Source organism: Taudactylus pleione, unplaced genomic scaffold, assembly GCF_031769625.1.
Source record: "Taudactylus pleione unplaced genomic scaffold, aTauple2 ptg000089l, whole genome shotgun sequence".
Taxonomy (NCBI): domain Eukaryota; kingdom Metazoa; phylum Chordata; class Amphibia; order Anura; family Myobatrachidae; genus Taudactylus; species Taudactylus pleione.
In genome coordinates this window covers 9,222,831-9,346,481 of record NW_028284491.1, presented here as the reverse complement: position 1 = coordinate 9,346,481, position 123,651 = coordinate 9,222,831, and the positions used below count along the sequence as shown (strand labels likewise).

General features: G+C 43.9%; 2 protein-coding genes across 6 annotated transcripts; both read right to left on the bottom strand.

The window, feature by feature from the left end:
• Window positions 1-7,346: 7,346 nt before the first annotated feature.
• ZNF740 (zinc finger protein 740) lies at window positions 7,347-56,655 on the bottom strand. 4 transcript variants are annotated; one of them, XM_088469155.1, is made up of 10 exons: window positions 56,585-56,655; window positions 48,073-48,185; window positions 41,294-41,476; window positions 39,549-39,632; window positions 39,347-39,470; window positions 39,131-39,249; window positions 36,821-36,897; window positions 11,898-11,965; window positions 11,691-11,809; window positions 7,347-11,329 (listed from the first exon to the last, which is right to left on the bottom strand). In XM_088469155.1, the coding sequence occupies exons 2-10, from the start codon at window positions 48,094-48,096 to the stop codon at window positions 11,237-11,239; spliced, it is 891 nt and encodes a 296-aa protein (XP_088325281.1). In that variant the 5' UTR covers window positions 48,097-48,185; window positions 56,585-56,655; the 3' UTR covers window positions 7,347-11,236. The 4 variants fall into 4 exon arrangements, with proteins under 4 accessions (XP_088325281.1, XP_088325284.1, XP_088325282.1 ...); XM_088469158.1 differs by lacking the exon at window positions 56,585-56,655 and adding an exon at window positions 56,457-56,513; XM_088469156.1 differs by lacking the exon at window positions 56,585-56,655 and adding an exon at window positions 56,158-56,435.
• Window positions 56,656-62,266: 5,611 nt separating this feature from the next.
• CSAD (cysteine sulfinic acid decarboxylase) lies at window positions 62,267-119,094 on the bottom strand. 2 transcript variants are annotated; one of them, XM_088469269.1, is made up of 14 exons: window positions 118,963-119,094; window positions 116,747-116,873; window positions 115,442-115,532; window positions 113,325-113,452; window positions 113,104-113,219; window positions 93,261-93,340; window positions 92,880-92,934; window positions 92,521-92,637; window positions 87,663-87,727; window positions 84,753-84,834; window positions 82,030-82,229; window positions 73,903-73,954; window positions 65,579-65,668; window positions 62,267-62,440 (listed from the first exon to the last, which is right to left on the bottom strand). In XM_088469269.1, the coding sequence occupies exons 1-14, from the start codon at window positions 119,077-119,079 to the stop codon at window positions 62,267-62,269; spliced, it is 1,494 nt and encodes a 497-aa protein (XP_088325395.1). In that variant the 5' UTR covers window positions 119,080-119,094. The 2 variants fall into 2 exon arrangements, with proteins under 2 accessions (XP_088325395.1, XP_088325394.1); XM_088469268.1 differs by having other exon boundaries at window positions 113,325-113,431; window positions 118,963-119,079.
• Window positions 119,095-123,651: the final 4,557 nt, after the last annotated feature.

Sequence of the window (123,651 nt, the reverse complement as noted above, 5' to 3'; positions counted from 1 at the left end):
GTTTCTGGGAGGTAAAAGGGGGCGGCTAGCCAGACACAGGCATGTCACGGTCAGCTACGGCATCACACAGATTTTGATGGCCATGTTCAGACAGATAATCTGCACCTCCATAGGGCTGGTGCATTGTTCAATGGTGCAATCGATGGGGCACCTCTGAATCAGGCCTGTGCCACTTGTGCATACGATCTATACACCTGACATCCCCTAATATCTCTATTATGGCAATGTCATTTGCCTCACCCAGGTGACTGTTAGCTACAGTGACAGACAGCCAATGTGCAGGCGGGATACAGCAAATCTGACAACTAGAATGAATTAGAAAAATACTTTGTTATATGTTGTAACAGAAATGCAAATATTTGACTTTAGTTCCCCTGTAAAACCTATGCGGAATATGTAAATGACTATATTTGGTGACTACTGCCTGCATTTTCTTTTAGTAGTAACATGTTTTTTCCTGTACAATACTGTCCTTTGTACTGCTACCTGCATATGTCTTTGTGTTGCTGATATTCTCAAATGTGAAGTAAACAAAATAATAAAATTTTTTACATCCTTTGAAACCCATTGTGGGTATTTTTTTGTTAATTTGGTTTTATTAAGCATTTCGGGTAATAGATAATAGACAAACACAGAGAACAAGGAGCATTTACAGGATGGAAGGACGACTGTGGAAAAGGGGGGTAATAAATATGCTAAGCTCACATATTAATAAACTCCAGAAATGACACACAGTAATGGTATAAACTCGGGTAATACACATTAACCATGGTTGTCAGATACCATACGTTATTTCTCAGCTATCCTCGGAGATAGGCATTATTTGATCATTGTACATGGAGCTAGAGATCTTTTCTTAAATAGGGTGAAGTAGTGACATATGAGCCAAGGATTGCTGAAAAGAGTTCACCTTGATTGTTCTACGTAGAAGCTATAATGGCTTCTTCATTAAAGTAACTGGATAGATGGCTTTGGATAGAGCCATTCGCAGTGCCGTAACTGTGTGTCCCGGTGCAGGCCACATCGCTTCCACAAGACATCATGCAGAGGGCATGGGGCCACAATCGCCAGGAATGACAGCAATACCCAGAACATCCTTATGTACAGACTGCAGTGTACATGTCTGAAGCATCCTAAGGATGTTCCAGGGGGCATTGCTGCAGAGATTATGGCTGGAGGGTCCTGTACCAGGCGCCCTGCTAGCCAGATGCAGGGACCGTGGGTGAGTGGCGGTGCCTGTACAAAACAGGCAACCAATGTAAAGACTGACAGAGGGCAGGAGATGAACATTTGTGAGGATGATCAGTCTAGACGCTGCATTCAAAATAGATTGTAGGGGTGAAGGTCTGTTTTGGGGAAAACCAGTAAGGAGACCATTGTAATAATGACTGCATGAATTGATTTTTGCAGTGTCTTGTGTGAGATATGGGCATATTCTGGATGTTTCTTAGATGTATGTATCAGGATTTGAAAACAGATTGAATTTGGGGAACAAAGGACAGATCAGAGTGAAGGATGACACCTAGGCAGCGGGCTTGATATATCCATTTCTGTTGAGAAACAAGATCTATCAGATCGGTAACTACTATTGGTCGGTGGAAATATCAGTAATTCAGCTTTTGAAAGATTACGTTGGAGGTGGCAGGATGACATCCAATGACAGAAATACATTCAGTGAAGCAGGTCTACACAGGTGGCAAGAGATCCGGAAAGGACAAGTAGGTTTGGGTATCAGCTGCATACAGATTATGCTGAAATCCAAAGGAACTGATTAGTTTGCCAAGAGACGTGGTATAGATTGAGAAAAGCAGAGAACCTAGAGCAGAGACTTGCGGTACTCCAACTGATAGAGGAAGCAAAGATCCAGAGAAATGAACACTGAAAGAGAACTTTGATAAGTAGGATGAGAACCAGGATAGGACTGTGCCCTGAGGATCTAGGGATTGGAGTGTTTGTATGAGGAAAAACAGTGTCAAATGTAGCAGAGAGATCCAGCCAAATGAGTAATGGCTTTTAGACTTAGCAGTGATCAGATCATTCACCACCTTAGGCAATGCAGTCTCTATGGAGTGTTGGGAACAAAAGTCTGTCTGAAGTGGGTCGAACAAGTTGTAAGAGTCAAGAACGTTTGTGAGGAGGGTGTAGGCAAGTGTTTCAAGTAGCACGGAGGGGCAAGGGAGTGGAGTGATGGAAGGGTACTTTGAAAGAGTGTTAGATATGCCAACCTGATGATTTACGTACATCTCTGATGGTGTGAGATCTACGCGTGCAGATTCTGCACTGCCCATGTGCAGATCTCGTTCTGCAAGATCACACGCAGTACTCCCAAGCAGGATGTAGATGAGATCCCAGAAGTTCTAATGCAGGCACTGGAATCCCGACACCAGTCAGAATCCTGGCGTCAGCATCGAGATGGTAAATATTGAGGTTAGGGGGAGGGTTGGGGGTTAGGCTGTGGAGAGGGTTAGGCACTAGGCGGAGGGTTAAACAGCAGGGAGGGTTAGGTTTAGGGGTAGGAGTAGGGTACTTACCAGCAGGTGTTGATTTCCTAACCCTGACGGGATGACGATGTCACGATTTTGACCGTCGGGATTCTGAGCGCCAGCATCCCATACCAGACTCCCCCAAGCAGCAGCATGATTGACATGTGACTGTTCTAAGAAATGGGGGCATCTGCCCACTTTTCAAGGCATGTTGAGCTTCACTGGTCCTGGCAGCATGAAAAAAACAGCAATCCTGAGTAACCAGAGCTCTACTGATTTGTGAGGGTACAAGATCAAGAAGAGAGGTGGTAGAATAGAAAGATGAGAATACTTCATCTTCATTTGCAGGATCAAATGAAGAGGAGGTGCCAGAGGGTTGGGGAAGGAATTGAGCAGGTTGCTGGCTGAGGAAGATCATACCATTTAATTTTGGATCTTATCAATCTTGATCTTGAAGTAGGAAGCAAGATCTTGGGCATTGATGCTAGCCCGTGGATTTAGTGAGAAGCAATTTAAATGTATTAAAAAGTTGCTTGGAGTTAGAAGCTGGACTAGAAAGGAGCGATTGGAAATGTTTGTTTGGCAGTGTACAAGAGTGGTAGATAGTTTGTATGTGGGGAAGTCATTAAGAGTATCATATTTACGGCACGGACGTTCTACTTTATGTGAGCATTTTTGTAGGTGTCTCGTTACTTTAGAATACCAAGGTTGACATCGAAGTCTACGTGGAGAGTGAAGGGTAGCTGGAGCTACTTCATCAACGGCTATTCTTAGACTTTAGTTAAGATGTGTTTCAGCAATCTTAGGAGAAGTAAAGGCAGAAATGAAGGAGAGGAGTTGTTGCAGAGAGGTGGAAAGTTGTACAAAATGAATAGATTTAATATATCTGTGAGTTTAAGAAGGTATGGTATAATTCAGTGACAGAGAGCTAGAAGTAAATGAGAGCATGCAGGTCTTAAGGTTGTGATCTGAAATAGGGAGTTTTAATGAAATCACAAACTGAGCATAGTTTAGCAAATAGAAGAGCAAGTGGCCATCTCAATAGTCAGTCCACAGGTAGAGGTCAAGAGAGGAAGCTAGAGTGAGTAGTTTGTAGGCTCAAGGAGAATATGGAACCGACAAGAAAGAACTGCGCTTTCTTCTGAACCCAGAATTGCAGAGTACAGCTGAAATATAGGAAATGTAAACTGTATATAAATAGAGATAATTTTTTTTTTTTAAATTATATTGCTGCCGCTGTCTGAAAAAAATCAGAGGTCATCTGAAGGTAGATATCTAAAACAATAGAAATGAGACAGTGCAAAATATTGTGTTTAAGGAATTGAATATATAAGAATGTATTGCACCAAGGTAGATATATATATATATATATATATATATAAAAACATCAAATTTATTCACATGGTAATAGTCAACATAAATCTCAAAATAAGAGTATAATTGTATAAATATAAAATCAAACGAATAAACAAGTATTGTGAACAGAAGTTCCAGAATTATATGAAATTGAAGTGGGATCCAGCATTAGATGAAACAATTGAATAGAAAACCGGTATTATATACACCGATCCTGGTGTGGGAAATAAGTTTAATACACGTCACTGGAGTAAATAGTAAGCCTGACCTGCAGGTAGGTATGGTATATTACCATATCCAATAGTAAAAGTCCATGCCCTTTCACAGGTGGATTCCTCGGGTGTGCGACTCTTTAATGCAACTCAGTGCAGTGCACTGGGATATTGGTGTGTATTTCTGTGCATTGGTGTGTGTATCTAGAAGAGCATCCTTCTGAAATATCCTTCAGTAATAATAAACCAAGGTATGTCCTTGTTACCTTAAAAATGATGGTCTTACTGTATACAAAAATAAAACAGCAAAGGTTAACACACCTTTTCTACATTATTTTAAAGTAATTTAATCTCTTATTCTATAGAACGTCCATCTACTTTATGTCTGAGAATTTAGTGTTAAACAATATTTAGCTGTGGATAGGACACCACACTTTTTGCATATTCAAATATAAATGCACTTTGGTAAGCGCAAATACAGTATACCTAGACACCAGTGGTATGGTGCCACCTAGTGGCAATATTATGAAATGTATAATCACCTTCAGAATGCAGATATTACCATTGTAAAACTATGTGTATACACCAAGACATGCTAGAACAATACATCATTGCTAGTTTATGGTCAGTTGGTTCAAGTGCCTTTTCATGAATGTTAATACATTTCCAATGTATGCTGGCCTTTGTAGGGTTGGTACACACACCATCAAGAAAATGTATACATTCTTTAATATAGATCTGAAGCAAAAGTCAACATTTTGCATAACCGCACTGACTTAACATTTTCTTTTAATTTTGTAAAAATAACTTCTCTCTCTTCCCATACTGACTCTGGCATAATCCTCCTTATTGAATTATTTAGCAGCTCTCCTTACTATGACTGTTGCAGATGATGTTCAGTGATCCAGTAGTATATGATATGATAATTATTGACAAATTGCAGCAAAAATTTACTAGATTGTCTTTCTAGAAAACGGTTTGTGGATTACGGATCCCCCAACCAGTATTCCCTAATTGACACAGTCAAATTAAAGGCATGACCATCTTAATTAGCAATGTATAAAATTTGTTTAGTAATAAAAAAAATTATAAAAACAACCTCTAAATAAACCCTTTTGAGAATAAAAAAAAAATTTCATAAACAACTTTTGAAGGTACAGGTACTGCATTTATAAAGGACCTCAGACGTAGAAAACTCTACTTACAGGAATAATTTCTTATTGACTTCTTGAATGCGAGTCATCTTATATTGTTTGCAGTATATACAATTTGGCATGAATGACAGATTTTATCTAATACTAAAAATTAAGAAAAACAAATTTAAAAGAAAATCATCCTTCAACATTTGTTTTAGAATTTACTACAATCCTTAGACTACAAAAACAATTGTATTATTACTTTAACTTCATATTCCCCTGTAAGTAATGCTTATCCCCAAACTGGCCAAAGATTAGAACATATTTTGAAAAGGTACAACTTAATTAGGAATGAAATGTAGCTTCACATTCACTGCATATATGTTGAATGAACCACATTAAGGGTGTTTGGACCCAGTATAGACTATGGGATGGAAGATAGATGGCACAATTCCTTTTGCGTATGTGTTGAAGCCTGCACACGCAACATAGAGCAATTACGGGCGATTTCGAGTTGTACAGAACTGTTAGCGGGTTCATGTGTAGGATAAGTTTGCAGGGGGCATATTGACAGAATTGCCATGCGTATCCAGAGATCCACTGTACTCCAGTCGGATATCTTGCACCAAGGATAGAGTTGGTGCAAATGTGCGATGATAGTGATGATTTTCACCAGGGGACAGATGAGACTGAATACAGATGGAAATCTGCATTTACTTCCCAACACATTAAGTGCCCGCTTTCCATGCAACTATGAATCAGGCCCAGTATTTCGCTTGTTTTAAGCACAATCGTCTGTCCTGCAATAATGCACCAATGGGCATATCCAATTAGCCACAGGGTTTACCCTGCGTCTTAATTGTTGGCGCAGCCCCATTCTATTAACTGCAGAAACCCTGTGCGCTAATCTCCAGAGGCAGGATTTTTCCTCGCCGCTCCACCGCTTTAAAATGCAGACTCTGGATTTAGCGCACAGGGAAACTCAGACGTCAGTACACAGAATCTATGGGTTAGTATGCGTTAACCCATGGCTTACCACAAGAGGGAAAAACTGTTTAATTGAATAGCTCTGGGCGTGATAACCAGAGCTTTTCCCTGTGTGTCAAACCCTGAGCCTACTTGTTCCCGATCGTTAATTAAGGTAAGTATCGCTAACCTTACCACCCCCCCCCCCCCCCAACCCTCCCTTAGGGGTGCCTAACCCTAACCTCCTCCCCAAGTGCCGAACCCCAAGTCTCCCGGGAGGGTGCATAGCCCTAAACCCCCCCCCCCCCCCCTGGGTTCTAATGACAGGCATAGGGATTTCAACACTTGTCATTAGTGCCTTGCCGGGATTATACAGTCGGGAAGCCGGCAGTCGGAATTTCGTCCGTTGGCTTTCCTATACTTGTTAGTTAAGCGTTATCAAACTGGTCTATTTAAATCAACCATGCAACTCCAGGAAGCCACAAAATAGATTTTCAGCCACCTTCAGGGCCAGATATATATATCTATATATATATATATATATATATAGTTTGAAAAGAAATAACGTGCATAAGTGCAACAACTTAAGCATAGATGTCGGTAGTGATAGCAATGCTTCGTAGCTGGTGCACAGGAACTACAGATTGCAAGTGACAGATCAACACTACACCTTAATATCAACAGTGCTAAGGCACAATGCAGCAGGGCATATATATATATATATATATATATATATGCTCTGTTATGGTAAAGGTTTTATGACAGATGAAAATAGGCATTTTTTTTCCTCTTTCAATACCTTATAGCCAGAGAAAGCACAATGAGTAGGCCAAAGCATATTAAGGGGTCAATTAATGTAGCAGCAAGTAAGTATGCCTCATTTATGATAGCCCCTGTATAGCAGATTTTATCGGGGTTTCCATGCAGTTGCAACAGCAATTCGCCCCACTCGCCCCTAATTGAATTGACCCCTAAGAGATGAACCATTCTGTTTGTAAGCTAGAAATTTCTGCAAAATGAAAAAAAAAAGAAGGGACAAAACAAGGAGCCCCACATTTACCATCTGGCTTTAACTTATTTTTTTTATTTATAACGTCTTCTAAGAACATTCACTTAATTTGATCACAGGTGTTTAAAGCGTTAAAACCTATACATCTTAAAAGAACACACAATACATGTATATATATATTTATATATAAAAAAAAACTTTATTTAAATATTCTACATACACCGGCAGTAAGAAGCAAAAATAAAATACAACAGACTGCACAGTGTTATAAAACTACAAAACAAACTTCTACTCTAAAGTTGATGAGAAAACAAAAATGAAAATAGTCATATAAAAGTATTAATACAGTAGTTACATTTAAAGCCTTGGAATAGATCTCTTGAATAGACTTGGCTAGGTACTGGAAGACCCATGACGAAGGATAACACACTTTAATATACCAGCAAATTGCTCTTTATTACATTTATACTGGTGTTAGAAGCATAACAAATAGGTTACTGTTTACAGAAACTTATTTGTTACGCTGCCAATACCAGTATTACAGTACAAACCAACTAAAAATGAACTGTGCTTTAAATTTGGGGCCTGGATCCAGCCATGCTCAAGTCTGGCAGCCAATGATTAGAGCAATAGTTTCTGAAGAATCTGCCAAATTGTAACAGAGGATGTTATTACAACAATGGAATTTACTTCATAATACAAAAAAGCAGTTTATTAAATTCCTGCATATTTGATTTAAAGCTACAGTTAATGTCACCGAGGAGTGCCACATCACATATTTAACACAATATCAAAAACCTTGAAAGTATTAAAATGTATTAAAAATCAAAAAAAATAAAAATAAACTAGAAGAACATAAAAGATTTTCAACATACATTACTGATTGACACAGCTGATAACGTCTTACAGGGAAGCAGTGATTAAGCCATATTTCGTAGACAAAAGATATCCCATCATTTATAAAGACATATCCTTATAAATTAAACAACCACCTTTCATTAACATTGTACAATAATAAAGTAAGCCGCTTTCTAAACTGTTTGACAATATTGCGTTTGAACAGATGCAAAAACCTAAAAAGTCGTTCACATTAATGTATGAAATGCTTGTAAGAGGGAACTGCCTTACAGTAAGGTGTAAATTATGCTTTGTCCTGGGAAGCAGAAGTTACAGGTTGAGTCTCCCATATACAAAATGCTTGGGACCAGAAGTATTTTGGATATCAGATTTTTCTGTATTTTAGCATATAATATTGAGATATTTTAGGAATAGAATCTACACACAGAATGCATTTATGTTTCATATACACCTTATACACATAGCCTGACGGTAATTTTATACCATATGTTTAATGAATTTCATGTATGTACACAAAAGTATTAATGATTTATATACACACAGCCTGCAGGTAATTTTATACAATATTTTTTATTATTTTGTACCTTAACCAAAGTTTGTGCACATTGAATCATCAGAAAGCAAATGTGTCTCAGTCATGCTCCAAAAATTCTGTATTTCGGAATATTCCGTATTTCGGAATATTTGGAAATGGGAGACTCAACCTGTATTATTATCATAGCGCTTTAGACGTGGCTGGGCATAGCACAGGTTATATTACAAATATACATTGTGATATGTAACGCTTGGACTTATATGTATATACTTAGTACAGTTAATTCTAGCTCAGTTGGCGTGTGGTACAACCGGTCTGTACAATGGACAGAAGAACCATTTTACAGAACAAAATAAGAAGAGTTACTATTATTAATCAGCAGCCATATGTAATAGAAGTCCACTGGGTATAATTGAAGAGGAGAGTGGATGATGGTGTTATCTTATGTTTAGAAGAAACTGAGATATTTACAGTTAAAAATAAATCTGACATTGGACAGATCACTTTAATCCACAATATATTTTAGTAACTAGACTACCGACATTTAAAATAACATTGTTACTATGACCGCTAGGTCATAACACTTATCAAGTCATTTTTGAGAAAATGGTTACATAGCACCTTCACTCACTCACTTCTACAATATACTTCTGAACTGTAAATTACAGGGAATAGAAGAGCCTGCTAAAATGGACCCCTAGCTCTTATTTGTACCACGTCAGTCACTTCTTGTAAGAACAAATTAATATTAACCTAGAAACATAAAATAGGGCCATCTCTCCCCCCTTCCCTGGAAAACTCATACAATATAGGACCACCCAATAGTGGACAAGTGGTTTTTGAAGGCGTGTCATTATTATATTCTAATATTAAATTATCCCTGCTCTAATTAACTCCGGATAACAGGAAAACACGCAGCAGATGTTTATTATAATTACAACAAGATTTAAAGGGTTTTCCCTTTGCCTGGGATTCTTAGCGAGTCTCTTCTCTTCCCTATAATAGGAGTTAGGTGGAGATCCTCGCCTGGCACCACCACCACAATTTGTTGCCTATATCAGAAAGCTCTGGCGCTGCACTCTCTGGAGAAGAAGGCCAGATCGAAGGCGGCGGCTGCTGATTGGAGGAGTCCTGACTTTAACCGTATAGAAGAAAAACAATGGAAGAGAATAGAATAAATTTTTTCCAAAGGGGCGCAGAATTCTCCCACAAAGCAAGGAAGTGATCAGTCATATACACACACACACACACTCTATATCATACATCAATTCAGTGAGGCTGGTTTTTGTCTTCGTCTTTGCAAGTCTACCTTCATTACTATCTACTAATGCTAAATAAGTAACATGATTCCATTTCTATGTATATAATTCTCCTTCTTGAAATGTAGTCTAGTCTAAACCTTAAAATTATTACACGGTAATAAGGGTTCAAATACAGTTACTAGAATCTTCTGAGGTTTTACGTAGTAAGTTTGCATCTCACAATACTAATGAAACTTCAGGCACCTTCAATGGCTGCATCTAACAGCCTGAGCTGTCCCTACAGACATTACAGTAAGAGAAAGATAACAGCTGTAGATGGAAACATCATCTCTTTCAGGCTATGATGAGACATTTAACAAATGCCACCAAATAGTTAAAATTTAGTTTGTGAGAGTTAAATTAAAAGCTGTGCACACTGGCTATGTTCCTGGGTCTCTATAGGGTTTAATCTAGGGGTGGGCAATTAGTGGGCCCCCAGCTGTTGTAGAACTACACATCTCAGCATTCCTTGCCACAGATTTGCTATTTGGCCATGCTAAAACTGTTGCAAGACATGCTGGGATTTTTAGTTCAACAACAGCTGGAGGGCTGCTTATTGCATTTCACACCACAATCCTTTGTTCTCCTCCAACACGGCCAGTTCGGAAAAAAACTACATGGCTGTTACTGTCTTTGCCCTATATATCACTTCTACGTGAATAGGAAGGGTTTTTTTTGAGGAGTTAGGATGGTGGTAGTGGGGATTTACTGCTAGTAGACACTCAGAGGTCCTGCAAGATCCAGACAACTGAGTGTGGCAGATAATGACGAAATAGCTTTTTATTTTTTATTTTAAATTGTATGCCCTGCACCCAACTCATTATTTCACATACTGTATACACCATGTAGGCAGCTATTGTAAGAATGCAGCCTATCAAGTAATTATGGGGACCAGTGATGTCACTGAGGCACTTTAGTGTATTGGCAGGCTTTGTGAATTTCAGTGGGGTCACTAGTTCTTAGTGAATAGGCTGCAGTTTCACGCATATTGGTCAGCCCGCTACATGCTGCCTTATTGTATTATTTCACCAACACCTAGGTGACAGGAGCACGTCGACAATTAGCTATGGAAATGCTTGCCATTTCAGGACTAGCTTTTCAAAAGGTGTGACAGCCTGCAAAAAGGAATTGTTTAAATGATCTGCAAAGGGCCCTTAAATATATATTTTTTACAAATATATTTATCATAGGATTATGTTAAACTGGACTTATTAAATATTACGGATATGGTCTTCTCTATTTTGGGCATTAGATATGGTTATATATGGCAAAATATCCTCTGAATATCACCAGCCATGCGCCTTCAGATGTCACGGAGTTACTAATAATGTCCTGAGTGAAAGTAGTAGTAGTGGACACAGCGGGGATAACATTCACAAGCTACGGCACTAATTCTATCTCAGGAGATCTCTGCGTGCGGCATCCCTGGCAAATTCTTTTATGTTTCAGAAGTCTGTCTGTCCTTGAGAAAGCCTAAAAAAGACAGGCAAAGAGAAAAGTAAGCAAATATGAAATAAAATACATATAACATGAAAAGCCCCAAAAGAGAGAAACTAGTCTACCAGTGGAAGTTGGAACCCTGCCAATTGTGCAACACATATATCACCATTGTCACTTGTATCTGATACTTCTACTTTAAAGAAGGATCTGATGCACTCTTAAATAACATATTATCTATCAACGGCTGTCTAAGCAGGACCCGGCTGTCCTGTTACACAGTTGTTTTCTATCACTAAAGATTTTGGCCTCAGAAAGTTGTTGCAATGAAGCAATTACAAACAGTGAGACAGCTTAGAGGAGGATTGTAACAGCACAGGGATTGGGCATTACCCACCTGCTGGCATTGCTCGCATTGGTAGGGCTTCTCTCCACTGTGGACACGTTTGTGTCTCTCCAAATGGTACTTCTGGATGAACTTCATGTCACACATGTCACACTCGTAAGGTCGCTCTCCTATGACATAACAGTGAGCCACACTGAGGATTTATGGACCTAGCACAATCAATAATGGTCTGTGGCACAGAGGGGGGCATGGTCTTACCTGTACTAGTGAACAGGTCTCTGTCAATACGGAAAGTTGGTGAGTATGTAGGTAAAATTCTCCCAGACCTAAAATATATATTTCATGATGAGTTTGCAGGAAAATGCCCCAATGATATTATTCCCAGTAGGTCTTAATTTCCTATGTCATAATATGTGGTATCCGCATGCCAATAATACCTTTTAGAAAGGTACAATGTTGGGAGGGAAAAATAAATAAGACAAACAGTATTGTCACTTCCGTTAATCAACGAAACTGAAAGCATGATCAGCAGCCGAGCGCGGCCTCAAAGCACACTGCACGTCTAAACGCAATACACGGCAGCAAAGAGGTAAAGATATTGCACATTGGACTACACGTGGAGTACGTCAACCAACTCCTGTTACAATACAGAATATTTCAAAGTATATCAACAACTCTTTACATTACAAGTACAGGGGAAGACATACATGAAATTGATTTGGCCGCAAAAGTGGACGGCTGCAGCAGGCAGGTTTGCTACCTGATGGTATTGCGAGTGTGAGTGTGGCTACGTGCGTATAGTCGCACCAGCCCACTGTTGTCGGTCTGCAGTCGCGATAGTCATCTACTGGTATTGGCACTTACACCCAAACCCCATGTTGGGAGAAAAGGATCCATCAGAAACAGGCATCGCAATGGCATACATAGGATTCATAAGGGAATTGGTATGGGTGGAATCCCGACAGCGGCTGCCCGACATGGGTGAAAATCCCGATCGTCCCTAAGTATTGACTAACCTAACTCCCTCCCATAACCCTCCCTTAGGGGTGCCTAACCCTAACCTTCCCCCCTTCCCCCCCGGGGGGGTGCCTAACCCCAAGTCCCCCCCGGGGGGGGTGCCTAACCCCAAGTCCCCCCCGGGGGGGGTGCCTAACCCCAAGTCCCCCCCCGGGGGGGGTGCCTAACCCCAAGTCCCCCCTGGGGGGGGTGCCTAACCCCAAGTCCCCCCCCGGGGGGGTGCCTAACCCCAAGTCCCCCCCCCGGGGGGGTGCCTAACCCCAAGTCCCCCCCGGGTGTGCCTAACCCTAACCCCCCCCTTCCCCTAGCCTGATCCTAACCTCCCGGGAAGGGGGCCTAACACTAAGTCCCCCCGGGGGTGCCTAACCCTCCCTCCCCCTAGCCTAACCCTAACCTCCCGGGGGGGCCTAATCCTAACCCCCCCCCACGGCTATCCGTGCTCGGTGCCCGGCGTCCCTTCGATCGGGAAGCCGGCGCCGGTCTCGCGGCGTCAGTAAAATGACAGGCGTCTAGATTTAGACACCTGTCATGTAACGCTCACCGGGATTAAGCAGTTGGGAAGCCTGCTGTCGAGATTAGGTCCGCCGGCTTCCCGACTGCATACCTTCATAAGAGCCCAGAAGTCTGGTTACATGCCCACGACTGTTCAACAAAACAAATCTCTTCCCTGTGTTTGCAAGGTAGCCGCCCAGTTGACGTGCATGGAGAGGGCAGAATGCCCATGCATGTGTATACATGGTGCAGGCACATGCGCAGTTTGCAAAAAATCACTATATGCGTCTGTTCTTGGGCTCAGAATCAGACCCAGAGTGCTTTCTAGCAGGACCTCAAACATGTTAGTGTATGTAAATGTGGCTTTTGCTGGATGTTTTATAGACCTATATAACATTTACATAATAAATGACCTACTTTTATTATAGCTGGGATGGTTGAATAACAGACCCGTCAGATTTAACAATGCTTTTTGATATCATTCTGCATGTGTGGATAGGTGACCTGTGACTGTACATTTGCGTATTTCTGGACAAAGGTGACTGGTACTCTGTTCTACACAAAGCAGAATATCCATATGAAAGGGATAGAGGCCCATATTTAATAGTCCGCAGAAGTGATGTCAGTTTCTGGAACTTTCGATTTAACCAACAGATTACAGCAACCAACCTGGTTGTGCCGCTTTAAATGTACAGGCTAAATCTCTGGATTCAGGCTAGTTCTAGCAAATTGCAGGCTATAGAATATGGGCTATATTTGACTTCAGACTGCATGCAATTATTTGCGTCTTCACATTCGTTATACATTGTCACACAATAAAAGATACTATCTAACAAATGACAATCTTACTTGGAATTAGCATAATTTCATGAAGAGACAGCAATGTACATAATCAGGACCTGAAAAGCCTAGCAGGTGCGTAACTAATATATACAGTGTGTGTGTGTGTGTCTATATATATGTACTGTTGTCCCTGAGGAAGGGGGAAACCCCGAAACGTCAATAAAGGACTGCTTTTACATCACATTGCAAGTCTATGGAGTGCCATCCTTTCTTCCACTACTATATATATATATATATATATTAGGGATGTGCAGGCTCGGATAGGTTCGAGTTTGCACGTGGAGTTCGGATTTTTCCCTCCAAAAAAACGGAACTCAGAACGAGGCAAAACGTCATCTTACATGGACGAACATCATCATTCCTGGACAAAAGACCAGGAATGATGATGTTCGTCCATGTAAGATGACGTTTTGCCTCGTTCTGAGTTCCGTTTTTTTGGAGGGAAAAATCCGAACTCCACGTGCAAACTCGAACCTATCCGAGCCTGCACATCCCTAATATATATATATATATATATATATATATATATATATATATATATATATATATATATATATAGTTGCGTACACACTAGACGATTTTTGGAATGATATGCCCGATTCCGGAGCATAGGTACGACATATCGTTCAAAATCGTCTACTGTGTATGCTCTATGTCATCCGGTAGCCGCCGTTCCCGTGGGGTCATCAGTTGCATCGTCATGTTGGCCTGCAGGGGGGCCAACCTGATGATGTGGCTGACGAGCCCAAGTAGTGGGATGCTCGGGCACCAGATTGTCTAGTGTGTACGGGCCGACTAATGTGTCAGCCTGTCTGCGTGGGGTCGCATCATTGCATAAGCACGTCATCTAATGTGTACGCCCCTTTAATGTTTAATCTTTGATAACTGTCACAAACCCTAAGGCAAGTATGTTCCAGGGACATCCATTTCCTATTTTACTACAGTAAAGCTAACTTCTTTGAAATGAATGGTGTTTATGTCATTGTCCTTAACAGCCATTCCTGAGTGTGGAGTCTATTCAAGTTGTTTATTAAAGCAAAAAAAGCATAAAAAAAATAGGGCTATCCCTAAATTATTTTTCTCTGCAGTGGGGTTTGAAGGGTTAAATTAAACATGTGTCTAACTATTGAATTTAATATTAAAAAAAAGGAATGTAATGTATTAGTTTCAGGTTCACTCATTGGAATCACACAATCTGGCAGACTTGTTTGCCATAGTCTAGGGATTACCCATCCACAGGTAAATTAATCTATTTTGCTGGGTCAGTATTTAATCCCAGCTGCTTCCACAGACATAAGTCCTGAATAGATGACCTGTTGGGAAAACTTTAGGGTTGAGGTTGTGAACCGCTGCCGTAGACAGTTTATGAGGAACAGTGTTATCGAGGGGCCAATGTAGTGATACTTCACATTTGGCCGCATTGAGGATCATGGCACCACTCTTCTGAGCTCCTACTAAGAGAACTGGAGGTTTACTTACCCAAAGGCTGCTTCTTCTGTGTCTAAGCCCAAAACATAGAAAGGGTAATGCATTTATTAGCCAAATACTAGCTATTAAAAGTGTTGCCCTTTTACATTTGAGGCTTAAACACGCCGGGAAGAAGTTATGATACTGGTCATAGCACTGTTTTAATATAGTCTTAATGGCAGGCAGAATATGTCCTGATATTATCAGAATATCAATGTCACCAAAACTTCTGAATGATATCTAGAATTGTTTTGAGACCCTATTTAGTGCTTTATATTTGTAGGCTGAACCTTTAGACTACAGAAAAATAAGACTTATGGTAGACTTGTCTTTATGGACCTCGAAGAAAGAGTTAACAGAGTCCACAGGGATACCATGGGGATAATGTGGGTGTAATGATTCAGGGAACAAACGGTTAAGCTTTCAGCTCTCAGGATGCCCCAGATCCTCCTCCACATATTCCCCACCCATGGCCACACAGGCATTCAGTTTTGCAAAACAATCCCAAGGCAGAAGTAGGAAAATTAAGAGTTATGGTATAACATACCTTTGTTAACTCTTTTTCTTCGAGGTCCATAGGGTCCACAGGAATCACCTTGGGGTATGTGGTTGGAGTGATCCAGGCACCACAAAGTTAAAAGCTTTAGCTCACAGGATGCACTGGGTCCTCCACCATATATACCCCGCCCTTGGCTACAGGCACAGTTTGTTACCAAGCCCAAGACAGGAGAAGGAAAAAGAAGGAAGGAAGGACAGTTGTACATCAGAAACACTCTCTCTAAGAAGAGGGAATCATTGAAATACAAAAAAAAATTTAAAAAAATTACCCAATAACACCAGGTGCGTTAGGGTTGGTGCCCTGTGGAGCTCGAAGAAAAAGAGTTAACAAAAGGTATGTTACACCATAACTTTATTTTCTTCTTCGGGTTCCATAGGAATTACCTTGGGGATGTCCCAAAGCAGTTCCCTTAAGCGTGGGGACGCTCCTGTTTAGCAGAAAGGAGAATCCGACGCCCAAAGGAAGCATCCTTTATCAAATGTGTAAAATTTGAGAAGAGTGTGGACGGAAGATCACGTGGCTGCCTTGCACAATTGTTCAGCAGAGGCACCACGATGGAACGCCCACGATGGTCCCACATATTAATTAGAAAGTGCTGTCACTGTGTTTGGAACAGAGAGATCAGCTTGTGTGTAAGCCTGAGAAATCGTCTTACGAAGCCATCTAGCCAGATTCTGTTTGTTAGGTGGCCAACCTTGCTTATGACAGCCATACACCAAAAAAAGAGAATCCGATTTCCTAATGGAGTTGGTGCTATCCACGAAGATACGTAGGGCCCTCACCACAGCCAGAGAAGCTTCACCTACCGAGAGGTCTGAAGACTGGAACCACAATTTACATGAAAACAGGATACTACCTTAGGAAGGTAATCTGCCCTAGTACGAAAAAACACAGCTCTATCCTGATGAAAAATCAAAAAGGGAGAGCAACAAGAACGAACTGCCAAATCAGAGACCCTGCGGGCAGAGGAGGTTGCAATAAGAAAAACCATCTTCGCTGTCAACCAATTAAGGTCTACTGATTTCAGGGGTTCAAATGGGGGAGCCTGTAAAGCCCTGAGAACCAAAGACAAATCCCACGGAGCTACCAGAGGGACAAACGGAGGCTGAACCCTCAGAACACCCTGAAAACTTGTCCTAACATCAGGCAGCGGGGCGATCCTTCGCTGAAACCAAACAGAGTGCAGATACCTGAACTCTCAGAGTGGTCAGACGGAGACCCAGGTCTAACCCAGCCTGGAGAAAAGAAAGCACTCGTGAGACCATAAAAACTTCAGGATCATATTTTCTATGCCTACACCATTGAAAATACGAGTGCCAAAACCCTGTAATAGATGCGGGCAGAGGAGGGCTTCCGTGCCCTAAGCTTCGTCTGAATTACAGCAGTAGTAAAACCCTTGGCTCTTAAGATGGAAGATTCAATAGCCACGCTGTCAAAGACAGATGGGGAATGTCCGGATGCAGGCTGGGACCCTGTGTTAACAGGTCTGGCCTTAGAGGAAGAGGTCATGGAGTGTCTATGGAGAGACTCTGAAGGTCGGTGAACCAATGGTGTCTGGGCCAAGCAGGGGCTACCAGTATTACTGCTCCGCCCTCCTGCTTGAATTTCCTGATGACCCTTGGGAGGAGGGAGATCGGAGGAAAAATATACGCTAGCTTGAAGTCCCACTTCACTGCTAGAGCATCCACAAAATCGGCTGCGGTATCCCTGGTTCTGGACCCGTACCTGGGGACCTTGTGGTTGTGGCCTGAGGCCATGAGGTCTAGTCCCCATTTGTCCACTAGGATCTGAAAGACATCTGGATGAAGAGCCCATTCCCCTACGTGTATATCCTGCCAACTTAGGAAGTTTGCTTCCCAGTTGAGGACTCCTGGTATGAATAGTACAGAGATTGCTGGAAGATGACATTCTGCCGAGACCAGAATGTTAGTCACTTCAGCCATGGCTGCCAGACTTTGCGTGCCTCCCTGATGGTTGAGGTAGGCTACTGCGGTCACATTGTCGGACTGTATCTGGACAGGACTACCCTTCAGTATATCCTGTGCCTGAACGAGTGCTCTGAATACTGCACGAAGTTCCAGAATGTTTATGGATAGGTGACCCTCCTTGGTCGTTCATCTTCCCTGAAAGGTGTGACGACCTGTCACTGCACCCCATCCGCGGAGGTTGGCATCGGTAGTGAGGAGCACCCAATCTGGAATCCAGAAGAGGCGACCCCTGTTCAGATGAAACATCTGCAACCACCATGAGAGGGAAAGCAGAACCTCTAGGGAAAGACGGATCGTCTGTGATTTTATTAACTGATACACCCCGTTCCACCGGGAGAGGATCAGCTGTTGCAGTGGTCTGGAGTGGAACGGAACATATTCCACCATTTCGAAGGTGAACACCATGGACCCCAGGAACCTGCATCACTGAGTGGATAGACACCGTCTGATTGCGGAGAAATTGGCAATTGAAGGGCCACAATCTTGTTTCTTGGCAGAAATATCCTTTGTGCCAGAGAATCCAGGAGTGCACCTAAATGCACCATCTGCTTTACTGGAAAAAGCGATGACTTTTTCGAATTTATGATCCAGCCGTCTCTGTGTAGGCAGGCAATCGTCAGTCTGAGATGACAATACCTCTGGAGACTGTGCCAATATGAGGAGGGCGTCCAAGTATGGCAGTATTCTGACACCTGGCCTGCTAAAGTGTTTGCAGACTCCGAGGGAGGAGTTGTGCAAAAAATCCTTTGTGGTGAACTTTTCCGGAAAGTAAGGACGTACCCACTATAGACCGCTTTCCGGACCCAGGTGTCTGTTGTGGTGAGATACCAAGTATCCGAAAACTGAAGAAGATGGCCTCCCACCCTGTGATTCCCCAGGAAGCGGCACGCCCCTTAAGGCCGAGGGTTTATTGTCTGACTTGGAAGCTGGAGGTCTGATTGCCCAAGATCTCTTATGGTGCATACACAAGGTCAGATTTGTCAGATCATCGATTTCGTTGAACAATAACGACTGAACGATTTCATCAACGAATTGAACGATTTTGTGAACGATGAATGATTGAATGATTTCCTACAGTATTAAAATGAATGAAATCGTCCAAATCTTACTGCAAACACAGTCGATGTCAGATATCGTTATCTGACGTGCGGGAATGCGCATCGTTGGTCGATGCATGCCCAACATGTCAAAGATATGAACGATTTTTACAATAGTTATCATTCATATCTTTAACAAGATCTGACCGTGTGTATGCAGCATAAGTTTGCAGTCTCTTACAAGAACTGGGTTGTTTAAAAGGAAGACTGACCTTTTGCTTTTCCTTGCGGGCGAAAGGCCCGAAATGACGACTGCCTAGGTCTAGGGATAGTCGTTGAATGCAGACCAGCCACCTTGGAAGCAGCCAAAGTAGCTACAATCTTACACAATTCGGTGCCAAATAAATGCCTCATGTAAACAGCAGAGATTCCAAAGCCTTTTTGGACCCTGCATCTGATTTCCAGTCCCTTAACCATAGGGCTCTGCAAGCAACAGCTGAGGCAGCTGGATGCCTTAGAAGCCAGAATACCGAGTCTAATGCTGCCTCTCCCAGATAGGAGGCTGCCTCCTTGATATAGGAGATGATAGTCAGCTGCTCTCTGGAAGCCTCTGTAAGAGTATTTTCCAGTGCCCCTGTCAATTCTTCACTGGCCTTAGATACCCAGGCCATGGCCATGGCCAGGCGAGTACCTGCTCCTGACAGAGAAAAAAAAATGCCTTGAGACAGGCTTCAAGTCTTCTATCTGTGGAATCCTTAAGGGAGGATGCAGATAGTATGGGCAATGTGGCGCTCCTTACCAGATGTGCCACATGAGCATCCACAGTCGGCGAAACTTCCCACCTAGCGCATTCGTCAGGTGGGAGAGGGTATAAAGATGTAACCTTTTTTGGAACATGGAATCATCTATCCGGAGAACTCCATTTTTCCCCATAAGTTCAGAGAGTTGCTCAGATTTAGGAAACTCAGCCTTTATGACCCTCTGGTGTTTGAACACCGGACCGTCCTAATTAAAGCTGGAACATCCACTGTTGCCATATGGTCCTCCTGTCCTGAGAGGAGCCATGTACCTCTTCAAATTCATCTGAAGATGCATCAGAATCTGCAGGCTGGAAGGACTGATAGGAAGAAGCCGACCGCCTTCTAGGTTTTAGGCACTACCGGCCTACCTGCTTAAAGCATTTACTGAAATTCAGTCGGGGACAGAGTCATACTCTGGCTTGAGTGGGCATAAACATCCATCCAGGACAGATGCATAGCGAACATAAACACAGTAGGTTGTAGCTACTGAGGGTAACCCATAGTAGGGGTCGGCATGGGTGTATATAAACGGTTCACAACCTGTGCCTTAATCTGAGCAAAAGAAGCCCAAGAGGGTTCCTGCAAAGTAGCTGGTAGGCAGACTGATGTGGTGACTCCTTATATCAGCAACCACATAATCCATCCTGTATGAAATCCTGAGGGGACAAACCCGCCTGACAGGCCACACATGAAACTAGCACAGGGGCTTCAATCTCCTGTTTCACTTTATCTTTAGACATAACAAAACAATACAATGTTATGCAAATACAATACAAAGTGACAGTGTTCTCCCCCAAAATAACCCACACACGTGTATCAGAGGGTTATGAGGAGAAATAGCAGTGATAATTAGAACTGACAGTTATTCAGGTAAAAAAAAGGCAGTATAACACACAGCAGAACTTACATAAGTCACATACAATGCAAAGATATAATATTTATATATATATATATATATATAAATAAAACACACACACACACACACACACACACACAATAGGCTCTTAATCAACTACAACCAGCACAAAATCTTAGTAGGATATTGAGCTCTGTATAACCTGGCCACCTAAGGATAGGTATACAGGGAGACTGACCAAACCTCCTGACATTCGCAGCTACAGTAGAGCACCTGAGAGTGGTCTCTGGGCATCTCATATAACAGGCAGGAGCAACCCAGATGCGGGAAACCTTGTCTCTGGACCAGCGTCTGGGCTGGGGCCGTCGGGTTGAGCCTACCTCCCCTAGGATGTACGGATCCACCGGGCGCACTAGCTTTACATAGGCGTCGCCTTTTACTGTCCCCGGCGCCAGAATTTTATGCCCCGGTGGTCTAGTGGGGAAGCAGTCGCCCCTAGTTCCTCACAACAGCGGCCTCCGGCAGGTCTCCAGCGTGGGACCACCGTACTTGCATCCCCGATGTCTCCGGCTGCAGTCCTGTGCCCAGCGTCGATCAACTCCGCTGGTGCCTGCCGAAATCACCAGTTACCTCACTGGTGTTGTGGCGCCGGCGGGGGTAGATGGAGCAGCAGCACGGGCACTTATCCGGACGACTAGTGTTGCTTACTCATAAAAAAAAACAAAGCTTGGGACTGCCTAAGCAGTCTCCTGTTACAATGTGCACTGATCCTACGCACCAAACAAGAAACAAAGTGCCTGTAGCCAGGGTGATCCTGGGAGCTAAAGCTTTTAACTGTTTGGTGCCTGGATCACTCCAACCACATACCGCAAGGTAATTCCTGTGGACCCTATAGAAACCCGAAGCAAGGAGAAGGAAGAACAATCGTACACCAGAAACACTCACAGAAAAAGGAGGGAGTCCGTGACCGAAAGACAGATTATCCAATGCAGCCAGGTATGTCAGGGTGGATGCCCTGTGGACCTCGAAGAAAAAGTTATAACTCTTATTTTCTTCTTCAGGGTCCATAGGGATCCACAGGGATACCATGGGGATGTCCTAAAGCAATTCCCTTAAAGGTGGGGGGATGCTCCTGAGCAGAAAAGAGAACTCGTTGCCCAAAGGAAGCATCCTGAGAGGCAAAAGTATCAAAGGCATAGAACCTAAGAAAAGTGTGGACAGAAGACCACGTGGCTGCCTTGCACATTTGTTCAGCAGAGGCACCACGACGGAACGCCCAGGATGGTCCCACAGTCCGGGTAGAATGTGCTGTCGCCGTGTTTGGAACAGGAAGATTAGCCTGTGTGTAAGCTTGAGAGATAGTCATGCGCCGCCATCGAGCCAGAGTTTGTTTGTTAACTGGTCAGCCTCGTTTGTGAAAACCATACAACATAAAAAGAACGTCTGATTTTCTAAAAGCGTTTGTACGATCCCCATAGACATGGAGAGCATAAACCACATTCAGGGAGGCTTCACTTACAGAAAGGTCTGAAGACTGAAAAGCCACTGGTGAGACAAAGGGTGGCTGAACTCTGACAGCACCCTGTAAAAAAGTTCTAACATCCGGCAAAGAAAATTCTTTGCTGGAACCAAATTGACAATGCAGAAACCTATAGCAGAATTCAATTCTGTGGGAACACCATTGAACAAAAGCATCTATTGCAGCTTCTCCCAAATAGGAGGATTATTCCCATATGTGCGAGATATATGTCAGCTATTCTCTGGTAGCATTTGGTAGAGTAACTTTCCAATGCCCCTGTCCATTGTTCAACAGCCTTGGATACCCAAGCCCCGGCCATAGCTGGTCGAGTAACAGCTCCAGACAATGAAAATACTGCTTTAAGACATGTTTAAATTTTTCTATCTGTAGGATCCCTCAAAGAAGATGCTGACTGAATAGGCAACGTAACACTCCTGACTAAATGTGTCGCATGAGCATCCATAGTAGGAGGGATTTCCCACTTACTACATTCAGTAGCTGGGAAAGGATACAAAGATGCTATTCATTTCGTAACATGGAACCGTTTAACCGGGTTACTCCATGCCTCTTCCATAAGTTCAGCGAGCTGCTTTTATCACCTTCTGGTGTCTAGGAGCTGGCTCATTATCCTGTATATCTAGCATTGATTTGACTGCCCTCACCAAAGAAGGGTCATCCCCTGTAGAAGGATGGTCCTCCTCTTCAGAGATGGACCCTGGAGAAAAACCTGGCGCATCAGCTGATTCCTCTGATGATGCGAGTAGCTGCGTCATCATCTGAGTCAATCACACAACCATCCTGTATAAAGTCCTGAGGGGACAAGCCTGCCAACAGGATTTACATGAAACCAGCACAGGGGCTGCAACCTCCCTGTTTCCCTTTACCTATTGACATATCAATTGTAAAGGTAACAATGTAATGTAATGTAACAGCCTTTACAAATAACTAGTAAATGTGAAGTACAACCCCCCCACCCCAACCTGTAACAGAGGGATGAGGAGAAAAAACACTGATAGTTATATAACTGACAGACATATAACTACTCAAATCTTGGTAGGATATAGAGCACTGTATACCTGACCCAGGGGAGAGGTATACAGGGAGACTGACCCAAAACCTCCTGAAACCAAACTGCTTCAGCAGAGCACCGATAGCGGGATGTGAGTGTCTCGTATGCACGAGGAGGGTAGGAAGAGCGACCCAGATGTGGGAAAACCTTTGATAGATCTGTGTCTGGGTCGGAGGAGGAGCTGGCGGGGAGAGCCTACCTCCCCTAAACTGTGCCAACCGACCATGTACACTGGCCTCATGGCAGTAGAAGCATCTGCTGCCGATCCCCGGCGTCAGACGATAAGGCCCCGGTGGTCTAGTGAGGGAGCGGACGGCCTCGGGTCCTCACTGCAGCGGCTTCCGGTGCATCTCCAGCGCCAGAAGCAAGGACTGCCGTGCATTTCCTTACCCGACATCGCCGTGCGTCCAGTTGCAGTCCGTGCCCCAGTGTCGCCGCTAGCAAGCTCTGCCATGACCCGCCAAAATCACCACAGACGTTACTACTGTTGCTCAGTACCGCAAAGTCAATAACATAGAAATAAAATAAAACATAAAAGCTTGGGACTACCTTAGCAGTCCCCGTTAAAAAGGTGTGTCTGAATCCTGCCGCACCAAACTCAAAACTGAATGCCTGTGGCCAGGGGCGGGGTATATGTGCTGGAGGAGGACCTGGGGCATCCTGGGTTAACTGTTTGGTGCCTGGATCACTCCAGCCTCATTATCCCCATGGTATACCTGTGGATCCCTATGGACCCTGAAGAACAAATGTTTAATATTTTACCAAGCACTAATGATATTTTTCTAATCCTTTTACAGCCAGAGGGAGCTGACACCACAAGGACACATATTATTAAGTTGCTAAAGCAGAGAATTTCATGAAGGCCGAGTTGAATGAAGTCCACCATGACCTCTTCTAATGACAAACAATCGCACCCAAGAAAAAAAAATACTTAATTGAATTGCAAGAAAAAATAATAATAAATGCTCGACTTGTGAGAAATTCCATTTTACCGATTTGTTACTGGCTGATAGAACATTTTAATTTGATTGTTATTCAGGGCCCGAAAGTTCAAGAGGTAAGCTCTATAACACCATCGTTCTCTTGTGTCTGGATTCCTAGTTTCCTTGTGATATTGTTTAATAAACACAGCCATCTGAGGTTTTCCACCATATTGCCATTAATACAGTGTTGCTTATTTACTGTAGCTAGTCTGGGTTACAAGTCTGTCCCCAATGACGATGCAAGTCTACCTTCCAGTGACCTCTAGCCTAGGCTGGCCCATCTAAGAGCAGATACTCTGAACACTAGATTTCCAAGTATAAACAGACACTCAGGGGTCAATCCAATTAGAGTACCTCGCACCCACGAATAAGTGCGGCTGTATGTTGAATTGCCATGCCGTTGCCAGCGTTTCTATGCCATTCCAATTGCAGTTAGCCACCTTTGCACCTAAACTGATTGACCCCTCAGTTTCGTGTGCGGTGTCAGATTTTCTTTTACTCAGCTGGTCAGCTTCCTTTCTTCTGGCAACGTAATGTTTCTCTAGAGAAGGACTGGAACACTGATCTTCTAAGAAATTGCCCAAAATATACATTGTGAAGCACTAGTACTCCAGAAAACAAATTTTGGACACTGACTAAAGCAGTATAGCAGAAGCATAGCCTGACACATAAGCAGACATGAGTCTTGTAAGCAAAACGTTTACTTGAGAGTGGTAATGTAATTTCATTTCAGAAACATTTCTATAGAATTATTCTTTTTGCAATTTGGAAAGGGCCAAGACAGATTTTCCCATGGCTGCTCGTATAAGCACCACTAGGGATTGCCTTTTGCACATTTAGAAAAAAATCTGCCACTACTTCCTGCAGTGATATAGACACGTCTCCAAGAAGCGATATCAATATCAGTGTACCACGAGATACAGAAATCTGGTGTGGGGCTCATTATTGTGCACTTTGACACTTATTTGGAATCATAGCCAACCTTGAATTAAATTTTTTTTTTGTATGTAAAATCATAAAATAACGGTACTTTTTAGCCTGTTGAAAATATTTGTTTCTTTCAATAATTCTGTCACAGCTTCACGCAAAACAGGCAGACAAATATATACACAACCAAATGAGTTGTAGCTGCTTCTTGCATAATCTACACATTGTTACTTCCAGCCCTTCCTAAAGCAGGAAGGAGATTAGCCACAGGCGTAGCTTCCCTTCCTCTTTTTATTTGCTTCTTTGTCAGTAAATCGAATAAAAACTAGTACTTATATTTTTCTGTCCACAATTGATAGAAAGTTGCTACTTGCACGTTTAGAATTTATTTCTATTTTTAAGTTTTTAGTATCCCCCTTCCACGTATGAAGCACAAACGTAGTTTACTCTATTTCAGAACATTCCACTGCGGTAATGTTAGAAGTATGTAAACTTTAATTAGTTTATTTAATTTAACCTCATTTAATGGTGTGTACACAGTAGCGATATTGAGATATTTGAACGATATCGTTATCGTTCATTTTTTTTTTGGTCCGTACCAACTCACCATCAACCAGCAATGTGCGGCCACATATGGATGATAGCGATATCCTTCATTGGCCGTGCATGCAGGTCAACTTGTTCGATATTGAGCAGGTTACTATAGGGACCTGCGATAGTTGATCGTGGGTAGCTATAGTCGTCGGTGAGTTGGTGATGTGCTGGATGATCGATAATGATCATCTAGCACACCAGGGAGGGTGTAGGACGATCAGCCAGCGATATCGTATGATCGCTACGTGTGTATGCATCATAACATTTGTCAAATTGGTGATTCATTTAGCAGCCCTATCATTGTGTTTCAAAGGCTACTTATTTAAATCTAGAAAAAAACAAAAACAGCTGAAACAGTGAAGATGTATAAAAAAATCACAAGTTTATTTCAATATTCTACACACACTGGCAATAGGAAGGGCAAAAGTACAACAGACTGTAAAGTGTTATAAAACTACACTGGGAAAAAAAAACGGACTTGCTAATCTAATTTCACAAAGAAGAATGAAAAAAAAAAAAAAAAAACAAGTAAAAAATAAAAATTTTTTGACCCGTCTAATTTAAAACTAGGCAATCTAGCAGAAGAGTTTTCAAAGGATCTGCTAAAATGTAACAATGGGATTGAGTAAATAATCAGAAAGCAAAGAACGCGGTGAGCGGAATAAAGATATACTGTTGATAAGTAGAGCTCCCTATGTGGCCTCTGTGTAGGAACGATACGCGGTGAGTGGCAGCATGATCATGTTAGGAGCTTGTTCACACTTAACCACTTTTGATTAACGCGTGAAAGTGCAATGAAAATAAGGACAAATCAGTTGATGATGCGATTCCCCCTATTATATTGTAAAATGTTAAGCTGCGCTTAAAATGTTAGGATGCTGTACACCCTATTTCTCATACATGGCTAGGCGCTGCCTGTACAAGGGTTTGTATTGGTAAAAACGCCAACAGATGAAAAGCGCATGAAAAATATTTTTCAAAATGCAGCAATAAAAATAAATACACATGTGTGAACAAGCTCTAAGGCAGGCCTGGCCAACCTGTAGCTCTCCAGCTTTTGTGAAACTACAAGTCCCAGCATGCCCTGCCACGGTTTTAGCATACCCTAAAAGCAAAACTGTGTCAGGGCATGCTGGGACACAGGTTGGTCAGGCCTGCTGTAAGGCTACATATCATTATTGTACAGGGCAGTACCACATTAAGAAAATATCAAAAACTTTACTAAGAACTAAAAAAAATATATATATATAATTTTTTTTTTTTTTAAATAATGAGCCGCCAGACCCATTACGGAGCACAATGAATCTTGTCATGGAAACAGCAGCTCCAATGTCAAATTACCTATACAGCTCTAATCATTAGTAGATTCGTTAGTTCAACATCCCTGTATGAAATAATTACAAGTCACTGTAAAGAGGAGCATCGCAATTGTACTGCGTCCTATGATAGGGATAGACGAGATGCAGGACAGTCGGTAATAAAACTAGAATGATATGTAATGTGATCACTTTCACCCGCTGGATTAGATGTATTAAGCTCTGGGAAGTGATAAACTGGAGAGTGATAAATGACCAACCAATCAGCTCCTAACTACCATTTGGGTGGCTGGGGGAGATGTATAAAGCGGCACAAGGGCAGAAAACGACAACTGCGCATGTTAAGTGCTGCAGTTACCGTTTCCCTGCATGTAGTAATGCAAGGAAGCGAGCTATGTGCCTTCTGCTTTACCGCATAAAATAGGCGAAGCAGGTCCAGGCTGTAAAGGCCATTATCCGCCTCTTCATACGTCTACCCCACAGCCTGTTACATGACAGTTAGGAGCTGAGTGGCTGGTCATTTATCTCTCTCCACTTTATCACTTCCCAGAGCTTAATACATCTGGCCAATTGCCTGCTAATTATGTCTAACAAAATGAGATTTAAAAAGAATGCACATAGGTTTTATATAGCGATATAATGGCAACGTAAATGAACAGAAATTCAAACATGATGTTCAGCAGTGAACTTTAGAATAAACTAGAACTGCTACGTAAGACTGAATGTGCCTGTATACATCTAAAAATAAAAATTAAGCACTAGAGTTAATTAATTCCATGAAGCACAATACCCATTTGAAAACTATATTTGTATAACACTTAATATAACTTTTTTCTTTCTGTAAAATTGAAAACATACAGTAATAGTACCAGCAATTCTGGTCTGGCTACAATGGAAACATGCCAATTAAATGACTTATTCTGTCTTCATGACCCGTAACTGGCCACTGATACTTTGTATTTTATAGACTATTTATAAGGAAGTGTCTTTTTTTTTTTTTTTGAAGAAACATTTCTAACCACATTTTACAATCTGTTTCAAAAACATAAATGATTGACTTTTTAATTTAAGGTTAAAAAGGGAAAAGAACTTGCCCATAACTATTCCCTATTTCTCAGTTAACCCAATACAAAAGATTTAAGAATGAAACTGAAGGAGAGTGAGATAAGATTTGTTCACATCTAATGGTCGGTCTGATCTATTAAAACAGATGGAAAACACGTGTAAAAAACGGAAAATACTGTGTGTCCTTTAAAATTTCTCAAAAGTTTTTCCCACAAAAATTAAAAAAACATACGTGTAGGTAGGTTATTGACATGAACTGAGCATGCCCAAGGCGGCTGTCTCACACACTGCCTGGCGCTCGAGACAACATGACATCACACAGCAAGCTCCAAGAAGCACTGGGAGAATTAGATGGTCGCTAGACACGTCCTAAGGGGATTTAGTTGAAATGCCGTCTGTCCAGATGCTGGCGCTCAGAATGCCGATGCCGGAATCCCGTCATCAGTTAGAATCCCAGTGCCAGCATCCCGACAGTAAGTATTGGGGTTAGGGGGAGGGTTACAAATTAGGGTTAGGCAATAGGGTGAGGGGGGGGGGGGGGGGGAGAACTAGGTTTAGGCACTAGAAGTGGTGGTTAGGTTTAGTGTGTGGGGAGGGAGCGTTAGGGTTAGAATACTTAGACAGGTGTCGGTATCCCAACCCTGTCGGGATGCCGGGATTGTGACCGCCAGAATCCCGAGCACCAGCATCCCGTACCCAACCAGTCCAAAGGACGCTCCTGCAACCTCCCAGGGGTGCCTCGCCAAAAGGTCCTTCGTAGGGATGAGCGGGTTCGGTTCTCAGAGAATCGAACCCACCTGAATTTCGGGGATCCGGGGCGATCCGAGCCAAGCTCGGATCTCCCTGCCTGCCCAGGATCCGTCACCCGAGGCAAAACTTTGCGATCCCGCTGTCGGGTCAGGAGGTTTTGTATTGAGCTGGCTTAACGCTGATTGTCAGAGAACAGTCTGTCAAGGCTCTCAGCCAATCAGCGTTAAGCCCATTATGCACACAGTTAGGAAGATAAAGAAGATGGCGCCCGCCACCCCCCCGCTGCAGACACCCCCACTGGCAGCATACCCCGCTGCCGACAACAGTGCTGCCGACACTGCCGGCACTCCTGTACTACTGCCCCACGTGCTGAGGACACCATCAGCGACCCCTACACTGCCGACACCACCAGCACCCCTGCACTGCCGACACTGTCAGCACACATGCACTGAGGAAACCACTGGCACCCCCACTCTGCTGGCACCCTGCATTGCCGACACAGTCAGCAAACCTGCACTAAAGACACTACTGGCAATGCCAACATCACCGGTACCCTTCACTGAGGACACTGCCAGCACACCACAGCACTTCCATTCCATGTCGTGACACAGCCAGCAAACCTGCACTGAAGACACCGCTGGCACCCCCGCTCTGCTGACATCGCCGATACCCTGCACATGTACTGAGGACGCCGTCAGCAATCCCGCTCTGCCGACACTGCTGTCACAGTAAGTGCACTATTGGTGTATCCAACCCACACTGTATAACACACTGTATCTGTGTTGGAAATTGGAAGCTGAACTGCCACATGTTAGTGCCGCCCACTGTGTCACTTAGCTTAGTCAGCCAGCTAGCTGGATGCAACCTTTTGTCCTTAACTAGATGAAAAAAAATTATATTGTGAGGTGGTCAAAATTGATTGGAAATTACTGTAAATAAAAGTTATTGAGTTATTAATACTGTAGGAACAAAAAAAGGCCCATTTTATGTGATTTTAGCTGTTTTTTTTTATTTTTTAAGAAAAAAATCCAGATCCAAAACCAAAACCAGAAAACAAAACACGGGAGGTGAGGTTTTGGCAAAACCAATCCAGATCCAAAACCAAAATATGGGGGTTGGCACACATCCCTAGTGGTGTTAGTGTAGATTTGCAAGTGGGGAGTATTTTTTCCCAATTCTGCATGCCAATGTTTGCCTGCGTTAAAGTGCATTGATTTCCAATTCAAAGTGTAAAAAAGCATGATAAAGGCACATTTCTGCACTATTACAGTGGCTTCATTGAATAAAAATAAAAAAAATGCCTGCACTTTTCTTTACTTCTTAGAACAATGATTCCCAACCTGGGGTACTAGAAGCCTCAAGGGTACTCGTTTTGCCATTCAAGGTTACGTAAAAACATTTCTGTAAAAAAAAAAAAAAGCAGTGTCCTTGGGATCTCCAGCCCCATGCAACACAGTAACAAATTAAAAAAGTCGATCCCTTTATCCCCACAAGATAAATCATATGAAGACTACAATTTTATTGTCAATTTTAAATTTTTCATAAACCAAAATATGTGAGAATTCTTTAGGTTCAAATCTTCCTGCTTGTAGCATTTTTTGGAGCCCTGTGAAAGAACGTTTTAACATAAGGCAGGGGAGCGATCCTTCTCTGGAACCAGACTGACAGTGCAGAAACCTGAACTCTAAGGGAGGCCAGGCGGAGACCGAGGTCTAACCCAGCCTGGAGAAAGGCAAGCACCCAAGAAACCCTAAAAACTGTAGGATCATAGTCTCTGGGGGAGCACCATTGGAAGTAAGAGTGCCAAACTCTGTAATTGATGCGGGCTGAGGAAAGCTTACGTGCCCTGAGCATCGTCTGGACCACAGAGCCAAAGAAACCCTTGGCTTTTAAGAGGGATGACTCAAGAGCCATCCCGTACCTGGGAACCTTGTGGTTTGGACGTGAGGCCATAAAATCTATGTCTGGCAGGCTCCATTTGTCCACCAGTTGAAAAACATCCGGACGGAGAGCCTGTGTGTACATCCTGATGGCTTAGGAAGTCCGCTTCCCAATTGAGGACTCCGGGAATGAACACTGCCAAGATTACCGGGAGATGATGTTCGGCCTAGACCAGGATGTGTGCTACTTCCCGCATGGCTGCCCAACTCTGCGTGCCTCCTTGATGGGTGAGGTAGGGTGTCGCAGTCGTGTTGTCGAACTGGATTTGGACCGGCCTGCCCCAGTGGAGATCTTGCGCCAGAATGAGCGCTCTGTACACTGCTCGAAGCTCCAGAATGTTTATGGGCAGGCGACTTTCCTGGTTTGTCCACCGTCCCTGAAAGGTGTGATGGCTGGTTACCATGCCCCATCTGCGAAGGCTGGCATCTGTAGTGAGAAGTTCTCAATTTGGTATCCAGAAGGGGCGACCCTTGTCCACATGGGACGTCTGTAGCCACCAGGAGAGGAAAAGCCGAACCTCCGGAGAGAGGGGGATTGTCTGGGACTGGATCAGATGATACTGCCTGTTCCACCGGTAGAGAATCAGTTGTTGAAGGGGCCTGGAGTGGAACTGGACGTATTAAACCATATCGAAGGTGTATTCCCCAGGGACCTGCATTGCTCAGTGAATGGATGCTCCTTGAATACGGAGCAAGTTGCGCAAGTGCAGTGCCGAAATCTTGTCCACTGTACCATCTGCTGAGTCGGAGAGAGGGAGGACTTTTTCCAATTGATGAGCCAGCTGGAGATGGCGTTGAAACAACAACCAGTGAATGTGCCAACATTAAGATGTCATGTAGGTATGGCAAGATTCGGACTCCCAGGTGGGCCGCCATAACTGCCATTATTTTGGTAAAGACCCGAGGGGCTGTTGACAGACCAAAGGGCAGTGCTGAATCTGGTAATGTTGCTGCAGGACAGCAAACCGTAGGAACCGTTGTTGGGTTGGAGTAATAGAAACATGCAGGTATGCATCCTGAATGTCCAGAGAAACCATGAAATCCCCAGGCTCCAATGCCAGAACAATTGATAGAGTTTCCATGCGGAACTTGGGCACTCGGATAAATTTGTTGAAGGATTTGAGATTCAGAATAGGCCGATGAGACCCATTCGGCTTCTGATTCAAAAAGAGTGGGGGATGAAAACCAGTTCCTTTTTGAGCCAGTATTATCACACCTGAACACAACAGGGAATGAATGGCTTCCTGGAGGGCCAGGGCATTGATAGGGTCCTGAAGGGGGACCTGTACAAAACAAATTGCTGGGGAGGACACCTCAGGAAGGTGATGGCGTAGTCCAGAGAGACCACTTCTCGGACCCAGGTGTCTGTTGTTGTTGTTGTTTGACGACCAAGAGTCGGAAAATCGAAGAAGTCGACATCCCACCCTGGGATCCCCAGGAGGAGGCCCGTCCCATCAGGCGGAGGGTTTGTCGTCAGACTTGGAAGCTGCACGTCTGGCCAACCAAGACTGCTTGGATCGCGGCTTGGTTGTCTTGTGAGAACTAGGTCACCTGGGAAAGGACTGTCCTTTTGCCTTACCGTGGGGGTGAAAGGACCAAAAGGAGGATGGCCTAGGCTTAGGGGCAGTTGCTGATGGCAGAAAGGCAGATTTTGAGGCTGCCACGATTTTAACCAACTCTGCGCAAGTGGGTCTCCAGAGAAGAGTAAGGATTCGAGGGCCTTCTTGGATTCCGTGTCTGCTTTCCTAGACCGTAACCAAAAGGACCCAGCGGGCATCTACCGAGGTTGCAGATGCCTTAGAGGCAAGGATTCCAGTATCCAACGCAGCTTCTCCAAATAAGTGTCCGCTTCTTGAATATAGGAGATGTAGGCCAGTGTTCCCTGGTAGTGTCTGATGGCAGGCTCTCTTCCAGTGCCTCTATCCATCCTTCGACAGCCTTAGCTACCACGGCCGTGGAAATAGATGGCCTAGTAATAGCGGATTCTAAATTGTAAAGGAAGGAGAAAAATAGGGATACCCGGGCACAGGTGGATATAGGATGGTAAATAGAGTAGCAAGCAATGTAATCTTAAACCCACTATTACAGATCAATATTGTATCCTCAGATACCGCTGTCTTATGTGGCGGTGCTCCCCTGAGAGTATAAATACTATAATCACCTGCTGTATTAATGCATGTCACACAGCAAGCAGCAGCTGCCCGTTATACTCGGTCACATCCTATGACCGCCTGGGGGGTACGCTCACCTGCTGTATTAATGTAGGTCACACAGCAAGCAGCAGCTGCCCGTTATACTAAGTCACATCCTATGACCGCCTAGGGGGGGTACGCTCACCTGCTGTATTAATGCATGTCACACAGCAAGCAGCAGCTGCCCGTTATACTCAATTACATCCTATGAATGCCTGGGGGGGTACGCTCACCTGCTGTATTACTACATGTCACACAGCAAGCAGCAGCTGCCCGTTATACTCAATTACATCCTATGACTGCCTGGGGGGGTACGCTCACCTGCTGTATTACTACATGTCACACAGCAAGCAGCAGCTGCCCGTTATACTCAATTACATCCTATGACTGCCTGGGGGGGTACGCTCACCTGCTGTATTACTACATGTCACACAGCAAGCAGCAGCTGCCCGTTAGATGTGTTACGAGGGAGTAGCTTTTCTTTATTTTTGTGATACCTTATCCCTTACCCTCACTATAATTTTTTCTTATATACATGTTTTTCCCTGCTGATTCCTCAATCACATTAATTCAAATTAATGTTCAATACTAACATTGAATGTACCATGTGTGTTTGAACGCTGGCAATAATGGACGGTGTTCTATAGTATATGCGTCACGCTGTGGCATTGTTCAATACTTTTTGATATCATCTCAAAGATTTTGTCTCAATGCCTCTGTGACACATTATATAAACCTTAAATACTCTGTGACAGACACTTATAATTTCCTCTTGTCACCTCCAAATATGTCTGAACCATAGATCGCATATAATTATCACACTCCAGTGTGTACAATAACTACTCTATTTATGGTATATGAACATCGGTAGAAGTCAGCAGATGACTATAGATCACTTAATGTAAACACATAGTACTGGTTGATGTGCCTCTCTTTGCACAGATAATGTGCTTATTTTATTCTATGCTGGTGGCAGGGGATGCTGGTACAATATACACTAGTATGTTTAGTGATATACAAATTATTCACAAATTGATGTATAATTTTTCTAAACCATACTATGGATGCCTTATATAAAATTATTTCCTGTGTATATAGACTGTAAAGACTGCTGCTTTAATCATTAAGTATTGAGACTTGAATACTTTATCAATATTAGAGCCTATAAATTTTTATATCTGTCTATTTTCATGTTGTTTGCCTTAGTATTGACTTATTATTTTTAAACATAATTTAATAAAAGTTAGATTTTTACATTAACTACTAATGTGTGTCCCCAAAAAAGATGAGAGTTCTTTTCTTCTCATTTCTCCCCTTGTGGCCTAGTAATAGCGCCAGAAAGCGAGTAGACTGAGTTGAGACAAGTTTCCAGTTTTCCATCTGTGGCATCCTTAAGGGAGGATGTAGACGGTAAAGGCAGCGTAGAGCTTCTGATTAAGCATGCCACATGCAAATCAAAAGCAGGAGGGACTTCCCACTTAGTACACTCGCCAGGTTGGAGAGGGTTAAAAGACGCTAGTCTTTTCGGGACCTGGAACCATTTGCCAGGAATACCCCATGCTTCCCCCATGAGCTGTTCTGATTGAGGGAATTCAGCCTTAACCACCTTTGACATTTAAACATCGGGGTTTTAGGCTTAGTGGCCGGTTCCTCATCCTCTATGTTCAGGATCAAGTAAACCGCCCTCACTAGGGACATCCACTGTTGAATGACGGTCCTCCTCACCCGAGGGGAGAAACCACCGCCAGAGGTAAGGACTGCACAAAACGCAATTCCCTGCAAGCGGAGAATTGCCTTACCTGTCCTCTCCGTTTGTCCGGCAGCAGACTAGCAAAGTCCCTCTGGTTCCCGCCGTAATCACCGGACCACTCACCGGTGTTGCGGCGCCGGACAGGAATAGTACAGGTACCCATTAGGACGCCTCGTGCTGCTTGCTCTGATGTAAAAAAATTAAAGAACTCATAAAAAGCAGTCCCCCTGTAAAAAAGGTACGACCGGTCCTGCTGGCACCAAACGTAAAACTGTCTGCCTGTGGCGGGGTATATATGGAGGAGGAGGACGACCAGTGCATTCTGGGAGCTAAAGCTTTGACTGTTTGTTGCCCGGATCACTCTGACCACCCCCCCACCCCCACCCCCCATGGTATCCCTGTGGATCCCTATGGACCCTGAAGAAGAAATGATTGAAAACCACTGTCTTGTGCTGGGTACATTCAGTGCATCTGCAGGTGTGTACAGAAGATATATCTGTGAACGACATAGTTCACAGATATATTGTGTGCGGCACAGCAGATGCGATATATAGTTTAGACATATTGTGCGCAGCTGCCTGTGTGTACGGACTACAGTCTCACCCATATGCTGGCCCCAGGAACATCTGTTCCTCTGATCAGACATATCGGTTGGCTGATTCGTAATATGCATGCACAGGCACATACCATATCGGTCAATTCGTCGGCTAAGTGTGTACCCCACGTTACAGTACTATCCAGACACCACAAAAACACCCCCGAATACAATATATAACAAACAAAACTATTTTTTTTTTTTTTTTTTTTTTAAATCCATCTTTCGTTATTTCAGTTGGAGAAAAAACAAACCACACAGATGTGAACAAGCCTCTAGGGAGCATTCTACTGATGCTTCATTTGCGGTTTCAATTAGTCTGTCTATGCTGACAAGCTTAGCACCATACACCCGGAGTAAAAATGGAGCTTGATCCCTATTCTTATTTCAGAAGGCAAAAGCAAAATTAATTTGAATATTACACAGGACTTCTTAGGCATGGCTCCAATATCTGGCAAACATACAGATAAGAGAAAATGATACCTCCCCTTTCACATTTTATTGGTCTGATTCATTACATGACATATAAAAGATTAACCCCATAACAACAACTAAAAGTATGCTCTAACACAAAGGTAGGACACGGCCTAGTTTTACAAACATTAGCATGACATCACTGAGATTTTTGGTTTTTATAATGTCACAGACTTAGCCCCTTAAAAAAAAAAAAAAAAAACAAAGCATTACGAAATACTACAACACAAGGAAAATGATTAGCTCTATAAAAACAAATGTGAAGTGGGTCTTTAAATACAAAATCTAAAAATCTTAATAAAAATGTTACACAGTGAAATTGTTCTGGACAAGGGCATAATGGGACTATCTGATCCCAGGATTAAAAGGAAACATATACTGTAGAAAAAGCTTGTATAATCTTTTTTACGATGATAAAAAAAACGGGGACTCTCATTGCTCCGACATGAATACTTTAACACATTTTCAGTTACTTTTTCCTACGGCTGAGTGCTGTACGCCAATACCTAGTTAGGTAGGCAGGAACAGCACTCATGGAGCACATAGAAAGACTTCAGAGTATCACTGAAAATACCTGCAATTTAATTAACAATTTTCGAAAACAGTCTGCCAGCAGTGGGTTTAATCTTTTCAAGAGCCCTTCAATATATATATATATATATTTATACATGTTATTTATAGTTAATGAAATGTGTCTAACCACAGAACCATGGTAATCTGCTGCTGGTCTGTTGTATTTGCAGCCTTAGTTTGTACATTTGGGAATTAGAAGTGGTTCAATACGAGTAGAGAGTAATCTCTCTTGGTTACCAGTCCTGTGTCTCTAGGATAATCATTACAGATGCTGCGACACACCAGGACTGAAGAGAATTGGGTCCCGAGTGACAGGAGAAAGCTGGACACAGATTACAGGACGTCTCACACAAATGAACAAGCTACAACACATACTCTGTTTCGGCAATTTTGGAGTGGCACCCCTGGCACATCCTCTTATGTTTCAGAAGTCTGTCTGTCCGTGAGAAGGCCTGGTAAAGACAAGCGTGATGAGAGATTAGAAAACTGATGTAATGATCAGAAGGACAAAAGTAGAACATTTAAAGTGACGGTGCTTAAAAGAGACTTATTATTTCATGTGTAAAACTGTGTACACACAGGAGCGAAACTGGTCCGATATGTCGTTTCCGACCGAAGCAGAACGACATATTGGGTGGATCGTTCAGAGTGTACGGCCAATCTGTGCACGCTCCGCGGTTATTAGTGATATCTTCCAGTCGGCTATGCTGCTTGGCCAACCGGACGATATCGCATGCAGCACAGTGCAAGGTAATGAGGGACAGAGCGAGGGTTCAGTCCTTCATTACATTGTTCTGAGGTGTGCAGCGGATACGATATCATCCAGGTACACATCGTCTAGTGTGTACCCAGCTTAAGGACTGACTTTGCCCTCTATGGTGGTGTGAGGCAAAATTAGCGATGTTGCCGTCACAATGTGCCGCTGCTACGAGCGTTCCAATGCCGCAGTGCCCACAATTGCATTGCACTCATTATGTCATTAGACAAATCTTTGTATTGACAATGAATATATTTATACATAACAATTAGGTCACTTCTTAGGTTCCTTTTTTCCAAAGATAGAACCTCATGAGAACCCCTATGTCCTTCTTACCCCAAACTGTGCCCCAATATGTGAAGTAACTAGTGACTTACAGAATGGTAGCACTTTCTTGCATTAATCCTCCTTAGTATGGACCCCTGAATATTATGCACCTTTGCAGTTGCTGCCTGGCACGGATTTCTGCCAGCTGGCATTTGTAAGTTCTTTTCCATCTCAGTTTTCCTTAATATTATGCAATGCCCACAAGTAACACAGTTATTGACCAACGTGGGGAGCAAAACCTACAATTATCTACCTTAAGCTATGGCCCAGTCACCTTTTCTAAATCTTCCTGTAGCACATTACTCTCCTTCTCTGTGATAAGGACCCTATATAGCTTCATGTGATCAGAAAATACTGACATTATTTTCTAGGACTTCTAGAAAGGTAAGTAATGAAACTGTGGACAAGGACAGTGCCCAATACTGATATGATACACCACTAATATTAGCTTACTCTAAATGTGTCTCACTTACAACTACTCTTTCTATTTGACTAGTGCTCTATTGGTGGTCCTTACACGGTCATGTAATACCATCATCATTAATCTAGGCTATAAAAATCAGTGGTGGGTTGAAGGTTGATATGACCGTAAAGCCACACACGGAAATCCTGGCCACATAAGATGTTTGGTGTTACATTAAGCGACCCACATGAGCAGTTTACAGGGTGGGGTAATTAATCTGTAACAGTCTGAACAGAGATTTTCACACCCAGAGAGATTTTCGGCCCGGGTTACAGTTCCTGTTCACACTGCATCACGAGCAGGGCTGAACACATGTTCAACCCTTCTGATGACCAGGGGTAAAATGCCGGGTCACTCGACTTGGCTTATTTCAGCCCGACCCTTTCACACTGCACAGTAACCCGGGTTACTACGAATTCATGTGCAAAAACCCGGCTTATTGGAGCTAGTGTAAAAGGGGCATAACAGACACTTTAGTGAAAGATAATGAATTTGAAAGTTATCCCTGAAGCTCATATTTCAGTTGTGCATCTCCATTTATGGGTACAACGGTGGCTCATTGGTCACATAAATTACATAAACTATATTGCTGTACTTGAACAACATATGAAGATTTAAAATAAATAAATCTGACTGCTGATCACAATGTTGTCATCACATTTGCACGCGTGAATGTCTCACCTAAAGTGCATGGCACACGCGCATGTCAAAATATGAATAAACAAAGGAAAATCCTTCAACACAGTTTACACCTGTCCCCCTGGTATTAGACAGATGTTAATTAAACACTGACTAACCGAAGCACCATGTCTCATTGCCGGCACACTGAGCGTTGGCCGCGGTTAGCAACTACACTACTACAAAGAAAGGTGCCCATCTCCACCCACCTCCCTCCATCAATAACCAGAGTTAAAGTAATTAAAAGACAGAATTTGTGGTGGTGCAACAGGACAGAACTTTTGTTATCTTCAATTTATTTTTTTAATCTTCTTAATCAGTGATTCAGTAAAGAGAACTACTTCACTGAAACACACATCTGTGAGCAAACGGAGAATACTCAGAATGTCTGTCTTGTTATCAGCACCAAAACCCAGAGTAGTGTAGTTCTGAGATCAGATACATCAGGGTCATTACTCACCTGCTGACATCGCTCACACTGATAAGGTTTCTCTCCGCTGTGAACTCGTTTGTGTCTGTCCAGATGATACTTCTGAATGAACTTCATTTCACACATGTCACACTCGTAAGGTCGCTCTCCTGAGAAGTAGAATATAATACAAGGTGAGGTCTTATCTGAACGAGGATACTTTGCAATAATCTTATAGGTCTCTCGGACTGTGGAAACTTATCTTACCTGTGTGGATGTATAAATGTCTCTTGAGATGGTAGCTGCTCCTGAAAGCCCCATAACAATGCTCACAGATAAAATTTTTGGGTATGTTAAGTGAAAATGGATTGTTCTCCTCTACTAGGACCACCTGCAACACAGATAACAGTCTGACCAGCTGCAAGACAAAGTAACAAGTATTAAAGCCTCGGTGAGGACACTCTCATACCTTCTTGTGGCTCTTACTGGCTTGGGGAATCAATGAGGCTTGATTTCTAACATGAATTGGTTTTGTTGTCTCTTTATGTGGCTCCTACAAAAAGGAAAAAAAAACAAAGAAAAATGAAATAAGAGAAATACCCTCACTATAGGATAAGTGCCCATGGTGCCACCTCCTATACAGCATAAAGTACAGAGTAAACAAGCCACCACTTAGTAAATAAACCCCACACACTGATGGAGTGCAAAAGCCATGCGTGATGAACCTAAGATTTCACATTTTGATTTAATCGGTCCATAAGACCTTCTTTCAGACTTCAGTAGTTTACTGGCGGTGCTTCATGGCCCAGGCAAACCTCTGTCTCATTGCTGCAGAATAACTGCACGTTCTTACCACATCACTTATTCTCTGAATAAGGCCTTTTTTTTTTAATAACTCTCAAAAGTCCTATTATAAGGCAAAAATTACAGGATACAGTGCAGAATCCCTGGTACACCAATCCCAATAAATTAACATGCGCTTAGAGGGGTTTAAATAGTATAATTTGGTCAATGAAAACATGCAATTTTTCAGGTGATTTGTTTCTAAAAAGCTCAAAAATGGGTATGACAGGTATAAGAAGGTATAAGAAGAGGTGTTGTATTGAGAAGCAGACGGTCGAAATGCCGACCGCCGGCTTCCCAACTGTCATATCCCGCAAGGTACTAATGGTAGGTGCCGAAATCCCGACTCCTATTATTAGCCCTACGCTGCGAGACCAACGCCCAGCATACCGAACGAAGGCAAGCCGGGCGGCGGCAGCGGACAGCCGTGGGGAGACGAAGGGGGGGGGGGTTGGGAAGGTTAGGTTTTGGCACCCCGGTAGGGTGAGGGTTAGGGTTAGGCACCACTGGGGGGTGGTTAGGCACTGGGGGGGGGGGTTTGGATTAGGCACCCCTAAGGGAGGGTTAGATTAGATACTTACCCTGTCAGGATCTGGTCCTTTATAGCTTCCGGCATCGGTATTACATCTGCTGGGCTGACGTCCGTCGGGATAGAATACCGATTCCGTTGTACTGATGGGAAACCTTGCAGATCGGAGCTATAAGTGTTTTTCCAACAATTTGCAGGCTTGTATAAAAACTCCCATTTTAATGCACCACAAAATACTGCAAACACTGGCTGGCTATTATTTTTCTACCAAGAAAAATGTAAAAAAAAATCAACTATTTGAGACCTTTTAATAACATCCAATACTGTGCTTGTAGCCACTAATAGCATTCTGCTATTTTACTGCTGCTTTTTGGGGGTTCAGGGTGATGCTGCCACTCTTATATGCAATTCACCTAGGTCGTACATTGTGGAATGAACTTGTTACATTGCCATGATCATCACAAATTGGTGTTTGCATCTAAAATTTGGGGATTTTGGGTGCATGCTTCATGACAATTAGTAGCAATGTGCGCAAGACCAAACGCTCACAGAATTTAATTCCCAGGGTACAAACATAAGGCTATATGGTGCATAACATTAGGATACACACAAGATGGATAATAAATAATTGTGCATATACAAACATAACATTGTCAGTGCTGGTTAAAATCAGAAAGTGTTCTAAGTTTAGAAGCCTAGCCGTCTCCAATGCAAAGGGGTCTGGGTAATTAGTGCAATCTAGAGTTGCTAAAGGCTAGAATCCCTGCTACAGAAATGCATCCATGTTGTACATTTACATAACAGTTTGTAAGATGGGACTGCATATAAAGGTATTTCTGTACCGGTGATGTGCAGCTCAGCTCCTCTGTGTCTGATATTTCAGTTATCTCCTCCACATCGTCATCGTCTCCTTCGTCGCTTGCTATTGTACGTGACAGGCTGGCGCTCAGCATTCCCAACTTCTTACCCGCTGCTGAATGGAGGAGACTCAACCCCGAAATTCCTTCGCAGCCCAGCAGGCGACGCTGCAACAACATCATTACCGCCACATAAATACTACCAGGGAAATATAATCATGAGGAAAATCTCTCCCCTGCATGATCTGCCATTATACAGTAAAGGGGGGTATCCACTAGGCGAGTTTAGCAAGCGATTGCACGATAACGACGTAGTTATCGTGCAATCGCTTGCAAATTGCGCATGCATCGGGCATGTTTTGGTCGGAAGCAATCAGCGATGCGCATGCACGCTGGTCGCTTCCGACATCCATCATCGCCCGTACATGCTGGTCAACCTGACGATCCCGTCAGGTTCAGCATGTATGGGGATGTTGTATGTGCCTGGACTGAACGAGTGAACGTTCAGTCTAGCCACATCACTAGCTATAAAAACGAGAGCGCGATTGCAATGTCGTACTCGTGCTCTTGTTTTTATGCCTACTAATGGATACCCGCCTAAAGGGAAAACTGAAAAGATAACACTTCTAATAAAATAAAATGTAAGAGGAAAAGCCAAAGAAGCTTTCTTTTAAATCTTAAAGATGTTATCTATTAGAAGGGGTGGGGGGCGGTATCTTCTACAGATGGTGATCCAATCTCTCACTCCCCCACCATTTGCATAATGTAACTGTCCCATACTGTACTAGGAGCGCTGCAGGAGAGCTACGTGACCGCCTTTGGATCTAGTGCTCTGGGTGGAGAAAGAGGCTGCTCAGGCTACATGGGTGTCATGGCCAATCAATCAGAATTATTAAAGCTGATGGCAGGCAGAGAGAGGCACACGGGTGAGGTGCCCCACCTGCTACTAGTGTTAACAAAAAAATGCAGATCCCATTCAGTATATTACATATACTGTAAATTCTTCACAAAGCAATTTACACTAAAAAGCAAATACTTACAAAATCTACACTTCTGTTCTAAAATGTAGCGAAAAAACAGCTACTGTAGCTTGTTATATGAACTTAGGAAATTCCTTTGAACCACAAAATAACTTTTCACTGTGCTTCATAACAATTGTCACTGAATAAAACAAGCGTACATTTACATGGATAAACCTAGGCTGTTAGGGAATTATGCAGTTGTGCGATCTCAAGAGAATAAATCTCATTACAGAGATCATTAATTTTGTAACAGATTGTTTCCAATGTACTCTGCCTTTATTGTTATCCTCCTCTATTCCTATAGCACCAGAATATCACACAGCGCTTCAGACAACGCTATAATCTAATCACCTAGCATGGAGTTCAAGTGATTCATCTTCTCCATAGTGTTTAATATTAGGGGACTGATTGCTCTTTTGTGCTCTAGGTGAATCAGGACAGGAAACAATCAATGAAACAAAGTGCACAGTTACGTATTTGGGATATTAATCTTAATCTCATCATCACTGAAACTCATCTGTGTAGCCCAAGTTTTTATGTCCAAATTTAAATTTTGACCAGTTTTGAAGGATAATGGGGCCTATGTATCAAAGCCTGATGAGAGATAAAATTGTGAGAGAAAAAGTATTAACCAATCAGCTCCTGTCATTTTTCAAACACAGCTTGTAAAATGTAAGTTAGAAGCTGATTGGTTAGTGCTTTATCTCTCACAATTTTATCTCTCTCCAGTCTTTGATACATAGGCCCCGATGGCTGGGAACATTTAAATGTATTGGAAACTCTCTCTTTATGTTAAGGTACCATTCATGTAAAAGTCATGCCAATAGTGCTATTAATGAATAAATCAAAACAGTAGAATAAAATGTAATCACATCAAATAAACAGTATGTTTGCAATAATGTGATAGCAGCATCCAGGGGACACGGCACAAAAGCAAGCACTTCCAGTAGGAGGTAATCAGGGGAGGGTGTCCTGCCGACTTCCCAGGGATACAGCACAGCAGTGAAGCCGTGGCTACTGCTTCTAATGTGAGCACGGTTGCTCAGCAGCCGCAGCTTGGGTGTGTCCAGCTGGCTGCCTGGTGATACAGCAGCAGCTGCGGCTACTTCTAATGTGATCACAGCTGCTAGCTCCTGCCATGGCCCTACCCAGAGCCGCCACACTGTGCCTGGTCCTCCGGTCAGACAACCTTGTGCCCGTCGAGTGCTCCAGACTTAACAGCTAAAACCCGACCCTGGCTGTCAAGGCAAGCTGTGAGTGACTCAGAGACTGCGTGCTGACCAATCAGTGTGTGGCAGACAGAATGAGGAGACAGCAAGTTGACCGGGAGGCAGGACACCGTGGGTCCAACGAGGACAGAGGACAGAGAGGGTGCCAGGGCGCATTTTAGCACTTTCAGCCCCCGGCCACACACAGCAGGCTGCATGACGACGATCTGAATCCTGTGCGGACTGCGGAGCAGAGGATGAGGGGTGGGTGGGAGATCACACTCTCACACTCCTCCCCTTCCTCTGCCATTGGAGCATGAAACTGATTGGTCACAGCACGTCCTGAGGGACCCAGCGTTTTTTTGAGTCCCCACCTTCAATTCCCGGGTAAAATACGCGATATAGCGCGTATTTTACTATAGTAATATTAGGTAGAGTCCACTATTTTAAGGCTCCACTGGCACATAAATGTGTAAGACATTTTGCTAAGGTGCTCTTCCCCCTAGATGGAGCCTTGAGGCTGCTACATTCCGCTGGTCCCGAGGGGAACATGTGAGCGAGAGGGCCAATCGCAATCTCTTGACTGCAGTTTGTGATTGGTCCTACTGTTTCACAACCCATCTTGATTTTGCTTGTGATCTAAAAGGAATGGAGCCTGGAAAAAATGGATGCATGGGTGTTGATTACTATAAAGTATATATGTATCTGTGAATGTCACTTTCTTTTTTGTTTACACTATTTTTTTCTGATACATGAGAGGGGAAATCCCGTCAAACAAAATGTAAGGCATTTTCTTAATTTCAAATAAAATACTAATTAGATAAGTATTCCATCTGTTACAACTATCAATCAATTGACTGTAGTTTACCTGTGTACAATTAAGTATTTTAATGGTTTTCAAAATAAATACACCTGTCTGAGTGTTTCCACAGTTCGCTTGTGTATTTACAAACACGTGCTTCATAATGATGACTAAAGAATATTCAAAACAAATGTGAGATAAGGATATTAAAAAGCACCAATCAGAATAGAAGAAGAAAATAAGATGGTCTGAATTACTTTTAATATTCCCTGGTGTTCTGACAAGTCCATCATAATCAAATGTGCATAAGTGTGAATTTGTCTAAAACAGGCTGACTTCCAATCTGAGCACTCATACAAGTACATTTTTAAGAATTGGAGAACCTGTCCATGGGACAACAGCAACTTCACAAATAACAAAATAATTAACTAGAAAAACCTACATAAAAAAAAAAGCAAGCAACCAAGACTGATCCTTTTATCCTCAATGCTAGGCATCATTTTGTGTACCAATGTACTCTGTGCATCAATCCAAGAGCGCTATACCTATGGCAAAGAACAGATGGGAGAGTGTAATGCTATGGGCACGCTCTCTGCTTAGCACTGGAAAACTTGCCACAAATAGAGGGCAAAATCCAACCTGATAGAAAATCAGGCAATAATGCAGAGAATAGGGGAAACTGGCAAAGTCCATGAGAGCAAATCTTGCTGAGACTCACGCCAGCTGTAATTTAAACTGAAGGTACTACTCTGCAAAGTTTAAAAAAGGGTATGAACATGTATGCAATGAATTCTGTAATCAATATACTTAATTTGTATTGACTAAACTAGCTGCCTTGTGCGTCAGTCATAGGGCTATTCTCTGTTTTGTGAATCCGCTGCCAGTCTCATGATTGCCGAATTTTGAAAGCCTCTTTTGTCCACATCTTCCGCAAATTACAAAAAAACTATTTTTACCATGGGACTGGACAAATACCAGAGGTGAGGGCCTAAATATAAATATTCGTTGCCTATAACTTTTGGGAATAATTTCTATTGTTGTCAGTGATTGCACATATTCTGTATTTTACATTATTTTGACCACCCCTCATTTATGAAACCTCCCCATGCCTCGGAAAACATAGCATCAAAGTATCTTCTGAGAGCAGTCTCTATTCCTTGGTGCAGTTCACTTATGACCTGCTTTGTCCTACACTAGGATTGCAGTCTGACAGTAAGTGTCACCTGTATATTATACTTTGGATGATTCATACCCCTTAGGGTCTAAAGAAATATAGGGTTCACTTTATTTGGAAGGAACCACATTACCTTCCATATCACACTTCTGAAGACTGATAGAGGTCTGAATGACTTAACTATATAATAATTTTCTGCTGGGAACATAGAGGGCCTGATTTAGGGTCGCACACAATGACAATGTTGACAACGGTTTGCGTTACTATCCTTAAAAACTCAGAGAGGTCTTGGAGAAGTAATGAATAAACAAAAATCATTGCGCTGGTATTAGAAATATTTTCTTACTATCTAATAAATGTTTATAATTTGTCTGATGGGAATTTTGCTCTTCATTATATAAACAGGAGGCTCATTTAATTATACCCAGCATAGATTTTATTAAAGAACACAATAACATATCCCAATAAGAGGAAAATTCATACAAATAGCAGCAATAATATCTAATTACATATAAGAATATACATGGAATATAGAAGCTTAAAACACTGTTAAAAATGACTTATTAAGTATCCAAAACGCATCAAGTCACTGATATTGTTAACAAATCTGCAACATAGTTATTAATTTGTCTGGTTAAAGAACATGTAGCAAATATGTTGCTTTTTTGGAAAAGGATTTCATCAAGCAAGTCAGGCAAAAACCTGTCAATTGTAAATAGCTGTTAGATGTAGAGTCTATTCGGTACTGGCGTCCCAGAACATATATTATAATCTTAATTCTCCAGTAGATCTCTTTGCACACAGTTAATTACCTCTCTTTTATAAGCCGAATGCACAAAAGGACTTTGTAGCACACTTGCATTCAGGCTCAGAGTCTTCCCTCCCTTCTTCCATTGGAAAGGATTTAAAGGTCTAAGGGGTCTATTTACTAAGCCTTAGATGGAGATAAAGTGAACGGAGATAAGGTACCAGCTAATCATCTCCTAACTGTCATGTCACAGGCTGTGTTTGAAAAATGATAGGTTAGGAGCTGATCCAAAGCTTAGTAAATAGACCCCTACAGACAGTGTAATGGCTAGCACTACTGCTTCACAGCACTGAGGTTGTGGGTTAAATTCCCACTAAGGCCCTAATTGTGTGGAGTTTGTATATTCTCCCTGTGCTTGCGTGGGTTTCCTCCCACACTACAAAAATATACAGGTAGGTTAATTGGCTCCAAACATAAATTAACCCTAGTGTGTATGTGTGTGAGCATGTGGTAGGGAATATAGATTGTAAGCTCCACTGGGGCAGGGACTGATGTGAATGGCCAAATATGTATGCGCTATATAAATAACTGGTAATAAACAACTGCAACCAGGTCTCTAGAATTTACTCAAGGTAATTAAGCCAGAAGCTCTACCCACATAGACTGAGGAGTGGCGGCATTAGATGATCTGATATAGTTAAACTTTGGTTAAAACATTAGTGCACTGAGCTTTGACACCATTACATAGGGGTTGGTATTTCAGGGACCAAGGCATGATACACATTATGGAATTACTATTAAAGACCTCATCATTCAGATCTTCAGAATATGCTGCATGATCAAAAGAAAAAGCATTCCAGAAATGTCAAAAATACAAGTGTGACCACAATCAGTGGCCTGTGTATCACATGGGGAACAGGAGAAGGTGAGGGAAAAGCACCAACCCCCTGAACTGTGCTGTCCCCCATGGAGTTCGGTGCAAAAAACAAAACACACTTATACCCCTTTCACACAAAAGCCAAAAACCCGGGTTTTGGCACGTAAACATACATCAACTCGGGACTGGCTTATGTGTGAAAGGTCCGACCCGAGTTTACAGTGCAGACACCGCGATCCTGGTCGCTATCAGGGTTTTTCGCGGCACTTGCAACCCAGGCGACAACCTGGTTTGTGTGTGAAAATTACGGTCTGGGTCAAGCCTAAAAGAAAGTCATTGGCCTCGGACAGTAGCGCTTGGAGATGACAACATCTCCAAGTGGACAATGAAAGCCGGAAGACACGGGTCACTGAAAGCCGGAAGACCCGGGTCCGGTGAAAATGGTGACGACCAGGGAATAACCTGGGTCGTCACACAAGTGTGAAAAGGGTGAGTACGGAAAACCCCGGCTTCAACACATGCTCCGTGTCCTGAGTCCGAGCTGGGTTAAAGCTGGATTTTATGTCTGAATGGGGTATTAGTCACTGTTCCACATAGCACCTAATGTATGCAGTACAGAATGATTCCATTTACAAGATGAAGTGTGAATGAATCAAAAGCTTTACTTAGAACTTGCTAGCCAGTAGGAGGTAAGAACTATCCCTGAGCCACTTTACCTAGCCAACACTGGAAAGGAAAGGCAGTGCCTTGGAGAATGCTCAATGGAGACATCCACAATAAAACATAGGTAAAGAGATTTCAGCTTGCTATTGGTCACCCCCCACATTTCCCTCACTGTTACTCCCTGGAGTAAATGAGCAGGCCTTCCTTGCGGACCTTCTCTATATCTACTGGTCACACTGGCAGGGAGACAGGAACATAGGGGATACTAACCGCGTTTCTGTGTAAATGAGACATCTTCAGTCACTCGTCAATATCCTGCGAAGGGTGTGTGGCTGGAAAGTCTCTGTCCCGGTATCTCTCACCACGATCAATTCATAACAGTCCTAAGGTTAGAAATAAATAAGAATGGCATTAACAGGGTATGAGCTGATTGACCAAAAAACAAAAGTAAAACACAGGAGGTATTAAAAAAAATCCAGTTATATGTTAAATTTACTGCATTAGCATTTTATTGTCATTTTAGTCTCAATACAAGTTTACTTTAAACTACAGTACCATATTCACAGCTATGCATGGTTGAAATGACAATGGCACCTTTTCATATTGCTGCTGACACACTTTTCATGCACCCTTTATGTGCTGTATTTCTGCCAATACAATCTTTTGTACTGGTACCATCCGTTAACCATTGGGACATTGCTACAAGTGGTATTACAGTCTTAGAAAGCTTTGGTGGGAACTGCTCCACCGTGTCTTATTTCTGCGCCTTTCATACATTTACTTGTGAAAACAGCAAAATGAACAAATACAAGTCCGAAAGAAATTGTTCACTCAACATTTTGGTGAAATAAATATCCTTTAGGTGACAATAAAAATAGGACGGGAAATACAGGCAGCATTACATGCAAGAGAATGAACATAGTCTGGCTTCTTACATTTCCATATTAAACATAACACACATTAACAGGATCTAACTAGGAGTCAGGTAAAAGGGCTACTAGAAGAGAGAAGGAAGGGTATAGGTAGCGATGAACAGTAAAATGAACCACTAAAGTAAAACACCTTAACATTGGTATTTATCAAATCTTAGAGAGCGAGAGAAACTGTGAGAGAGAAAGTACCAATCAGCTCCTGTCATTTTTCAAACAGAGCCTGTAACATGCAAGTCAGAAGCTGATTGGTTAGTACTTTGTCTCTCACAGTTTTATTTCTCTCCAAGCTTTTATAAATACCCGCCTTGGGATTGGATCAAAATCCAGGATCAAGTCTGTGCGATTGAGGCAAGGAGGGAAATTGCTAAATGAATGATACAGCAGTATGCATGTCCTTTTGAAAAGAGGGGCTATGTACAGGGGTTATGTACAATCGGGGGATTTAGAGAACATTTAACCTTTTATTAAGACACCAAGAGGGCAATCCAATCAGTCACGGGGCTTCCGCGGGGAAATGCTATTCCATTAAATAGCATTTCCTACCAGCGGTAAACCAGGGGTTAACACACGCTAACCCACTGATTCCATGTAAACGCCGCAGTAAATTGGTTTTCCCAGAGAATTATCCTCCGCGGGTGCCTTTTCTCAATGGCCTTTTAATCGCAGCTCATGACACTGCGAGAAAAAGTCCATCTCTCTAGATTAACGCAGGCGAAAACCCCGTTGATTAAATTTCACAGCATGGGTGATTAGCCATGGGGTTTACCTCCCAAGTGATCCAAACAAGGACAGATTTATTTATTTTTGTCATACAAGACGAAAACGCAGCTAATTTCTCCTACAGTGATGCTGCAACTCAGTATTACACTCTGTCTAGTCCCCTACAAGAGACCTACAGATATATCCACATACATCTATCCTCTGTGCGCTAGACATAACGCGGGAGCTCAGTGTGACTCTGTAGCACCAAGCGTCTTTTCGCGCAACTTTATACCTTCAAATGCGTTTTATTTGCACAGCGAATAGTTAGCACAAGCAACTTTTGCTGATTAAAATGATATGCAGCATGCCTATGTTCTGTGTGCGACTGCATACGAAATGCTACGTTACAGTGTTACAGCCGCTGACACTGTAACGTAGCGTTTCACGTGCAGATACACCCGTAGTCGCTCGCAGAATATAGGCATGCTACATATCATTTTAATCAGCAGAAGCTGCTTGTGCTAACTATTCATTGTGCGAATAAGACACATTTGAAGGTAAAAAGTTGCACAAAAAGACGCTTAGCGCTACCGAGTCACGCCATGGCATGGCGCGACTAGAAGGGCTGTTTAACGCGCAAGGAGGCTAGATGCTGGCCCTATATAAATAAATGCCATTAAGCAGCTGCCTGAATCCATTACAACAACTTGCGTAAAATTCCAGTGGAACTGTGGGGATGCTGCACTATGAATGGTATTACCTATTTAGCCTGACAAGAGTCTGCTGTGTTTGATTAATGGCCGTTTGCACAGTCAAAATTCTTTCCCGTTCTGCTTATCTATATTTACTTTCTGATAAGTTGAGAACGTTTCAATCAAAACATTTATTTTTTTTTTTCAGTTAAACTGAGCTTAATTATGCCTGCTCAAAGAAAACATTTACGTTAGTGCCAAGTCACTCCAAAAGGATTATTTTCAATTTATGTCAGCAGCATGAAGAATAAATTGTCAAACATAAAATAGCATTGTGAGTAACATACAAGAAGGTAATGTCTTGTCACATACTATGTAATCCAGTAATTCAGATCAGTCTCCTGGTTTGCAGGCAAATTAGCCATGTGTTAGGGCAACGTTCTATCAGAGATGATAAAAGTTGGTACTATGGTCATGTTTTGGTCTACAACCAAAAAAACTCTGTGTGTGTTCTAAACAACCACCAAACATGCTTATGTGGTGATATAAATCTAGTTGCCCAGCAGCATAATATGGGTATCTGAGAAGCGGATATCCTGTCATAACTTTGAACAAATGCTATTACCTTATCTAACCAATTGTGTCAAAATTATTATTCTCCTTTATGTAGTTAAAATTAGAACTGTTTGACACACCTGGCTGAATGAATAGAATGCAGATGGACAGATGGAATGGATGAGGGAGTGATGGGGATGCTAATCGGATTGCCTTGATATACTGCAAGATGTATGTAAGTTATCTCCATGCATTGTCTGGAGTTGGTTGAGTCATAGTCGGGTGGATCAGGTAGGTTCATTAACCAAATTATCCAGACCGTTTTATCAGCCATTTCAGGCTGTGAATGGTTATTGCTCAAGTCCATACAGTGAATAGTATATGGCAGGCTTTAGACTGCTGTCTGAAACTTGGAATTATGGGTCTCATTCAGACCCGGTCGCAAGCGCTGAGCGCTCACAACCGGGTCGATGGTTAGGCCCTGCGCATGCGCAGCAGCCGCACTGCGCGTGCGCAAGCCCCGGAGCGAGAGAGAAACTCTCTCGCTCCGGAGCTCACTACAAAAATGCCGGCTGTCGATGTTGATCGACAGCTCGGCCTGTTTTGTAGGCGGGGGGGGTGGTTTCACAAACGGAGGCGTTCCTTAAGGAACGCCTGCCATTTTGTGGGCAGCCGCACTGACATCAGCAGTGATGTCAGTGGGGAGCTTCCTGCTCGATCAGAGCAGGAAGCTCCCTGGGGCTTGCGGCTGCCGAGACACAACCTTAGGGTCTCGTCGCAAGCCCCGATGGTCTTGACCATCGCAACCATCACCCTGGTCGGCCGCTAAGCTGTGGGTGGTAACCCAAAGCTTAGCTAGCGACCAGGAGGCCGCACTTAAAAATAGAAGCGGCCGCCCTCATTCAGAACGAGCGCTCGCTTCTTGCGAGCGCCTCTGAATGAGGGCCTATGTCTCTGCTCTAAGTATGTTTAAGCAGTTCGACTGCAGCAAACGGTAATGCATAAGCAGGGATCTGCAAATGATACAGATGCAGATAAGCGCTGTAGGATTGTGGGGATAGTGTGTGAGAGTTGTTCGGCTATCTGTAGTGCACAGGAGAGGAAGTAACGATTAGTGTGTCAAGGGACAGTGACTGCAGGAAAACGCAGGGTTAAAAGGTGGAATTACAAGACAAGGAAGGTCCAAGGGGCATGGAAGGGGAGGCGACTTTGAAGGACAAAAGGCTGATGCACGGATTCATCATCCTCTTTTACAAGTAATCTTTCCGGAAACAGGATCACGTGGGACAGGATAAGTACCAATCGCTGGGGCCTAGTTTGGGCTAATTGTTTAAATATCCCCTGTGGGCTTGCACTGTTTTCTCTAGGGGTTTAATCCTTACCTCTGCGCATCTGCATTCTAAGCTGCCCTACCACAATTCTCAGCTTTCAATACCGTACCTCACCCCTTTCCCAAAAAAAAAAAAATCCATTCTCTGTGACCAACTGGACATTGTCAGATGCATGGTGACATGCATTGCCATACCTTTTAAAAGAGAATATAATAGACCATCACTCCACCTCAATGCACAGAACACAATTTGTTCCTGCTCCGCACTAGAAAGTATGACACTTGAGGTATCGGTTCACTCAATGATTGGCATGGACATCTGGATCCAATAAGACCACTATAAATTTCTCTCTAAAGGTGCCTACACACTTGGCGATTTTTTACATGATCTGGCCCATTCCGACGCATTGGAACAAAAAATCGTGTAAAAAATGCCCAAATCTTGAGTCCCCACTGACTATCAATATGCGTGTCCCCGCTGGTCGCACATCGCATCTTCAGATCTGCCGTGCTGTAGGGCAGATTTGCCAATCTGGGACACAATGCACTGGATGCACGATAGATCACGATACATCAGATTGGACATTTTTTACTCCAAATCGTGTGTAGAACTGCCGGGGGAGAGTTCAAGGGAAATCGTACATCATGAGCACATTGCCAAGTGTGTAGGCACCTTTAGGGTTAACAGGAAAGCTATCAAATTATTTATACTTTTACACATTTATATGGATTTAAAATTACACGAATTTGATGGCAGATATGAACCATTTGGCACATCTAGTCTGCCCTTTAAGTATGCAGTTATTAGGGTTAGTGGTAGAGTTGGATTAGGGGTTTGGTTAGGGTATTAATGTTAGAATATTAGGGTCAATTGACCAGATTTTTACCCTATTGGCTGTAATGTTGGCCTGATTTGGTTGTAATATGCAATCACCACCTATTTGTCCCAGACACCTTCATTGTGCTTTTTACAACTATCCTAAGGCGAATCCTCTAGATGAGCTTTTGTGGGTTTTAAGGGCTTCGAAACAATAAAAACATCACTTTAAGTCTATCCTTCTACTATAGAACTACCCACATTCATTATGTTCATGTTTCATTATAAAGCGTTGCCCGACTCGTTTATGCCTAAATCATGGGAGAGGACATTCATGGGAATAGCCTGCACTCAGCAAGGAATCCTATATGACAAGCAGACTGGCACTTTTGTGCGGAACACTTAAGCTGGGTACACACTACACGATGTGTGTACCCAGCGATGGCACGATACATTGCGCCCTTCATACAAACTGCACAATGCAGTTGACGATGGTGCTATGTTACATTTAGCAGTATGGCGTCGTTCATCGCATCGTCCCATCTGCTGTGCAGCACAGCAGGTGATATGATGTGATACCTGCGGACACGCACGATCGGGCATACACACTATGTGATCCACCCGATATATCGTTCCAATCCGCATTGGAACAATAGATCGTGCACGGGATTGCATAGTGTGCACCCAGCTTTACACATTGCATAAAATTTATTTGCATTTAGCAAATACAGTGGTCTTTTTGTAGCAAGCAAAAAGTGAGACGAGGCTGAGCTAGGAATATCGTGTGTTAGTAACTTGTGGTAACAGTGAGGCTAAATGAGTGTAAACCAGGTGTGCAGAATATAGATGCACAGGCCAAGTAAAAAAAAAAAAAACTCTCAGCCATGACGACTTTTAAAGGAATCAGGGTTGAGATAACAGTTAAGCAGAAACTTTGAGCACCTTCACTACCTGGCCCATAGGATTTGCCCAGATTTCAGCTTTATTGCAAAAGCCAATCTTAGGAAATGTCATTTTATTCTTTTTTTTTTAATAAACCACTATGTTATAGTGAACTAGTACGGATAAAACCCGATCTTTGCCTCACTAAATATGAACACAACATAACCGATACTAGGTATCCAGGGCTTGTGGAAATAAACCACCACTGTAGAAAAACAGTTTCTTTAGCTGTAACATTCACCATACTGCTGTATTTATTGAGGGTAATAATTTTCCCAGTAACCCATTAATTCTTTTGCTTGCAATCACATTTCTTTACGTATGTCTACAAGAGCAAGTGCATTATTGCCTTTTCTCACTTGCTACATAACTTGTCTCCCACGCTGCATGCAACCGGAAACCGATCTAGGTGGCACATGTACAGTTTAACGCAAACTCGCTTTGCGCCCTATTCCCCCTTTGGTTACACTGTGCATATGAACACACAGTTCTCATGCATCCTTAGCTGTACTGACTGCATTGTATATTGCTGCTTTGTGCGCTTAGGACTCCTTAAGCAAGGCAGGCCGGGACAGGGGTTGGAAGATGCGTGGAAGTGCAGTCAAAGGACCTGATTCGGAGTTGTACGCTAATGCTGCCGTCGCCTCTGTGTGTACAGCTGCTGTGCGAAAAAATGCAAATGTCACAGCCGCCAAGAGATGTAATGAGAGGCCCACCTGTGGCTTTGCAAGTCCAAGCATCTGCGTACTAAAATGCAGCATCGGTCGCAGATCCTTCAATTATCGGTCTTCTGAGTAACCCTATGGTCACCCAGAACGGCCACAGGAACGGAGACACCGGACCCATTTTCCTTGCAAGTGAGATAGCAGACGACCAAAAACGGTTGGGGCATGCCTGCGTTCTTTGCCGCCACTCCCCGTTACTTCCCTGAATGTCATGCAGCCGAATGACTACAGTAATGTACCTCGAAGCATGTGGTGCAACTTAGACGCATACGCTCAACCGCGAAAAATATCAGCATAGTGTACAACTCTGAATCAGGCCAAAGTACTAATGTGATGCCATGGGGCGGTTCTGCTGGGTTGGCCTTGGGGTCGCGTGCCCTGTATTTGTTCCATTGGAGTGTTAGGGACCTGCCTGATAGAGGTCACCTGGATATGGTGTGCAGGCCCATAATTAAGGCCAACATTATGCCAAGAACCTCTTGGATGCAATTTAGCAGTAATATTATTAGGTTTAGAATAGAGTGTGCACCTGCATTTGTTTCTGATTTTCTGCTTGCAGCACTAAAAGTCTCAGCAGGTAGCACCTCACATTGTGCTTAGGGTGTGCAATCTAGGGCCCCTTCCCCTATGTATACAGTAAAGTCAAGTTCACACAAAATGCATCCTATAAAGACAAGCAGCATTTCAGCTGATTTGGAGGTGGTTCATTTACGGGAGCCTGACACCTAGCGCAAAACATGAACTGATGATAATCACCATCGGTGGTAGCTTTTGATTGGCTGATACCCTCCCATTTATGCTAATATTCCAGTGATGTTAGGGCTGCGATCTAGTTACATTTTTGCAGTGATAGTAGCAATCGGTATGAAGCAATAAAGAATATTTCCAGGTTATGTTATAAAGAAGGAGGCCATTGGTGTGTGTATTGATTTGAACTTAATTTAAAAAAATTGCCTTTGTGTCTAGTTTTAACTTTACCCCGTGAAGGATGCAACTTTGTTATTAAGATCACTGACCATATACTGTATTGTGTATGAATTGTGCACTGTATTTTTAGCATTCAAGCCACACCACCTGTAGTAAATCATGCTTTGCAATGGTATGTAGTCACAAGGTAACCATTCTATGGTTTATCTACCAATGGTAGTTACTGTGTATGTGCAGTGGACCCCGGAAGTTCCTACATGCACAAATGAGCTCTGCTGTGGGCACTCCAGTCCTAATGTCTGGGGCAGAATGGACGTCAGCCATCGGAAATAAATATCTGTATATTTCTCTATACAAAATATAGAGAAACCATATTTTAGGCTTTCTCCAGCTAAAATGGACACATAGGTGATGTAAAACCATCACTACCCCAGAACGGAGTGGAAAAAACAATTGCCATCAATTAGGAACACTGATAGTTGCCAACCATCGGTTCCGATGCCCATCCCTATACAGGCTGTGGTGGTGAACAGGAGAAAAAACAAAAACAGAACTCCACAAAAAGAAAACCACCAGGCGATGAATGCTAGTTACTAAGATACTGAGATAAGTGATGAGTGGAGACAGAATACAATTTGCTCACTACGTACCATTTCCCTTAAAAACATCATAACCCATTACCGCTATGCTTAATATTCAAGATAACTATCCTATCTTTGTGGAAGCAACTTACCACTTAGGAAGAGGACAGGAATAAGTACGTAACTCTGAATTGCAATGCCTGATACACTACAGCCTATACTGATACACACAAGACAAAACCAATCTCTGCACAGTACATCTATATAATGAGTGCAGACGGCACAGGCACATAACATGCAGCAGGTAATAAGGGGGAACAGAGAGCAGCCCTCCAGCTGTGGCACCGAGATGATGCATGATATCATGTGCACCCTAAGAGTGTGAAGGGTGCAGGTACATTAGGGACACAGGAGATATAATACAATAACACGAGATCTTCCTGCCGCCTACTGTATAATAAACAGAGGGCTCAGCACTCCGCTACGTCGGCTGTACCCGTTACTGCCGCACCTACATATCAGTCTATCAGTCGGTAAAATTAAAAATGGCTCCATTAGCCTCAGGCCCAACTAATATACCTTGCCAGCCGCGACCTGCTTCGTATCCCACTTCTTCCGCTGCCCCGGAACCTTTTCCCGCAAGGCTTCCTGTTCAGCTGCACATGCGCACCGATAGCCCGGCCGGCTCTAGCCGCCATCTTACTAGAGGAGGCACAGCTAAACTAATACGAGTCTGAGAGTAAAGAATCAGGTGGAAAATTAACTGCAGGTAGCTGATGCGATATGTATTTGGAAAACTGACAATTTGAAAAACATTTTTTATATAAGTAAAATTGCTGAGAACCAGAGTAAGGAAGACAAGTGGCATGCTGCAAACTTAATGAATTTAATTAGAGTAAAATAATTAAATGAACATGTAATGCTGGCCACACACATAGCGATATTTTATCTGATCTGGCCGATTCCGACACATTGGAACGACAGATTGTGTAAAATATGGCCAAATCCTGAGTAAATCGTGAGTCCCCACTCACGATCATGATGCGCGTCCCTGCTGGTCGCACATCGCAGTAGGGCAGCTCTGACAATCTAGGAGGCGAGGCACTGTGAAAGTCTAGATGCAGGAGAGATCGTATGAAGATTGGACACCAAATTGTGTGCAGATCGTGTGGAGATCGTGTGCAGAGTTGCCGGGGAGAGTTTCAAGGGAATCGTACACATCGGCTGATCGTGTGCAGATCGCTATGTGTGTGGGCACCTTAAGTCAGATATTAACTCTAATGCACTGCAACTGCAAATGGCAAAAGTAGTCCAGTCCAGTCCAGTAAAACACCACATATTGTGTGTGGCATGTGCATTACGGTTGGCAGTGGGCTATGTCTACAGTCCTATTGCCAAGAGCCAATCCCTGATAATAGAATTATTAGTGTGGGGGGCCTCGGACCCATCTTGATCTATACACAGGATTCCATCAAGTCTAAAAGCAGCGCTGCATTCTGAAGAACCACAAGGGCTTGTTACAAGCATTACAAAGTAGCTTTTATTCTTCAGCATTATGTAGCTCATACTTGCCTGCTATTGTAAAAGCATTTCAGGGAGGTTGTGAAAGCAACACCAACGTGCTAACTGCTGAAGATGGCGTGTATCATACTTACCCACTCCATAGTTGCCTACCCTCCCGGATCCTGCGGAAGAGTCCCATTTGAAGTTCTAATCTCCCGCTTCCCTGCATTGTAAATCAAATCCACCAGATTTTTGAATTATTCACTGCATCCAGGGGACCACCAAGGAATTTCTAGGCAAGGAGTGATTCACTGTGACTGCTGTCTGGACTCATCAGCCTCTGTTGTCGATTCTCAGCACATCCCTGTTGGACCCCCAGCAGTATGGAACACAGCTTGCCTGAACCCTGTGATCAGTGTCTTCTTATCTCAGTGTCTGCTGCTCTTGCTAGTGTGTGTGAGCTGTGGCAGATGGTGAGAATGTTTTATTAGTAATCTTTAGATAAACACACTAAAAGCATAATGCAACAAAAAGTTTTAAAATCCGTTTTTTTATCATGAGATGACCATTAAAGTAAGTTTCTAATTTCTGATCATATGTGGTAAACGAACAGTATTTAGGTGAAATATAGGTTCAAAATAGTTGCATTAGCATTCCATTTATTATGCATATTATGTACAGCGAGTAGTTGAAAAGTCCAGTATTGCAGGCAGCAATGTTGTAGCAATAATTGCAAAATTTACCTATATAAATTGCTACTAATGTTAGTTAGAAATATCTTGCAACAAGCATCTAAGCACATATACGCCCATATGTGGAGCTAGACATGCCCTCTGGTTGGAGCATTACATGACGGCGTGCGGCGCATTCTACTACCCCCTAGAATCTCCCTGAAACACACATTTCTCAGTACTCTCAGTCACACATCCAATCCCTTGCAGCCAGACACTGCATAGAAGTGCTCAGCTGCAATAGTTTATAGGGGCGGAAGGGGTGGTGGCCCGGCAGCAGAGTGGACAGAGGAAGGGAAACATCTTAAGAAAAATACAGTTTGCTACACCTCTCGGAGCATCTTAGTTGCTCAGGGCGTCTGTCACCATGTGGACTATATACGTTAGGTTAGGTGCTTGAAGAGACATCTGTAAATGAGGTTAAAAGCAACATACAAGGTCTGTCTAAAAAGTTCGGTGAATGGTCTGATATACCTGTATGCAACGCTTGCAACAAGGTCGCTCATGCGCGCTGACATGCATGGACATGTCTGGCCCTGCCCCCAGTCGGGGTTTGCCCGAGGCCGCCACCGCACTGCCATTGCTTTCATTTCAACAGAGTGTCCCGAGCAGTGCGTCGAACAGCAATGGAGCTCGTCTTCCACCGATTCCTTACCACTGCGAAAGCGTGCAAACCAATCGTACACACATTTTCTACTCGCAGCATCCTGCCCGTACACTTTCACCAACATTTTGTGCTTCTCCGTTGCCGATTTACCCAATTTGAAGCAGAACTTAATGTTGTGTCGTTGCTCCTTTGCTGTTAGATGCACACACTGCTTGGGACACTCTGTTGAAATGAATGCAATGGCGGTGGGTGTAGGTCCAGACATGTCCATGCATGTCAGCGCGCATGGGCGACCTTGTTGCAAGCGTTGCATACATATATGTCAGACCATTCACCGAACTTCTCGTATATGTTGCTCCTTCGAAGACCTTAGGACTGTTGAAGGGGAAGTTTGTCACACTTTTCGTGAGGCCTGCCTAAGGAGAGGGTGGTTGGAGGATGATGTGTAAACAAACATTCTTAAAATCCCGGGCAACGCCAGGTACTCCAGCTAGTTTATATATAAGTCCAGTTAAAAGAGGGGAACAAATATAGTGTATTAAGGGCCTGATTCAGAGCCGCTCGTAAGCGGCCGCTCATTCGCTCCGAGTGATGTTCGCACATCTGCGCATGCGTATGGGTCGTAATGCGCATGCGCCAACCAGTCAGTGTGGTCAGAAATCGTGTGTTCGCAAAATAGCGAGTGCCTGCTAATTTGAGTGACAGGATGAGGCGTTTGTGTGTGGTAACAGGGAAGGTGCTTGAAAACAGGGAGTGGAGATCCGAACGCAGGCATGCCAAACGGTCAAAACGGGCGTTTTAAGGGTGTGCATAATTAACAAAGCAGCGTCATCGGCCACGTCACTTGGTTGTCTCTTAGCATGATTGCGGTAGGAAAATCTAACCACAAGCACTGCGAGCAGTTCAGACGCCTTTCGATGTAGTCGATTAATCTAATAAATAGCGGAGATGACGTATGATGCGAACGGCCAGGGGGCGTCTTTACAAAATAGCGAGCGCATATTTCGTTCGCTCGCTCAGACATAGAGGCGTCAACAGACCGCAAAGAGCGAGCGCTCTATTCAAATATCCGGCCCCTTTTTCTGAACGAGCGAGCGCAAATAGCGTCCGGCTCTGAATCCGGCCCTAAGTTCAAATATTAAGAAAAAATTACGAAACACGTTGGATTTTATTGTCAGTGACATTATGCTGTTGTAAATGTTTTGCTTACTGGACTATCTCATGGGGATCAACATGAAGGTACTTCAAATAATTTAGATAAAAGGTGATAAAAAATCCATTCTAAGTAGATGAGGCATCTCGGTCAGATACTAAAATTATTTTATTGTGATAATGGGTATTAGTGCCCCGTGAGGTTAAATATTACATTACATAATAATAATAAGACAATTTAGAAAATGTAAATAAAATTACAAACTGTAAATGCTAAATATTACATACCTCTGTATCTAAAGTATGTTGCAAGAACAAATTGCATCATTCACCAGAGATAATTACAGAAGTATAAAGTGTTTTCCTGTAGTTATTTTTTTTTAACAAAATACATGCAGTCATCTTTAATGCTACCTCAAGGCAAACAAAGTATATTTTTCAGGAAACAGCTTTTTCCCTGGAGACATTGTTACTTGAAACTAAAGCAGTGGTTGAGAGTTATGAAGGGTAAACTTGAGACTACTATTGATGCTCCTTGTTTGGTTATAACTTATAAGTATGGACTTTTGATCAGCATACTTTTTAGCCGTTTGTCCCCCAGCACCCCAAGGCTAGAGGTGGGTATCAGCATGTTCAAATAAAGTTTAAGCCCACTGATATCATCTTATATACCCACTCTCTCCGATATCCCCATTCATGTCTTATGCTGTTTTTATTATATGTAATATATACATATACTGTGGGACATATTGCTACTGATGCGAGGTCTGCAAAAGAGCTCCAGCCACTCTGAGAGTAAACAATCTTGCCATGAGGGAGCCAAGTACAGCGTCACACTCAGAGCTGTAACTAGACTTTTTGGTGCCCTGTGCCAGAAAGAGCATTGGCGCCCCCCTCATTTTTCAAAGGGACATAATGCACCCAAAAAAGGGGAATGGCCTCATGGGGAAGGGCCAGGGAAGAGATAGCATCTCCTGGCCTCCCCTGAGGATGAAATAAGAGGAAGCTACAAGTGAGAATGATAATAAACAGAAATTTGACAGGCCCAAACAGCGCCCCCTGACCTGTGGTGCCTTGTGCGATGGCACCGGCCGCACTACCCTAGCTACGGCCCTGGTCACACTAACAGTCCTGGTTTTAGTGATATCCATGCTAAAGCACACATGGTTAAATCAAAATAACTGCAGTACTAATTAAGACACCTGTGTTTAAGTGGGGCTATCCTTAAAACCTGGACCGTTAGTGTTCCTTGAGGACCGTGGTTGGAACCTCTGCTCTAGACAGTGTGGAGACTGTGGTAATAATTATAAAACTTGTGTGTGTCTCTTTATTTTAGAGTTGTGTTGCACAATTATTTATCTTGTACTAGGAAGACTTGCGTTTTTAAAGCAGTAGCTGCGTGAGGAGAGGGTTAATTAAATGCAACAGTTCACACCAAAGAAGTAGCAATTTTAAGAGAAATAGGCACTAAGGAATGTTTAAACCGCTATTCACAATGGACACTGCTATACACCAGTTAGAACTAGTTAATAAATTCTTAGTTACAAAGAGTTATAAAAGGAAAGTGTTATGGACAAAATGAAGCTATTGGGGCCCAACTGATGTTGGAACCTCTCCATAGACTTCCATACACAAAGTGTCAGATGACCACAGATTTCCTGTATTAGGGTTCGCTGGATTGAATCTTTCTCCTGTATTAATCTGATAAACTAAGTACATGTCTAATTACCGTATCCAATGAATACTGTTACTTTTGCTTATATTTATAAACTTTTACCTTTTATTACAGTATATTGTGTGGTGTATTATAGTTAGTGAGTCTGTCACCTTAATATCACAGTTATTGTCTTTCCTGCAACAAAAACAAAGACACTAGATCTGGATGTCAGGACTGGTGTGGAACAGTTATGTCTGCCAAAGACCTGACTGGAAGAGTCAGCTACAAGGGGGAACTGCAAGAACTGGCAATATACTTTCCTCATCTTAAATCTTTCCAGCTCTTGTGGATTTGTGGACCTGCTTAAAGCGGAGTGACAGTGAATAGGGGACGCAGCCTTGATGGCAGCATGGGAATAGAGCCTATGCACTGTCAGAAAAAGAAGCTTTGTCCTTTCTATGCCGGCCCTTATATGAAAAACAACAGAGGTCACTGAGACCAATGCCCTCCCTTCCCAATGCCCACTCTCCCCTTGTGTTCTATCTGTGACGTAATGTTTATATCTACTGTATTTACTAATGTATCTCTCAAGGACCAAGTGTGAAGGAAATTCATAGGTCTTCTGCCAGTTTTTCTATTTCATCCAAGAAAAAGTCCAGATCTTCTTTGGTCACTTCCGGATTAGCCACAATCTGTCTGAAAAAATTGACCCTGTTCCCATGAGGCTGATATCCGACCATCATGGAGCCTTTCTTCATCATTCTCTCCTTTATGATCGGAGCTACCTGGAGGGAAATTATTTTCATTGTAGGATGCAATCTCTAATGCACTATAAGTAGCAAAGTTTATAAGTATGCTGCTAAAAACACAGAAACAGTAGTCAGTAGTTCACCACGTAATGGGGCTGATTCTAGGATGGATGCACTGCCAATGCCGGACGCACAGCCATTGCCGGATGCACTGCTGTTGCTGGATGCACTGCCGATGCCGAATGCACTGCCGATGCCGGATGCACTGCCGTTGCCGGATGCATTGCCGATGCCGGACGCACTGCCGATGCCGGACGCACTGCCGATGCCGGATGCACTGCTGTTGCTGGATGCACTGCCGATGCCGAATGCACTGCCGATGCCGGATGCACTACAGTTGCCGAGTGCACGGCCGTTGCCGGATGCACTGCCGATGCCGGACGCACTGCCGATGCCGGACGCACTGCCAATGCCGGACACAGTTGAGCAATTTATTTCTTCTGCATTCTGTGTTCCCATGCGGTGCCAGGAGGGTGACTAAGCAGACATATGGAGATGGTCCTTCTAATGAGCATGTTATGGGAGTGTCGCAGGTGTATTATGGGGTGATATTCAGACAGATGAACTTCACTTACCAAAGGGCTGGTGAAATTTTCGATAATGCGTCTGATGGTGGCATCCAAAGATGCACCATGTGGTATTTCTTCTGAAGAGTGGACATCTCAGTACATTCAGAAGCAGGGTTGTACTCCATAGAATGACTTGTAGCGGCATTTGCATTTACTCACAGAAACAATACCAGCTAAAGACGCAGATACAAGCATGGATGTGTCCGGCTCAGCATCAGGCCCTTTGTCTGAGGGCCTGATTCAAAGATTTACGCTAATGCAATTGCAACAGCAGTCACTCACGGATCGCAGTTGCTAAAATATGGTAATGCTTTCCAAAGCATAGCCGAATATAGGGACTCAGAAGCTACCTTCTCATATCAGTCCGATGACGTACAACAGCGTAAACATCGGTACCATCGATGCAGATCGGGCAGTCACACAGCATGTAAGTCAAGTCTGACCAACTGCAACCACTGCGGACTCGCAGAGAGCTCTCATGCTGCGTAGGAGATCGCAATGGCTAATTTATGCATGCACACAAAACAACATTTAAACAATCAGACAGGCCTGCATTCTTCTAACCACCTCCCCATTATCACCCCCAAACGCTGACTACCTGTCACTCACTTTGCAAATGAATCCACTGTGCGAGTGCAATTTCATTGCAATGCTGCGTGTGCACAGTGCGGCTTACATGCATGCACAATGGCTAACAATCGCTTGATCTGTGTAAATATCGGCATTGCGCCTGTCTCTGAATCAGGCCCCGAGTGTCTTATTTGCACATTTGCAGTTTTCTAAAAATTCTCTGCGTCACCCAATAAGTGGCCATGCACTAAGTGTAACGCTCTGCCCTATTGCTATCTGGCCGTTTTACTGTATCGCTTATTCTGGTGATTTATTTTCATACACATTTCAGGGAACAATTATGTTGTTTATTTTAAAAGATATTTTAGATGGTGATCTGGCTTTCAAATTATAAGAATGCATCACCCCACTTACAAGACAATGCTTACTGATTAAATGGCTTTGGCATAGTCACTATAACGTATCATTTTCAGATTTAAAAAAATGCTTTATACTAGAAATAACTGATTATTTGCCTTTTTAAATCCCTACTGTTACTTCTTTGTCATCATTGTCTCCTTACAGACGATGGAAGCTCCAATTATATTTATAGTGATTGTCCAAAGCTAAAGACAGTGGGCCTGATTCAGACCTGGAAGCTAAGCCGCGATCGCTCACTGCCAAAAGGGGCTGGGTATGCAAATTCCTCGATAGCACTATGTGGCGTAAGAACGCCCTCTATGTCTTAATGAGCGACAGCAGTGAGCGAACGCTGGTGTATAGAGATGCCCACTTTCCTTTCTTAACACGTCATCTCCAGGAAGTGTAGGATTAATCGGTAACATCAAGAGCCATCGGAGCTGCACGCAGCGCTTGAGGTAGACCCTACCCCGCTGCAAGCACTGCGATCAGATACAACCAGGTGACGTGTACAATGATGCCTCCATGCTAATTATGCACTCCCTTTAAACGCCATTTTGACGCCCAGACACGCCTACGTTCGCACCACCACTCCCCCGTTCACAAGCACCTTCCCCTGTTACCACCCACAAACGGCACTCTCTGTCACTCAAGGTAGCTCTCAGTGTTTGTGCTACGAGCGCACGATTGCTGATCGCAGTGACTGGCTCGCGCATGATGCATATGCATGCGCAGATGGGTGACAATCGCCCATAGTGAGAGATCGTGGCTTAGCGTCCGGGTCTGAATCAGGCCCAGCGGCCTGATTCAGTCCCTTTCCCTAGATGCGTGTGCTCGCTCCCAGTGTATGCAAGTGACGGCAAGGCAGGCGAACGCACGGCAAGGCATAAGAACTCCCACTATGTCTTGGCGTGCGATGGCGGTGGGTATGCAGACGCCCAGCAGCCTGTTTTTAGATGCCCACTAGCGCACGTCATCTCCAGGAAGTGTATGCAACCATCGGTACATCGGGTTCCATCGGAAGTGAATGCAGCGCTTGAGGTTGACTATACCCTACCACAAGCACTGCGAGCACTTCAGTGTATAATTCAACCAGGTGAGGTGTACTATGACGCTGGCTGTTAATTATGCACGCCTCTGAAACGGCGTTAAGATGCTCAGGCACACCTGTGTTCGCACCTCCACTCCCCCCGTTTCCCGTGGCCTGCCCCTGTTACCACCCACAAATGGCCTCTCCCGTCACTCATTCAGCTGGGCTGTCTCTGCTGGGCGAGCGAATGCTTCCCGATCGCTCGGCCTAGTTCGCACACTGCATTCGCATGCATGCACACATTGCAAAACATTGCTCGCTCCGAGCGATCGTTTGCTAGCGAATGGATCTGAATCAGGCCCTGTGTCCCAAGATAGAAATGTGATCATATGATTTTCCTAATCCTCGGCTACCCTCTTTGACCACATATGTCCCCATGACACCATATATTTTGAAATTCAGTGGAAACTTTCCATCCCCTTTAACCATTTTGATTTTTTGTTCAATTACAATACATGAAAGCTTGATAATGGAGAGTGAAAATACCTTTCCAATTCTGTCCCAGAAATTAGGAGTATTCTCTTGGCTTCGAAGGCTTGGCGGCACATACCAAAAGCATAGGTTCACAAACCGTGGCTGTAAAATAAAGATTAGTATGTACACTAGCATAAGTAACATGATTACTCACTTGTGTGTAGGTCTCTTCCTGCAAACTAAATAAGTGGAGTCTTCTGACAGTGAATGGACTCCCTTAGTGCATAGATAGACCACCTGCAGACTTGCTGATTGCACAGACCCCCATATGGCCCCACTTTACTCAGACCCCATGAACTTTCCCAGAATGTTCGGTAGCTCTCCTGGACTCCTGGAAAAGCAGATAAACCTTATGGATCCCATTCACTTCCCTAGTGAAGTGGGTGGGGTCTAGATAAGGTGATTCACTGTGAATCATGTTGAAATGGCCCCAACCCTGCTGTGTGATGCCACAAAAAGCCCCCTGCACTTGCCACTCTGTGGTCCTTGAGGGGAGGTCTTAAAGGTAGGCATAGAATAGCTGGCATGTATAAAAGACCCATAATGGACCATATTTGACACCTTTTTACAATGAGGTCATCACAGTTATTTGTCAATTTCAGTCACTTGGGCTAATTTAATTATCTGGAGTTTAAGGTATTTGTAAAGCTCAGATAATTCAAACCATATATTGCAAATAACTGAACATTACCATGACTTGCAGAGACAGGTAAGACAGGCAAGTTTGTATTGCACAAATTCCCAGACATGAGGCTGGTGTAGGGAAGGGACGTCATTCTTAAGCTCAACTGCAGTCTGCCGTCTCACCCGAACTGGGGGTAAGGGCCAATTGTTCCTTATTTCCTCTTCTGTAGTCGTGTGGATGGGAAATAGTGCGAATGAGTCCTCCACCACCAGGGCTGGCGCTTCCATTGGGCAGCTTAAGGCAGCTGCCTAAGAGCGCCAGGTCCTGAGGTGGCGGCCAGCTGAGGCTGCCTGTGAGAAAAATGAAGAATTACCTTTTTTATTGACCAAGAGTTAGCAATCTATTTCAGGTGGCTCCTGATGATGGCAGGAACGGATCTCTGAGATCGTTCTGTGCCGCCATTAATTACCTTACGCACACTGAGACAACAAGAGCGATTGCCCCTTTCTCTTCCAATTGGACGGAGGGGTCATCTGTGGGATTGAATGCTTAGGTCAGGTGCCCGCCCAATGTGCCCCACACCATGATCTGCTGCCCTCCCATGTTACCCACCAGAGGCTCCTCCGCTTCTGCTCCAGGGACAGATGCTTTCACCAGGACCCCCTGCATGTTAAGATGACCGTACAGATGAACTCGCTGCCGCACAGCTTCATACCATACTCCGAGGCAGTCACTTAGCTCCTCCGTCCTCGTAGCTCTCTGGGCAGCAGGTGACCCACGATTTGCAACGAGCCCTATATGGACTCAGGTGAGAGTGACAGCATGCGCCTCCTCCATGGTAGCTGGAGCCTAGCCTGGTGGGGTACACTGCTGAGGCTGTGCAATACTTTCACCCCAGACTGCTGTGTGTGTCTGACACTGAGTCCCGCTGTCATTGCTGGTGTCCTGCATTGCTCATCTTTACTGCCTTACCTTATCCCTCATACACCGTGACCTCGCCTCCCTGCCTATGTACTTTATTGTCAGTCTACTGTACATCTCACCAGGACTTCTAACTCTCCATTCAATATATATCTATCCCTGGCATAGCTAATATCACTGCTGCCAAATATTTATCAACTTCTCATATGCCTAGCTAGCATGGTTCTGACCAGGGCCGTATTAAGGTCTGTGGGGGCCCCTGGGCAACAAACATGTGGAAGCCCCTATTAAATGTGACAAACTGGGGGTATGCGCAATGGGGACCCCAGTAGTGTCAGTGCCCACAGTGGTAGTGCCCCATATGCAGAGCCCACAGTAGTCATGCCCTTTATGCAGTGCCCCTAGGAGTGGTGCCCCTTATGCAGTGCCCCCTATGCAATACTCCCATAAGTAGTGCCCCCAGTAGTCATGCCTCCTGTAGTAATGCCTCCTGTGGTTGTGTCCCCAATAGTAATGCCCCTTGTATAACTACCCCCAGTAGTAATACCCCTGTAGTTGTGCCCACAATAGTAATGCCCCCCAGTAATCATGCCCCCTGTGTGTGCCCAATGGTAATGCCCTAGTAGTAATGCCCCCTGTATAAATTCCCTCAGTAGTAATGCCCCCTGTAGTAGTGCCCCAGTAGTAGTGCCCCAGTAGTAATGCCCCCAAGAGTAGAGGCCCCCAATATTAATGCCCCCTGAGTGGTGCCCCCAGAGTAATGCCCCCAGTAGTAATGTCCCCCCCTGAGTAATGCCCCCAGTAGTAATCCCCCCGAGTAATGCCCCCAGTAGTAAGCCCCCCCGAGTAATGCCCCCAGTAGAAAAGCCAACTGCACTTAAAAAGAAAAAAAAATCTAATACTTACCTTCAGCCCCGCTCCCGCTGCCGTCCACGTCCATTCCGCCCAGCTGCTCCTCTGCACTATGGGAGACACGTCATGACGTCTCTCCCATAGTGCACTGCGTGAGCCGGAAGCCGGAGCTCATGAATGAGCTCCAGTCTCCGGCTCCGGCTGACACTGAGGGGAGGGAGCCGGGCGCCCGCTAGTTACAATCAGCGAGCGTCTGGCAAATAATGCCTCCCTGCGGCGCCGGGGTTAGGTTGGCCGGAGGAGGCGGAACTGGTTCCGTCTCCTCCGGTTCACATTAACCCCGATGGGTGTGGGAGCCCTTCAGGTGTGGGGGCCCAGGGACGATCGCCCCTGTCGCCCCCCCCTTAATCCGGCCCTGGTTTTGACCCTGGAAATGTCCTCAGTATGCGTGGAGGGGGAGGCTGCAGTAGGCTGGAGGTTTGCATAGGGTGCCGAGAAACCTTGCACCAGCCCTGTCTGACCACCACTCAAATGATTCATAATGACTGAAAGATCTTTGTACTATTAAACCCTACTGCTCTGACTGAGAGACTGGCACAAGTGCCACAATGAAGACAGTCCAAAATATTAATAATACAATCAAATATGAACATTCTGCTTGATGCTATTTGAGTGGAAGTGATACAAAGAGGCTGATACCGAGTTGTTTGCAAACTGGATATAAATTACTTTAAAAAATATTTATATTATAATATATTTTTCATGTGCAAAATTTAACATGCATGACAGTCATCAACAATAGCATACATGTATGTGTCTGGTTTACCCCAGGCACATACCACAGACACTTACATCCCACTTGCACATGTTGTAAACAACTTATTTTATATTAGGCATCAATTAAACTTCAAAAACCTCTGTAAGGGCCTGATGCAGAGGTGCAGGCAGTTCATGAGTGGCTGTCATTTCTCACGGATTTGCAAATGCAAAAGTCTGCAAATGTCAGCTTGAGCATTCTTCTTGTGTACTTCTGTGTAATGGACTGAGCAAACCCCGGAACGCCCACTTTGCGTATCTGTGCAATGCTCTTCTGAGCTGAACCACCAACAATGCACCTCTCCCAATGGACTGACTCCGTTACTCATCAGGAGGGCCACTGCCTTGATCTTGTATTCACCAGGCTATGCACAGTTTCTGATTTCACTAATGCTCCTTTCCCTCTCAGAGCACAACCTTATTATCTGCACACTCTCCTCCATTACATCAATGTCATTGAAATTAACCAAACCTAAACCCCATAGAAATATTAATGCTATTAACTTTCAACAACTATCTACCTCTCTACAACAACTACTCTCACCAATTTTCTACATTCACTCCTCCTGAGACTGCTGCAGCACACCTAAACCAGATTCTAGAAAAAGTCCTCGATGAAGTAGCTCCAGCTACCCATAACACACCACGTAGAGTTAGACGTCAACCGTGGCATTCTAATTTAACAAGGCATCTACAAAAACTCTCTCGTAAAGTTGAACGTCAATGGCGAAAGTCTCATACTCCAAGTGACTTCCTCACATATAAGACTCTCTACAACTCTTATCGTATTGCCTCGGACACTGCCAAACAAAAATATTTCCAATCTCTAATCTCTGCTCAAGCCTCTAACCCCACTTTTTAATACATTTAAACTGTTTCTTACCCCTCCCTCACCCAAACCACCTGCTACTATCTGTGTGGAAGATCTTGCTTCCTATTTTAGGGGCAAGATTGATGAATTCCAAAATTAAATGGTATGCTCTTCCTCAGCTAGTGACCTGCTCAATTCCCTACCTAAACCCTCTGCCACATTCTCTTCATTTGATCTCACAAATGAAGATTAAGTATCTACACTCTTCTCATCCTCCTACTCTATTACCTCTCCTCTAGATCATATACCCTCACAAATCAGTAAAGCTCTGTCTCCTGTGCTTATCGAAATCCTAACTAAAATCAGTAATCTCTCTCTCTACTGGCAACTTTCCATCACTGTTCAAGCATGCAGTTATTACTCCCATTCAGAAAAAACTAAGGCCCTCATTCAGAGCCACTCGCTATTTGCGGTCGTTCGTTCTAAAACAAGGGGTGGCTATTCAAATGAACCGTTCGCTGTTTGCGGTCTGTTCACGCCTCTAGGTCTGAACGAGCGAACAAAACTTGCATTCGTTTTTTGGAAAAATACGCCCCCTGGCCGCTCGCATCCTACGTCATGTCCGCTATTTATTAGATTAATCGAGTACATCGACCAGGGTATGAACTGCTCGCTATTCTTGTGGTTGGTTTTTGCTACCACAATTTTGCGAGCAGTTCTGGCTATAAAAGAACCCAGTGACGTGGTCAATGACGCTGCTGTTTTAAATATGCACACCCATAAAACGCCCGTTTTGACCTTTAAGCACGCCTGCGATCGGATCTCCACTCCCCGTTTTCAAGCACCTTCCCCTGTTACCACCCACATACGCCTCTTTCTGTCACTCAAATTATCAGGCATTCGCTATTTTGCGAGCACATGAATTTCGGCCGCACTGAGTGGTTCGCGCATGCGTATTACGATCCGTACGCATGCGCAGTTGGGCAAACATCGCTCGGAGCGAACGAGCAGCCACTTGCGTCCGGCTCTGAATCAGGGCCTAAATTCTGACCCTAACACTCTCTCAAATTACCGTCCTATGTCCCAGCTCCCATGCCTCTCCAAGCTACTTGAGAGACTTGTCTACACCCGCGTCACACACTTTCTTAACTCACACAACTTATTGGACCCAATTCAGTCCAGCTTTAGTTCCCAACAGAGAGAGCAAATGATCTGGTCACTGCCAAGGCTAAAGGCCATTACTCACTCCTACTTCTAGATCTCTCTGTGTCACAAACCGTGCTAGAGACCTCCGTCAGAGACCCCTGCATCTTCCCATGCGCTAGTGTCATCGCGGCCACTGCTTTCAGGGGAATCCAGAGTGGTTCCTTGCATCCCCGCTGTTGCCTAGCTGTTCCTGCTGCCTCTCCATGCACTTTCTGTGCTTCTGCATGCCAGACCTCCGGATCATGGGCGCAGCCATCTTGGATCAGGTCAGGTGAACCAACCCCATCCAGTCAGCAGCGCTCTCCAGTGACTCCAGCCAATCAGGGGTATAAAAGCCCTTCACTGAATCTGTCTCATTGCCAGTACAATAGTGCTCTTGCTCTAGCCAGACCTATGCTTCTGAGCCCTGCTGTTTCCAGTCCCAGTTCCAGTTCACCTGTGACTCTGTTCCTGTGTACTCCAGCCGGTAGTACTCCTGCCCAATCCAGCACACTCCATCCCGGAGTTCTATTCCAAGTGCTCACCCAATCCAGCACACTCCATCCCGGAGTTCTATTCCAAGTGCTCACCCAATCCAGCACACTCCATCCCGGAGATCTATTCAAAGTGCTTCCCCAATCCTGCATACTCCATCCAGGAGATATATTCTACTCTGCTACAGTATTCAACTCAGTATTCAACTCATCTACAAGTTCTACAGTATTTAACCCTGCAATTCTCCTCCACAGTACCTCCTGAACCTCAGAGACTTTTGTGTTTGTTTTAAGTATCTGCAGTTGTGCATCCCTGCACCAAGAACTTTATTTACCATCACTCAGTTAGTCCTCTTTCATCTGTATGTTAAAGAATTACATTAAACCATCTACATTCAAACTCCCTTCTGGTCCAGGTGTCTCTGTCACTCAACCCAGCTTGGGTCCACCCCTTCCAATTTCCCAACCCGTGACACTCTGCTGCTTTTGACACTGTTGACCACTCTCTTCTCATACAAACACTACAATCCCTAGGTCTTAAGGACACAGCTCTTTCTTAGTTCTCTTCCTACCTATCTGATCGCTCTTTTACTGTTCGTTTTTCTGATTCTGCCTCCTCTTCGCTACCTCTATCAGTTGGAGTCCCGCAAAGCTCTGTCTTATGTCCTCTGCTATTCTCAATCTATACCACCTCTCTTGGCAAACTAATCCGCTCTTTTGGATTTTAGTACCATCTGTATGCGGATGATACTCAAATCTACCTATCTTCCCCAGATTTATTGCCATCTGTATTGGTCCGTGTCACTGAATGTCTTTCTGCCATTTCATCTTGGATGTCATCTCGCCACCTAAAACTTAATATTTGTAAAACAGAGTTATTATATTTCCACCGGCCAATAGTAGTTACAAAACTAATCTCTCTATCACTGTTGATAACTTGACAATCCACCCTGCCCCACAAGCTCGCTGCCTTGGAGTCATCCTTGACTCTGAACTCTCCTTTGTTCCCCACATTCAATCTGTCTCAAAATCATGTTACATACATCTAAAAAACATATTCAAAATTTGACCATATCTCACACAAGACACTGCAAAAACTCTAATCCATGCACTTATTATTTCCCGCATTGACTATTGCAATAGCCTCCTTACTGGTCTTCCTAAAAACAGGCTATCGCCATCACAATCCATTATGAATGCAGCTGCGAGGCTTATCTTCCTTGCCAAATGTTCATCGTCTGCTGCCCCGTCTGTCAGTCCCTCCATTGGTGGCCGGTTTTCTACCGTACTCAATACAAAATACTTTTACTTACACATAAGGCTATTAACAAAACCATACCAACATACATCTCTTCACTCATCTCAAAATATCTCCCAACCCGACCCATCTGCTCAGCACAAGATCTGCGTCTCTCATCCATTACTTGCTCCCATTAATGGTTACAGGACTTTCTGCGGGCTGCATCCACTCTATGCAATGCCTTACCATGCACAATAAGACTTTCCTCTAGTCTCCAATCCTTCAAGCATTCCCTGAAAACTCACCTCTTCAGGCAAGCTTATCAGACTCCAGAACCGCCCACATAACCTTCATAGCTTCCATATATAATTACATCCCCTGTCACAGTCCACACACAACCTCACACATTGTCTCTCACATCCTCATGACATTTGGCCAACATTCCAGTGTGCCTGAATCATGCAGCCAACCAAGAAACTGTGCATTCTGGCTGGACCAAAATGCAATATATAGCACCTATCCTTGTGTATCAATGCTTATTTTCCTTTAGATTCTAAGCTTGCAAGCAGGGCCCTCTTACCTCTATGTCTGTCTGTTATTACCCAGTTTTGTTCTATTAATGTTTACAATTGTAAAGCGCAACGGAATATGCTGCACTATATAAGAAACTGTTAATAAATAAATAATGCACCATTGGTCGCAACATCGACTTCTCGAATAGCCCCTGTCTGGCGCACAGCCGCCCTTGTAACTTTCTCAAAGTATGGCCACTGTGGCTGCAGTGCTGTGAAAGAGAATGCAGCCGCATGCTGTAACACGCCCATGACACTCCCATGCCACCTCCTGTTTTTGTGATCTATGTAGGTCACCTCCCAGTCAGGTGGGTTGCTGCCCAGTGATGCCAGTCAATGAGTGTTGTGTCTGTCATACAATGGGGATGAGCAATGAGGAGAGCTACGTCACCAGTCCCCGCCCACATCCTCATACACAGGAAGTAGAGCTGACAGTGGGCGTGTCAGTCCTTGCACATTTGGACACACGGATGTACACCATGGAAGGATTTTGCAACTGCATTTGCATAAAGTCGCACCGACCGACAAAAGATACAGACACAGATGCAACTGTGCACAATATAGCTTTTACAGTTGTATATGCATTTTTTTCCCAGTCTGTATATACAATTGCACTGTCCTGCCTTTTCCTCCCATTCAGTAGCAGAATCATGGACACCTGCAGTATATATACATGCACGCGCTGCACAGGGCATGTACATTGGGAATTCTTGCTATTGGAGCTGTCGTAGTTCTCACCTTGCATCAGCCCCAATGTGTCTCATGCAGTAATTACATTTTTTTTAGTATAATATATAATTAAAAGTAGAGCCAAACATGCCTCCATAACAAGAATGAAGCCTTCCCTATTCTTCATCTGCTCTGTCAGGTATCTGAAAGATACAATGAAGTGCTTTAATAACATATACAATCAGAACTAGGCACAATAGCGTATAAAAAAATGTCAAATATATGTATATGGTCCAGTTAAAGCAGCCACCCAGTAGTTAAATTTGAATGGCCAATTAAGACCAAACATAACTAACATGAAATCATATCATAGGGGGCACTCAGATATGTTACGGAACACATAATATATTAAAATAATTTAATTACATATAAAACTATATAATGGTATTTAAACCATAAAACAATAGCTATTCCAAACCTCACATAAAAATACCACATCCACCTTATAGATAGAAACAAGCTTGATATGTGCATATACTATTATATTAGAAGTATTTGCTGGGCACACAGAGCCTCTTATGTTTGTAATAAAAATAGAATCCGTCTCAATCCAGACGTGTCCAGATAACTAGCCTCCATCTCAGCCAAGAGCAACAAATGTCCCGGTATAGTTACCCAGCTTTATCACGGCACTCTGTCCTCTCAAGCTATTTGCTGATCCGGTTTCCAAAGAATAAACTCCAGCTGCGGCTTTGATCAACAGACAGCGCAGGCACTGACTGCTCCCTCATCACTGCGGTTAGGTTAATCACGGGGAGTTCCATTCAGATGTTAATAAAATTTTAAGGTGGTGGGTAAGTATAAATTTAACGCGTTTCTCCATCCAGGTGCTCAGACAGTTTCATCAGAAGGTAAGTAGAGGAACAGGTAGTCAGTGTATCCTTAAATACCGCTCTTATCCTATCATAGGCAAGTATACTAATTCTCTAATAAAGATCAAAGCAGCAGCTGGAAGTCTTTTTTGGAAACCGGACCAGCAAATACCTTAAGAGCACTGAGTGCCATGATAAAGCTGGGTAACGGGTAACCATAGCGGGACATTTGTTGCTCTTTACTCTATTACAAATGGAATAGGCTCTGTGTGCCCAGCAAACACTTCTAATTTAATAGTATTTGCACATATCAAGCTTGTTTCTATCTATAAGGTGGATGTGGTATTGTTATGTGAAGTAGGTTTGGAATAGCTATTGTTTTATGGTTTAAATACCATCATATAGTTTTATATGTAATAAACTTATTTTAATATATTATGTATCCCGTAACATTTTTGAGCACCCCCTATGATATGATTTCATGTTAGTTATGCTTTAGTTAACACTTTATTATACATTGAGATGATTATATCAGAACTTCAACAGATCTATTGATAAGGAAGACATGACAGTCCTACTTGTTGCATTTGATTGGAGGTAGCATGGATTGAGCTGTGCTGTCAGCTCTGCTTTGTACTTTAATGTGCTCTTGAGAACACATTCTTATTTATTCTATATATGTATTGGGGCTGATGTAGCGTTGAATGCAAGTACATAAGTGGAGCACATCTTGTGTGTCTTTGCTCTGTGCATGCTCCGGGAGTGTATACAACGGATGATGATGATGATTAATGATTGCTGTGAACCAAGAGTACAGGTAGGGACAATATGGTCACAGAGATGTGTACAATTCTGCATACAGGCAAATATATGCAATAAGTTCTGTGCACAGTACACGGGAACAATTACAGCTGACTTGGGTTCATTTCTGCATCAGCCCCATTAGGTTTGCATTCAGTGAATGTAAAATGTCATTGTTTCCTAAAAGGAAACATAACACCACTCTAGAGTTAAAAGTCATTTATGAACGTGCACAAAGTTTACATCATGTGTTGGAAGGAGATGTGTAGATATCACATGATAAATGCAGACATGGCACTAAAATATCATAGTGCCACTATCCAGTTGTACTTTTACAGGAAAAATATGAGATATGGTAAGAACTTACCCTTGTTATCTCTATTTCTACGAAGTCCATAGGGTTCCACAGGATACCTTGGGGTATAGGTGTGACGTCAGTCATCGGGCACCATAGAGTTAAGCTTTCAGCCTCCCAGGATGCACTAGAGTCCCCCTCCTATACCCCGCCCCCGAGCCAAGGCACCTCAGTTTTGTACCAAGCCATTGGCCGGAGGAGGAGAAGGAAGAGAGAGAAAGAAGAGCTGGATACACACAAGAATCACATTCTCACCAGAGGGAGATGGAAAAACCAGTGACCAGAGCAAAGCCCATCTGCAGCACAGGTGCGACAGGGCGGGAGTCCTGTGGAACCCTATGGACTTTGTAGAAATAGAGATAACAAGGGTAAGTTCTTACCATATCTCATATTTTCTACTTCAGGGTCCATAGGGTATCCACAGGATACCTTGGGGATGTCCCAAAGCAGTATCCTTTAAGGGTGGGGATGCTCCTGTGCTGAAAGGAGAATCCGCTGCCCGAAGGAGGCATCCTGAGAGGCGAAGGTGTCAAACCTGTAATACCTCACGAAGGTATGGACAGAGGACCACGTAGCAGCCTTGCAGATTTGGACTGCAGAGGCACCACACCGAGCTGCCCATGAAGGACCCACAGACCTAGTGGAATGAGCCTTCAGAGAAGGAGGAACCGGCAGACCTTCATGAAGATAAGCTTCAGAAATAGCCATACGGATCCAGGCTGCCAAAGTTTGCTTTGAAGCAGGCCAACCCTTTTTACGGAAGCCATAGAGGACAAACAAGGCGTCCGACTTCCTAAACGTAGAAGTGCGGTCAACATAAGTCCTTAAGGCCCGCACAACATCCAAAGTGGCCTCACTCACTGAAAGGCCAGGTGAGTTAAAGGCCGGAACAACTATTTCCTCGTTAACATGAAACTGGGAAACAACTTAGGGAAGAAATTCAGGACGAGTGCGGAGCACTGCCCTGTTCCCATGAAAAATCAAGAAAGGGGGTCTACTAGAAAGAGCCCCTAAGTCAGAAACACGTCTGGCCGAAGCTATGGCCAGAAGGAAAACAGTCTTAGCTGTTAGCCATTTAAGATCCACTGAGCCCAGTGGTTCAAACGGCGGTCCCTGGAGAGCCCTCAGGACCACAGCCAAATCCCAAGGCACCACAGGTGGAACAAAGGGTGGCTGAATGCGGAGAACACCTTGCATAAAGGTGCGCACATCCGGGATTGTAACAATCCTACGGTGAAACCAGACAGACAGGGCCGAAACCTGTACCTTCAAAGAAGCAAGGCGAAGCCCATGATCTAGTCCCGCTTGTAGGAAGGCGAGTATCCGAGACAGATGAAACTCCCGCGGTGCATAACCTCTCGGTCGACACCACTGGAAGAACGTATGCCACACGCGATGATATATCCTCGTGGAAGACGGTTTCCGAGCTCATAACATGGTACGCACCACAGAGCTGGAAAACCCCCTGGACCTTAACATGGCTGTCTCAACAGCCACGCCGTCAAAGACAGCCGAGTCAGGTCCGGGTGAAGACAAGGACCCTGCGACAGAAGGTCCGGTCATAGCGGCAACCGCAGAGGACTGTCCACGGACAGACCCTGAAGGTCTGAGAACCAGTGCCTTCTGGGCCACGCGGGAGCTATCAACAGGAGCGTCCCTCCTTCCTGTTTGAATTTCCGGATTACTCGTGGAAGAAGAGAAACCGGAGGAAACAGGTAAGCGAACCGGAACGTCCACCGGACGAACAGAGCATCCACCAGAGACGCCTTTTCGTCTCTTGTGCGAGACCCGTACACCGGCAACTTGTTGTTGTGCCGGGACGCCATGAGGTCGATCTCTGGAAGACCCCACTTGTCCACCAGAAGTTGAAAAACGCAGGGACCATTCCCCTGGATGAACGTCCTGGTGACTGAGAAAGTCCGCCTCCCAATTTAGCACTCCCGGGATGAAGACAGCTGATATGGCCGGAAGATTGTGCTCCGCCCATACCAGGATCCGAGACACCTCTACGAGAGCCGCCCGACTTCGGGTTCCTCCTTGCCGGTTTATGTAGGCCACGGTGGTAGCGTTGTCCGACTGGACCTGCACTGGTCGACCCTGGAGAACCCGATGTGCCTGCTGGAGGGCATTGAAGACCGCTCGGAGTTCCAAGATATTTATTGGAAGCTCCGCTTCTGCCGGAGTCCACCTGCCCTGGAACAAGTGTGGACCCAAAACTGCTCCCCAGCCCCGAAGACTGGCGTCCGTTGTCAACAGGACCCAATTTGGTACCCAGAATGGACGTCCCTTGTTGAGATGGGTCATCTGCAACCACCAGGCAAGAGACAGGCGAACCTCCGGGGTGAGCACTATCGTCTGGGATTTTAGAGACTGAGGGAGCCCGTACCACTTGGACAGGATCAGATGCTGCAGAGGTCTGGAGTGAAACTGGGCATATTCCACCATGTCGAACACCAACACCATGGAGCCCAGTAACCTCATCGCTGAGTGGAGAGACACCCGGTGGCTGTGCAGACAACTGCGCACCCTCGACTGTAAAGCAGAGATCTTTTCCCCTGTCACAAAGATCCTTTGCTGTCCCGAGTCCAATAAGGCTCCGAGGTGCAGAATCCGCTGAGATGGGATTAGAGTGGACTTCTGCCAGTTTATTAACCAGCCGTGCCGTTGCAGTAGCGCAACGGTCAGGTCCAAGTGGTGCAGAAGGAGCTCCGGAGATCCTGCCACTAATAAAAGGTCGTCCAAGTACGGCAACATGCGGACTCCCTGCAGCCGCAGAGAAGCCGCCATGACTGCCATCACCTTGGTGAACACACGCGGTGCTGTCGCCAGGCCAAAAGGAAACGCCCGAAACTGAAAGTGGTCGCTGCGGATTGCAAACCTGAGGAACTGTTGATGGCGCAAAAGAATAGGGACATGCAGGTAAGCGTTCTGTATGTCCAATGACACCATGTAGTCCCCAGGTTCCAGAATGATGGACCATAGGGTCTCCATCCGAAACTTCGGCACCCGCAAAAACTTGTTGAGAGCTTTGAGGTTGAGAATCGGACGATATGACCCATTGGGTTTCTGCACCAAAAAGAGATTGGAATAGAAACCCTGGCCCCTCTGGGAGAATGGAACAGGCACTATAACTCCAGCCTGGAGCATAGCGTGCAAGACCTTCCGCAGCTCCGTGGCCTTGTTCCGGTCTGATGGTAGACCCGTGGTGAAAAATCGAGCCGGGGGTCTGTGCCGGAAAGAGAGGGCATACCTGTGGGAGACCACCTCGAGAACCCACTTGTCTGTCGTGGTGACCGACCAACGCCGGGCGAACTGCAGCAGGCGGCCTCCCACTTTGGGATCCCCCAAAGGGAGGCCCGGACCATCAGGCCGCAGGCTTGTCATCTGGCTTAGAGGCCGGACGTCTGGTACTCCAGGCCTGCTTCCGGGGCTTGGCCGATTTCTTGGGACCAGCCTGTCGGGGAAAAGACTGTGGTTTGGGCCTGCCCTGGGCCCTATAAGACCGAAAGGACGATGGTCCTGAACCAGAAGGTACAGCGGCCGACGGGAGACATGCCGATTTGGCTGCCGTCAGTGTGGCTACAATCTTGTCCAGATCTGGACCGAAGAGAACTTCTCCGTTAAAGGGCAATGCCTCCAAACCCTTTTTGGAATCAGCGTCCGCCTTCCAGGATCGCAACCACAAGGTGCGACGAGCAGCCACCGCTGCTGAAGAAATTCGAGACACCAGGGTACTAATGTCTAAGGCCGCCTCGTTGATATAAGTGGCCGAATCACGGAGATTACCAATCAACTCCGCCTGCTCAGCCGGACAGTCGGAATCAAAGGACGCCTCCAACGAATCCGCCCAGCGCTCCATAGCTCTGGCAACCCAGCAAATGGCCATAGCCGGCCGCGCTGCCCCCCCCCCGCAAGGGAATAAGTGGACTTCAGGCAGATCTCCACCTTGCGGTCCGTAGCATCCTTAAGGGAGGACATGGATGGCATTGGTAACGTGGCACTACGGACAAGACGTGTCACATGAGAATCCACCTGTGGAGGGGATTCCCACTTAGCAAAATAATTATCCGCGAACGGATAAGCCACCGCCAGACGCCTCTGCGGCTGGTATCGCTTGCCAGGCTGTTTCTACGCCTCCTCTAAATGGTCCACCAACTGACCCGAAAGAGGAAAGACTGTGGCGTCACCCTTCACATCTTTAAAAAAGGCATACTTGGATTTAGCCGCTGGGGGAACTTCGTCCTCAATCACCAAGGCTGTGCGGAGTGCCCGAATAAGTCCAGGAATATACACCTTGGTCCTAGCGTCTGCGTCCTTAGTATGGAGAGGTTCCTGATCGTAAGGATCCAGAATCTCCCCATCATCAGACGTCCCTTCGTCATCCTCATAAGGAGCCGACAGAGACGCCACCGGCCGTTTATGTGGCCGCATCACAGACTCCCCTTGCAACACATCCGACAAGTGCTGTACAGAACTCGTCAGGGAGTTAACCCACGCCGGCTCCTGAACCCATCTGTGTAAACGTGGGCTGCGGAGCTAACTGGCCCACTAAGGTTGTAAGCGCCTGAGCGAAACAAGCCCAGGGCGGCTCCTGTACCGGTGCTGTAACCGCGCCAATGACAAACACTGCCGGCAGAGGCCCTCCGCGCTACCCTCCCCCTCCGCTAAAGGCACTTTACACGTAGTACACTGTAGCCGGAGAGGAAAGTCACTTTCAGGCATGATGGTATAAAGTATGTGACCCCTCTCACCAATTGTTTTTAAAAAGGCGAGAGACCACCCTGCAGCACCGCACCGCAAGGGCTTTAGCAGAAAGAACAGGGACAGTAATAAGGCTGACAGTCAGAAATGGAAAGTACAGGCAGCAGCGCTAGCACAGTCACATACAATGCAAAGAAACTCAATTCCTGCACTAACCAGCGCTGATAATCAACTACACAGACACAGAGCCTGGTAGGACACAGCGCTGCATACACAGACCTGACCACAGCGGAGGAGAGGTATGCGGGGGGACCCAGACCATAATGCCTCCGTCCAGACTTCCAGCAGCGTTCACCATGCGTTCTTGAAGATGGCCGCCAAGGAGCAGAGAGGAGGCTGGCCTGGGGGAGGAGCGCTGCCACAGGGCCAGTCGGCGTGTTGCAGAGAGGGCTGTGTGCAGCGGGGGAGGCGCCGGCTGTGAGACAGGGAAGGCGCGCTCCCCTGGCATGCATTTAACCCCCGGGACGCCGCAGCGCTACCGCTCTGCTGCGGTCCGCTGTCCCAGGGGGGTAGTGGAAGCGCAGGTTACATACCTGGCTCCACGCTGCTGCCAGTCCCCAGGGAGCCCCCTGCCTGGGGACTCTGGACCATGTAACAGCGGGGACCCACCGCGGGACCCCGCCGCTTACCTTGCTGTCCCCCTTGATTCCGGCCATGGTCCGGAACATCTGGGGTCACCGCTAGCTGTGACCCCAGATGCTCACCAGCATCCCCGGATCGGTACCGGCGTTCTGGTACTGGCGGGAGTGTAGGGAAGACAGCATGGACATCAGGACTGACTGTCCATGCTGTACTTCCAGATGTGCTGCCACAGCTGCATGTAGAAAACTTCAGGGGCTCTTCTTAGCCCCCACTCCAACAGGTGCACCCGACATTAGCCTCTTGTAAAAATAACATGTTTACTCCCATATGCTGAGTCTGTAGCCAGGTTTACATCATCCACTACATAAATATTTTTTAATATTTGCACCAAATCCTATAATCTGTGCAAAATCTTTAGCAACTGCAGAGGCGAATCAGAAGCGGCGGCTGGTGCATGTGACCGATGTCGTGCCCAGCGTGTATTTGCACCAACACTCAGGTACCCGCATTAGATATGTCTACTGACAGTCATACTGTATATGCTTCTCCGTGTGGGTCTGCCTCTAACATTTCCTTACTGTACTTACACCTTCCCTTCCCCGTCTTGTATCTCCAGTCATGCAGCTTATTTTGTGAGCATGCTCAGTATCAATCTGTGGATTTTACCAAAACAGACATATGTCCAGCTATACCTATAGGTGTATGGGTAATCCAATACTGAGGCAATATACCGTATATTCAATCACTTGTAACAATGTGCAGCAAATTATGTATATTGAAGCGGCATTGTGGGAAATGTTGCGCTCAGACCTTATTGTTGTTCTCTCACTGATTATTTAAAATGGTTACCAGCCTTAAACACACTAAGGTAACCATGGGGCATGCATATTGAGAGGTAATCTCTTACCTGGTATTCTCCAGTGCTTGATCCACGCGTTTCTCCAGTCCTTTGGATCCCAGTGCCTTCCACATTAGCCAGAGCTTGAGACAGTCTACCCTGCGACCACACTGTATGGACTTATCTCCAGTGTCATACTTCAGGTTGTAAAATTTGTCAGTTTGGAAAAGGTAGTTGGCGTTAGCTGCATGACATCGCTCCAATAGCCCCTGTAATAAATGTGCAGTGGTCAATATGTTTAAGTGTTCCCCACATCTCTTAGGTTGTAGGCTTCTTTAGAATGTAAGCTCTTGCGAGCAGGGCCCTCTACCCTCTTCTCCTTACTTTATTTTCATCTACTTCTTACTCCCCACTAGGGCACCTAACACTTGGTTGCTTATGCTCTGTTGCTTATTTGGGTGTTATGGTCACCAATGTAGCAATATATACTATCCATGTCCTTGTCCTGCATTGTATTTGTATTGTACTGTTAGTCACTGTTTTGGTTATATACTGTGTAAGGCGCTGCGGAACACTTGTGGTGCTATATAAATAAATGATGATAATAATAATAATAGACAGGACCCTCTTTACCTTATGTTTCATGTAATTGTAAGTATTTTGTTATATCATGATCCCCTCAATGTAAAGTGCTGTGTAATATGTTACCCATTGTCAATTAAGATAATAACAATAATTGCAGAGATGCTTCACATTAACCACTTGCCTGGCATGGTCGTATCAGATACGACCATACCAGACTGGGCTTTCCCTGACATGGTCGTATCTGATACGACCAGTCAGAAAAGCTCTATGGGCGGCTGCTGGAAAATCATTTTCTAGCAGCCGCCAATCACAGAGGGACCTCCTGGTCCCTCTGCACACTTTTCCCCTCCCCGTGGGCCGATCACTGCAGTGATCGGCCAGCCCAGCGCCGGCGAACCCACCCCCCCCGGCAGCTGCCGAGAGGACAGGGTAGAGAAGACAGCGCTGTCCTTCTCTCCCTCCTCCGGCAGTTAGCAACAGCCTAGCGGCTGCTGACAGGGCAGAGAAGGCAGCGCTAACAGCGCTGTCCTTCTCTCCCTCCAACTCCGGCTAGCAGCAGCCGCCGAGCAGGGAAGGTAGCGCTGTCAGCGCTGTCCTTCCCTCACTCCAACCCCTCTATCAGCAGCCTCTTCCCCATTGATGATAACCCCACCCCCATGAATAAATCAGAGCCCTGGCCATAATATATATATATATATATATATATATCTGATATATACAGATATATATATATATATATATGTGTGTGTGTGTATATATATATATATATGTGTATGTATATATATATATACATATATATATGCACGCATATATATATATATATATACACATATATATGCACGTATATATATATATTAGGGGTGAGCGGGTTCGGTTTTACTCGGATTTACTCGGATCTTTAAACGGCATTTTATTGGCTATCGCCTATCATGTGTTTTGGATAGCCAATATAATAAATCAGAATTTGCGGTAAAGTGGCGATAAGAACCGAGTAAATCCGAACCCGCTCACCCTTAATATATATATATATGCGCGCATGTATATATATATATATATATATATATATAGATGGCAGCCCAACCGATGTTAAGGAAACATCGGTAGCTGTGGTCACAATCGATGTTTCTATCGATGGCCAACTGTACTAAATAGCATAAAAATTGCCATTTTTATCGTATACAGCGCTTAAAAAATTTTTTTTTTTAGAAAATCATGTTGGATAAGTTTTAAAAAGCTGTTCCTGACCTAATTCAATCATAAAAAAAAAATCGACAATTTCGGAGCGGTTTTTGGAGAGAGAATTCATCAGTTAAGTGGTTAAAGGCCACCAAGAGCTTTTTCTAACCTAGATATTATTTTACATATGGAGAGACAGCAGGCTCCTCATTAGCTGTTTCATTCAACGGTAAGGCAAAACTTAAGCTTTTATTGGAAATAGGAACATTGGGGGTGATTCATCCTCAGACGGAGATGCTAAACTCCTGGACCTTGAAACATGAAAATTGGGGAGTATATGACTCCCATGAAGTAGGTGCCTCCTCAGAAGAGATTTTTCAAAATTTGCAGCATAAGTGGGTGAAAAGGGCTAAAATGTTCCTCCCCCTGCACAATGTCCTGTCTGACTGTCTCATCGTGGCTGTAGCACAGTTAATATTCAAACACCAACTGTCATCCCAAGTGCTGCCAAACATCACTGGCAGTTGGTGTGGCTCCCCTATTTGAATAGTGAGGGAAGGAAATGTGTTACTATAGAGGTGAGGGAGGGGAATGTGTTACTACAGGGATAAACAGGGAAATGTGTTACTACAGAGGTGAGGGGGTGAATGTGTTACTCCAGAGGTGATGGAGGGGAATAATTTACTACAGGTGTGAGGGAGAGATTGTAGTTCTACACAGGTGAGGGAGGGGAATGTTGAATGTGTTACAACACGGGCGAGGGAGGGAAAGGTGTTAATACAGAGGGAGTGGAATGTGTTAGTACACAGGTGAGGGAGGGTAATGTCTTACTATAGCAGTGTTGCATTAGCATAGAGGTAAAGGATTAATGTGTTATTGGAGTGGTGAGATGGAAATGGAAACAATAAATAGCTAAGGTCTACCCAGGAGAAACCCGGTACATCAGCTAGTATAAGATAAATGCAAGATGGGCCATTTATTCAGTTTGTAGAGGAAACATAATATACACATTGCTACGTTCATATACTCACAGTTGTATCCCGCAGAAGAAAAGCAGAACACTGCAAACCAACACCTAGTAATTTGTGTGGATTCCAGGTGACAGAATCTGCTCTGTAAGACAAATATATAGAGAACGTGTCTGCTTTCACATAGGGACAAAAAGTGCAGACTTGTAACAAAATCTTTTATAGTGGCACTTTAGAAGGAAGACTATTAGTAAAATGAACATGAAAACATTCGAAAGATACAACATTTACTAAAATAAATATTGCCAATGTTTCTTCAAAAAAATCAATCAATCAAGTAATCAATTGGAATGTTACTTGTCAAGTATTGTTTGTGTTTGTTTATAGAACCCCATGTGGCCCCAGGCAACATACTGCTCCCCCCTGCCCCCTTTCTTTGTTTTAAACCAATAATTAACATTGGTTTAATATCATCTGGATCTCTCAGATTAGGTTGCCTAATGAATGATCCTGAATACAGGAAAATTGTCAGCAAACACAGTGGCTGAGTGCCACCTAGCATGGGGATACTAGGGAATTAAAGCCAGCATCTGAAACGATATCTTCTCTAAATGTGTATTACTGTACTTCTCTATATTTGTGCTTATACTGGTCATCTGACAGAGACAGGGGCGTTTCTAGAGAGGAGGGGGCCCGTGTGCAGTCTCCAACAGTCCCTAGACTCCGCAGTCCCCAACGGTCCCCCTCCTCTCTGTCCGCCGCCCAGCAGCACACTGAGCTGTGCGCGGCCAGCGACGGAGTTATAGACCCTGGACACTAGAGTGCGCCCAGAGTCTATAGAGTATGCGCAGGTCACCGGGAAAATGACCACGGGGGCCATTTTTCCTGTACTGCACATGTGTAAATGAAGGCAAAATGGCAGCGGCGACCATTTGCCAGTCGTTTCTACAGCGCCGGACCCCCGCGCCGATGTGGGACTCCGGAGAGGTAAGTATACTATGAGTGCAGGGTGCGTGCCCCCCCTTGGACCAGGGGCTCGTGTGCCCCGCACACCCTCCACCCATTATAGATACACACCTGGACAGAGGGCCTGACTCAGAGGTGGACGTGGTTGCAGTAGCGCCCAAATCTATGCCACAGCCAATAGGCTTCCCACTGAGACGCCCATCGGCTGCGGCTCTAATCCGACGATATGTGCAGATAGTTTCACCACTGATCGGAAGCACCTCCTCATGAGAGAGAGAACAGAGCTGCTATTGGTACAGATGTACTGAGGAGGTGAGACAATGGTCCTTCACGGTAAGCAGCAGATGGAATTCAGTACTGGTTACACTGTGCTTTAGAGTGAGCTGACACAGCAAGGATACCTGCAGAAAGACTGGATCTAGCAAGCAGTGCTGGAGGCTCTAGCAGTGATGAGACGGTGCTGGGTGTGGAAGACAGAGCTGATAACTGTACAGCAGAGAGTATACTGGTGTCTGTGCTGGTGGTTGTAGACAGCGATGTGAGCTACACTCATCTTACGTGTAACGTCTGTCATCATGTGATAGAAATGCCGACCACCATCATATTGATGACACGGACTGACATTTTAATGTTGAATAACAAAGATAAAGAAAAATATATATTTTTAAAAAGGTGCCCTTCCCCATCCCAATGGGATACCAGCATCAGCGCTTATGGGATGTAGTTTGGAAGCCGACGGTCTAAATCCCGACCGCCGGCTTCCAGACGTTCTAATCCTGGCGTAGTACTAACGACAGGCGTCTAAATGTAGATGCCTGTCTATAACCAGACGCCGGAAGACCGACGCCCGGCATCCCGATCGAAGAGATGCCGGGCGCGGACAGCTGCGGGGGGGGAGAGGGTTAGGTTTAGGGTTCCCGGGGGGGACTTAGGGTTAGGCACCCCCCCGGGAGGTTAGGGTTAGGCTAGGGGAAAGGGGGGTTAGGATTAGGCACCCCCCCGGGGGATTTAGGTTTAGGAGGCGGGGAAGGGGGGTTAGGATTAGGCACTTAGAGGGGCGATTAGGGTTAGGCACTTGGGGGGGAGGTTAGGGTTAGGTACCCCTAAGGGAGCGTTAGGGTTAGGGGGGGATTTAGGTTAGCGATACTTACCTTAGGGAGGCTCGGGATTTTCACCTTTGCCGGGCTGCCGCTGTCCAGATTTGAACCGCCGGACGCATGTACTTACTACACCCGCACTTATAGCCTGGGCTGTTTTGTCATAAGGAAGAAGCACTCGATTAACCTAGGTTAGTCAGCTGTATGCTAAACAGGCTGGGGCTGTGTTGCATTTTCACACTGTGGTTCTCTCCTGTCACCAGCCAAGCCTGTCACATCCTGCGTTGGTACACCGTTACAGAATATTGTGGCACTATACCACTAAATGTTAATAAATAAAGTGTTGATAAAGTCCTTTTCTGGTGCAAATGTGTGCAAATGTGAATAATAGAATGGCGGGAATCTTAACATGTATGTCCTTTTCACGCATAAAACATCATCAAGCACAAAGACTGTGAGCTGAATGTTTCCTGTAGACTGCGTATAACTCTGTGGTATCAGTGTGGCTTGAGGCATTTCAATATCCAGAATAAAGCTGCAGTAGTCACTGTTACCGGGTTTTGAAATCTCATATGTCTTATAAGGTACAAATCAACTTTTCCACATAGACTGCAGTAAGTAAAAGCAAGTACGAATACATTTGTGTCACTAAGGGGCCCATTTATCAACAAGTTTTATCATATGCAATGAGTTTTAAAACTTGTTGCGTATGAAAAATGGTGCTCCAGCCAATCAGCTCCCAACTGTCATTTTTCAAACAGATGACAGTTAGGAGCTGATTGGCTGGAGCACCATTATCATACATGACAAGTTTGAAAACTCATTGCGTATGATAAAACTCGTTGATAAATTGGGACCTAAGTATGAGTATATTTTCATAATTTATAACTGTCTACAGTATATTGCTGACCTGTCTATGCCACTCAGTAGATGCCTGTGTCTGCTGGACAGAAGGGCACTGCCTCCCCATGCAGCCTATAGGATAGACAAGAAAATAATTAGTATTTTACATTGACTCTCTAACTCTGTTATGGATTAAAGATTCCTACATATTTGTAGGCCAAAATTTAAAACAAAAAAATAAGATAGTGGAGATCTCCCTATGGCCAGACTGGCAGCTGGAAACACAGTAATGATGTCATCACTCTTCACCTACCATGTAGGAATCACTCAGGAGAAAAATAAGAAAGATGTGTGCTACAAGAAAATGGTCACCACTCTCCAGCATACTGACGGCTATATGACGGACTGTGGGCCTGATTCAGACCCGCTCGCGAGCGCTGAGCGCTCGAAAGCGGGTTGATGTTGGCCCAGTGCGGAAGCGCACGACGGAGCCGGCTCCATTGTGCGCATGCGCGAGACCCAGATAGAGATGGGCAAGCCGTCGCTCCGGGTCTCGTACCAAAGGGGGCATGCTGTCGATGGTGAGTGACAGCAGGCCCCCTTTGGTGGGCGTGCCGGGGGTGTGGCTGCCCAGACAGAGGCGTTCCCAATGGAACGCCTACCGTCTGGGGCCGGCCCCACTGACATCACAAGTGATGTCAGTGGGAGTGTTCTCGGCTCCGATAGAGCCGAAAGCACTCCAGGGCTTGCGGCAACGAGACCCTACCACTAGGGTCTCGTCGCAAGCCCGATGGTCGCGATGGTCTTGACCATCGCGACCATCTTCCTGGTCGCTCGCTATAGCTGTGGGTGGTCACCCACAGCTGTACGAGCGGCCAGGAGGCCACTCTAAAAATTAAGAAGGACGGCCCTGATTTAGAGCGAGCGTTCTGTCAGAGCGTCCGGCTCTGAATCAGGGCCTGTGTGCTCAAGGCTGTGTGATGAATTACACGTGATATATGGTGAATTGTTGAACCGGGTTGAAGGGAGTTACTGTAGAGGGGCTCATTTAAGATGCTGGAAAATAGTAGAGTGCATCATATTTTTAATGCACAGTCACACCTAAGGTAAAATATCTTTATGAGTAATAACTAACTGTCATTACAAAGCTTATATAGTAACTTTCAGCAGGATGCTTGAAGTAAGGTGGTGCACAAATAGTGAAGTACATTTTAATAAAAAACCTTTGCATCAGCATATTTCATCAAAAGCATTGGAACTTATTACTCGACGGGTCTGTGCAGATTAGCCGGTCCAGCTCACACACCATACCCACATCCACTGCCACTTGAAAGACAATACTCTCTCTGGACAGCACTACTGCAGCTGTACTGTGCCATTTCCTTATTTCCTGGTTATATTCCTATGTGTTTATTTTGTCATATTCAACTTTGTCAGGGGGATAGAGCTAGTCTACAATAATCACAGTCCTCTTATATTGGGATCTCAGCCCATTAATCAGTAATTAGATGTTTCCTATTTATTTCATGGTCTCCTTCAAGATAAACTTATATAGCATCAATTCTTTTTCATAAGAACTGTTTGTATAATGTGCTCAGCATCAACTGTACACCATATAAAATCTATGTCCCTATTAAATTGATTGAATTCTTAAAAATTTTATTTAAATATATAAAAGATTCCACAAACATAAAAAGACCCTGAAATAAATATTATATATATATATATATATATATATATATATATATATATATATATATATAGCTTATTTTAGACTGTGAAGTTATGTTCTCAAAACTAATAATTCGCCTACCAAGGAATCTTTTATAATCAAATGTGGTGAACTACTATGGGCACTCCCTGTGCACCCAGTTTTGCAAATCTATATGTTGGTCAATGGGAAGACATATACATTTATGATAAGAATCCCTCCAAAAATAAACATTTTTAAAGTTTCAACATTTTATTGATTATATTATTGTTTATGAGGTAACAGCTAGTGAATTTAAAAAAGTTATAGACTATATTAATTTTTATTGAATTTAAGATTTGCCTCTAATTTTCAGGAGTCTAAAGCAGAATTTTTCGATTTATTTCTAGAAAGAACACATTGAAAGGCTGGCGAGATAATAAATACGGGTACATATATTAAGAATATTGATATTGACATCTATCTTCATTTTGATAGCTGTCACTTGAATTCATGGAAGAGGAATATCCCATTCTCTCAGTTTACGAGCATTAAAAAAAATTGTTGCTGGTATATGTTTTTGAAATACACATTTTTGGGGGTGTAAACAGTTTGGGGAAATCACTATATTGTTTTACCAGTGGCTTTATAAGGCTAGGGGAAGAGGGGTTTAGGTTAGGAACCGCCAGGGGGAGGTTAGAGTTAGGCACCCCCCTGGGAGACTTAGGTTTAGGCTGATGAGAAGGGGGGGTTAGGTTTAAGCACTTAGAGGGGGGGTTAGGCACCCCAAAGGGAGAGTTAGGGTTAGGGGGGGAGGTTAGGTTAGTAAATGGTCTAAATATGACTGGCGGTATTCCATACCAATTCCATCATATGAAGGAATAACAATTAACATAACATACAGAGCCGTATCTAGACTATTTGGTGCCCTGTGCCAGAGAGAGCACTGCCCCCCCCCCTTTTAAATAGGGGCATAAGATGGTGCACCTGAAAAAGGTCCATAGCTTCATGGGGAAGGGCCAGGGAAGAGATAGGGGAGGCCAGGAGCTGTGGGGTAAAAGCAGAGGAAGCTATAAGAGAGAATGATAATAAACAAAAAAATTGACAGGCCTGAACAGCGCCTGCCTTGTGGTGCCCTGTGCCATGGCACTGATCGCACTACCCTAGTTACGGCCCTGATAACAAATACTGCATCAGTGTTTACCAATTCAAGTCCACAGGGACTACTAACAGTGCATGTTTTCCAGATCTTCTAGTTGGTGCACAAACGTATTCATTACTGGCAGACATGTTCTAATAGAGCCACAGGTGGTGCTAATTATTTCACTTGTGGTAATGAGGAGATCTAATATGCACTGGTAGGCAGTGGTGTAACTAAGGCTGCATACACACCTGTATGATATCAACCCGATTTGGCCGATTTAGCCAACTCGGAATGACAAATCGGGCATATCGTGCAGTGTGTATGACCAATTTGTGCATACCTGCGGTCGCTTGCGATATTGTGCGCTTGGCTGTGCTGCACAGTCAATCATATGATATCACTTATGAGCCTGTACAAGTTAATGAAGGACGGAACAGTGATTGTTCTGTCTTTCATTACATCTTTCACCCTGAACATCGGCACGATTGCCGGTCATTTAGGTGTGTACCCAGCCCACGGTATTTGGAGCCCAGGGCAAGATGAAAAATGGAGTCCAACCCCCTATGTGCACATGCCTAAAAAGTGGGCATGGCCACATGCCACGATGGACGTGGCCACTGAATATGGGAGCGTGTCAACATGACACACCACCGTTTCTCGTCACTCTGGGAACATTCCTTTCCATTCCACATCTTAAAGCCCCCAGTAGGAGTGCCCCTCTTGCAATGGCCACTGTGGTAGTGCCCCTTATGCAATGTTCTGAGTAGCAGTGCCCCTAGTAGTAGTGCCACTCATTCAATGCCCACTGTAGTAGTGCCCCTTACGCAATGTTCCCAGTAGCAGTGCCCCTTATGCAATGCCCCCTGTAGCAGTGCCCCAGTAGTAGTGCCCCTTATGCAGTGACCCAGTAGTAGTGCTCCTTATGCAATGCCTCCTGTTGTAGTGCCCCAAGTAGTGTGCCTATATACAGTGCCACCTGTAGTGCCCCTTATACAGTGCTACCAGTAGTGCCCCTTATACAGTGCTGCCAGTAGTGCCCCTTATACAGTGCCCCTTATATAGTGCCCAATATATAGCGCCCCCATAGTGCCCCTTATTCAGTGCCCCCAATAGTGCCCCTTATACAGTGCCCCAGTAGTGCCCCTTATATAGTGCCCCTTATGCAGTCCCCAATTTACAGTTCCCCCAGTTGTGCACCTTATGCCGTGTCACCAGTAGTGCCCTTTACATAGTGCCCCTTATGCATTGCCCAATATATAATGCCCCCAAAATTATACTTGAATTTCTGCTCCTGCACCCGCCGCTGTCCGCTGCTCCCTTCCCACTTGACAACTACAGACAGTGCATTCGGATAGCAGATGCATGCCGGATGTGTCTATTTCCTACAGACACCTCCTGCTGAATTTGCATTTTAGTTGGACAGTATTGCACAGCCACTTCCCTGTGGCTTTAGAATACTGTCCGCTTCTGAATCAGGCCCTGAGTCTAAATGCTGTATAGCAATGCAGGAGACTGGTGGCTTAGTCTGAATTCTGTTTAGCGATGCAGGAGACAGATGACTGGATCAGGGGCAGAATGCAAACAGAACTAGGAGCCAGGAGACTGACCTTCAGGAAAGAGAAGTTGTTCTGGCAATAATCACAGTACAAGTTGAGGTTTACATAAGGCACTCTGAGCACCGATAGGCTGAGCAGAGCAGGTGACCAATGTCACTGGATTCTAATTGGTCAGTGCAGTCAGGTGATCGCAAACCAAGATGGTGGTGCTCATGCTCAACAAGTACAGGAATTAATCTGGAGAGAATGCCAACCGCCATGCTGGAAGTAAAGTACAGTGCTCAGGGATGCCACCTACAGCCAGGAGGAACACAGATAGCTGTGATGTGACCGGCAGAGCTGGTATCGAGTACTGGGATCCCAATTTGTGGCATACTGTGTGAATGTGCTGTACATGTGCCCATAGTTCATGTACTGTACCGTATAGGTCCAGTCTGCTTGAATGTGAAATCAATACACTCTGCCCTCTATATTAGCCCTTCTTTACTGTAAGACTGGACACAAATACAAATAATAGTACGTTATTTGAACTTACATCAACATGCAGCCATACACCATGGCGTTCACACACATCCGCAATGCCTTGTAGGGGATCAAATGCTCCAAGTACAGTTGTCCCACAAGTTGTGCTAACCAGGAAAGGAACGGAACCCTAATAACAAATTAACCTTTGTTATTACATGGGAGTGACTAATAATACATATAACCATATTACAGTATGTGTAGGTTATTCAGTGGTAACATACCTACATACAGAGCATCTTTTGTAATTGGATAATCACTGCAAAGTAGCTTCGGATGGCACAATGAAAACTGCAATTTGGCTATTTATCTTGGTACAATGAAAATAGCAATTTGGCTATTTATCTTTCTGAATCTCTTAAACCAGATTACCTCAGATTTTTCTTTCTGTATTTTGAGCTCCAAATCTTCTGGCATCATTTCACCCCTGCATTTAAATAAAGATTATCACAAATAACATGATCATTTGGAAAACCATGAGGCTTATTCAGCATTGTATGTAATTCGGCAGTAAGTGCCCCCTATCTATCAGCTTGTTAAATTAGCTGCCATCACTATCCGCAGGCATTTACATCAGTCCTATACCTTGTGCAACAGATCTATCCGAAATCAGATGGGTCTCCGCGTTGGCCCTTAATTCTACCCCCACACTATTGGACTTGCCCCCTAGTACCACTGTACCAGGGCCCATCAATTACAATAAAATAAGTATTTTTTTGTGCACCAAATCCCCGTTTCTAAACATTGTATTACCTGTCATTTATCTGCACAAGGATTACGTTATCACTTCCAATGCCAAGGAATGATGCCCCCTTCTGGACAGAGTAGTGACTCTATAAAAGAGAGATGGTTGTTAGACATTTGATGGTATGTACAAAAGTGTACAGCCCAAATGCCTAATATGTATATATGTATATATATATATATATATATATTGAAAATGTATTGCCATATCATAATAGTAAGTCACAGCAGCCAATCATTCATCTGGATCATTTGTGAAGAGCTGTAGCTGTTGCAATGCAAAAGCACCTTTCTCAAGAGATATCACACAGCAAAAAAATCCACACACACACCTGTATATATAACTGATGCTGGAACCTGGTGGACGAATCAAATATTGCATCCAGTGTTACAAGGACAGAGCATAGCACAGTACATCAGTTAACAGTCCTAAGTAAACAAGTCATTACCTGCATATAGAGTAGCTAGATATTGGGCAAATCAGCTGAAAATGGGGGGACAGCATATCTAATAAAAGAGTTTTAGAAAAGCTTCTTTACAGAAAATACTGTTGACACCTCAGCAAATGCCACACAGTAAACACTACAACTAAATCTATATGAAAGGATAAACAGTTACAAAAAATGTACACATTACCGAATAAACACTAGAATTAACTCTGAGTTCACCATAGCAACATGAAAAGCCATAGACTCTATCTAATAAAGTAAGGACATTTAATGAGCAAATATATAAAAAAACATGATAGATTAAACTCTTCATTCAATCTCATAGTTGAATTGAGAAGTTATGCTTCCTTCGGCAACAAAATTGTATGTCAGTCCCATTTTGCCATTCTGTAAAGTACAGTCATTCTTGATTGAGGACCTGATAAAGGCAATGTGATCTTTGAGCATTATTGATGTTTGGCCCATATAAACATGGGCACAATATGATGTATACCACAAAACGACTCTCACATGTTCTTCTCTTCACTGTAAAACATTCACCAAAAGTTGGCTGTGTGAATGTATAATGCTTCATCAAATACTGCCAGATAACACAACCACTGTACTTATAGACTCCTTCTATTATCATGACAGATGATGTTTTTGACCAAAAGTCTTTACAGTTTGCACTTTGCTTATGACAGAGCAATGGTTGCTCTTTTAAGTCTGTACCCAGGGTCTCTGCCAATGCTGTATGACTACATCTCTTACTTTATTGGATGTCACTGAATGTGTCTTGATAAAGGTGATCCATTGTGCTTTGTCTTTTTTCAAATTCGACATTAATAACTGCTCATGAGTCAATTGCAAGCAGTTTAAAATCGCTAGCTCAATTTCAATGGAATCATAACCATGCTCAAGAAACAGATTGACCTTGTCAATAAGGGCCTGTGGTTATATGTATTGTCTGAGGAAACCTGCAACTCACATCAGTTGCTAGAACAATAGACAGTAGTTTTGCATGGAACCTATCAGTTGTCAATAATGCATTTTTATCACTGTTCTTTCTATAAACCATAGTGGGAAAAACTGTCCATTACATAAAACAATGACATCAAGAAAGTTGATAATAATAGATAAACTATAATTTTAAGCAAACTTAATGGTAGTATCTAAACTGTTCAAATGATTAATGAAGGCCATGAGATATTCCTCACCACCAGTCCAAAACACAAATCATCAATGTATCGTACATAAAAGAAAATATACTGAGAAAAATCAAGATCAAATAATGCACCTATTTTCAAAATGACACAAATAAATTGGTATATGATGGAGCCATGTTAGAACCCATCACAGTCCCTTGGAGCTGAAAAAAGGAATGCTCATATAAGAACAAATTTTTGTGAAAAATGAAATTGATTAGTAACATTAAATAATCAACAGGGAGAACCTTTGCATTGTGTAGTAGCAGAACATTAAATAATCAACAAGGGGACCCTTTGTATTGTGTCTAAGCCTCTGCCATCCAACCTCTACACGCCTGCTGCAAAAGAGGAGGGCAGTGTTAGACTGGTGATTCTGTAGTGGAGTAAACGCCAGATCAGACCTCTTGAGGGTAGCTAGAGGTGCATCCCCTGTTCTGACAGAGTAACCCATTCTCAAAATTGCCCTAATTAAGCGGCAGTATAATAAAGCCGCATATCCGGTAGGGCCTAGCCTCCTCGACCCAAACCCCACAGAGAGTTCTAGAAGCTATACAAGCTTATCTATTCCCCCAAATAAACACAAAAGTAATAGTAGCAAAGAGTGATATGGGGATATAAATGGGAGAATTCTGTAACACATATTAAAACTTGGGTTGAATCACCATTTTTACCAAAGTCACTCATCCCGTGAATGATAAAGGAAGCATTTGCGAAACATGTGATTTAGCCTTTAAATACTTAATTTGAGAATGACCATTTAAAGAAACAGTCGGGGAGTGAGTGAGTAATCTGCACCACCATAGGGGAAAAGCATGAGATGACAGCATAAGAACAATAGGTAGGAGAAGCAAATTGACAGATTTGTCCCAATTTTTTGCCACCCAAGAAGGAGCTATGACAATCCACCATTGCCTATACAGCAGGTAGCAAACATTCCGTGTGTGTATGAAACAACATGTCATAAGCATACAGAGAATTTTTTCTTCATGACTGGAGATCAACAAACCAGAAATTACTGGTAGCACAAGCCAATGGCTACATTGCAATGGCGAATAATAATGGAAACAGCAGGCATCCTTGTCTAGTGCCCCTTCCTAAAATAAACAAAGCCATTCACACTGAGCAGACACACAGGAGATAGGGATTGGTGGGATCCCGGGATTTTGGCCTAAAATTGTTGGTATTTGAATCCTGGGATTGGCTCTTCCAATCCTGGAATTTTGGGATTAAAGCACTCGCTCAGATGCTGCCCCAGCACCTGGCTGTGTGGCTGTGCGCAGCATGATGTGACATCAGAAGTCACGCTGGCCTGCCCCTTCAGCCCTGCCCGCCAACCCCACTGACTAACTTAATGTCGGGAATCCGAGGATTGAGCATTTTTCAATCCCGAATCCAGAGATTGAAAAAATGACCTGGGATTGGCTTCCCTAACTGGGATCCACCCCATAACTAGAAAGTACCTCCCATAGGAACAGCCACTTCACCGAATCAAACGCTATCTCAGATGCCAGAAAAAAAATGAAAACTGTGATCTGGTATCTATTGTAATGTTTTCACGCCTGTTGCTAAATGCATAACATTTGCTATTTCTGCAGCCAAATATACAGAGTTGGTCCATGTCTGGGTCAAGACTTATATGTATAGCTGCATCTGCTGCCATGTTTATTACACTCTATCATATCTGGTTTCAAATGTATTATGCAGAGCTACACATGGCGCCTGGTATAATATGCAGAGGCTAATTTACTGTATGCTTTAAAATATACAGTCTCATCTGGTATAATGTGCACATATCTGGTGCCAAGTGTACAGTGCATGATCAACCATTAAGCTAACTAGACTGCAGCCTAGGGTGCTGGCCCATGGGGAAGGGCAGCTCCTAACATCTTTTGGGTCACAGACATCTAATGACATTGCAATGCTGTTATAAGATGCAGAGGAGCTGGAAGAATATGGAACACTGCACAACTGCATAGTGGCCTTTACACTTGTTGTAAATTGATTTCAAGAGCTCCACTCACTTGACAGCGGTGGTGATGGTGGTGGGGTGGGGGAAGAGGTTGCAAGAGGAGAAGAGAGAGATACTTTCATCTTTGATGTGGGCAGTGGGGGAGACGCTACAAGTGGATCAGCTTGGGGCTGCCAGATACCCTAATCAGGTCCTGCAAGTCTAATATGCATAACAATACCTGATGACTGATAAAGGAGTTTTGCAACTTTGGCAAACTTAATCCTGCTTTGATATTTTCCTTTTCCTCAATTAAGCTGTTTCTAACACTCACTTGTACTGGAGTCATCTGCTGGATACCTGAAGAAGAGGAGTCTGACGGTTCAAAGCACAACTGACTCCTGGCCAGAGAACTTGTGCAATCAAGAGCTGGTCTTACTGTGAGCCATGGCATTGTCTGTAGGTTATCTAGCAGTGGCTTACTTAAGTGTACTTACTTTCCCAGTTTAATGCCACAATTCACCAAAGATTTGCAAATCTTTGTGTCTGAAAGTGCCACCCTGTTGCGCCCACTGTTATAGTGTCTGCAAATGCAACCATCATCATTAATATCGGCATTTGCACCAGCCGAGTCACTGCCCAGAAACGCCTACTTCACATTCATCTCCGTTCTAACCAGATGTGCCATGCCCGCACCTACTTGCTACATCGGGCACATCATGGTTTGTGATTCTCACAAGGTGGCTTTCCCCTTTAACTGGGAACAGCATAATAATAAAACATATTTACAGCACCAGTTCCATTTAAAAAAATAATAATAATAATAATCACTGTTTGAAAACAAACTTATGGCATCCACGGACTTTATATGTGTGTGTCTTATTTATTTGTGCAGATAAATGTTTGTTATTAGCTGTTTTGTGCATGACAAATGATCCATGCGCTGCCCTGAATGCCTATTCTGTGTACCACAACCTAACTCCTCCTTGTCCTGCAGTGAGTGGGGGGAATTCCAGCTTTCAGTCATCCCTATAGACAGTACAGTGCTTGTTTTGTAGCAGAGAAACATTACAGAACAGACCATTTCTAACAAACATATAATTCAAAGTTAAAAATAACACAAAGCAGCGCTGATGTCTAAATCCTTAATACAATTTAATAAACATACAAAATGTTAAAACCACATGACAAATACATAAAAAACCATATGATCCTAATGCATAGGTTATGTAAATTGAGAGCAAAGAGCTGCAACCAGCATTTAAAAGACTGCTGACCCTGGAATGCTGTAAAGGTTAATGCAGACTTAGTAACCTGATAAGTGGATCCAAGTTCAAAACAGCAGCACTTGTAAATGAATGGAAAGTCCAACAGTTAACACTCAGGTTGATTTACCCACTGCAGTAGTCCACAATGTCCAAAATTAGCGATGGCCCCACACTGAGGTTTGTCCACCGCAGAAAGCGGACCTGGTGATGTTGAAGTGGAGCTTGGAACTAGTAATGCAAAGTCCAACTTGCGCTGCTGTGGTGTATCTAAAAGTTCAGGTAGTCCAATAAGATATCAGCATCCAGGGTACAGTCCAAGATTGGCACCAACGCGTTTCACTGCTCTAGGCAGCTTTTTCAAGGTATCCCACTGGTGATTTGACCCACTCTATATAGTGGCTCTCATTAAGAATACAATCACTCTCAGATGTTCCTAATTAATTCATGAATAACTTGAATCACACGTTATATGATCAGTCACTAACACATCATCATTTAAAATGCATATTATTAACAGGAGGCAAAACTAACATGTATAAGAAAAGGGAAAGATAGTAAGGATACTTACTCTAAGTTATATTCAATCATCGGTTAGTTCCGATCATGGAACTATAAACACGGGGAGTATTTACATCTGCCGTGGTGACGTCGGGCGTCACCCCTGACAAAACCAATGCTAATGGAGCCCAGCATGTCTAGCGCTGTGTTCCATAAACACTACTCCTTAAACCAGCAGAGGGCGCTGGATTGCAGATAGTATTGCTGTATAGTGTCTCACGTTACCGTCCATATACCACGATCTCTATAGCTAGCACAGTGTGCCTGCATCCAAATATATTGGAAAACAGTTATAATCAATGATTTCAAGACTCCAAATGCATGTTAGGAGTCATAACTATCATCGTGGAGACGTCAAACGTCACACCTAACAAAATAAACGCTAATGGAGCGCAGCGTATCTAGCGCTGCGTTCCATAGACAATAATCCCTATAACCAGCAGAGAGCGCTGGATTGCAGATGGTACTACTGATACTGATGGGGCGCACGTAACTCCCATTACGCTCCACTAGCCACGATCCCTGTACTCTACAAAAGGCATGAGGAGCCCAATCCATTAGAAGACAATTAGATCTATATTGACAAATCATGTATAGTCAATAATTTCAAGACTCCAACAAAATAATCTGGTATGTATTACCCCAACCAGATCAAATTGATTGCTCAGATCATATAACAACTCACATGACTTTTGTATAATAAAGGCCTACAATATAATTAAATTCTTAGATGACACCTTAATAGTCAATTAGATCACGAAGTATATCAACACAGAAAAAAAATATATATACATAAATAATGATAATAATATAATTTAATAAATATACCTTCATAGATAAATTAGAATCAAAGTACAGCATTCAATTCCAATGCTTCATTCAATCCACTCGGAAACAAAGTATTTAGATGAAATGTCCAGTAAATTTCTTGTTTGCACAGTTTTCTGAAGCTATCACCCCCACGCTGAGTGGGGGAGATAAATTGTAGTCTGGTCACTGTTAGAGATTCTGGATTACCGTCATGATGTTCAGCAAAGTGTTTAGGGATACTATGGTTGTGTAACTTCTTTATATATTTCTACGATGTTCCATATAATGTATTTTGAGGGGTCTGGTGGTACGCCCCACATATCTAAGGTTACACCCACACTGCAAGAGGTACACAACCCAATTGGTGTTACAATTAATAAAACTGGTAATTTTCTTCATATCACCTGCTAAATTTATAACAGCATGTGTTTTGTAGTTTGCATATCTACATGTGGTACACCTCCCTCCTCCACATCTAAAAAAACCTGTAATTTTATTGGGTAACCAAGTTTTTAACGTACTGGCATTAGTTTCAATCATTGATGCTTTCCTAAAGCTAGGGGCTAGTACTGTTTATAAGGACATATTCTTCCTAAAAATAAATTTAGGATCTTTTTGGAAGACAGTCTCTCAGTACAGGATCACTTTGTAATATATGATAATTTGATTTTACAATACGTTCTATATCATTTGATGCATTATTAAATTTAGAAATAAAGACTATATCACTCACAGACTTTTGTTCAACATAATTTTTTGGTCAAAATAATGAGTTTCTCTTGACCTCTAATGTTTCTTTATAGGCCCTTTCTAATAAGTATGAAGGATACCCCCTCATTCTGAAGGATTCCAACATTACCTTAGCTTGTTCTATAAATTTCTCTTGTGTCGAACAATTCCTCCTCAATCTCAATAGTTGGCCTTTTGTAATATTAGCTTTCCATGGTCTATAATGGACACTCTTGAAATGGAGATAGGCATTGGTACCCACATCCTTAACGAAATTAGAGGTATGGATTATGTTATGTATTTCCATGGTAATATCCAGAAAATTGGTCTTCCTAGTGTCATAAGTGTGAGTAAAAACTAAATTAAAAGTGTTAGTATTGAGAGAATTAACAAAATTAGAAGCAGTGATAGCATCCCTATCCCAAATAATAATCAGATCATCAATGTAGTGGCTATAGAGGACCAGGCTCCCGCCGAGCCCACCAACCCCACATATGTTGGTCTTCAACTGGACCCATGTATAGGTTGACGTAGCTCGGCACAAATCTGGTCCCCATGACCGTCCCCATTGTTTGAAGATAAAATGTGTTGGAAAAAAGAAAATAATTATGTGTAAGAATAAAAGTAATAGCATCAAGAAGAAAATGTCTATCTCTTGGTTAAATCTGCATCCCTCTCTAAGATCTCACCAATAATTTGTACTCCCAACTGATGGGGAATGTTGGTATAAAGACTTTGGACATCCAAAGTAAGAAAGGCATATGAGGGTTTCCAAACAACATCCTTAATCAATTGAAGAAAATGAGTAGTATCGCGTTTAAGCGACTTCAACCGAGAGACACGAGGTTGAAGAAAGGAATCAACATATGCTGAAAGAAAAGAAGTAAGAGAATTAACACCCGAAATAATGGGACATCAAGGGGGTGAAGTGAGGGGCTTGTGTATTTTGGGAAGGTGGTAGTAGATAGGAATAGTGGGAAATGTAGGAAACAAAAACTGATATTCTTCTCTAGATATGACCCCGTCATCCCAAAATCAATTTCATTTCCAAAATCAATTCCAATTCTACCTTAAAGTCAGTGTTGGATCTCCAGGTAGGGTTTTGTAGAAATTGGTGTCTTCAAGTTGTCTTAGAGCTTCTTTAATATACTCTCTTTTATCTTGGATCACCAACCCTCCACCCTTATCCGCTTCTTTATTAATAATATTGGAATCCTTTGTCAAATCTTTAAGGGCCTTTCTTTCTCGTTTATTTAGATTGTCATTCTTTCTACTCCCATTTCCTTTAGTGGAACAGATATTCCTGAAGCCTTCCAGAGTCCTTTTATAAAACATCTCTATACTACTACTTTTAAAACTGATTGGAAAAAAAATCAGATTTCCTTTTGAGACTCCCTTTATTAATATTGAATATTTTCTCCATCTGATTTAATTGGCTATCTGGTTTTATTTCGTCCTGAACATGGTTCACTACTACTTTTAACAGATTTCTTTGCAAATAATCTTTTCCTGCACAGAGTTCTGATAAATCTGTTTAAGTCAACATATAAATCAAATATGTTGGGTGTATTAGAAGGTGAAAATTTCAAGCCCTTATTGAGAAGAGATAATTCGTCTGGGGAGAGGGTTTTGGAAGACAAGTTAAATATAGATCTGTTAATGTTTTCTTGATATTTCCTTCTCAATCTCTTATATTTCTCCTTTTTCCCCCTCTCCATCCTCTACACTTAAATTTCGTCCCCTTTTGACTATTGGTGTGGACGCTGTGGTTTTCCACATTGGTTCCCTGGAGTGGTGCAGATGTTTCCCTAAAAAATTCCCTGTCCCATTAGTTCTATAATCTGCATTATGTGCAGATATAGACTTAGGACGAGCTCCCAACGCTCTGCAGTCTCTATTGGATGTTCATCGATCCATAGGGTCTGGGGTCTAATCTCTTACAGCCCCAGTTGGATACATATGTGAGTTGTTATATGATCTGAGCAATCAATTTGATCTGGTTGGGGTAATACATACCAGATTATTTTGTTGGAGTCTTGAAATTATTGACTATACATGATTTGTCAATATAGATCTAATTGTCTTCTAATGGATTGGGCTCCTCATGCCTTTTGTAGAGTACAGGGATCGTGGCTAGTGGAGCGTTAAGGGAGTTACGTGCGCCCTATCAGTATCAGTAGTACCATCTGCAATCCAGCGCTCTCTGCTGGTTATAGGGATTATTGTCTATGGAACGCAGCGCTAGATACGCTGCGCTCCATTAGCGTTTATTTTGTTAGGTGTGACGTTTGACGTCACCACGATGATAGTTATGACTCCTAACATACATTTGGAGTCTTCAAAATCATTGATTATAACTGTTTTCCAATATATTTGGATGCAGGCACACTGTGCTAGCTATAGAGATCGTGGTATATGGATGGTAACGTGAGACACGTGCATCAGCAATACTATCTGCAATCCAGCGCCCTCTGCTGGTTTAAGGAGTAGTGTTTATGGAACGCAGCACTAGACATGCTGGGCTCCATTAGCATTGGTTTTGTCAGGGGTGACACCCAACGTCACCACGGCGGATGTAAATACTCCCCGTGTTTATAGTTCCATGATCGGAACTAACCGATGATTGAATATAACTTAGAGTAAGTATCTTTACTTTGTTTCCCTTTTCTTATACATGTTAGTTTTGCCTCCTGTTAATAATATGCATTTTAAATGATGATGTGTTAGTGACTGATCATATAACGAGTGATTCAAGTTATTAATTAATTAATTAATTAGGAACATCTGAGAGCAATTGTATACTTAATGAGAGCCACTATATAGAGTGGGTCAAATCACCAGTGGGATACCTTGAAAAAGCTGCCTAGAGCAGTGAAACGTGTTGGTGCCAATCTTGGACTGTACCCTGGATGCTGATATCTTATTGGACTACCTGAACTTTTAGATACACCACAGCAGCGCAAGTTGAACTTTGCATTACTAGTTCCAAGCTCCACTTCAACATCACCAGGTCCGCTTTCTGCGGTGGACAAACCTCAGTGTGGGACCATAGAATATTTTGGACATTGTGGACTACTGCAGTGGGTAAATCAACCTGAGTGTTAACTGTTGGACTTTCCATTCATTTACAAGTGCTGCTGTTTTGAACTTGGATCCACTTATCAGGTTACTAAGTCTGCATTAACCTTTACAACATTCCGGGGTCAGCAGTCTTTTAAATGCTGGTTGCAGCTCTTTGCTCTCAATTTACATAACCTATGCATTAGGATCATATGGTTTTTTATGTATTTGTCATGTGGTTTTAACATTTTGTATGTTTATTAAATTGTATTAAGGATTTAGACATCAGCGCTGCTTTGTGTTATTTTTAACTTTGAATTATATGTTTGTTAGAAATGGTCTGTTCTGTAATGTTTCTCTGCTACAAAACAAGTGGTTTTAACATTTTATATGTGTATTAAATTGCCAATTGCCAATTAAAGTTGCCAACTGTCCCTAACTTCCACACATAGGGTCTGATTTACTACGGATCGCTATTCTGCTTATACGCACTCACCGCAGTTGCTAATATCAGCGGAGCTATTTAAATGTTTGCATTCACATTGCGATCGCATCCTAACATAAGGATGCCCACTTCCCCTTACTCACATCCGTATACGAGGGGAACATAGTGAAACCATCGGTAACATTGAGTAACATCGGACCCATATGCACACTTGCCCAAGCCCTGACCTTACTCAGAAATTGCTACCAGCCACGCACGCGATCAGTGTTATGGCTGCTTATAGCCATGCAGTGTCTAATTCAGGGGCGTTTCTAGAGCGGAGGGGGCCCGTGTGCAGTCTCCTTCTCGAGTCCCCTCCTCTCCGTCCGGCAGCGCACTGAGTGGTGGGCATCCAGCGCCGCACTAATAGACTCTGGGCACTAGAGTGTGCCTATAGTCTATAGCGCATGCACAGGTCACCGGGAAAATGGCCGTGGTGGGCATTGTCCGTGTACTGCGCATGTGCAAACGATGGGAAAATGGCTGCGGTGGCCACTTTCCAGCCATTTTTTTACAGCGCAGACAAAAGCACCTACGTGGGACTCCGGAGAGGTAAGTAAAATATGGGTGCAGTGTGTGCGGTGCGGGCCCCCCTGGACCCAGGGGCCCATGTGCCCCGCACACCCTGCACCCATTACAAATACGCCCCTGGTCTAATTTATGCACGCCCCTGCAGCGTCATTGAAACGCACTGGCACTCCTGTGTTCGCCCGACCACCCCCCCGTCACCACCCACAAACAGGACTTCCTGTCAATCACTGTGCTCTGGGTCTGCATAGCCTCAGCAATCGCAGTTCCCATCGCATTTGCTAGTTTGCACACGCACACTGCGTTGCATATGCATGCGCAGAGCATAAACATTGACCGATTGTGTGCGTATTAGCATCTGCATTCCTTGCTGAAGCAGGCCCACAGTGCCAGATTTGATATACTTATCGTTAGAACTTTGGGCTTGATTCAGACTTGGGAATAGAGAGATATCTCTCTGAACTGATCATCTTGGTGATACCATGCTGCACTGCAGGTGGGGCAGATTTAAAATGTGCAGAGAGATTTGGATTTGGGAGGAGTGTTTCCAAACTGACATCTAAATTGTAGAGTAATAATAAAGCTGTGCAGTATTTGTGGGCTACATGCAAAAGCAGCCAGTATTTACCCCACATGCAAAAAAATGTATGTATTTACACCCCTTGCATTGCAATATGGTTTGTTCAGGTTCACGGTTGAGAGAGATATCTCACTCTATTCCCAAGTCTGAATCAGGCCCTTTGTGTTCCCGGAAATGTCCCTATTTTTCATTATTGACAAACTGCTAAATAGAAAAACCCTATTTATTTGTCTTAAATGCAATTCTTACCATCCATTCTTAGTATATGGCCAATATAATAAGTTAAGTTTTATTCAGGAGAAGTATTTAATATGCAAAAAGAAATATCGAATACTGACATTTTTTAAAATTGCCATTGTGGGGATTGTAGTACTACAAAATCATACATGACATACTTAGATGCATAGGGGACACCTTTTAAAATGACAGGGGGGCGGGGCTTATGTTACACCCCCTTTCCCCTGCTATACAACTGTATACAATGGCAGTGGCCAGATAAATATTGCACAGCACGCAGATGCACCCACAGCACCCAGATGCTTCTATGCCTAAATGCACAAGTGTCTCTTGAAATTCTTTATTAAACTTTGTTTATTGAAGGCATCAGTAATCCCACACATAGTACAGGGAAACACAGTGAGTTACAATTTCAACATTGGGAAAAAGATAAATAACAAAAACATAATGTCGTCCCCAGTGAATACTGACAAGAACATTGCAATAAAAACTAAATAACTTGGAATCAGGAACCCAACAAGGAAAACAAGAGAATTGAAGCCAAAGAGTAATGAATTAAATAACAGGGATAACGGGGGAGGGCGGGGAGTATGGGGGGTGAAGGAGATCTACTTGGGGGCAGCTTAAAGCAAGAACCATAACCAACAATATTACCATGTAGAAATGCGGCCCCCCTTGTGGGGAAGGGTGAGCAATGTGTGATTATGAAATGACACCCCGGGAGCCAAAGATTTTTACAAAGTGGCAGCAGAGTCTCTCCAGATACTTGTCATATACTCCATTTGGTATGTTTGCCAAATATGTTTCATAACCAGAGAGAGGGGCAGGGAATTTGGTTTCTTCCATGCAGCAGCCATCTGACATGTAACAAAATAGAGATCTGCCTGATGAGCCAGTTGTGATGTTTGGAGATCTCTGGAAGGGACACAAACAATACAATGTATCCACTGAAATGTCATTTCAAAATATAATTACTTTTCCCAACCATTGCCTTCTAAAATTGTAATGCCAGGTTTACAAGTGTAACGCACTACACAGTCTAAAGCGTTACCGCATGCTACCAGTATCATAGATCGTATTGGTAAAAGTGTTACCTACGAAAGGCTCATGAAAAGGCTTAAAAACATTTCACTTCAACACAAAGCGTGCATTTGTTTTATTCGGTATGTAGTTATGAGACGCCTGGCCGCCGGTCTCAATACCGACAGTGTAATCCCGGCAAGGGATCTAACGTAGACGTCGAAATACCGACGCCTATGTTAATCCCGACGCCGGAACTTTGACAGGATGCGGGCGCATGCTGAAGGTCTCAATGGCGACAGTGTAATCACGGCAAGGTATCTAACATAGGCGTCGAAATACCGACGCCTATGTTAATCCCGACGCCCGAACTATGACAGGACGCGGGCGCATGCTGAAGGTCTCAATGGCGACAGTGTAATCACGGCAAGGGATCTAACATAGGCGTTGAAATACAGACACCGATGTTAATCCCAACGTTTATGGTGTGGGGAGGGGGGTTAGGTTTAAGCACTAAGGGGAGAGGTTAGCGTTAGGCACTCCTAAAGGTGGGTTATGGTTATGGGGGAGGGTTAGGAATAGTAAACCGCCGCTGTCGAGATCTCCTCCATCAGGCTGCCGGCGTCGGGATTTGAACTGCCAGGCTCATGTCCGGTGGTCAAACATACTAGTTCCGTTTTATTCATTTGTATCCATTTCCTAGTGTGAGACAAGAAGCACTTTGTGTCTCCTGCCACAGTGTATCACTAGCTCCTAGTGACTTCATAAGCTGAAGGTTAGTTAAACCCATAAACCTGCTGTATATAGGGTGTAATTAGTGATGGGTACATATTAAAAAAAGTTTTAATAACTTTAATTGCAATCAGGATAGAAAAAAATAATATTAGCAGTATGATCGCTGAGTAACAGAACGCTGAGTACTCTCTTCAAATAAATATCACCAGGTTCCAAAATGTATTATGTAACAGTCAAAATGCTTGCAACATAGTCAGCTTAGGGCCGTATTCAATTTGAGCCGAGCCGCGATAATTTAACGCGGCCCGGACTTAACGCTGCCTTCGCCTGTTTTGTAGGCATTAAAGTATTGCGCACGTGCCCGCGTATCTCCGTATTCAATTTGAAAGTAGACAAAAATGGGACCCTGCGATACTTGGATCGGCATTAAAAAAAGGGGAATTTTCGGGAAATAATCCTAGAACCCCCCTAAAGATGTCCAGACATGGCAGATCACTATTTGTACCCCCATTTTTGGCTGCAAAAGAAAGTCGGGTTTTTAAATAGCCGCGGCAGGTGTTTTTTTCCCCGACTTTGAAGAAGTGATGCAGAAGAGCACTTAGCTTATTTTTTTCATTTTTAAAAATGATCCCATCAAATTTGGGGTGCATGAAAATGGGTACTAGCATATTTTTAAGTCCCAAAACGCATTTTTTTAAAATTTTGCAAAAATGCACCTGCCACGGCTATTTGAAACCCTGACTTCGTTCAGGAGTTAAAAATAGGGGTACCCATAGTCATCCCCTATGTCTACACTTCTTTAGGGGGGTCCCCAGAATATTTCCCGATAATTCCCGTTTTGTTTAACCTGTAAAAAAACAGGGTAAAAATTTACAAAAGAAATTACATAAAGTCCCCCCCAAAAGCCAAACCAGCCCCAGGCTTGCCACACATACTGATAGCTCCCGAATGCCAGCTGACGGAACATGCACAGAGCTGGCAGTCCCTAGAGCCAATCAGCGGCCGTGCTGACTGTAGAGCGGCCGCTGATTGGCTCCGGCTACTGACAGTTCCCACGTGGGCACAGGGGGGACCCTTCTTTGGGGGGTCCCCGACTCCCCCAAGATCACCGGCTTGCGCTGACCGATTTGGGGTGCTAATGCTTTGGACCTGGAGCCCCGGTGATTGGGTCTCCGGGCTGTGGCATTACACCCCAGTCGGTTGGGTCTGGTGCTGGTCTTAAATATAGGGGGATCCCCATGTTTTTTTACCCCTATATTTAAAACCAGAACTAGTCCCTGCAGCCTTGGGTTGGTTTCTAAAATACGGTGGAACCCTACACTTTTTGTTCCCCATATTTTTAGAAACCACCACTGGCTGTCAAGCGTGGGGCTGGTTTGGCTTTTGGGGGGGAACCTTATGTCATTTTTTTTGTAAATATTTACCCCGTTTTTTTACAGGTTAAACAAAACGGGAATTTTCGGGAAATATTCTAGGGACCCCCCTAAAGAAGTGTAGACATAGGGGAGGACAAAGGGTTACCCCCATTTTTAACTCCTGAAGGAAGTCGGGGGTTTCTAACAGCCGCGGCAGGTGCATAAATGCTGCTTTGAATAAGGTGATGCAGAAGAGCATTAGATGGTTTTTTTAGGGCAAAACAACTATGTCTATCAAATTTGGGGTACTTGAAAATGGGGTTCAGCATATTTTAAACTTGCTAAAGTGACTTTAAAAATTGTGAAAAATCCACCTGCCGCAAACACCTGCAATCAAAAGAGCGCTTGACCACCCCAGAGTCAAGTTCGCTAGTTTTTAAGTTTGTACCCCAATTTTTATTTTTTTTTGCCCCCTTTTTCAAAGTCAATTTTTGGGGTGTCCTTAAGTTGTTTTAAAACATTTTTTGACACAGATTACCTTTGGGGAACTGTCTGAAGGCTGCACGGGGGTTCCCGAAATGTTGCACCCCAAAACCCCAATTCTGCACTTTTTACTGCCTGCCATTCATAGGCGATACTTTACCGCCTATTACAATGCATTGACTTTCCGCCTAGGCGGAAAGTCTTTGAAATTGAATACGGGGTAAAACCAAAACGGATGATAATGACATCATCGACGGTAAATTACCGCGGATCTGGACTTATCGCCTCAAATTGAATACGGCCCTTAGTGTTCAAAGCAAAATAATACAGCTGCTCTGCTTCCATCCATTCATAGACCATGGAGTATATTTACTAAAGTGTGGGTTTTTAGAAGTGGAGTTGTTGCCCATAGCAACCAATCACATTCTACTTATCATTTATATAGCACCGTCTAGAACGGTAGTGTCAAACTCGGGCCCTCCAGCTGCAGTGGAACTACACATCCCAGCATGCAGTGCCACAGTTTTGCTATTAAGGTATGCTAAAACTGTGGCAGGGCATGCTGTGATATGTAGTCCCTCAAAAACTGAAGGGCCCGAGTTTTACACCACTGTTCTAGAAGATAATCGCTAGAATCTGATTGGTTGCTATGGGCAACATCTTCACTTCTAAAAAACCTGCACTTTAGTACAACTATTACAAGGGATTTGAAGGAAAACTGCATAAAAAGTTTTTTTTTTTTGGTAAATATATCCCCTCAGCCCACCGTCCCACCACTGTGTAGGTCTCATGCATGGAAAGAATTGCCTCTGTTTGGAAGGAAATCAATCAACCTGTATCTAAGAACACACTGTAACAGGCTGTAGAAGTTTATGAGGAAATCCAATATCTTTTGAAAGGGAAACTTTAGGCCTGATTCAGAGGCTCAGAGGGGGACGTGCTGCCAGTGTCAGATGTAGCTGAGCTACTGCACAGGCATCAAAGTCACACCGCACAAGCGTTCCCATTGTGTCTGTACAGAGCAGGCTTGCCTACCCTCCCGATTTGGCCGGGAGCCTCCCGATTTTCGGGTGCCGCTCCCACCCCCCGGGAAGGCAGGCAAGCCTCCTGCAAGCCGCCATCCCTCCCTACCCCACTGCAGAGTTACTAGGGAAACCCCCGCAGCGGGGAGGCCTGGTGAAGCGATTCGCGCTGAATCGCGTCATCGTGGCCCCGCCCCCCACTTTACAATGCCGTTTACTCCGGCATTGTGATGAGGGGGCGGAGCCGTGATGACGCGATCTCGCGGCCACACCCCTGGCCCGCACTGGCCACGCCCACGCAACGGCGTTATCGTGCGGCCACGCCCCCCGCTGTAAGCTGACATTCAGACCCCTCCCGGAAGGAGGGAGCTGAATGTCGGCAAGTATGGTACATAGTCACAGTTGCAATTTCAGGCGCACGCAGGGAGAAGCGTATTGAAAATGTAGTGGGCATTCCTGGGCAGTGATAGGGAGGTGGCTTAGCACACGCATGGAGATGGTCTGACTTATGGGCATGTTATGGGAGTGTCGCGGCTGTGTCTGTGAAAGTGGTTTACGTATACAGAAACTGAACTGCTCACATAGGAGGCCATGGGGCTGGTCCAAGTTTGGGTGGTGAGATAGATTGTGGTGTCTAAATACGCACCAATTGTTATTACAGCGCGTACGGGTGTAGTGGGCATCTCAGTCCTTGCACATTCAGATGCATGGATGTACACAAGGCAAGGACTTTGTATTGGCATTTGCATAAAGTCGCAGACGGGCGACCACCAAAAGAAGCAGCTGTAGGTGCTTCTGTGTCCACCTCTGGACCAGCCCCTTTGGGCCTCCCTTCCTCCTCTTCTGCCTCTTTTTTGCCCATTACATCATTTAAATGGCACGAGTTTGTTACAGACAGTGAAGGTTCGGATTTGATTTGAGCCACTCCACCTGCCGTATACTATTGCATCAAAGTCTGGAAAATGGGCATGAGTCAGCTTGGATCGCAAGTCTAGGGACGCACGCTCCTGGCCGATGTTTGAGCTCTGCGCAGGTTTATGCACTGCATCCTTAGTCAGTGAACCGGACGCCGCGATCGCTAAAGCAAAAGCAGCAGATATGCAGAGCCAGCGAGAAATGATTGACAGGAGGTGCCGTTTGGGGGTGGAGAGGGGGGATGGTCGAAGGAACGCAGGCGTGCCTTTGCTTTTGAATGCTGTTACAGGGGCGTGCATAAATAAGCACAAGCAATGGCATATGCAGCCAGAGGTCTAGATGGTGACAGGAAGTTTGGCAGTTTGTGAGTTAGGGTCAGCTCAACCACAACTGTGCGTATGGGTCCGATGTTACCGATGTTTTTGCTGACTTGCGGATGTATGTAATGGGAAGTGGGTGGCTTTATACAGTGGTGGGCGTCTTGGTATAGTGCTGCAATCACATTCATTTGCATAACTTCGCAGCAAGCGGGTGCGTACGATTGCAGACTTGCGATCTGTGCTGAATCAGGCACAATGTCCTGTCTCCTCCTTTGGGAGACTCTGTATGATGTGTTATACTTATATTTTTCTTTATGTTATATCTGTATACATGTGTACTCAGATGTGTCCAACATTTTAAATTATATTCCCTCACTGGTTCCCATTACCTATCACTCCCACCAAACCCTTTCTGTTTTCTGTAATCCCCATTTATGTTCCTGATTGAAAAATGCATTGTCCACCTTCCGCTGAGCTGAGTTTTCTTTCAAACTTGTGAGCTGAAGTATCTCTCAAATTACTGTTCTTTCCCGTCAGTAGAAGGTGTCATCATTATGTATAAATAATGTTATAGAGTTCTATGTTATGTCATTTTGTACAGGGAACCATATTTCCTCTGAGGAACATACTAGGAGGAGATGGATTCGGTATGGTTAGTACTGGTTTGGCACTGCTTATCCCTGGGGCATGGATCCTAACAAGGTGCAGGATCTCACCAGGAAAACCCACAATGGGATATGGGCTTAGCTGCTGACACCCTGTAGGCTGCAGCTCCCGAGGTAAGCACTAGACATAACTGGCAGAATGAGTAAGCAGAAAGGAAGAGGCAGCAGCACAATCAGGGAGGATCCACAAGGTACAAGAGGAGTGCAGGTATAAAAGCTGACTGGTCTGTAGCACAAGGCCTTGGAGGTAATACAGCCAAGTGGCAGATATTATCACTGAGTGGTCTGATGCATGTTGCACTGGGGGTAATACAGCTGAATAGCAGGTATTGTAGTTGACTGATTTGAGGCACGAAGCACCGGAAGTTATACAGATAAATGGTAGTAGAGGCACAAGACAATAGTGCAATAGAGTTCTCAGGGTACCAAGAAGGGTCTGACTGCAAGTAGAAAAACAAAGTTCTGGCAATACAGGAGACAACACCAGGTTTAAATAGGAGAGGTAACTATTTAGTATTGGGTGGACTCTGCAACAATATTGGTTACCTGAAAATGGTTTTAAAAGGTAGCTGAAGTTCCATGGTTTGGCACTAGAGGGAGCCCATCTACCAGAAGAAGAGACCAGCAAGATTAGCTAAATTAGTAGAGGCAGCGACCCCAGGAGTGAATGCGATGAGTGAAGAGAGAATCCCTGGAGCACAGAGTCTGTGACTGTCACAGAAACACACATCCAGTTATAGGACTAGAACAGTCATCTACTATTTTAAAAGTTATTCAGCTTGGGAAGGCACATGAGATACAATGGTGAGATGCTGAAACCAATATCTATTCTTCTCAACCTATGGCTGGGTACACTACAAACGTAAAGATTTTCTGTTCAACCATCCAACTAGTTGATTGGTTGGAATGAAAATCTGGTAAGGTATGAAAGCAAATGACAATCAGCAATTTGCTTCCAAATGCCGGAAAATAGACAAAAACTGTTTGAACAAATTGTTTAGATCAAACATTTAATAAACTTGTCTGACGACCATTTTCATCTGTTTTCTGGCATTTAGGAGCAAATTGCTGATCATCATTTACTCCCATACGTTACCAGATTTTCAATCCAACCAAACAACTAGTTGGATGGTTGGACAGAAAATCTTTAGGTGTGTACCCAGCCTTATACGGATTCCAATAATTCAGTGGTTCTCAAACTCGGTCCTCAGGACCCCACACAGGTCATATCTCCCAGGTCACCCAGCAGGTGCACAGGTGTAGTCATTACTCACTGACACATTTTAAAATATCCACAGATGGAGCTAATTATTTCACTTGTATTCTGTGAGGAGACCTGGAAACCCTGCACTGTTTGGGGTCCTGAGGACTCGAGTTTGAGAACCTGTGCAATAATTATATTGTGTGAGACTTATATTTAGATATTGAGAAGATACTGGAGCATAATCTGTGAAATAAGGAAAGTAAAACCAAACAAGGTAACGCTATTCTTATCTTACCTCTTGAGAAGTAAATACTGTCAGCCTGGGCAGTGCATGCAGACCCTTCTCTTTGCAGTGTGGAAAATGTTTAAATCGAGCCACATTCAGAGCATACATGTTAGAGATGGAGCCTCCTGTAAAAAGAAGAGTTTAGGAGTACATTGAAGCCAAGGAGCACACACGTGTCATTTAAAGATGGTACAACAATTGCAGCAATAATATCACTGTGTCCACCATACCTGGGCAAAATATCCCATCTCCTGTTTTCCAGCCTATGAAGCTTCTCAGTGTTTTAAGTATTTCGTCTTCCATCAGGACAAAGACAGGAGCAACCTCATAGGTGTATCTGTAGGATGTATACACATGACTGCATTAAATAAATACTAAAAAAAAAGGGGGGGGGCTGGGCTTCACATCCTAATTTAAACATAATAAGAGGTGCTACCATGCTGAGATCTGTAGTTCTAATGCAGAAAAAAGGAGGGGATGCAGATACACACTCTGGGCCTGATTCAGAGACGGACGCTCTGAAAGAGCGACCATCGGGGCTTGCGACGAGTCCCTTGTGGTAGGGTCTCGTGGCCGCAAGCCACAGAGAGCTTCCGGCTCTAATAGAGCTGGAAGCTCTCCCACTGATATCACTGGTGATGTCAGTGGGCCGCCCACAAACGGCAGGCGTTCGCATGGGAACGCCTCCGTTTGTGAATCCACCCCCCCGCCACACCTACAAAATGGGGCGAGCTGTTGATCAACATCGACAGCCGCCCCTTTTGTAGTGAGCCACGGAGCGAGATAATTTTTCTCTCGCTCCGGGGCTTGCGCACGCTATATGTGACTATTTCCACCCTGTTCCTGCCCACTTTAATCCTTGGATAGATGATGTTGTTGGAGTCAAAGTCTAAAGCTAGGTACATGCCTAAAGACAGTTTGCCCCAGTGATGCGGCGAGCGATATAACGATACATTGCAGGCGCTGTACACACTGCACGATACACCATACGATGGTGTGATATACCGTTACATGCTGCATGTAACTACATTGCGTCGTTCATTGAATCATCCCATTGGACCTGCAATATATCAAATAGGATAATTCCATGACTGATGGCTGAGAACTACGGATTGGGCATACACACTATATGATGTGTACAATATACATTGTTCCGATCCGCATCGGGATGAAATATTGGACAATGGCCCTCATTCAGAGCCGTACGCTCTGAGCAGAGCGCACGCTCTGAATGAGGGCCGGGCTCCATTTTCATGGAGCGTCCTCCTGGACGCTCGTATAGCTGTGGGTCACCACCCACAGGCTATACGAGCGTGCTTTTTGATGGCCGCGATGGTCGAGACCATCGCGACCATCGAAATTGCGAGCCGGAGCCTGCGGTTGAGGTGATGTCAGTGGGCCGGCTTCTGATGGGAGGCGTTCCCGTGGGAACGCCCCCGTCAGGGAGGCACGCCCCCGGCACGCCCACCAAAGGGGGCGTGCTGTCAATCAACATTGACAGCACGCCCCCTTTGATCGGACACAACGAGCGAAGGACTTTCCTTCGCTCGTCGCGTCTGGCGCATGCGCACGACGGAGCTCCCTCCGTCGTGCGCATGCTCAGTGCATAACATCGACCCACTTGCGAGCGGACAGCCGCTCGCGAGTGGGTCTGAATCAGGCCCAATATATCATATGGTGTGTACTAGGATAAGATATAGAATGAATGTGTGATGCACAGGTAAGACTCTGACTTTTCATCCCTCCTAGTTCGCATTGTTTTTCATTATATTAGCAATAGAAGACAGGTCAGCGATACAACCAATGAGCTAAGGGCCTGATGCATTACGGATCGCAACTGTGATTACGCACGCAGACCCACTGAGAAAATATGCTAATGTTTGCAATCGCAATGCCATCACAGCTTAACATAAGGATGCCCACATCCCCTTACATCCGTAATACTTGGCAAAATAGCGAAACCATCGGTAACATCGAGTACCATCGTAGCCTGACGCACAGTTGCACAGGATCTGACCTTACTCAGAAATTGCTAAGCTCATTGCACGCAGTGGGAGCTCAAGCTGCATATACCATCGCAGTGGCTAATCTATGCACACCTCTGTAACAGCGTTCAAATGCACTGACATGCCTCCATTTCGCTGACACCCCCAATGCTCACTTCCTGTCAATCACTCTGCAATGGGTCTAGGATCGCAGTGTGATCACAGTGAGACCTTCTCGCACATGCACTGTGAGGCATGTGCATGCACAAATCGCAACAATCGCCTTCTGCATGCGTAATCGGAGTTGCGATCGCTGCTGCATTAGGCCCAATGTTACATGAAGGACATTTGCAGGAACTTACTGGCTGGTGTTCAACACTTCACTTATGATTCTACCAGTCAGAGCATGGTGATCTAACCCTGAAAAAAGTTGGTTGAAGAAGCGTGGGTGTCCTAAGGATGTGAACATATATGTTATCATCAACAATACACCAAACAATCTCACTACAGAACCTGACCTCTCCCCCTCTCTCCTTACTCAGATCTCCAATTGTCTATCTGCTGCTGGATGTCCCTGCGCTTTCTTAAACTTAATATGTTTAAGACTGAGCTGATCATCTTCCCACCCTCCAAAATGACCTCAGTTCCCACAATTTCATTATCAATTGATGGCACAACTATCTCCTCTAGCCCCAAAGTGTGCTGTCCCTCTCCTTCAAACCACACATTCATCACCTCTCACAGTCCTGCCATTTCCATCTCAAAATTATTTCCAAGATCAGACCCTTTCTCAACCAGGATGCTACTAAGACCCTCATCCACTCACTTGTCATCTCCAGATTGGACTACTGTAAACTCCTCCTATCTGGTCCCTGACTCCCACCTCTCTCCACTCCAATCTGTCCTCAATGCTGCTGCTCTGCTCATCTTCCTCTCCAAATGTTCTACATCTGCCTCCGCTCTTCTACAAGCCCTACACTGGCTCCCCTTTCCCTTCAGAACCCAATTCAAGATTCTTACACTCACTTACAAAGCCCTCCCCATTCCTCTCCCATTTACATCTGACATCATCTCCCTTCATACTTCTGCCTGCTGTCTTCTCTCAACAAATGCATGCCGCCTCTGCTGCCAACTGATCACTTCCTCCCACTCCTGCCTCCAAGATTTTGCATATGCTGCTTCCTACCTCTGGAACTCTCTCCCTCTCCCCATCAGACTCTCCAGCTCTCTTCAAATCTTCAAATGAGCGCTCAAGACCCACTACTTCATCAAACCCTTCTAGCTCTCATCCTAACCCACTTCTACATGTTCCTTTCTCCCTGTCTACCCCATCTGTGTCAAGCCTGTTTGTCCCCATTAGAATGTAAGCTCCCACAAGCAGGGTTCTCTCCCCTCTTGTGCTTCTCCTTACTTATACTTTCATCTACTTCTCATTCCCCAGTAGGGCACCTAACACTTGGTTGCTTACGCCCTGTTGCTCATTTGAGTGTAATGATTGCTAATGCAGCAATGTATATAAACCTTGTCCTGCATTGTATTGTACTGTACATCACTGGCTTCTTGTTCACATATTTATGTACTTTGTAAGGTGTTGTGGAACACGTATTGTGCCATATAAATAAAGGATAATAATAATAATAATAATAATAATAATATAGATAAAGGACCTGTTTTGACGCTCAGTCTGATGATGTCTCTGCAGTATCCCAGCAATACGTCCTGGGATTCCCCATGACTCTGTAGAGCTAAATCCAGAACTCTCTGCAACTGCTCTGGTTCCATCCATTCACAAACCTAGAATGCCTCCGAAAGTTAGAGTATTGGCAGACTGAAAATATGCAGACTTATCCATGTGAGTGTGACAAGAGTAAAATAACAGCTAACGGCTGACGACTAATGTTAACATTGTTAAAGATGTTTGTAAGTAAAATAAAATTCTTGTTAGGTAACATTATTGAACATTATTGAATTTCTAAAACAAACAGATTTTAATAAATAAATTTGGCAATTTTGTTGCCCATACAGTACACTGATGTGAGTGCAAACACAAAATGACTATCTACCCTACCCAGATTAAATTCCAATCATTTGAATGTTTATTGTAAATAATGGAAAACGTAGCTGACCATTCTTAGACAGCATTATGTGTGTGTGGTCATTGGCTTATTGTATAATTGTACTTACGATACCTGGTAATTTGGACTGCCAAGACTCTTACTAATTCACTCCTTGTCTATAGGATTCCAAAATCCTTTACCAGGTGTCTCTTGCACCATTAACACCACTTTCTATGTAAACAGGTTGAAGGTCCAATCATTTTTCTATAATGACACAGTCAGGTTTCTGCTGCAGACACAGGTTTTCTTATGCCACCTGACACTGCTAATGTCCAAGAGGAGCTTGGTGCAGCTGTATTCAACCTGCAAACTGCAGCGGCCCCGGCACCAGAATCAGTGCTGATTGCCGCTCACTAGAAGGTACAATAGCGGGACATTCAGAGGTGCAAGGTATTTTGACGTTACTACAATGGCACTAAAATTGTGAGAATCACGCACACTCTTGGCACCATAAAATCTCTCATTACCAGCTTGCTCTGGGTAGCATCTGCATTGCAGTATATCACTGAAGAAATAAAGGGGTCTATTTACTAAACATTGGATGGAGGTAAAGTGGATGGAGCTAAAGTACCAACCAACCAACTGCTAACTGTCAATTTTCAAACACAGCCTGTGACATTGCAGTTTGGAGCTGATTGGCTGGTACTTTATCTCCGTCCACTTTATCTCCATCCAAGGCTTACTAAATAAACACCATAGGGCCGAATTCAATTCAGTTTGATGGTGAATAGCCGCGGCAGGGAGCTCCCGCACCTATTCAGTAAACCGCACTGTTTGCCTAGTCGGAAATTGGTTAAGTCAGAGAATGCCAGTTCTCACCACTTAACCTGGGTGGTTAGTCGCGAGAAGTGGCATTCTCCGACTAAAGCGCCGGCCGCGTGGCTAAGCCGGCAAACAGCTGCTCGCCCGGGACATTTTGCCAGATTTCTCCTCCCTCCCGCAGCTATTCATCTTCACATTGAATTGAATTCGGCCCATAGTGCTTTATTTTCACCAGCACGCGCTGGCAGCCATCCACTCCGGCGTGTACACTGGTGTTTGTCCTATTTCATGCACAGTACCAGCCGATTACTTTATCTAAATTCTCAGCACCAGCTGATGAAGGTTACTAACTTCAGAGGATACTTTGTAACCACTTCTCTCTGGGCTTCCAGAGCTGTTGGATACTAATGTTACGTCTTTGAACGTTCCTGGAAGGCTCAATATCTTATTCTGGCTATGTAATTGAACCATGGTGTATTGAATACCATTTAAAAGACAAGTGGTTACAATTTTAAGGATAAGTGTATTTTTTACCAGTAACATTGTATTGGAATATCCCACTTGAGCCTCATTGTTTCACCTGACGGAGAGCAGACTTTATTTATACTGTTCTTACATAACGCAGGGCGCCTTTGATCGTTGTTGTTCTACATTTTTGGAAGGTTTTGCTCATACATCCGATACACTAGCTGCAACTAAATTACATGGGGTGATTTTTATCATCTATTGTTTTTCACTGGAATCCACCAGATGAACGCTACAAAGCCTAACATGGACTGCAAGAAGATTTTACCAATGTGGCCAACCACAAGCATGGCAAACCAATCTCCACATAGATCCAGCCACCAGTCATTTAAGGTGAATGACTGGATTAGCTTATGTTTGTTAAATATTAATATTCTAATATATCATGCAGCTGTTTCCTACTTTAAGCTAAGTTAATGACAACTTGTATATCAGTGGGCCAACTGTAGAAACATCGGTGTTGCAGATAAAAGAATCACCTTATGATTTCTATCCGTGGCATTCTGCACCGCCTCCTCCAGTACTATCTTGAACGCCTCTTTTAAGAATTTGTCTCCCGTGTCATCATTTTGCACAGAGGAACCTTCTCCCGACATCAGAGTTCGCACAGGGAAACCTGGATGTTACAGATTAGTGCGTTTATTCACCACTTCAGGAAAATATCAACTGAACATCAGTCATCAGTCACTTGCACAAATTCAAGACAAACAATATACAGTAGGGTGGCTGAACCCATATTTCTGAGAATGAAGAATAATACACTTTCACTCATTCAGGGCCTGATTGTGAACCGAATGGAACTCTGAGCACAGACGCCACTAGCGAGGTCATGCATACAGCGCACGCACAGAAGCAAATTTAGGCTCTTTTACATATGTCCGTCCTGTTCTGATTCAGATGGAACTTGGACGGATCTGTCTTTCCATGTAATAAAGCGTTTGGTGTGTTATCTGGGCGGAGACAATGTGATCGCACATAACCACCCTGACTTGTGGGAGCATCATGGGAGCATCATGGGAGTATTGTGTGTAAATCTCTGTGATTCTCAGTTGTGTGTATGGGAAAGGGAAGCCTGTTTCTGAAGGATCTCTTACATCTAGCATGGGCAGTGCCGTTTTTGTTCGCTGTGTTCTGAAGTCAAGTATTTGGAATCCCCCTTGAGAAATCCTGTACTTTGTAGATGGTAGCAATTTCAAGCTTAGTAAAGTTTACATTAATACTGTAAATTAAGGAGAAAAAATAGCTGCTTGGAAATGCAATATAAATAAAAAAAATTATTTGATTATTAATGGACACAACCCCTCTCTGTATACATCGGGGACACGATCACAGCATCTCAGGGTAGCATGGTTGTGCCTCCCCTGCATTCTCCGGCCCCTGCAGAGACCCATGAAATTTGTACCGCAACCCCCTCTCGGATCCCCTGGCTGTAATGTTTGAACCTCCACCTCCAGGACTGGAGACAGCGCTGTCATTGGTCAGAGCTTGGTCACAGTGAAGGGGCAGGGCAGAACAGCCAATTGAAGGGGGATGGAAAGTGTTATTCAGACAAATCCTGACCTCTGATTGGCATGACAGAGTGCCTGTAATAGCTTAGGAAGGTGTTAGGGGGCCCATACATTTGAGGCGCATTTCCCTAATATCCCAATATGATCCATTCCGCCAATCCACCTTTTGGATATGCTGATCGGCGACCATTGTTGATTGGCAAACCATTTGGGAATTGGGGAGGTTCTGCATGTTAAAAATCCCAGATTTGCAGATTCCAACCATTTTCGGGTCGGCATTGGGGACTCAAGATCTTTCAACATGTTGAATCTTCTCAAATCCCCGTCCCTGACATCTGCAGAACAGATAATTGCCCCTATCTATCGTAGCTGTATGGAGATCATTAGTCAGAGGAATCCTCACCTCTTCTTAATCAACAGAGAGCCTGTGTTTTTTTATTAACTCTGTATCACACTCACAACACACAGGCTCAATTGAGTGCTGATTGTAACAGCATGGTTATTGTAACGGTTAGCATTACTGCCTCACAGCATTAAGGTCTTGAGTTTCATTCCCATCATGTCCTTAACTGTGAGGAGTTTGTGTATTCTCCCCATGCTCAGGTTGGCTTCCTCCGGGTGCTCACGTTCCTTCCCAAATCCAAAAATATACTGGTTGCTTAATTGGCTCCCAATAAAAATTAACCCTAGTATGTATGTGTGTGTATATATAGTAAGAAATATTAAACTCCACTGGATTAGAGAGTTACAAGAATGACCAAATATTCTCTGTAAAACGCTGTGGAATGTGTGTGCACTATATAAATAACTGTTACTTGCTATCCTGGAAAGGAGATATTTTGATCCTCTATTCATTGGATTGGTATGGAATTTCTATTCTCATCCCACTACGACTTTACTAGTAAATGGGGTACAAAGGGGATCCAATATCAATGCATAGAGGAACTCTCCAGGGATGCCCCCTCTCCTCGTTGTTGTTTAATTTGCGTTTTGATCTTTTGTGTCGGACTCTTCGAGCCTGGCCGGATTTCCAGGGGATTAAGGTGGGGGTGGCAGAGATTAAACTATCTGCTTTTGCGGATGATCTGCTACTTTATATAGACACTCACGAGTCACTGAAATTAACCCAATGGCATTGTCTTCAGATGATATCGGAGGTCCCTCCAATTCGCCTGGATTTTTAAGGGTACTACACCCCTTCCTTTCTCCCCCCCTCCCCCACCGCCTTGGTTACTTGGACCCACAGCCACACTTCTTAATTATTTCTCTCTAAGGTCTTTTTACGATGTAGACTCCAGAGTGGTAGATTTTTCTGGGAGGTTGAACAACAGAGAAAGTAGTTTTCTATTTTTATATTTTGTTCCAAGACAAGAGCTTTCTGCTTCTTTCACACGAACTGTATTACTAGTTTATTGTCTATGCAGAGTATATAACTATCCACAGCCGCATTGTGAGTACTTATTATTATTGGAATTGGATGTATTTTTTGTATGTACTGTGTTGCTATGTTCGCATTTGTTTTTATGGTGCTTCAATAAACATTTCTTAAAAAAAACTGTTATTTACTAATAAAAAAAAAAATAATAATAATAATAACATGTTCTCAGAGACACATCTTTGGATGCTTACATCCTCAGATAACAGCTTTGGGGGATTGTCTATATACTCCAGATATATAACGTATGTCATGACTCAGGGATGAGAATGACTCCTCATCCATCCTCTGTGAATGTTGGTTTAGCTGAGTAAGGGCAGAGCCCAAAGCCTCTTTGATTCTCGCATGTTTTTTCTTGAGTAGCGAGCCAAAGACTGCAGCAATGTCAGAAGGTTTCATTGTCAAGGACTTGAGTGTCTTAGTTGCTTTATGTTTACAATGTGAAGGTATCTGAGAGGTAGCTCAGTCTGATGCAGAAGTGTGGCAAGGTGTCTTTAGGAGGCAAAGAAGTTGAGGAACTAATAGGTTTCATCTGATGAGAAATTAAGTATTTTTTATATATTATAGATTTTACAGCATGGGAAAGGTACTGTATGAAGTTGCTGGGAAGAAGATGGGGGAGGTCACCATTGAGTGAGAAAGTCAATATCTTCCAAAATTACTGTTGATAGAATCCTCAATGAGTGATAGCTGTATAGGTGTGCACACGGCAGTCTCAACTCTTACGTAAAGTGGCTTCCTGGGAGAAGCCAGACTCTTTTTGAATCCAAGATGGCCAATGTGAGACTGCTGTATCCCAATAGAGCAGTTTCACATTGGCCATCTTGGATTGAAAATGGGTCTGACTCAGTAACCACTGCCTGGACAAGGTGAGTAGTGTATGTGACAACAGAGGGGAAAGCGAGTAGTGTATACTCTATGTAGAATTCCCCTTGTATTTCATGAACCAGTAAAAATATGGGTGTAATACCACAGCCAGGGGACCCTTTTGCCAGGTCTTCTGGTCAAAGCATTAATACCTCAAACTAATCAGCACAGCTGCCCCCTCTCCTGAATTCCCCCTGGCCTCGGCTGTATCCTGGGGCTATGCTCCGCACCCCAGGATGGTGAGTGTTGAGTTCATGGGGTAAATAATGTAATAAATAATATTGTCTTTTACATGGGAGTGGTGGTGCCAGCAAGCCTCCTCAGCATGCAAGAACTTGTGGAACTACAAGTACCATCATATGGAGCATTAAGGGCCCACTGGTGCAGCTGACGCTCCTGTAAATGAAATAGTAAACAAAAGACAGGACACACACACACTGTAGGATATAGGGCCTGATTCATCACGGATCGCAAATTGCAACAGTGTATGCAGATTGGCCGATGGTGCGTACTGCACATGCGCAGGTCAGTATTGCAATCGCACTGCAATCGCACTGCAATCATGTTTGAATGCTGTTTCCTGGGTGTGCAGAAATGATCCACTACAACGGCATTTGCGGCTTGAGTACTCACTGCGTGCGGCGAGACTTGCAATTTTTGAGACAGGTCAGACCTGCTGTAATTCTGCGTGAGGGGCCGATGTTACCGATGTATACACAGGACTGCGAGGTCTTACAGATGTGAGATAGCGGTAGTGGGTGTCTCTATGCTGACTGAGCGGTAGCAAACGTTAGCATATTTTCACAGCACAACTGCGTGCGTAATTGCAGCTGCGAACGCAATAGCGAGCCAAAATGAATCAGGCCCATAGTCTTTTATTACACATGCACTCACTCACACTCATCTGCACTCACACTACATAATTACCTTGTCCCTAGCGCTGGTCTGTCCCCTTGTCCAGTAGAATCCAATAGCACTACCTGTAAAAAAAATCAAAATACTCACCAAACCCTTGGTTCAGGTCTTCTTCTTTACATGTAGGCATCCACGCAAAACAAAAAAACCGACACCAAGGACATAGGACCTCATTCAGAGCCACTCGCAAAAAGCGAGCGCTCGCTCTGAATGAGGGCGGCCGCTTTTTTTTTTTAAGCCGGCCTCCTGGCCACTCACTAAGCTGTGGGTGTCCACCCACAGCTTTTGTGAGCGGCCAGGTGATGGTCGCGATGGTCGCAACCATTGGGCTTGCAACGACTCCGATTGGCATGCGACTGGCACCAGATTCAAATTGCGCCAGTGCTGTCTGGTGTTGTGACACAGACAGTCGCAACAGGATAAGAGCTGTGGGTTTTGTTTAC

What these genes read in the sequence shown, in the direction of transcription:
- ZNF740 (XM_088469155.1), bottom strand. Translation starts at nt 48,096, where the DNA reads ATGTCTCATTTACACAGAAACGCG. An exon ending in CTCATTTACACAGAAACGCG is followed by an intron (nt 41,477 to 48,072) that starts GTTAGTATCCCC and finishes ATGTTGTTGCAG; the next exon opens with CGTCGCCTGCTGGGCTGCGA. An exon ending in AGCTGAGCTGCACATCACCG is followed by an intron (nt 39,633 to 41,293) that starts GTACAGAAATAC and finishes TCCTTTTTGTAG; the next exon opens with GAGCCACATAAAGAGACAAC.
- CSAD (XM_088469269.1), bottom strand. Translation starts at nt 119,079, where the DNA reads ATGTCGGGAGAAGGTTCCTCTGTGCAAAATGATGACACGGGAGACAAA. An exon ending in CAAGCACTGGAGAATACCAG is followed by an intron (nt 73,955 to 82,029) that starts GTAAGAGATTAC and finishes TGTATCTTTCAG; the next exon opens with ATACCTGACAGAGCAGATGA. An exon ending in TCTGGGACAGAATTGGAAAG is followed by an intron (nt 62,441 to 65,578) that starts GTATTTTCACTC and finishes ATTTCCCTCCAG; the next exon opens with GTAGCTCCGATCATAAAGGA.